Raw genomic sequence first — 144,179 nt, 5'->3', positions numbered from 1 at the left:
ACCCTTATAATCCCCTAGTATATGGTACTAAGGTACCCAGGGTATTGGGGTTCCAGGAGATCCCTACGGGCTGCAGCATTTCTTTTGCCACCTATAGGGAGCTCTGACAATTCTTACACAGGCCTGCCACTGCAGCCTGAGTGAAATAACGTTACACCCTCTCCCTTTGGAAAAAGGTGTTAAGGCAGGGGAGGAGTAGCCTCCCCCAGCCTCTGGAAATGCTTTCATGGGCACAGATGGTGCCCATTTCTGCATAAGCCAGTCTACACCGGTTCAGGGACCCCTCAGCCCTGCTCTGGCGCGAAACTGGACAAAGGAAAGGGGAGTGACCACTCCCCTGACCTGCACCTCCCCTGGGAGGTGCCCAGAGCTCCTCCAGTGTGCTCCAGACCTCTGCCATCTTGGAAACAGAGGTGCTGCTGGCACACTGGACTACTCTGAGTGGCCAGGGCCAGCAGGTGACGTCAGAGACTCCTTCTGATAGGCTCCTTCAGGTGTTGCTAGCCTACCCTCTCTCCTAAGTAGCCAAACCCTCTTTTCTGGCTATTTAGGGTCTCTGCTTTGAGGAATTCCTTAGATAACGAATGCAAGAGCTCATCAGAGTTCCTCTGCATCTCTCTCTTCACCTTCTGCCAAGGAATCGACTGCTGACCGCGCTGGAAGCCTGCAAAACTGCAACAAAGTAGCAAAGACGACTACTGCAACTCTGTAACGCTGATCCTGACGCCTTCTCGACTGTTTTCCTGGTGGTGCATGCTGTGGGGTTAGTCTGCCTCCCCTCTGCACTAGAAGCTCCGAAGAAATCTCCTGTGGGTCGACAGAATCTTCCCCCTGCTACCGCAGGCACCAAAGAACTGCATCACCAGTCCCCTGGGTCTCCTCTCAGCACGACGAGCGAGGTCCCTTGAATCCAGCAACTCTGTCCAAGTGACTCCCACAGTCCAGTGACTCTTCAGTCCAAGTTTGGTGGAGGTAAGTCCTTGCCTCCCCACGCCAGACTGCATTGCTGGGAACCGCGTCTTTTGCAGCTACTCCGGCCTCTGTGCACTTCCGGTGGAAATCCTTTGTGCACAGCCAAGCCTGGGTCCACGGCACTCTAACCTGCATTGCACGACTTTCTAAGTTGTCCTCCGGCGGCGTGGGACTCCTTTGTGCAACTTCGGGTGTGCACTGTCTCACTCCTCTTCGTAGTGCCTGTTCCGGCACTTCTGTGGGTGCTGCCTGCTTCTGAGAGGGCTCCTTGTCTTGCTGGGTGCCCCCTCTGTCCCCTGATGTAATTGGCGACATCCTGGTCCCTCCTGGGCCACAGCAGCATCCAAAAACCCTAACTGCACGATTTGCAGCTAGCAAGGCTTGTTGGCGGTCTTTCGGCGGGAAAACACTTCTGCACGACTCTTCATGACGTGGGGCATCCATCCTCCAAAGGGGAAGTTTCTAGCCCTTGTCGTTCCTGCAGAATCCTCAGCTTCTACTGCCTAGAAGCAGCTTCTTTGCACCCACAGCTGGCATTTCCTGGGCATCTGCCCATCTCCGACTTGCTTGTGACTTTTGGACTTGGTCCCCTTGTTCCACAGGTACCCTCGTTTGAAATCCATCGTTGTTGCATTGCTGGTTTGTGTCTTTCCTGCAGAATTCCCCTATCACGACTTCTGTGCTCTTTGGGGAACTTTAGTGCACTTTGCACTCACTTTTCAGGGTCTTGGGGTGGGCTATTTTTCTAACCCTCACTGTTTTCTTACAGTCCCAGCGACCCTCTACAAGGTCACATAGGTTTGGGGTCCATTCGTGGTTCGCATTCCACTTTTGGAGTATATGGTTTGTGTTGCCCCTATCCCTATGTGTCCCCATTGCATCCTATTGTAACTATACATTGTTTGCACTGTTTTCTAAGACTATACTGCACATTTTTGGTATTGTGTACATATATCTTGTGTATATTTGCTATCCTCATACTGAGGGTACTCACTGAGATACTTTGGCATATTGTCATAAAAATAAAGTACCTTTATTTTTAGTATTTCTGTGTATTGTGTTTTCTTATGATATTGTGCAAGTGACACTAGTGGTACTGTAGGAGCTTCACTCGTCTCCTAGTTCAGCCTAAGCTGCTCTGCCTAGCTACCATTATCTATCAGCCTAAGCTGCTAGACACCCTATACACTAATAAGGGATACCTGGGCCTGGTGCAAGGTGTAAGTACCCCTTGGTACTCACTACAAGCCAGTCCAGCCTCCTAAATTGGTTGTGCAGTGGTGGGATAAGTGCTTTGTAACTACTTACCACTTTTGTCATTGTACTTTTCATAAGAGAAAAATATACAAAACAAGTTCAGTGTATGTACACCTAACCAAAAAGTTTTGCATTTCCTCTTTTCACTTCTTTTCTAAGTGCTGAAAAGTACCTCTAAACTTTCTAAAAGTTCTTAAAAAGTTTAAAAAGTTTTTTTCTGTCTTTCCAAAAGTTCTGAAAAACATTTTTCTCACTTTTTCTATCACTTGAACACTTTCTAAAATGTCTGGCACAGTCCAAACTGTTGATCTGTCCAAACTTGCTTATGATCACCTTAGCTGGAAAGGAGCAAGGAGTCTCTGCATAGAAAGAGGTTTAAGTGTAGGGAAGAATCCCCCTAGAGAACTGTTGGTTAACATGCTTGTTGAACAGGATAAGGCCAGAGGTGGCACTTCTGTTGAAAGTTTAGCTGATGGTTCCCAATCTGATCCTGGGGCACCCCTAGCAAATGATTTAGAAGGGAAACTTCCTAGCCTGCCCATTAGCAGACAACCTACCATAGCTGGTACTGATGTAGAGTCACACCATACAGATAGTGTGGTCTCTCATCACAGTAAGAGTATTCCTTCTCATCATAGTAGAAGTGCTGTTTCTGTTCGCCAAGCTGTTAGGGTACCATCTGTTAGGGCCAGGTCTCCTTCTGTCCATTCTCACCATACTTCTGTTTCTAGGCATGTCCCTCCTACCCACCCTGATGACAGAGTGTTAGAAAGGGAGCTCAATAGATTGAGAGTGGAGGAATCCAGGCTGAAGCTCAAGAAGCAACAGCTGGATTTAGATAGGCAGTCCTTAGAGATAGAAAGAGAAAGACAGAAAATTGGGTTAGAAACGCATGGTGGCAGCAGCAGTATTCCCCATAGTCATCCTGCAAGAGAGCATGGTTCTAGGAATCTGCATAAGATAGTTCCCCCTTATAAGGAGGGAGATGACATTAACAAGTGGTTTGCTGCACTTGAGAGGGCCTGTGTTGTACAGGATGTCCCTCAAAGGCAGTGGGCTGCAATCCTATGGCTATCATTTAGTGGAAAGGGTAGGAATAGGCTCCTTACTGTGAAAGAAAGTGATGCCAATAATTTTACAGTTCTTAAGAATGCACTCCTGGATGGTTATGGCTTAACCACTGAACAGTACAGGATGAAGTTCAGAGAGACCAAAAAGGAGTCTTCACAAGACTGGGTAGACTTTGTTGACCATTCAGTGAAGGCCTTGGAGGGGTAGTTACATGGCAGTAAAGTTACTGATTATGAAAGCCTGTATAACTTGATCCTGAGAGAGCATATTCTTAATAATTGTGTGTCTGATTTGTTGCACTAGTACTTGGTGGACTCTGATCTGACCTCTCCCCAAGAATTGGGAAAGAAGGCAGACAAATGGGTCAGAACAAGGGTAAACAGAAAAGTTCATACAGGGGGTGACAAAGATGGCAATAAGAAGAAGGATGGTAAGTCTTCTGACCAGGGTGGGGACAAATCTAAAAATTAGTCTTCATCAGGCCCACAAAAACACTCTTGTGGGGATGGTGGGCCCAAATCCTCTTCTAATCAAAACAAAGAAAAGAAACCATGGTGCTATTTATGTAAAATAAAAGGCCATTGGACAACAGATCCCAGTTGTCCAAAGAAAAGCACCAAGCCTCCTACCACTACAACCCCTACTGCTACACCTAGTGTCCCTACTAATAGCAGTGGTGGTGGGAGCAAACCTACTAATAGCCAATCCAAGGGAGTAGCTGGGCTCACTATTGGTAACTTAGTTGTGGTTGGTCTGATTAGGGAGACCACAGAGGCTGTGTTAGTCTCTGAGGGGGCTATTGATTTAGCCACCTTGGTTGCTTGTCCCCTTAACATGGATAAGTACAAGCAACTACCCCTAATAAATGGTGTTGAGGTTCAGGCCTACAGGGACACTGGTGCCAGTGTTACAATGGTAATAGAGAAACTGGTCCACCCTGAACAACACCTACTTGGCCACCAGTACCAAGTAACCGATGCTCATAACAACACCCTTAGCCACCCCATGGCTGTTGTGAATCTCAACTGGGGGGGGGGGGGTTACTGGCCCAAAGAAAGTTGTGGTTGCCTCAGATTTACCTGTAGACTGTCTATTAGGGAATGATTTAGAGACATCAGCTTGGGCAGAAGTGGAGTTGGAGGCTCATGCAGCAATGCTGGGCATTCCAGGGCATATTTTTGCTTTGACCAGGGCTCAGGCCAAAAAGCAAAAAGGACAGGGTGACTTAGATCCTGGAAGAATGGACCAAGTGCTCCCTAAAGCTAGGGTTAGTAAAGGTAAATCACTACCTACTATCCCTCCCTCTACAGTGGATTCTTATTCTGAGGAAGAAGAATTTCCACCCTGTGCATAACCTACACCAGAGGAGCTGGAAGCAGACACTGCTGAGCTTTTGGGTGAAGGGGGGCCTGCCAGGGAGGAGCTGAGTGTGGCACAGCAGACCTGTCCCACACTAGAGGGTCTAAGGCAGCAAGCTGTCAAACAAGCAAATGGGGATGTCAGTGACTCTCACAGAGTTTACTGGGAGGACAACCTCTTGTACACTGAAGCAAGGGATCCAAAACCTGGAGCTGCCAGGAGATTAGTGATTCCTCAGGAGTACAGAAAGTTCCTCCTAACTCTTGCTCACAACATTCCCTTAGCTGGACATTTGGGGCAAATGAAAACTTGGGACAGGCTTGTTCCCTTGTTTCATTGGCCTAGAATGTCTGAGGACACAAAGGAATTTTGTAAGTCCTGTGAAACCTGTCAAGCCAGTGGCAAGACAGGTGGCACTCCAAAGGCACCCATTATTCCACTGCCTGTGGTTGGGGTTCCCTTTGAAAGGGTAGGAGTTGACATAGTTGGCCCCCTTGACCCTCCTACTGCTTCAGGCAATAGGTTTATCTTGGTGGTAGTGGACCATGCCACCAGATATCCTGAAGCAATTCCTCTTAGGACCACTACAGCTCCTGCAGTGGCAAAGGCCCTCCTGGGAATCTTTTCCAGGGTGGGCTTCCCAAAAGAGGTGGTATCAGACAGAGGAAGCAATTTCATGTCTGCTTACTTAAAGGCCATGTGGAAGGAGTGTGGTGTGATATACAAGTTCACTACACCCTATCACCCACAAACAAATGGACTGGTGGAGAGATTTAACAAAACTCTCAAAGGCATGATTATGGGACTCCCTGAAAAACTCCCCAGGAGATGGGATATCCTTTTACCATGCCTCCTTTTTGCTTACAGGGAGGTACCCCAGAAAGGAGTGGGCTTCAGCCCCTTTGAACTCCTCTTTGGACACCCTGTGAGAGGTCCTCTAACACTTGTTAAGGAGGGTTGGGAACAACCTTTAAAAGCTCCAAAGCAAGACATAGTGGACTATGTACTTGGCCTCAAATCAAGGATGGCTGAGTACATGAAAAAGGCCAGTAAAAACCTTCAGGCCAGCCAAGAGCTCCAGAAGCAATGGCATGACCAGAAGGCTGTTTTGGTTCAGTACCAACCAGGGCAGAAAGTGTGGGTCTTGGAGCCTGTGGCCCCAAGAGCACTCCAAGATAAATGGAGTGGACCCCACACAATTGTTGAGAAAAAGGGTGAAGTCACCTACTTAGTTGACTTAGGCACTGCCAGGAGTCCCCTTAGGGTGCTCCATGTCAATCGCCTGAAACCCTACTATGACAGGGCTGATCTCACCCTGCTCATGGCAACTGATGAGGGACAGGAAGAAGAGAGTGACCCTCTCCCTGATCTCTTCTCTTCCACAGAACAAGATGCTCTAGTGGAAGGTGTTGTACTGGCAGATTGTCTTACTGCTGAGCTGAAAGACCACTGCATAAATCTCCTGGGTCAGTTTTCTGAACTCTTCTCTACTGTGCCAGGTACCACTTCTTGGTGTGAGCACACTATAGATACCGGAGACAACTTGCCTGTCAAAAATAAAATCTTTAGGCAGCCTGACCATGTCAGAGACTGCATAAAGCAAGAGGTGCAGAAAATGCTTGAACTAGGAGTGGTTGAGCACTCTGAAAGTCCATGGCCTTCTCCTGTGGTACTTGTACCAAAACCTCATTCCAAGGATGGAAAGAAGGAAATGCGGTTTTGTGTAGACTACAGGGGTCTCAACCAGGTAACCAAAACTGATGCTCACCCTATACCCAGGGCAGATGAGCTCATAGATACACTGGCATCTGCCAAGTATCTAAGCACTTTTGATTTGACTGCAGGGTATTGGCAGATCAAATTATCAGAAGATGCAAAAGCAAAAACTGCATTTTCAACCATTGGAGGCCATTACCAATTCACAGTAATGCCTTTTGGATTGAAAAATGCACCTGCCACTTTTCAGAGGTTGGTGAACACAGTCCTGCAAGGGCTGGAAGCTTTTAGTGCAGCATATCTGGACGATATAGCTGTCTTTAGCTCCAGCTGGGATGATCACCTGGTCCACCTATGGAAAGTTTTAGAGGCCCTGCAAAAGGCAGGCCTCACTATCAAGGCTTCAAAGTGCCAGATAGGGCAGGGGAAGGTGGTTTATCTGGGACACCTAGTTGGTGGGGAACAGATTGCACCACTACAGGGGAAAATCCAAACTATTTTAGATTGGGTTCCCCCTACTACTCAGACTCAGGTGAGAGCCTTTTTAGGCCTCACTTGGTACTATAGGAGGTTCATAAAGAACTATGGCTCCATTGCAGCCCCTCTTAATGACCTCACTTCAAAGAAAATGCCTAAAAAGGTATTATGGACAGCAAACTGTCAGAAAGCTTTTGAGGAGCTGAAGCAGGCCATGTGCTCTGCACCTGTCCTGAAAAGCCCCTGTTACTCTAAAAAATTCTATGTCCAAACTGATGCATCTGAATTAGGAGTAGGGGCAGTCCTATCACAACTTAATTCTGAGGGCCAGGATCAACCTGTTGCTTTTATCAGCAGGAGGTTGACCCCTAGAGAAAAGCGTTGGTCTGCCATAGAGAGGGAGGCCTTTGCTGTGGTCTGGGCACTGAAGAAGTTGAGGCCATACCTGTTTGGCACTCACTTCATTGTTCAGACAGACCACAAACCTCTACTTTGGCTAAAACAAATGAAAGGTGAAAGTCCTAAATTGTTGAGGTTGTCCATATCCCTACAGGGAATGGACTATACAGTGGAACATAGACCTGGGAGTACCCACTCCAATGCAGATGGACTCTCCAGATATTTCCACTTAGACAATGAAGACCCATCAGGTAATGACTAGTCTTATTGTCCTTCGTTTGGGGGGGGGGGGGGGTTGTGTAGGAAAGTACCATCTTGCCTGGCATGTTACCCCCATTTTTCACTGTATATATGTTGTTTTAGTTGTATGTGTCACTGGGACCCTGCCAGCCAGGGCCCCAGTGCTCATAAGTGTGCCTGAATGTGTTACCTGTGTTATGACTAACTGTCTCACTGAGGCTCTGCTATCCAGAACCTCAGTGGTTATGCTCTCTCATTTCTTTCCAAATTGTCACTAACAGGCTAGTGACCAATTTCACCAATTCACATTGGCATACTGGAACACCCTTATAATCCCCTAGTATATGGTACTAAGGTACCCAGGGTATTGGGGTTCCAGGAGATCCCTATGGGTTGCAGCATTTCTTTTGCCACCTATAGGGAGCTCTGACAATTCTTACAAAGGCCTGCCACTGCAGCCTGAGTGAAATAACGTCCACGTTATTTCACAGCCATTTACCACTGCACTTAAGTAACTTATAAGTCACCTATATGTCTAACCTTTACCTGGTAAAGGTTGGGTGCTAAGTTACTTAGTGTGTGGGCACCCTGGCACTAGCCAAGGTGCCCCCACATTGTTCAGGGCAAATTCCCCGGACTTTGTGAGTGCGGGGACACCATTACACGCGTGCACTACACATAGGTCACTACCTATGTGTAGCTTCACAATGGTAACTCCGAATATAGCCATGTAACATGTCTAAGATCATGGAATTGCCCCCTCTATGCCATCCTGGCATTGTTGGCACAATCCCATGATCCCAGGGGTCTGTAGCTCAGACCCGGGTACTGCCAAACTGCCTTTTCAGGGGTTTCACTGCAGCTGCTGCTGCTGCCAACCCCTCAGACAGGTTTCTGCCCTCCTGGGGTCCAGCCAGGCTTGGCCCAGGAAGGCAGAACAAAGGACTTCCTCAGAGAGAGGGTGTTACACCCTCTCCCTTTGGAAAAAGGTGTTAAGGCAAGGGAGGAGTAGCCTCCCCCAGCCTCTGGAAATGCTTTCATGGGCACAGATGGTGCCCATTTCTGCATAAGCCAGTCTACACCGGTTCAGGGACCCCTCAGCCCTGCTCTGGCACGAAACTGGACAAAGGAAAGGGGAGTGACCACTCCCCTGACCTGCACCTCCCCTGGGAGGTGCCCAGAGCTCCTCCAGTGTGCTCCAGACCTCTGCCATCTTGGAAACAGAGGTGCTGCTGGCACCCTGGACTACTCTGAGTGGCCAGGGCCAGCAGGTGATGTCAGAGACTCCTTCTGATAGGCTCCTTCAGGTGTTGCTAGCCTATCCTCTCTCCTAAGTAGCCAACCCCTCTTTTCTGGCTATTTAGGGTCTCTGCTTTGGGGAATTCCTTAGATAACGAATGCAAGAGCTCATCAGAGTTCCTCTGCATCTCTCTCTTCACCTTCTGCCAAGGAATCGACTGCTGACCGCGCTGGAAGCCTGCAAAACTGCAACAAAGTAGCAAAGACGACTACTGCAACTCTGTAACGCTGATCCTGCCGCCTTCTCGACTGTTTTCCTGGTGGTGCATGCTGTGGGGGTAGTCTACCTCCCCTCTGCACTAGAAGCTCCGAAGAAATCTCCCGTGGGTCGACGGAATCTTCCCCCTGCTACCGCAGGCACCAAAGAACTGCATCACCGGTCCCCTGGGTCTCCTCTCAGCACGACGAGCGAGTTCCCTTGAATCCAGCAACTCTGTCCAAGTGACTCCCACAGTCCAGTGACTCTTCAGTCCAAGTTTGGTGGAGGTAAGTCCTTGCCTCCCCATGCCAGACTGCATTGCTGGGAACCGCGTCTTTTGCAGCTACTCCGGCCTCTGTGAACTTCCAGCGGAAATCCTTTGTGCACATCCAAGCCTGGGTCCACGGCACTCTAACCTGCATTGCACGACTTTCTAAGTTGTCCTCTGGCGGCATGGGACTCCTTTGTGCAACTTCGGGTGAGCACCATTTCACTCCTCTTCGTAGTGCCTGTTCTGGCACTTCTGCGGGTGCTGCCTGCTTCTGAGAGGGCTCCTTGTCTTGCTGGGCGCCCCCTCTGTCCCCTGACTTAATTAGCGACATCCTGGTCCCTCCTGGGCCACAGCAGCATCCAAAAACCCTAACTACACGATTTGCAGCTAGCAAGGCTTGTTGGCGGTCTTTCGGCGGGAAAACACTTCTGCACGACTCTTCACGACGTGGGACATCCATCCTCCAAAGGGGAAGTTTCTAGCCCTTGTCGTTCCTGCAGAATCCTCAGCTTCTACTGCCTAGTAGCAGCTTCTTTGCACCCACAGCTGGCATTTCCTGGGCATCTGCCCATCTCCGACTTGTTTGTGACTTTTGGACTTGGTACCCTTGTTCCACAGGTACCCTTGTTTGGAAATCCATCGTTGTTGCATTGCTGGTTTGTGTCTTTCCTGCAGAATTCCCCTATCACTACTTCTGTGCTCTTTGGGGAACTTTAGTGCACTTTGCACTAATTTTTCAGGGTCTTGGGGTGGGCTATTTTTCTAACCCTCACTGTTTTCTTACAGTCCCAGCGACCCTCTACAAGGTCACATAGGTTTGGGGTCCATTCGTGGTTCGCATTCCACTTTTGGAGTATATGGTTTGTGTTGCCCCTATCCCTATGTGTCCCCATTGCATCCTATTGTAACTATACATTGTTTGCACTGTTTTCTAAGACTATACTGCACATTTTTGGTATTGTGTACATATATCTTGTGTATATTTGCTATCCTCATACTGAGGGTACTCACTGAGATACTTTGGCATATTGTCATAAAAATAAAGTACCTTTATTTTTAGTATATCTGTGTATTGTGTTTTCTTATGATATTGTGCAAGTGACACTAGTGGTACTGTAGGAGCTTCACTCGTCTCCTAGTTCAGCCTAAGCTGCTCTGCTAAGCTACCATTATCTATCAGCCTAAGCTGCTAGTCACCCTATACACTAATAAGGGATACCTGGGCCTGGTGCAAGGTGTAAGTACCCCTTGGTACTCACTACAAGCCAGTCCAGCCTCCTACACCTTCATCCGGGGTTTAGTGGGCTCCTGCCCCCCCTGGACACTTTAGTGACTCTTGGAGTTGGTCCCCTTCCTTTGCAGGTCTTCAGGTCCAGGAATCCATCTTCAGTGCTTTGCAGTCTGTTGTGGTCCTTGCAAAATCATTATCACGAATTTAGTGTGTTTCTGGGGAAATAGTAGTACTTAACTCATACTTTTCAGGGTCTTGGGATGGGGTTTCCTTTACACCCTTAGAGTTTTCTTACACTCCCAGCGACCCTCTACACACTACACTGGCCTAGGGGTGCATTTGTGATTCGCATTCCACTTTCTTAGTATATGGTTTGTGTTGCCCCTAGGCCTATTGTCTCCCATTGCATCCTATATTGTTCTACAGTGTTTGCACTATTTTCTGACTGTTTTACTTACCTGATTTGGTTAGTTGTGTATATTTTGTGTATGTTACTTACCTTCTACGGGGGTATATCCTTTGAGATATTTTTGGCACATTGTCACTAAAATAAAGTACCTTTATTTTTGGGAACTCTGAGTATTGTCTTTCTTATGATATAGTACCTATATGATATAAGTGGGATTGCATGAGGTTTGCATGTCTCCTAGTTCAGCCTTGGCTGCTCTGCTATAGCTACCTCTAGCAGCTAAGCTGCTAAACACTACTAATCTACTAATAAGGGATAACTGGACCTGGCATAAGGTGTAAGTACCACTGGTACCACTACAAGCCAGGCCAGCCGCCTACATTGGTGGTGCAGTGGTGGGATAAGTACTTGTACCTGCTTTACCACTTTGTCATTGGTGTTTTTCATAAGAAAACCATATTCCTAATACTTAGAAATATATACAAGTAAACTTAAAAGTCTTACTTTCACTCTAAAAACTTTCTAAAAAGTTTGACAACGATTTTCTCTCTGTTCTTCAAAGCTCTAAACTGTTTCTCTTACCCCTAACCTCTTTCTTTTCACCATAACTGTGGTAGAGGCCACTCCCAAAGTTGTGAATACAACTTATGACAATCTAAACTTTAAAAGCTTGAGGGGTCTCTGTATAGAAAGAAGTTTGGGGATTGGTAAGAACCCTACTAAGGATCTCCTTCTTAACCTTTTCCTTGAAAGTGACCAGAGTCAGACTGGTCAAACCCAAGATCAAGTGGTAGAGGAGGGGGGTACCCAGATAGATTCAGGGGAGGGTCCTGAGAACTCTGGGGAGGGTACTGTGAGAAAGTAGCCTCTTTCTAGCATTGTTACTCCCACTTTTGGCCCGTTTGTGAGTATATGTCAGGGTGCTTTCACTGTCTCACTGGGATCCTGCTAGCCAGCGCCCAGTGTTCATAGTGAAAACCCTATGTTGTCAGTATGTTTGTTATGTGTCACTGGGACCCTGCTAGTCAGGACCCCAGTGCTCATAGGTTTGTGACCTATATGTATGTGTTCCCTGTGTGATGCCTAACTGTCTCACTGAGGCTCTGCTAACCAGAACCTCAGTGGTTATGCTCTCCCTGCTTTCCAAATTTGTCACTAACAGGCTAGTGATTAAATTTACCAATTCACATTGGCATACTGGTACACCCATATAATTCCCTAGTACATGGTACTGAGGTACCCAGGCTATTGGGGTTCCAGGAGATCCCTATGGGCTGCAGCATTTCTTTTGCCACCCATAGGGAGCTGTGAAAATTCTTACATAGGCCTGCCAGTGCAGCCTGAGTGAAATAACGTCCACGTTATTTCACAGCCATTTACCACTGCCCTTAAGTAACTTATAAGTCACCTATATGTCTAACCTTCACCTGGTGAAGGTTGAGTGCAAAGTTACCTAGTGTGTGGGCACCCTGGCACTAACCAGGGTGCCCCCACATCGTTCAGGGCAAATTCCCCGGACTTTGTGAGTGGGGGGACACCATTACACGCGTGCACTATACATAGGTCACTACCTATGTATAGCGTCACAATGGTAACTCCGAACATGGCCATGTAACATGTCTAAGATCATGAAATTGTTACCCCAATACCATTCTGGTATTGGGGGGACAATTCCATGATCCCCCGGGTCTCTAGCACAGAACCTGGGTACTGCCAAACTGCCTTTCCGGGGTCTCCACTGGAGCTGCTGCTGCTGCCAACACCTCAGACAGGTTTCTGCCCTCCTGGGGTCCAGGCAGCCCTGGCCCAGGAAGGCAGAACAAACGATTTCCTCTGAGAGAGGGTGTTACACCCTCTCCCTTTGGAAATAGGTGTGAAGGGCTGTAGAGGAGTAGCCTCCCCCAGCCTCTGGAAATGCTTTGATGGGCACAGATGGTGCTCATATCTGCATAAGCCCGTCTACACCAGTTCAGGGATCCCCCAGCCCTGCTCTGGCGTAAAACTGGACAAAGGAAAGGGGAGTGACCACTCCCCTGACCAGTACCTCCCAGGGGAGGTGCCCAGAGCTCCTCCAGTGTGTCCCAGACCTCTGCCATCTTGGAAACAGAGGTGTTGGGGGCACACTGGACTGCTCTGAGTGACCAGTGCCAGCAGGTGACTTCAGAGACCCCTCTGATAGGCTCTTACCTCTCTTGGTAGCCAATCCTCCTTTCTTGGTAGCCAAGCCTCCTTTTCTGGCTATTTAGGGTCTCTCCTCTGGGCAATTCTTCAGATAACGAATGCAAGAGCTCACCAGAGTTCCTCTGTACTTCCCTCTTCGACTTCTGCCAAGGATCGACCACTGACTGCTCCAGGACGCCTGCAAAACCGCAACAAAGTAGCAAGATGACTACCAGCAACATTGTAGCGCCTCATCCTGCCGGCTTTCTCGATGGTTTCCTGGTGGTGCATGCTCTGGGGCTGTCTGCCTTCACCCTGCACTGGAAGCCAAGAAGAAATCTCCTGTGGGTCGACGGAATCTTCCCCCTGCTAACGCAGGCACCGAAAGACTGCATCACCGGTCCTCTGGGTCCCCTCTCATCCTGACGAGCGTGGTCCCTGGAACACAGGAGCTATATCCAAGTGACCCCCACAGTCCAGTGAACCTTCAATCCAAGTTTGGTGGAGGTAAGTCCCTGTATCCCCATGCTAGAGTGCAAACCTGTGTACTGCGTGATTTGCAGCTGCTCCGGCTTCTGTGCACTTCTCCAAGGATTCCTTTGTGCACAGCCTAGCCTGGGTCCCCAGCACTCCGTCCTGCAGTGCTCAACCCTCTGAGTTGGACTCCGACGTCGTGAGACCCTCTTTTTGTGACTCTGGTCACACCAATCTTCTAAGTGCCTGCTCTGGTACTTCTGCAGGTGCTGCCTGCTTCTGTGGGGGCTATTTGAGTTGCTGAGTGCCCCCTCTGTCTCCTCCTCCAAGGGGCCATACCCTGGTCCTTCCTGGTCCCCAGCAGCACCCAAAAACCTCTACGGCGACCCTTGCAGCTAGCAAGGCTTGTTTGCGGTATTTCTGCATGGAAACACTTCTGCAACCTCCAGCACACCGTGGGACATCTTCCATCCAAAGAAGAAGTTCCTAGCTCTCTCCGTTGTTGCAGAATCCTAGGCTTCTTCCATCTGGAGGCGGCCTTCTTGCACCTTCATCCGGGGTTTCCTGGACTCCTGCCCCCCCCTGGACACTATTGCGACTCTTAGACTTGGTCCCCTTGCCTTGCAGATCCTCAGGTCCAAGAATCCGTCTTCAGTGCACTGCTGGTGTTTGTGGTTCTTGCAGAATCCCCCTATCACGACTATTGTGCTCTTTTGGGGTAGTAGGTGTACTTTACGCCTACTTTTCAGGGTCTTGGGGTGGGGTATTTTGGACACCCTGACTGTTTTGTTACAGTCCCAGCGACCTTCCACAAGTTCCCATAGGTCTGGGGTCCATTTGTGATTCGCATTCCACTTTTGGAGTATATGGTTGTGTTGCCAATCGCCTTGAGACCCTCACGGATGAGTAGCGCACTATATACATTTTTTTGATTGATTGATTGCCCCTAGACCTATTTTTGCCTATTGCAACCTATTGTAATTCTACACTGTTTGCATTACTTTTCTGACTCTTACTTACCTGTTTTGGGTTTGTGTACATATAACTTGTGTATATTACTTACCTTCTTACTGAGGGTACTCACTGAGATACTTGTGGCATATTGTCATAAAAATAAAGGGCCATATTTATACTCCGTTTGCGCCGAAATTGCGTCGTTTTTTTTGACGCAATTTCGACGCAAAACTAACGCCAACTAACGCCATATTTATACTATGGCGTTAGAGGCGAATAGCGCCAAAGTTCCCGGAATGTGCGTCATTTTTTAGCGTGAACCCCTTCCTTGCGTTAATGATATGCAAGGGAGGCGTTCCCTTCTAAAAAATGACTCCCAGGCCTTTACGTGGTATTTATACTCCCGGGCAAAAGAGACGCCCGGGAGTTGGCGTGGCTAAAAACGGCGCATTTGCGCCACTTTTTAACGCCTGCTCAGGGCAGGCGTTAAGGGGCCTGTGGGCTCAAAATGAGCCCACAGGTGCCCTCCCATGCCCCCAGGGACCCCCCCTGCCACCCTTGCCCACCCCAGGAGGACCCCCAAGGATGGAGGGACCCACCCCAGGGACATTCAGGTAAGTTCAGGTAAGTATAATTTTTTATTTTTTATATTTTTTTTTGGTGGCATAGGGGGGCCTTATTTGTGCCCCCCTACATGCCACTATGCCCAATGACCATGCCCAGGGGACAGAAGTCCCCTGGGCATGGCCATTGGGCAAGGGGGCATGACTCCTATCTTTACAATGATAGGAGTCATGTTGATGGGGGATGGGCGTCGTTAAAAAATGGCGCAAGTCGGGTTAAGACGATTTTTTCGACGTAACCTGACTTGCCCCATTTTAAGACGCCCATACGCCATTTTCCCCCTACGCCGGCGCTGTCTGGTCTACGTGGTTTTTTCCCACGCAAACCAGGCAGCGCCGGTCTGATTGCGCCGTCTAACGCCATTCCATAAATACGGCGCCCGCTTGGCGCTTCAGAATGGCGTTAGACGGCGCAAAACTTTTTGACGCTAAACTGCGTTAGCGCAGTTTAGCGTCAAAAAGTATAAATATGGGCCAAAGTACCTTTATTTTTAGTAACTCTGACTATTGTGTTTCCTTATGATATTGTGCATATGATATAAATGGTATAGTAGGAGCTTTGCATGTCTCCTAGTTCAGCCTAAGCTGCTTTGCCATAGCTACCTTCTATCAGCCTAAGCTGCTAGAAACACCTCTATTCTACTAATAAGGGATAACTGGACCTGGCACAGTGTGGAAGTACCACCGGGTTTCCACTATAAGCCAGGCCAGCCTCCTACAGAAGATACATTTAGGTATTGACCTATATGTAGTGCACAGGTGTAATGGTGTCCCCGCACTCACAGATTCCCGGGAAATGGCCCTGAACTATGTGGAGGCACCTTTGCTAGTGCAAGGGTGCCCTCACAATTTGCACCTAACCTTCAGAAAGTGAAGGTTAGATATATAGGTGACTTTTAAGTTACTTAAGTGCAGTGAAAATGGCTGTGAAATAACCTGTGTGTTATTTCATGCAGGCTGCAGTTGCAGTTCTGTGAAAGGGTTTGTCTGAGCTCCTTATGGGGGGCAAAAGAAATGCTGCAGCCCATATGGATCTCCTGGAACCCCAATGCCCTGGGTACCTAGGTACCATACACTAGGGACTTACAAGGGGAATCCAGTATGCCAATTGAAATTGGTAAATGAAGTTAGTAGCCTATAATGACAAATTTAAAAGCAGAGAGAGCATAAGCACTGAGGTTCTGATTAGCAGAGCCTCAGTGACACAGTTAAGCACTATACAGACACACACATTAGACCTTAAACTATAAGCACTGGGGTCCTGACCAGTAGGATCGTAGTGAGACAGGCAAAAACATACTGACATACAGGTAAAAATGGGGGTAACATGCCAAGAAAGATGGTACTTTCCTACAAGGGGGTTCCATCAGCCATAGCTTTCACGGCAGCCCATATGTCTTCGTCCGGTTTCTCACTTAAACAGCTTTCTGCAGCAACAGTGGTCATAGCAACTGCTGACTTTGCGGCTTCATTAGCCAGTGTATTCCCAGCCACGTGTATTTCAATGCGTTGGTATCCAAGTGTATGTACAACATGGACATATGGTAGCGTTTCCTTCAGATCCCCTACTTTCCCCCAGAGTAATCTGTGTTTCAATGGTGTTACTATTAGAGTCTCTGAACCCATTCTGGCGCCAGTAATGCAGGTATTCATTGATGGACTGGACACAATAGTACGAATCACAAACAATCAGTGTTAGCTGTGCAGGATCGGTATGTTCCAGTGCCATCACCAGAGCGTTTAGCTCTGTTAGCTATGCTGTGCAATCCCCAAGGGTATGCGTGTATGTATGTTGGGGACAGAATTTATTGTCCTCCATGTAGCCACTTGCGACTGCGCAAGCAGTGGAGTATTGATGCTTTGTGCCAATTGCAGGTTGTGCAGCGCCATCGGTGTACATGACTCTTTGATACTGATCAATAGGCAGTGTGTTTGCAGGAACTGTGTGTTCTAGTTCATATTGCAAAAATTCTTGAGTTTGTAATTTTGGGTCAAAAATGTAGTCTACATCAGTGGCTGTCAAAGACGTGGCCCATTGGATCCAACGTGGATGTAATTCTTTTGTGTTTGATAATGCGTTTGCCTTGGGTCATCTTTAATGACAGCCATCTAAACAGCAGTGAGAATTTTCTCAGTGGGAGCAAAGCGTTGTTCTGCTGCTGAGTATAAATGTGATTTGTATGCAATCAGGACTGTCTCACTCTCATTAAACGTTACATAGGTGAAACCAATTGCACCAGCAATTACTCTGATGACCAAGTGTGTCTTGTTGTCCCTTGTGTGTAGATGTTGTGCTCCAAGCATGTCTGTCTGTAAGTCTCTGAGAATGCGTGTGTGTTCGACTGTCCAAAATATACTTGAAAAGTCAGGACGTATTAAGTCATATAAAGGTTTTATGCGTGTTACATAATCTGGAATGTAAGTTCTGCCAAAATTTAGGAAACCCAATAGAGATTGGAGTTTTTTAATCGTATTTGGAGGTTGTAATTGTGCTCATTTTTCTAAGAATTGTGGCACTATATTCTGGCAGAAGAAACCATTGGAAATATCCAGTGTTGTTTTGTATTGATTGTGCACTATATTGTTCATCAGTGCTATGTGAGTTTTGTATCACGTATGTGCGTGTATGACTATTTAAATGTCTGTAGTCTAAGACTATTCGATATGAATGGTCCGGTTTAGCTACTGGGAATAAAAGATTATTCATTGGGGAGACGCAGGGTTCAATTATGCCCTGGTACTCCAGTTGTGTGAGAATTTCTCTCAAGGGTGCTTTTGCATCATGTTTTATTGGATATTAAGGTTGGGGTTGATTTTTAATAGGAATTACATGGTAGGGGGATTCTTCATCCCAGCCTACATGGTTGCAATATAACGCGGGTGCCTGCGCCAATGCCCAATCAATGGCGCAGGATTCAGCGAGTTCCTCCGGAACAAGGGGTGAGAAAGAACGTTTAATAACATCTTCCCCATATGTGCAGGTATGGACAAATTCAGGTGGCCAATCTTGTTCGACCAACAAAATATCATATATATTTACCACGCGATCCAAAAAGATTGCGTCTATTGTTTTGTCAGTGTCTCCTTCTGACTGCAGAATTACTTTATACTCCCAATCAGGCGTGGAGACACGCATGTCCGCAATTTCTACTTGTAGAAAGGCATCAGTTGCTTTCACCTCCAGATTCTCTAGAAGACTCCGGTAAACTATTGTGACCTCTGCTGCGCTGTCTAGCAGCGCTAGTGCCCACTTCCTGTTCTTCAAGAGGACCGTCTTCTTGAGCGGCATGTCGAACTGCAACTGCTGCCACCTTTTTCTTTTTAAATTGTGGTTTTTGTTGGGGAGGTTTCTCTTCCTTTTTAACAGAAACCTCTGATGAGCGCTGTGATTCCTATCTCGGTTTCAAATACTCTGTTCTTCGCTCTGACCACCCACCTCTCTTACTGCATTTTTCTGATGAGTCCTGAAAGGAACGAGATTGGTGTGTATCAGTATATTGATACCTATCAGGCTTTTTTATATTATCTCTATTTTGGAGATTCTGGTGGTCATTACAACCCTGGCGGACGGTGTTAAAGGTGCGGTAATACCGCTAAGAGGCCGGCGGACAGAAAAATGGAATTATGACCCTGGCGGAAACCGCCAACAAAGACAGCCACTTTAACACACCGCCCGCCACGGTGGTACAGACAAGCAGCGCGGCGGTTACGTCCAACAGACAGGCGGAAGACAATGTACCGCCCACACTATTACAACCCGCCAATCCGCCACCTTTTCCGGGGCGGATTCACCGTGGATAAAAACACGGCAGAAACAGTTTCTGCAATGGGAAAACGCTCACCTGAACACATCCCACGAGGAAGGAGGACACCATGGAGCCGGAATTACAAATACTCCCTGCCCTTGTCTTTCTGCTCCTTTACGACCAACAGCTACTTAGGCGCAGAAGATACCGGTGAGTACTGGATCTACGACACGGGGAGGCAAAATTCAGGGGGACACCCACCAAACACCCCCACCCCCACCCTCGCTTTATACAACATACACACCAATGCAGTCACAAAAATCACATTAACAACCCACAATCCCCCCGGAAGAATGCAAAGACAATGCGAAATTCGGGCAAACATTGTAATGTGCCAATATACATGTCATACAAAAATATACAGATATATATCTCTAAATCACTCTTATTTACACATACAATCCGAGAAGTAGTGCAGATATGTACACAACAATGTCCGTGCACCAACAGTCCAAAAATGCATGGGCGAGGCCCACAATAGATACCTGACCAAAATCGGAGCGAACACTGCCGGGGCATCAGATAGAAACACTACAGGCACCTCAGGGGGAAGGGAAGGGGGGGCACCTCACCACATGAATGCAAAGCCAGATCCACGACAGGGCTCCATGCCCATTGATGTATCCTGGGGAGTGCAAAGCCACAGTCTCTCAAGTAGATGCAGGTCTTCACTGGTTCTGGAGGGGGACTGGTGCTCAGACTGGATGAGTCTCCCCGTGAAAGTTCCTGTCCTGTGACTGTCCCAGCTGCACATGGGATAAGGATGCCTGATGTGGCGGGCCATTCATTCCTACACGGTGCATGCCCTGTTCAGCGGTGCTTTGACATGGCGGTTCTGGACTGTTCAGCGGTGCTTTGCCATGGCGGTCTTTGCCCTGTTCAGCGGTGCTTTGCCATGGCGGTCTTTGCCCTGTTCAGCTGTGCTTTGACATGGTGGTCTTTGCCCTGTTCAGCGGTGCTTTGACATGGCGGTCTTTGCCCTGTTCAGCTGTGCTTTGACATGGCGGTCTTTGCCCTGTTCAGCGGGGCTTTGACATGGCGGTCTTTGCCCTGTTCAGCTGTGCTTTGACATGGCGGTCTTTGCCCTGTTCAGCGGTGCTTTGACATGGCGGTCTTTGCCCTGTTCAGCGGTGCTTTGCCATGGCGGTCTTTCCCCTGTTCAGCGGTGCTTTGACATGGCGGTTCTGGACTGTTCAGCGGTGCTTTGACATGGCGGTTCTGATACGGACATTAATGTGTGGCATGACGATCTCTACAGTGGACATTGGTGTGTGGCATGATGATCTCTACACTGGGCATTGGTGTGTGGCATGACGATCCCTACAATGGGCATTGGTGTGTGGCATGACGTTCCATCATTGCCCAGCGGGGCTGTGGCATCCTGGCCCCTCCTGGGCTGTGACTTCGGCGGTGGTCTCCTGACCAGTGACGATACTTGTGCCCTCCTGGGCTGTGACTCCGGCGGTGGTTTCTGGACCAGTAACGATACTTGGGCCCTCCTGGGCTGTGACTCCGGCAGTGGTTTCTGGACCAGTGACGATACTTGGGCCATCCTGGGTTGTGACTCCGGCGGTGGTTTCTGGACCAGTGACGATACTTGGGCCCTCCTGGGCTGTGACTCCGGCAGTGGTTTCTGGACCAGTGACGATACTTGGGCCCTCCTGGGCTGTGACTCCAGCAGTGGTTTCTGGACCAGTAACGATACTTGGGCCCTCCTGGGCTGTGACTCCGGCGGTGGTCTCCTGACCAGTGACGATACTTGGACCCTCCTGGACTGTGACTCCGGGGGTGGTTTTTGGACCAGTAACGATACTTGGGCCCTCCTGGGCTGTGACTCCGGCGGTGGTTTCTGGACCAGTGACGATACTTGGGCCCTCCTGGGCTGTGACTCCGGCGGTGGTTTCTGGACCAGTGACGATACTTGGGCCCTCCTGGGCTGTGACTCCGGCGGTGGTCTCCTGACCAGTGACGATACTTGTGCCCTCCTGGGCTGTGACTCCGGCGGTGGTTTCTGGACCAGTGACGATACTTGTGCCCTCCTGGGCTGTGACTCCGGCGGTGGTTTCTGGACCAGTGACGATACTTGGGCCCTCCTGGGCTGTGACTCCAGCGGTGGTCTCCTGACCAGTGACGATACTTGGGCCCTCCTGGGCTGTGACTCCGGCGGTGGTCTCCTGACGAGTGACGATACTTGGGCCCTCCTGGGCTGTGACTCCGGCGGTGGTCTCCTGACCAGTGACGATACTTGTGCCCTCCTGGGCTGTGACTCCGGCGGTGGTTTCTGGACCAGTGACGATACTTGGGCCCTCCTGGGCTGCGACTCCGGCGGTGGTCTTCTGACCAGTGACGATACTTGTGCCCTCCTGGGCTGTGACTCCGGCAGTGGTTTCTGGACCAGTGACGATACTTGGGCCCTCCTGGGCTGTGACTCCGGCGGTGGTCTCCTGACCAGTGATGATACTTGTCCTCTCCTGGGCTGTGACTCCGGTGGTGGTTTCTGGACCAGTGACGATACTTGGGCCCTCCTGGGCTGTGACTGCGTCGATGGTCTCCTGACCAGTGACAATACTTGTGCCCTCCTGGGCTGTGACTCCGGCGGTGGTTTCTGGACCAGTGACAATACTTGGGCCCTCCTGGGCTGTGACTCTGGCGGTGGTCTCTGGACCAGAGACGACAGTGCTGGCAGTTGTGTCTGGACCGCCGGAAATGATGGCGCACTTCTCCACCGTGACACTCACAACAGGCTGGGAAGACTTCCTCTTGACCTTTCCCACCTTTTTTGGAGTTACAGCTGACTCACCAATCGCCTTCGATCCCATGTCACTTGTTGTCCCACCAGGAGTCTTAACACGGTCCCGTCGTCCACTCTCCAATTTCAGAGCCTTTACAGGGGGTGGGCTGCCAGTGCCTTGGCTCCGGGTCCTACTGCCTGCCCTGGTGGACGGTAAACTCCAAAAACCTGGAACACGCACCACTGGTACTGGAGGCTTTTTGGCTGAGGCGCTACGACAGGACTGATGAATTGGAGGGGGGTGGTGGGGGCAAAAGGGTCAATTTGACATAGGGACAGTTTCTGACGGACACTGGGATGGGTAGCTGGAGGGGGTCTGGGAGTGGAGGAAGAGGAGGTGGTTGTAGGAGGTGTCACTTTAGGTGTTTTGGGTGCAGGTGCAGGTACTGGAGGCTGTTGTGAGGTGGATGGATGTTGGGTGAGTGATTGCCGGCGTTTGTGTACTTTGGGAGGGGGCACAGACACACTGGGAGAGGACACAGGGGACGTGTAAATGGCAGTGGAGGTGGTGAGTGCAGGTGAGCGGCTTGTGGTGCTGGGTGTCCTGGTGCGAGTCCTAGTGCCTGTAGATGTGGTGCATGCAGGTGTGTGTGTAGACGAGACTGGGAGGGAGAAGGGAGAAGAGGAGGAGGGGGACACAGTGGAGACAGTGGATGTTGCTGTGTCTGTATGTGGGTGAGGCTTGCGTGAGGGCCTGTGGTGTGTGTGGTGCCTATGTTTGCTTGAGATACTTGTGTGTGTGGACTTGTGTGCATGCTGGTCTGTAGGTGTGCTTGGGATGGGCTGGGGTACAGGGGATTGGGTCTGGGTGGAGGAAGTTGGAGGGGGGAGGCTGGACACAGGGACAATGGCTGCCATCAGTGCTGAGGCCAGAGATTGCAGGGTTCGCTGAAGGGCAGCCTGACCAGAATGAATGCCCTCCAGGAATGCATTACCGTGTTGCAACTCTCGTTCTACACCCTGGATGGCATTCACAATGGTAGACTGCCCAACAGTGAGTGACCTGAGGAGGTCAATGGCCTCCTCACTGAGGGCAGCAGGGGTGACAGGGACAGGGCCTGAGGTGCCTGGGGCGAAGGTGATGCCCACCCTCCTGGGTGAGCGGGCACGGGGCGAACGCTGAGGGGCTGCTGGGAGGGCGGTGCTGGTAGGGGAGGTGGCAGCTGTACCTGTAGAAGTGGGGCGCACAGATGGTGCCGCCACCACAGGGGAGCTCCCATCGGCGGACGAGTCCGTGTCGCTGGTTGGTGATCCGGTGGCCGACGTGAAGCTCCCCTCGCCCTCCTTCCCACTGGTGCATTCAGAGTCTGTGGTGTGGCCCTCCATGGCCATGTGGGATGCAGCTCCCTCGTGCTCCGGTGCCACTGTACCTCCACCAGATGATGCTGATGTACAAAAGGACAGGGAGAGCAGGAAAAGGGGGGGAGACAGAACAAAGAGAGTTTTAGTGCATGGCATACCGTTACCGTTGGCGGACAAGACAGATGCAGCAGCCCCATGCATTACGCCGTGCTCCTGACCTCTGCACATGCAATTTCTGGGATGTGGCCTACATGGCAATGGTGGAAATCTGCGCACATGGATGCCACAGGGGCAACTATACCTCAACTTGGCACTCTGCTGAGGTGGGGTTGAGTGCCACATGGCCTACATTACGGAGGGGCCTTGCCTACCTAACTCGCCCTGGCCTAGGGACACCCACAGCCCACCACCCCCACCCAGATCCCTCCACTGCACGCAAAGTCCGCAGAATGAGGTTGTACTCACCCCCTTGTGTCGGCTGTGATGTCCTCAAGCGCCCATCCAACTCCGGGTAGGCCACCGCCAGGATCCAGAACATCAGGGGGGTCATGGTGCGACGGGCACCCCTCCCACGTTGGGAGGCCATCCCCAGCTGAGCCTCCGCCGTCTTCTTGCTGCAGCGGCGAATGTCCTCCCATCTCTTCCGGCAGTCGGTGCCCCGTCTCTGGTGGGCCCCCAGGGTCCGGACCTCCTTGGCGATGGCACACCAAATGTCCCTCTTCTGGTGGGCGCTGACCTACATGACATGCACAAGGGAAGAGGAACAGTCATTACCAACTGCACCGTCAATGTGAGTGGCCCCCTCCCTACTCTGACCATGTGGCCCATTCATTCCCATGCATTAATGTTCTATGAACTCTGGCCCCTTCCCTCTTCCACCCAGCCCTCTCCACCCAGGCCTAGCCCATACAACGTGCTCCCTCTGTACTAACCTGTTGGTCTGGAGGACCGTAGAGTAGCATGTACTGGGGGAGGACCCCATCTACAAGTTTCTCCAACTCCTGTGCAGTGAAGGCAGGGGCCCTTTCCCCAGACGCAGCAGCCATCGTCGCTTCCAGACCGAGGTCACAGCAGCACTAGCAGTGTAGGTCCTCTCCTGTCGAAGGTCAGGTATCTAGTGATTGAACAGATAGAAAATGGCGGTGACTTCCGCGGCGGGGCGCATCATCATCACCGGCGCACCTGTTCATTGGCTCCTGGGACCTATAGGGTCCAATGTTAACCAATGCAGCAGTGCGCCGCGGTCTACGACCGCCTACCGCGACGGTGTGCAACGCCAGCGCAGTTACCCCACAATCCCATTGTCCCAGTTTAGAGGTCAGGCAGCCGCCATTTCAGGGGCCCACATGGCTTCATTTACTACTGCGTCACGCATAGCTAGGCCTATACTCAACACACATACAGGAAGGGTTTATTGTCTGGTGTAGTCTTGTGTGTAACTGTGGGTACATACCTGGAGGAATAGTGACTGGTTCTTCGCTGTTGTCCTTCTTAGGCACCGTCAGCTGGGACATATGAGAAGATGGCGGAATCCTCCGGTGTACCGACCGCTGGTGGACCTGTTGACAATGGAAGAAAGACATGTCATTGTCACGTACAGGTTTGACCGTGCCACAATCCAGGAACTATGTACCCAGTTGGAGCCAGACCTGATGTCACCAATCCGCCATCCGACTGGAATCCCCCCTGACGTGCAGGTGCTGTCTGTGCTCCATTTTCTTGCAAGTGGGTCTTTTCAGACAACTGTGGCCATGGCATCAGGGATGTCCCAGCCTATGTTTTGCAACGTGTTGTCCAGAGTGTTGGCTGCCCTGCTGAAACACGTAAGGAGATACATCATATTCCCTCAGGTGGAGGATTTGCCTACAGTGAAAGGTGACTTCTAGGCCCTTCGACAAATCCCCAACGTCATAGGTGCCATTGATGGGACCCATGTAGCTCTGGTTCCCCCCCCCCCCACAGGAGTGAACAGGTGTACAGGAACAGGAAGAGTTATCATTAGATGAATGTCCAGATGGTCTGTTTGGCAGACCAGTACATCTCGCAGGTTAATGCAATGTTCCCTGGCTCTGTGCATGACGCCTACATCCTGGGGAATAGCAGCATCCCTGATATGATGGGTCAACTCCAGAGGCACTGTGTATGGCTATTGGGGGACTCTGGTTACCCCAACCTGTCCTGGCTATTGACCCCAGTGAGGAATCCCAGGACCAGGGCAGAGGAACGGTACAATGAGGCCCATGGGCGGACTAGGAAGGTAATCGAATGCACCTTCGGCCTTCTTAAGGCCAGGTTCAGGTGCCTCCATATGACAGGTGGATCCCTATTCTACTCACCGAAGAAGGTGTGCGACATCATCGTCGCCTGCTCCATGCTCCATAATTTCGCATTGCGACGCCAGGTGCCTTTTCTGCAGGAGGATGATCCAGATGACGGTGTTGTGGCAGCTGTGGAGCCTGTGGAGCCTGTGGACAGTGATGAGCATGAAGCTGAGGAAGAAGAAAACGACAGCAGGGATTCAGTCATACAGCAATATTTCCAGTGACACACAGGTGAGAACATTTTCTGGTTTAACATTACATTAACTTTCACACGTCTGCCTCTATCCTGTACCTACATTTCACTCACCATTTGTTAATTGAGTTGTACCCTTCCATTTCAGTTTCACAAGTGTGGTAACCTACGTGTTAACTGCTTGCATCGTTGAAGGGCTTGTGATGTGTGACATTGGTATGTTGGCCTTACAATGGGTAACCCATTATGGCACTGTAATTGATAATACAAAGTTCCAAATCATAGATTGACTCCAGATTATTTTGTGTTTCAAGGGTGTTTATTTAAGTGCTCAAAAAATGAAGGGGGGTTGTAAACTGGTGATGGGGATGGTGGAGGAATGTCCATGGCAGAGTCCAGTTTATTAGTCTCACAGGTGCACTGGCCATCTGGGCATTGGAAGTGGAGCTGGTGCAGTTCAAGTATGGACAGGGTGACAAAGTGGGACAGTGGGAGGACAATCAGGGTGGTCTCATTTCCTGGCAGGGGTCTTGCCATCTTGCTCTGTCCTGTTCCTGGATCTCAGAGACCGCTTGCGTGGTGGTTGTCCGTCTGCAGGGGGTGGGGTGCTGGTGTGGTGGTCCTGTGGCGGGGCGTCCTGTCCACTAGTGCCGGCGGAGGTGGTGGGCAGTTCATCGCCGTGGCTAGTGTCAGGGGCTCCTTGGAGTGCCACGGTGTCCCTCAAGGTCTTTTGAATGTCCGTCAGCACCCCTACGATGGTGCCCAGGGCGGAGCCGATGGTCCTGAGCTCCTCCCTGAACCCCAAATACTGCTCCTCCTGCAGACGCAGGGTCTCCTGCAACTTGTCCAGGACCGTTGCCATCGTCTCCTGGGAGTGGTGGTATGCTCCCATGATGGAGGATAGGGCCTCGTGGAGAGTGGGTTCCCTTGGCCTGTCCTCCCTCTGTTGCACAGCAGCCCTCCCAGTTCCCCTATGTTCCTGTGCCTCCGTCCCCTGGACCGTGTGCCCACTACCACTGCCCCCAGGTCCCTGTTGTTGTTGGGGTGGTGGGTTAGCCTGGGTGCCCTGTAGTGGTGGACACACTGCTGATTGACCTGTCCTGGGTAGGGAGGTTTGGGCCCGCTGGGTGGGTGCTGTGCTGGTGTTACCAGAGGGTGGAAGCTCGGTGTTGGGCTGTGGCTGGGCAAGGGGAACCGACTGTCCTGAGGCCCAAGATGGTCCGGGCTGGTCATCAAGATCCAGTGGAGCAGAGCTGCTGTCGTCACTGTGGGCCTCTTCTGGGGTGGAGTGGTGTTGTCTGGACCCTCTGGTGTGGTGACGTTCCTTCGGGTTCCTGCAGGGGTATAAGAACATGATTATTGCATGTGTGTGTTTGATGGTGTGCAATGGGTGGGTGTGCGTGAACCCCAGTGCAGGCATTCTTGTGTGGGGGCTTGTGTGATGATGGTTGGGGGGGTGTTCTGGGTATGTGCAGTGAGCATGCTTTGGTGAGGGGTGAGCATGCTTAATTGTGTCATGCAGGGCTTGGTGTTGGGATGGGTGGTTGGTGTCATGGGTAGATTAGTGAGGATTTGGGGTGATAGGGGAGGGTGTGAGGGTGGATGTGTGTGATAGCATGCAGGTAGGGTGGGAGATGTGATAGTTAAGATTTGACTTACCAGTGTCCCATCCTCCACCGACTCCTCCGAGGCCCTCAGGATGCAGAATGGTTAAGACTTTCTCCTCCCATGTTGTTAGTTGTGGGGCAGGAGGTGGGGGTCCGCCGCCAGTCCGCTGTACCGCGATGTTGTGCCTGGAGACCGTGGAACACACCTTCCCCCGTATGTCATTCCACCTCTTCCTGATGTCCTCCCTATTTCTTGGGTGCTGTCCCACGGCGTTGACCCTGTCCACTATTCTTCGCCATAGCTCCATTTTCCTGGCTATTGATGTGTGCTGTACCTGTGAGCCAAATAGTTGTCTCTCTACCCGTAGGATTTCCTCCACCATGACCCTGAGCTCCTCCTCGGAGAAGCGGGGGTGTCTTTAGCGTGACATGGGGTGGTGTGTGTGATGTGTGGGGTGGTGTATGTGTTGATGAGTGTGGTGAGTGTAGTGGTATGTGGTGTTTTGTGCGTGAATGTTGTGTGGGTGATGGTGTTGTGTGCCTCGGTGTGATGGGGTTGTCAATAGCTGTGCTCTATCTCTCGCCTTCTCTCAGAATTTTTGGTTGTAGGGGTTTGTGGGTGATGTGGGTGTGTATTTTGTATTGTGTTGGGTGTGTGGGAGTGGTGTGTGTATGTGTCTCAGGTGTGTGTATTTGGAATTGCCCAATGTGGCGGTGTTTTGGAGCTGTGTGTGTATTTTGAGCGCAGCGGTGTGTACCGCCAATGGAATACCGCGGTTGAAAGACCGCCGCGTGGATTCGTGGGTCGTAATAGCATGGGCGTGTTTCTGTTGGCGTGGAGGTAGAGGATTTGTTTCCACATGTTTATCGCTGACCTTTGGTGTGGCGGTGTTGTGTGGGTGTCTGAATTTCGGGGGATTCCGAGATGTGTGTCATAATAGCTGTGGCGGTCTACCGCAGCCGCAGCGGTGTATTGGCGGTCATCTGCACGGCGGTAAGCGCCTTATACCGCCAATGTTGTAATAACCCCCTATATCTATTCTGTGGGGTCTCCGTCTGCGGAGATTCTCTTTTCTTTTTTAGGAATTTGTTGTTTTTTATCCCAGCATTTCTTGTTACCCTCAGGAGCTTGCTTGGAAAATCTTTATTAGATTTTTCCTGAAATTGTGATTTAGTTGGTCTAACCCCTAGCCTATCTCGACCAATACTAGAATAGGTCTCTCCGATCATCTTTGGCAGCTCGCGTTCTTGATCCTGTTGAGGAACATCCTGGAGCCGCATGCGCACTGCTAGTGCGACCGCTTCCCCTTTTAGGTTACTTAAAATAATTAAGGAAACTGTGGCAAAGTTGCCCATTAATTGCATCCCCAAGTCTAGGGCCGGGGCAGCCCCGTATTCATCTTGAATTTGTTTCAACACTTCTGGTAAGTTGGCAAGTGTCGGTGTACAGTGTGTGGGAGTATAGAGCGCGGCAAATACCGTGCCCCAGGTATTACAGCTATCTACTGTGGGGACCATCCCAAATGGCAAGCACATTGTTAGAATTCTGTTTATCCTCAGGTCCCGTATGGGGAAATACTGCTTCCAGTGCATTTATTTTTTGAGCTAACCAAAATGGAATTTCTTCTAGTTTGGCGGGTACCTTACCCATCATCGCATGTACAGTCTCAGGATTAATGCCTGGCGTTACTGCATGTGGTTGCGCTGGAGCAGTACGTGCTGGGTTTGTATTCAATGTTTGCATTACAAATTGTACTAGACGTCTGTATATTGCCGTCAGCTCAGTATATAAGCGATGGATTTCAGCCACTGCTAAGTTTGCTACTGCAGGCTGACCAAACCTTGGGCACCATGTTACCTAGGCTCTCAATATTCTAATGAGACTACTGGATTTTGAGTGGCAGAATCGCCTGCGGTGTGGGAGACTGAGTCTGACCCACTACAGGTGACACCTGTCGCTCCAATCCGGGTTTTGCTCCAGCTAACATTCGGTGCCTCATCTCCATCCAAGGGCCAGATGATTGGGCAGCCGAGCGCATGACACAATTGATTTCTCAGGGAAACCGTGGTCACTCAGGTCTCATCCTTTTCTCTCAGTTACATTACTCTCACATATACAATGACAAATAGAGGCAGTATAGGTTTCAACAATGCTTTAATAAAGCGACTGCATCTTAGATAGCAAAGCATAGACTGCAATAACCAGGACGATACAGCATGACAAGATTAAAATTGTGACAAGAGTAAAGCATAGAAATAACGCTACCATATTGTCACTAGAGTCAATGGACTAATTCCTACCTAAGCTATAATAGAGCACAGCATGTTAAGCTCTAATTCTGCCCTTCAGGTTCCCCTGGGAAGACATCATCCCCCATACCTGAGAAAAGGCCTGAAGTCTGCATGAGCAGCTGTAGCGAAGCATTCGGCAATCAGCATACAGTCATGGTTCTCTGGCGGGAATCTCCCTCTAATGTGTATGGGACAGGGAAGTGTTTTTATAATAAAACAGCTGATGTTCTGAGAAAATGTTCCTACGGAAGGATGTGTGTTTTCTATGAATGTCAGAGACAAAACTGCACCACGTTCACCGGCAACCTATCTTACTGCAACCTTGGAAGAAGCACAGAGTGAACAAGAATGTTTTGTTTGAGAGCAGAGTGCTGCCCTAGGCAAAAACAGCTAGATAGAGAGACATAAAACAAGACCGCAAAAGTGGCTATTGTAAGAATAATAAAATTAATCTGAATAAAATATATCTCGGTTAAAGCGCACAGCGGCAGGCATAGTGTGCTAAAATAATGTGCATGGAGCTGTAACTAAAATGGCTACACAACACAGTGGCCCTCATTACAACTTTGGCAGGCGGCGGAGGCCGCCCGCCAAAGTTGCTCCACCAGAATACCGCTCCGCGGTCGCAAGACCGCGGCGGGTATTCTGGGTTTTCCCCTGGGCTGGCGGGCGACTGCCAAAAGGCCGCCCGCCAGCCCAGGGGAAAACAACCTTCCCACGAGGACGCCGGCTCGGAATCGAGCCGGCGGAGTGGGAAGGTGCGACGGGTGCAGTTGCACCCGTCGCGAATTTCAGTGTCTGCTAGGCACGACAACCCATACCGCCATCCTGTTCCTGGCGGGCGAACCAGGGCGGTATGGGCTGTCAGAATCCCCATGGCGGCGCAGCAAGCTGCGCCGCCATGGAGGATTCTGAAGGGCAGCGGGAAACTGGCGGGAGACCGCCAGTTTTCCCGGTCTGACCGCGGCGTTACCGCCGCGGTCAGAATGCCCTGCGGGGCACCGCCAGCCTGTTGGCGGTGCTCCCGCCAACCCTGGCCCCGGCGGTCTAAGACCGCCGGGGTCAGAATGAGGGCCAGTGTGCCAACTGAAATTGGTAAATGAAGTCACTAGCCTATAGTGACAAATTTAAAAGCAGAGAGAGCATAAGCACTCAGGTTCTGATTAGGAGATCCTCAGTGACACATTTAAACACTATTCACAACACACACATTAGGCCACAAACTATGAGCACTGGGGTCCTGACCAACAGGATCCCAGTGAGACAGGCAAAAACATACTGACATACAAGTAAAAAGGGGGGTAACATGCCAAGAAAGATGGTACTTTCCTACTCAACCCCACCCCCCAAACGAGGGACAATAAGGCGAACCTTGCCCAGATGAGTCTTCATTGTCTAAGTGGAAATATCTGGAGAGTCCATCTATATTGGAGTAGGTACTCCCAGGTCTATGTTCCACTGTAAAGTCCATTCCCTGTAGGGAAATGGACCATCTCAACAATTTAAGCCATAATAGATGTTTGTGGTCTGTTTGAACAATGAAGTGAGTCCCAAACAAGTAGCGTTTCAGCTTCTTCAAGGCCCAGACCACAGCAAAGGCCTCCCTCTCTATGGCAGACCAATGCTTTTGTCTAGGGGTCAACCTTCTGCTGATAAAAGCAACAGGTTGATCCTGACCCGCTGAGTTAAGTTGTGATAGTACCCCACCTACCCCTAATTCAGAAGCATCTGCTTCTACAATGAATTTTTTGGATTAGTTTGGGCTCTTCAAGACAGGTGCAGAGCACATTTCCTGCTTAAGCGCCTCAAAAGCTTTCTGGCAGCTAGCTGTCCACAATACCTTTTTAGGCTCAACAATGGAGCCATAGTTCTTAATGAACCTCCTCTAATACCAAGTGAGACCGAAGAAGGCTCTGACTTGGGTCTGTGTAGTAGGGGGAGCCTAGTCCATAATGGCCTGAATCCTCCCCTGTAGTGGTTCAATTTGTTCCCTACCTACCAGGTGTCCCAGATAAACCACTTTCCCCTGCCCTATCTGGCACTTTGAAGCCTTGATAGTGAGGCCTGCCTTTTGCAGGGCCTCCAAAACTTTCCATAGGTGGACCGGGTGTTCATCCCAGGTGGAGTTCAATACAGCAATATCATCTAAATATGCTGCACTAAACGCTTCCAAACATTGGAGGTCTGTATTCACCAGCCTCTGAAAAGTGGCAGGTGCATTTTTCAAACCAAATGGCATAACAGTGAATTGATAATGCCCTCCTATGGTAGAAAATGCAGTTTTTGGTTTAGCATCCTCTGACAATTTGATCTACCAATACCCTGCAGTCAAATCAAAGGTGCTTAGATACTTGGCAGATGCCAGTGTATCTATTAGCTCATCTGCCCTGGGTACAGGGTGAGCATCAGGTTTGGTTACAGTACTAAGACCCCTTTAGTCCACACAAAACTGCATTTCTCTCTTTCCATCTTTGCTATGCGGTTTGAGGACAAGCACCACTGGGCAAGCCCAGGGGCTATCAGAAGGCGAAATAACTCCTAGACCCAACATTTTCTGAACCTCTGTTTTAATGAAAGCTCTGTCATGGTCAGGCTGCCTGTAAATTGTACTTTTGACAGGTAAACTGTCTCCAGTATTAATTGTATGTTCACACCAAGTACCAGGTGTGAGTGAGAAGAGTTGAGAAAACTGTCCTAGGAAATGTTTACAGTCTTATTTCTGCTCAGCAGTAAGGCAGTGTAGGAAGGTAGCCTCTGTCTAGCCTTGTTACCCCCACTTTTGGCTTGTTTGTGAGTATATGTCAGAGTGTTTTTACTGTCTCACTGGGACCCTGCTAGCCAGGACCCCAGTGCTCATAGTGAAAAACATACTTGTCAGTGTGTTTTATATGTCTCAGTGGGATCCTGCTAGCCAGGACCCCAGTGATCATAGTTGTGGCCTGAATGTGTGTTCCCTGTGTAGTGCCTAACTGTGTCACTGAGGCTCTGCTAATCAGAACCTTAGTGCTTATGCTCTCTCTGCCTTTAAAATTGTCACTGCAGGCTAGTGACCACTTTTACCAATTCTGATTGGCACACTGGAACACCCTTATAATTCCCTAGTATATGGTACCTAGTTACCCAGGGTATTGGGGTTCCAGGAGATCCCTATGGGCTGCAGCATTTCTTTTGCCACCCATAGGGAGCTCAGACAAATCTTACACAGGACTGCTACTGCAGCCTGAGTGAAATAATGTCCACGTTATTTCACAGCCATTTTACACTGCACTTAAGTAACTTATAAGTCACCTATATGTCTAACCCTCACTTGGTGAAGGTTAGGTGCAAAGTTACTTAGTGTGAGGGCACCCTGGCACTAGCCAAGGTGCCCCCACATAGTTCAGGGCAATTTCCCTGGACTGGGCGAGTGCAGGGACACCATTACACGTGTGCACTACATATAGGTCAATACCTATATGTAGCTTCACAATGGTAACTCTGAGATCATGGAATTGTCCGCCCATGCCAAATCTGGTATTGGGGTGCCAATCCCATGCATCCCCCGGGGCTCCAGCATGGACCCCCTGTACTGCCAATCCAGCTCTTTGGGGTTTTCACTGCAGCTACCACTGCTGCCAACCCACAGACAGGCTTCTGTCCTCCTGGGGTCTGGGCAGCCCAGTCCCAGCAATGCAGAACAAAGGATTTCCTCTGAGAGAGGGTGTTACACCCTCTCCCTTTGGAAATAGGTGTTAAGGGCTGGGTAGGAGTAGCCTCCCCCAGCCTCTGGAAATGCTTTGAAGAGCACAGATGGTGCCCTCCTTGCATAAGCCAGTCTACACCGGTTCAGGGATCCCCCAGCCCCTGCTCTGGCACAAAACTGGACAAAGTAAAGGGGAGTGACCACTCCCCTGTCCATCACCACCCCAGGGGTGGTGCCCAGAGCTCCTCCAGTGTGTCCCAGACCTCTGCCATCTTGAATACAGAGGCATGAGGGCACAATGGAAGCCTCTAAGTGGCCAGTGCCAGCAGGTGATGTCAGAGACCCCTCCTGATAGGTGCTTACCTGACTAGGTGGCCAATCCTCCTGTGAGGGCTATTTAGGGTCTCTCCTGTGGGCTTCTCTTCAGATAACGAATGCAAGAGCTCACCAGAGTTCCTCTGCACCGCCCTCTTCAATTTCTTCCAAGGATCGACCGCTGACTGCTCCAGGACGCCTGCAAAACTGCAACAAAGTAGCAAGAAGACTACCAGCGACATTGTAGCGCCTAATCCTGCCGGCTTTCTCGACTGTTTCCTGGTGGTGCATGCTCTGGGGGTTGTCTGCCTTCACCGGAAGCCAAGAAGAAATCTCCCGTGGGTCGACGGAATATTCCTTCTGCTAATGCAGGCACCAAACTTCTGCTTCACCTGTCCTCTGGGTCCCCTCTCATTGTGACGAGCGTGGTCCCTGGAACACAGGAGCTGGATCCAAGTGACCCAGACAGTCCAGTGGTCCATCTGTCCAAATTTGGTGGAGGTAAGTTCTTGCCTCCCCACGCCAGACAGTAATCCTGTGTACTGCTTGAACTGCAGCTGCTAGGGCTTCTCTGCACTTTTGCAAGGAATCCTTCATGCACAGCACAGCCCAGGTCCCTAGCACTCTGTCCTGCATTGCTCAACTCGCTGAGTTGACCACCGGCTTCGTGAGACCCTCTTTTGTAGTGTTGAGACGACCGCCATGCTCAGTTTTCTTGAACCCGTGTTCAGGTACTTCTGCAGGTGCTGCCTGCTTCTGCGTGGGCTCTCTGTGTTGCTGAGCGCCCCCTCTGTCCCCTTATCCAAGTGGCGACCTCCTGGTCCTTTCTGGGCCGGGCAGCACCCTTTTTCTTCAAAGGGTGCTGCCCGGGCCCAGCCCAGGGTGCTGCAGCTAGCAAGGCTTGTTTGCGGTCTTTCTGTATAGAAACAACTCTGCGTCCTCCAGCACGCCATGGGACATCTTCTATGCAAAGGAGAAGTTCCTAGCATCTTCCGTTGTTGCAGAATCTTCAGCTTCTTCCACCCGGATGCAGCCATTTTGCACCTTCATCCAGGGTTCAGTGGGCTCCTGCCCCTCTGGACACTTTTGTGACTCTTGGACTTGGTCCCCTTCCTTTACAGGTCCTCAAATCCAGGAATCCGTCTTCAGTGCTTTGCAGTAAGTTGTGGTCTTTGCAGAATCTCCTATCATGACTTTACTGTCTTTCTGGGGAAGTAGGGTAACTTTAATCCTACTTTTCAGGGTTTTGGGGTGGGGTATCTTGGGCACCCTTAGGGCCATATTTATACTTTTCGACGCACAACTGCGCCAACGCAGTTGAGCGTCAAAAAATTTAACGCCGGCTAACTCCATTTTGAAGCGCCATGAGGGCGCCGTATTTATTCAATGACGTTAGCCGGCGTTAGCCGGCGGAGCTGCCTGGTGTGCGTCAAAAAAAATGACTTACACCAGGCAGCGCCGGCGTAGGGGAATATGGAGCCTGGGCGTCAAAAAATGGGGCAAGTCAGGCTGAGGCAAAATTTTCGCCTCAACCCGATTTGCGCCGTTTTTTTTTACTCCCAACCCCCATTGAAATTACTCCTGTCTTAGCAAAGACAGGAAACATGCCCCCTTGCCCAATGGCCATGCCCAGGGGACCTATGTCCCCTGGGCATGGTCATTGAGCATAGTGGCATGTAGGGGGGCACAAATCAGGCCCCTCTATGCCACAAAAAAAAAAAAAAAAAATACTTACCTGAACTTACCTTAAGTTCCCTGGGATGGGTCCCTCCATCCTTGGGTGTCCTCCTGGGGTGGGCAAGGGTGGCAGGGGGTGTCCCTGGGGGCATGGGAGGGCACCTCTGGGCTCCTTCCGAGCCCACAGGTCCCTTAACGCCTGCCCTGACCAGGCGTTAAAAAATGACGCTAAAGCGGCTGGAAGTCATTTTTTTTGACCCGCACACTCCCAGGCATCATTTTTGCCCGGGAGTGTAAATACGGCGCACATGCCTCGGAGTCATTTTTTAGAAGGGAACGCCTACCTTGCATATCATTAACGCAAAGTAGGTGTCCACGCTAAAAAATGACGCAAACTCCATGAACTTTGGCGCTAGACGCGTCTAACGCCAGAGTATAAATATGGAGTTCATTTTGCGTCGAATTTGCGTAAAAAAAAACGACGCAAATCCGGCGCAAGCAGAGTATAAATATGGCCCTTAGTGTTTTCCTACACTCCCAGCGACCCTCTACACATTACACTAGGCCTGGGGTCCCTAAGTGGTTCGCATTCCACTTTCTTAGTATATGGTTTGTGTTGCCCCTAGGCCTATTGCATCTATTGTATTCTACAGTGTTTGCACTACTTTTCTAACTGTTTACTTACCTGATTTTGGTTTGTGTGTATATTTTGTGTATTTTACTTACCTCCTAAGGGAGTATATCCTCTGAGATATTTTTGGCACATTGTCACTAAAACAAAGTACCTTTTATTTTTAGTAACTCTGAGTATTGTGATTCTTATGATATAGTGCTATATGATATAAGTGGTATAGTAGGAGCTTTGAATGTCTCTTAGTTCAGCCTAAGCTGCTCTGCTATAGCTACCTCTATCAGCCTAAGCTGCTAGAACACTACTAATCTACTAATAAGGGATAACTGGACCTGGCACAAGGTGTAAGTACCATTGGTACCCACTATAAGCCAGGCCTGCCTCCTACAGGCAGTCTGCAAGAACCACTCTTTCCACTAAGCCATCAGCTTCAGTGTTGGTGAAGAGGTCAGGGAGAGGGTCACTCTCTTCCTCCTGCCCCTCATCTGTGGCCATGAGCAGGGTTAAGTCAGCCCTGTCATAGTAACGTTTCAGGCGATTGACATGAAGCACCCAAGGGGACTTCTGGCAGGGCCCAGGTCCACCAGGTAGGTGACCTCACCTTTCTTTTCCACAATGGGATGGGGTACACTCCATTTGTCCTGGAGGGCTCTTGGGGCCACAGGCTACAATACCCACACCTTCTGTCCTGGGTGGTACTGTCAGGACGGTCTTCTGGTCATGCCATTGCGTTTGCTCTTGGCTGGCCCGAAGGTTTTTAGTGGCCTTTTTCATGTACTCAGCTATTCTAGATCTTAGGCCAAGTACATAGTCCACAATGGCTTGCTTTGGAGTTTTTAAAGGTTGTTCCAAACCCTCCTTAACAAGAGCAAGGGGACCCCTAAGAGGGTCCCCAAATAAGAGTTCAAAGGGGCTGTAGCCCACTAATTTTTGGGGCACCTCTCTGTAGGAGAAAAACAAGACATGGCAAGAGAACAACCTTTTTTCAGAGAGTCCCATGATCATGCCTTTGAGAGTTTTATTAAACCTCTCAACCAATCCATTAGTTTGTGGATAATAGGGGATGGTGACCTTGTAGGTAACACCAGACTACTTCCACATTGCCTTGAGGTATGCAGACATGAAGTTATTACCTCTGTCTGATACAACTTTGTAGGAAAGTACCATCTTGCCTGGCATGTTACCCCCATATTTCACTGTATATATGTTGTTTTAGTTGTATGTGTCACTGGGACCCTGCCGGCCAGGGCCCCAGTGCTCATAAGTGTGCCCTGTATGTGTTACCTGTGTTATGACTAACTGTCTCACTGAGGCTCTGCTAACCAGAACCTCAGTGGTTATGCTCTCTCATTTCTTTCCAAATTGTCACTAACAGGCTAGTGACCAATTTCACCAATTTACATTGGCATACTGGAACACCCTTATAATTCCCTAGTATATGGTACTGAGGTACCCAGGGTATGGGGGTTCCAGGAGATCTCTATGGGCTGCAGCATTTCTTTTGCCACCCATAAGGAGCTCTGACAACTCTTACACAGGCCTGCCATTGCAGCCTGAGTGAAATAACGTCCACGTTATTTCACAGCCATTTACCACTGCACTTAAGTAACTTATAAGTCACCTATATGTCTAACCTTTTCCTGGTAAAGGTTGGGTGCTAAGTTACTTAGTGTGTGGGCACCCTGGCACTAGCCAAGGTGTCCCCACATTGTTCAGGGCAAAGTCCCCAGACTTTGTGAGTGCGGGGACACCATTACATGCGTGCACTATACATAGGTCACTACCTATGTATAGCGTCACAATGGTAACTCAGAACATGGCCATGTAACATGTCTAAGATCATGGAATTGTCACCCCAATGCCATTCTGGCTTTGGGGAGACAATTCCATGATCCCCCCGAGTCTCTAGCACAGACCCAGGTACTGCCAAACTACCTTTCCCGGGGATTCACTGCAGCTGCTGCTGCTGCCAACCCCTCAGACAGGTTTCTGCCCTCCTGGGGTCCAGCCAGGCTTGGCCCAGGAAGACAGAACAAAGGACTTCCTCAGAGAGAGGGTGTTACACCCTCTCCCTTTGGAAAAAGGTGTTAGGGCTGGGGAGGAGTAGCCTCCCCCAGCCTCTGGAAATGCTTTCATGGGCACAGATGGTGCCCATTTCTGCATAAGCCAGTCTACACCGGTTCAGGGATCCCCCAGCCCTGCTCTGGTGCGAAACTGGACAAAGGAAAGGTGAGTGACCACTCCCCTGACCTGCACCTCCCCTGGGAGGTGCCCAGAGCTCCTCCAGTGTGCTCCAGACCTCTGCCATCTTGGAAACAGAGGTGCTGCTGGCACACTGGACTGCTCTGAGTGGCCAGTGCCAGCAGGTGACGTCAGAGACTCCTTCTGATAGGCTCCTCCAGGTGTTGCTAGCCTATCCTCTCTCCTAAGTAGCCAAACCTCCTTTTCTGGCTATTTAGGGTCTCTGCTTTGGGGAATTCTTCAGATAACGAATGCAAGAGCTAATCAGAGTTCCTCTGCATCTCTCTCTTCACCTTCTGCCAAGGAATCGACCGCTGACTGCTCTGGAAGCCTGCAAAACTGCAACAAAGTAGCAAAGACGACTACTGAGACCTTGTAACGCTGATCCGGCCGCCTTCTCGACTGTTTTCCTGGTGGTGCATGCTGTGGGGGTAGTCTGCCCCCTCTCTGCACTAGAAGCTCCGAAGAAATCTCCCGTGGGTCAACGGAATCTTCCCCCTGCAACCGCAGGCACCAAAAGACTGCATCACCGGTCCTCTGGGTCTCCTCTCAGCACGACGAGCGAGGTCCCTTGAACTCAGCAACTCTGTCCAAGTGACTCCCACAGTCCAGTGACTCTTCAGTCCAAGTTTGGTGGAGGTAAGTCCTTGCCTCCCCACGCTAGACTGCATTGCTGGGAACCGCATGATTTGAAGCTGCTCCGGCTCCTATGCACTCTTCAAGGATTTCCTTTGTGCACAGCCAAGCCTGGGTCCCCGGCACTCTAACCTGCAGTGCACGACCTCCTGAGTTGTCCTCCGGCGTCGTGGGACCTTCCTTTGTGACCTCGGGTGAGCTCCGGTTCACTCCTCTTCGTAGTGCCTGTTCTGGCACTTCTGCGGGTGCTGCTTGCTTCTGAGTGGGCTCTTTGTCTTGCTGGATGCCCCCTCTGTCTCCTCACACAATTAATGACATCCTGGTCCCTCCTGGGCCACAGCAGCATCCAAAAACCCTAACTGCGACCCTTGCAGCTAGCAAGGCTTGTTTGCGGTCTTTCTGCACGGACACACCTCTGCAAGCTTCTTCACGACGTGGGACATCCATCCTCCAAAGGGGAAGTTTCTAGCCCTTGTTGTTCTTGCAGAATCCACAGCTTCTACCATCCGGTGGCAGCTTCTTTGCACCCCCAGCTGGCATTTCCTGGGCATCTGCCCACTCCCAACTTCATCGTGACTTTTGGACTTGGTCCCCTTGTTCCACAGGTACTCTTGTCTGGAAATCCATCATTGTTGCATTGCTGGTGTTGGTCTTCCTTGCAGAATTCCCCTATCACGACTTCTGTGCTCTTTGGGGAACTTAGGTGCACTTTGCACCCACTTTTCAGGGTCTTGGGGTGGGCTATTTTTCTAACCCTCACTGTTTTCTTACAGTCCCAGCGACCCTCTACAAGGTCACATAGGTTTGGGGTCCATTCGTGGTTCGCATTCCACTTCTAGAGTATATGGTTTGTGTTGCCCCTGTACCTATGTGCTCCAATTGAAATCTATTGTAACTATACATTGCTTGCACTGTTTTCTATTGCTATTACTGCACATTTTGGTATTGTGTACATATATCTTGTGTATATTTGCTATCCTCATACTGAGGGTACTCACTGAGATACTTTTGGCATATTGTCATACAAATAAAGTACCTTTATTTTTAGTATATCTGTGTATTGTGTTTTCTTATGATATTGTGCATATGACACCAGTGGTATAGTAGGAGCTTTACACGCCTCCTAGTTCAGCCTAAGCTGCTCTGCTAAGCTACCTTTTCTATCAGCCTAAGCTGCTAGACACCCCTCTACACTAATAAGGGATACCTGGACCTGGTGCAAGGTGTAAGTACCCCTTGGTACCCACTACAAGCCAGGCCAGCCTCCTACATTGGTTGTGCAGCGGTGGGATAAGTACTTGCAACTACTTACCGCTTTGTCATTTTGTACTTTTCATAAGAGAAAAATATACAAAACAAGTTCAGTGTATGTACACCTAACCAAAAAGTTTTGCTGTTCTTCTCTTACTCCTTTGCTAAGTGCTGAAAAGTACATCTAAAACTTTCAAAAAGTTCTTAAAAAGTTGAAAAAGATTTTTTTTCCTGTTCTTTAAAAAGTTCTGAAACTTTTTCTTTCTTTTTCTGTCCCTTAAACCTTTTCTATAATGTCTGGTACAGGTCAAACTGTAGATCTGACCAGAGTTGCTTATGACCACCTTAGCTGGAAAGGAGCAAGGAGTCTCTGCGTTGAAAGAGGTTTAGGGGTAGGGAAGAATCCCTTAAGAGAATTGTTAGTTAATATGCTCATTGAACAAGAAAAGACCTTAGTTGGCACTTCTGGTGAGAGATTAGCTGATGGTTCACACTCTGATTCTGGGGCAGCCCCACTAAAAGGGTTAGAAGGGAACCTTCCCAACCTGCCCCTTAGCAGGCCACCTAGCAGGGCTGGTACTGATGTGAGTTCTCATCATAGTATAGAGATTGCTCCTTTAGGCCAGGTTGTAAGAGTGCCATCTGTTAGGGACAGGTCTCCCTCTGTTCATTCTCACCATTCTTCTGTGTCAAGGCATGCCCAACCCACCCACTCTGAAGACAGAGTGTTAGAAAGGGAACTCAATAGATTGAGAGTGGAAGAATCCAGGCTGAAGCTCAAGAAGCAACAGCTGGATTTAGATAGGGAAGCATTTGACTTAGAAAAAGAAAGACAGAGGTTGGGGTTTGGACCCCATGGTGGCAGCAGCAGTATTACAGATAGTAATCATGTAAAAGAGCATGATTCTAGGAATCTGCACAAGATAGTTCCCCCTTACAAGGAGGGGGATGACATTAACAAGTGGTTTGCTGCACTTGAGAGGGCCTGTAATGTACAGGGGGTCCCTCAAAGGCAGTGGGCTGCTATCCTATGGCTATCTTTCAGTGGAAAGGGTAGGGATAGGCTCCTTACTGTTAGAGAAAGTGATGCCAATGATTTTACAGTTCTTAAGAATGCACTCCTTGATGGGTATGGCTTAACCACTGAACAGTACAGGATCAAGTTCAGAGAAACCAAAAAGGAGTCTTCACAAGACTGGGTAGACTTTGCTGACCATTCAGTAAAGGCCTTGGAGGGGTGGTTACATGGCAGTAAAGTTTCTGACTATGAAAGCCTGTATAACTTAATCCTGAGAGAGCATATTCTTAATAATTGTGTGTCTGATTTGTTGCACCAGTATCTAGTGGACTCAGATCTGACCTCTCCCCAAGAATTGGGAAAGAAGGCAGACAAATGGGTCAGAACAAGAGTGAACAGAAAAGTTCATACAGGGGGTGACAAGGATGGCAAGAAGAAGGATGGTAAGTCTTCAGACAAGGGTGGGGACAAATCTAAAAATGAGTCTTCATCAGGCCCACAAAAACACTCTGGTGGGCCCAAATCCTCTTCAAATCAAGTAAAGAAACCATGGTGCTATTTATGTGAAGTAAAAGGCCATTGGACAACTGATCCCAGTTGTCCAAAGAAAAGCACCAAGCCTCCTACCACTACAACCCCTACTGCTACACCTAGTGCCCCTAGTAATAGCAGTGGTGGTGGGAGCAAACCTACTAAAAGCCAATCCAAGGGAGTAGCTGGACTCACTTTTGGTAATTTAGTTGGGGTTGGTCTTGTTAGGGAGACCACAGAGGCTGTGTTAGTCTCTGAGGGGGCCATTGATTAGGCCCCCTTGGTTGCTTGTCCCCTTAATATGGATAAGTACAAGCAACTTCCCCTAATAAATGGTGTTGAGGTTCAGGCCTACAGGGACACAGGTGCCAGTGTTACCATGGTAATAGAGAAACTGGTCCACCCTGAACAACACCTACTTGGTCACCAGTACCAAGTGACTGATGCTCATAACAACACTCTTAGCCACCCCATGGCTGTTGTGAATCTCAACTGGGGGGGGGGGGGGGGGGTTACTGGTCCAAAGGAAGTTGTGGTTGCCTCAGATTTACCTGTAGACTGTCTACTAGGGAACGATTTAGAGACATCAGCTTGGGAAGAAGTGGAGTTGGAGGCTCATGCAGCAATGCTGGGCATTCCAGGGCATATTTTTGCTTTGACAAAGGCTCAGGCCAAAAAGCAAAAAGGACAGGGTGACTTGGATCCTGGAACAATGGACCAAGTGCTCCCTAAAGCTAGGGTTAGTAAAGGTAAAACACTACCTACTATCCCCCCCTCTACAGTGGATTCTAATTCTGAGGAAGAAGAATTTCCACCCTGTGCAGAACCTACACCAGAGGAGCTGGAAGCAGACACTGCTGAGCTTTTGGGTGGAGGGGGGCCTGCCAGGGAGGAGCTGAGTGTGGCACAGCAGACCTGTCCCACACTAGAGGGTCTAAGACAGCAAGCTGTCAAACAAGCAAATGGGGATGTCAGTGACTCTCACAGAGTTTACTGGGAGGACAACCTCTTGTATAGTGAGGCAAGGGACCCTACACCTGGAGCAGCCAGGAGATTGGTCATTCCCTTGCAATACAGAGAGTTCCTCCTAACTCTAGCCCACGACATTCCCTTAGCTGGACATTTGGGACAAATGAAAACTTGGGACAGGCTTGTTCCCTTGTTTCATTGGCCAAGAATGTCAGAGGACACAAAATAATTTTGTAAGTCCTGTGTCACCTGTCAAGCCAGTGGCAAAACAGGTGGCACCCCAAAGGCACCCCTTATCCCACTGCCTGTAGTTGGGGTTCCCTTTGAAAGGGTAGGGGTTGACATAGTTGGCCCCCTTGACCCTCCTACTGCTTCAGGCAATAGGTTTATCTTGGTGGTAGTGGACCATGCCACCAGATATCCTGAAGCAATTCCTCTAAGGACCACTACAGCTCCTGCAGTGGCAAAGGCCCTCCTGGGAATCTTTTCCAGGGTGGGCTTCCCAAAAGAGGTAGTATCAGACAGGGGAAGAAATTTCATGTCTGCTTACTTAAAGGCCATGTGGAAGGAATGTGGTGTGACATACAAGTTCACCACACCCTATCATCCACAAACAAATGGACTGGTTGAGAGGTTTAATAAAACTCTCAAAGGAATGATAATGGGACTCCCTGAAAAACTCCGGAGGAGATTAGATGTCCTGTTACCTTGCCTCCTTTTTGCTTACAGGGAGGTAACCCAAAAAGGAGTGGGCTTCAGCCCCTTTGAACTCCTATTTGGACACCCTGTGAGAGGTCCTCTAACACTTGTAAAGGAGGGTTGGGAACAACCTTTAAAAGCTCCTAAACAAGACATAGTGGACTATGTACTTGGCCTAAGATCTAGGATGGCTGAGTACATGAAAAAGGCCAATAAAAACCTTAAGGCCAGCCAAGAGCTCCAAAAGCAATGGCATGACCAGAAGGCTGTTCTGATTCAGTACCAACCAGGGCAGAAAGTGTGGGTCTTGGAGCCTGTGGCCCCAAGAGCACTCCAAGACAAATGGAGTGGACCCCACATTATTGTTGAGAAAAAGGGAGAAGTCACCTACTTGGTTGACTTAGGCACTGCCAGGAGTCTCCTTAGGGTGCTCCATGTCAATTGCCTGAAACCCTACTATGACAGGGCTGATCTCACCCTGCTCATGGCAACAGATGAAGGACAGGAAGAAGAGAGTGACCCTCTCCCTGATCTTTTCTCTTCCACAGAACAAGATGCTCTAGTGGAAGGTGTAGTTCTGGCAGATTGTCTTACTGCTGAGCAGAAAGACCACTGCATAAATCTCCTGGGTCAGTTTTCTGAACTCTTTTCTACTGTGCCAGGCACCACTTCTTGGTGTGAGCACACTATAGATACTGGAGACAGCTTGCCTGTCAAAAGTAAGATCTATAGGCAGCCTGACCATGTCAAAGACTGCATAAAACAAGAGGTGCAGAAAATGCTTGAACTGGGCGTGGTTGAGCACTCTAAAAGTCCATGGCCCTCTCCTGTGGTACTTGTACCAAAGCCTCATTCCAAAGATGGTAAAAGGGAAATGAGATTTTGTGTTGACTACAGAGGTCTCAACCAGGTAACTAAAACTGATGCTCACCCTATACCCAGGGTAGATGAGCTAATAGATACACTGGCATCTGCCAAGTATCTTAGCACCTTTGATTTGACTGCAGGGTATTGGCAGATCAAGTTATCAGAGGATGCTAAAGCAAAAACTGCATTTTCAACCATTGGAGGGCACTTCCAATTCACAGTAATGCCTTTTGGATTGAAAAACGCACCTGCCACTTTTCAGAGGTTGGTGAATACAGTCCTGCAAGGGCTGGAGGCTTTTAGTGCAGCATATCTAGATGATATAGCTGTCTTTAGCTCCAGCTGGGATGATCACCTGGCCCACCTATGGAAAGTTTTGGAGGCCCTGCAAAAGGCAGGCCTCACTATCAAGGCTTCAATGTGCCAGATAGGGCAGGGGAAAGTGGTTTATCTGGGACACCTGGTAGGTGGAGCACAGATTGCACCACTTCAGGGGAAAATCCAAACTATCATAGATTGGGTTCCCCCTACAACTCCGACTCAAGTGAGAGCCTTCTTAGGCCTCACTGGGTACTACAGGAGGTTCATAAAGAACTATGGCTCCATAGCAACCCCTCTGAATGACCTCACTTCAAAGAAAATGCCTAAAAAGGTATTGTGGACAGCTAACTGTCAGAAAGCTTTTGAGGAGCTGAAGCAGGCCATGTGCTCTGCACCTGTCCTGAAAAGCCCCTGTTACTCCAAAAAATTAATTGTCCAAACTGATGCATCTGAATTAGGGGTAGGGGCAGTCTAATTACAACTTAATTCTGAGGGCCAGGATCAACCTGTTGCTTTTATCAGCAGGAGGTTGACCCCTAGAGAAAAGCGTTAGTCTGCCATATAGAGGGAGGCCTTTGCTGTGGTCTGGGCACTGAAGAAGTTGAGGCCATACCTGTTTGGCACTCACTTCATTGTTCAGACAGACCACAAACCTCTACTTTGGCTAAAACAAATGAAAGGTGAAAGTCCTAAATTGTTGAGGTGGTCCATATCCCTACAGGGAATGGACTATACAGTGGAACATAGACCTGGGAGTACCCACTCCAATGCAGATGGACTCTCCAGATATTTCCACTTAGACAATGAAGACTCATCAGGTCATGGCTAGTATTATTGTCCTTCGTTTGGGGGGGGGGGTTGTGTAGGAAAGTACCATCTTGCCTGGCATGTTACCCCCATATTTCACTGTATATATGTTGTTTTAGTTGTATGTGTCACTGGGACCCTGCCAGCCAGGGCCCCAGTGCTCATAAGTGTGCCCTGTATGTGTTACCTGTGTTATGACTAACTGTCTCACTGAGGCTCTGCTAACCAGAACCTCAGTGGTTATGCTCTCTCATTTCTTTCCAAATTGTTACTAACAGGCTAGTGACCAATTTCACCAATTTACATTGGCATACTGGAACACCCTTATAATTCCCTAGTATATGGTACTGAGGTACCCAGGGTATTGGGGTTCCAGGAGATCCCTATGGGCTGCAGCATTTCTTTTGCCACCCATAAGGAGCTCTGACAATTCTTACACAGGCCTGCCATTGCAGCCTGAGTGAAATAACGTCCACGTTATTTCACAGCCATTTACCACTGCACTTAAGTAACTTATAAGTCACCTATATGTCTAACCTTTACCTGGTAAAGGTTGGGTGCTAAGTTACTTAGTGTGTGGGCACCCTAGCACTAGCCAAGGTGCCCCCACATTGTTCAGGGAAAATTCCCCAGACTTTGTGAGTGCGGGGACACCATTACATGCGTGCACTCTACATAGGTCACTACCTATGTATATCGTCACAATGGTAACTCCGAACATGGCCATGTAACATGTCTAAGATCATGGAATTGTCACCCCAATGCCATTCTGGCTTTGGGGAGACAATTCCATGATCCCCCGAGTCTCTAGCACAGACCCAGGTACTGCCAAACTACCTTTCCCGGGGATTCACTGCAGCTGCTGCCAACCCCTCAGACAGGTTTCTGCCCTCCTGGGGTCCAGCCAGGCTTGGCCCAGGAAGACAGAACAAAGGACTTCCTCAGAGAGAGGGTGTTACACCCTCTCCCTTTGGAAAAAGGTGTTAGGGCTGGGGAGGAGTAGCCTCCCCCAGCCTCTGGAAATGCTTTCATGGGCACAGATGGTGCCCATTTCTGCATAAGCCAGTCTACACCGGTTCAGGGATCCCCCAGCCCTGCTCTGGTGCGAAACTGGACAAAGGAAAGGTGAGTGACCACTCCCCTGACCTGCACCTCCCCTGGGAGGTGCCCAGAGCTCCTCCAGTGTGCTCCAGACCTCTGCCATCTTGGAAACAGAGGTGCTGCTGGCACACTGGACTGCTCTGAGTGGCCAGTGCCAGCAGGTGACGTCAGAGACTCCTTCTGATAGGCTCCTCCAGGTGTTGCTAGCCTATCCTCTCTCCTAAGTAGCCAAACCTCCTTTTCTGGCTATTTAGGGTCTCTGCTTTGGGGAATTCTTCAGATAACGAATGCAAGAGCTCATCAGAGTTCCTCTGCATCTCTCTCTTCACCTTCTGCCAAGGAATCGACCGCTGACTGCTCTGGAAGCCTGCAAAACTGCAACAAAGTAGCAAAGATGACTACTGCGACCTTGTAACGCTGATCCGGCCGCCTTCTCGACTGTTTTCCTGGTGGTGCATGCTGTGGGGGTAGTCTGCCTCCTCTCTGCACTAGAAGCTCCGAAGAAATCTCCCGTGGGTCGACGGAATCTTCCCCCTGCAACCGCAGGCACCAAAAGACTGCATCACCGGTCCTCTGGGTCTCCTCTCAGCACGACGAGCGAGGTCCCTTGAACTCAGCAACTCTGTCCAAGTGACTCCCACTGTCCAGTGACTCTTCAGTCCAAGTTTGGTGGAGGTAAGTCCTTGCCTCCCCACGCTAGACTGCATTGCTGGGAACCGCGTGATTTGCAGCTGCTCCGGCTCCTGTGCACTCTTCCAGGATTTCCTTTGTGCACAGCCAAGCCTGGGTCCCCGGCACTCTAACCTGCAGTGCACGACCTCCTGAGTTGTCCTCCGGCGTTGTGGGACCTTCCTTTGTGACCTCGGGTGAGCTCCGGTTCACTCCTCTTCGTAGTGCCTGTTCTGGCACTTCTGCGGGTGCTGCTTGCTTCTGAGGGGGCTCTTTGTCTTGCTGGACGCCCCCTCTGTCTCCTCACGCAATTAGTGACATCCTGGTCCCTCCTGGGCCACAGCAGCATCCAAAAACCGTAACCGCGAACCTTGCAGCTAGCAAGGCTTGTTTGCGGTCTTTCTGCACGGAAACACCTCTGCAAGCTTCTTCACGACGTGGGACATCCATCCTCTAAAGGGAAAGTTTCTAGCCCTTGTCGTTCTTGCAGAATCCACAGCTTCTACCATCCGGTGGCAGCTTCTTTGCACCCCCAGCTGGCATTTCCTGGGCATCTGCCCACTCCCGACTTGATCGTGCCTTTTTGACTTGGTCCCCTTGTTCCACAGGTACTCTTGTCTGGAAATCCATCATTGTTGCATTGCTGGTGTTGGTCTTCCTTGCAGAATTCCCCTATCACGACTTCTGTGCTCTTTGGGGAACTTAGGTGCACTTTGCACCCACTTCTCAGGGGCTTGGGGTGGGCTATTTTTCTAACCCTCACTGTTTTCTTACAGTCCCAGCGACCCTCTACAAGGTCACATAGGTTTGGGGTCCAATCGTGGTTCGCATTCCACTTCTAGAGTATATGGTTTGTGTTGCCCCTGTACCTATGTGCTCCCATTGCAATCTATTGTAACTATACATTGCTTGCACTGTTTTCTATTGCTATTACTGCATATTTTGGTATTGTGTACATATATCTTGTGTATATTTGCTATCCTCATACTGAGGGTACTCACTGAGATACTTTTGGCATATTGTCAGAAAAATAAAGTACCTTTATTTTTAGTATATCTGTGTATTGTGTTTTCTTATGATATTGTGTATATGACACCAGTGGTATAGTAGGAGCTTTACACGCCTCCTAGTTCAGCCTAAGCTGCTCTGCTAAGCTACCTTTTCTATCAGCCTAAGCTGCTAGACACCCCTCTACACTAATAAGGGATACCTGGACCTGGTGCAAGGTGTAAGTACCCCTTGGTACTCACTACAAGCCAGGCCAGCCTCCTATAAACTTCCTTAGGGAAACTCACTCTGGAAAATATTCCCAGGAGGGCTTTTGCCACTGCAGGTGCTGTAGTGGTCCTCAAGGGGATAGCTTCTAGATACCTTGTGGCATGGACAACCTCCACAAGGATGAATCTATTGCGAGACGCTGTTGGAGGGTCAAGGGGGCCAACAATATCAACCCCTACCCTTTCAAAGGGCACCCCAACCACTGACAGTGGGATTAAGGGGGCCTTTGGGGTGCAACCAGTCTTCCACTGGCTTGGCAGGTGACACAGTAGCAACAAAACTCCTTTGTGTCTTCTGAGATATGGGGCCAGTGAAAATGTGGAACAAGTCTGTCCCATGTTTTACTCTGGCCTAAATACCCAGCCAAGGGAATGTCATGAGCAAGCGTTAGGAGGAATTCCCTCTAATGAAGGGGGATGACCAGTCTCCTGGTGGTACCAGGCTTAGGGTCCCTTGCTTCAGTATAGAGGAGATTATTCTCCCAGTAAACTCTGTGGCTGGCATTGACATCCCCATTCTGCTGTTTGACAGCGTGCTGTCTGAGACCCACCAGTCTGGGACAGGTTTGCTGTGCCACACTCAGCCCTTCCCTGGCAGGCCCCACTGCACCCACAAGCTCAGCTGTATCAGCTTCCAGCTCCTCTGGTGTGGGTTCTGCACAGGGAGAAAATTCCTCTTCCTCAAAAGGAGAATCATCTGTGGAGGGGGGGATAGCGGAAAAGGGTTTGCTCTTCTTACCTTTAGTTTTTGGGAGCACTTGGTCCATTATTCCAGGATCCAAGTTTCCCTGTCCTCTTTGCTTCTTGGCATGAGCCCTGGTAAGAGCAAAGATATGCCCAGGAATGCTCAGCATTGCTTCATGGGCCTCCAACTCCACTTCAGCCCAAACTGAAGTATCCAAATTATTGCCTAGCAGACATACTACAGGTAAATCAGTGGCTACCACAACATTGTTTGGACCAGTAACCCCCCCCCCCCCACACCAGTTGAGATTCACAACAGCCATGGGGTGGCTAACAGTGTTGCTATGGGCGTCTGTCACTTGATCTGATGACCAAGTCGGTGCTCCTCAGGGGCAACCAGTTTCTCCATCACCACTGTGACACAGGCACCTGTGTCCCTGTAGACCTCAACCTGAACACCATTTATCAGGGGTGGTTGCTTGTACGTATCCATATTAACGGGACAAGCAACTAATGTGGTGAGGTCAATGCTACCATCAGAGACTAAAACAGCCTCAGTGATTTCCCTAACTAGATCATCCCCAACTACATTACCAATGGTGAGCCCAGCTACACCCTTTCACCCTTTGATTGGCTATTAGTAGTGCTATTCCCACCACCACTGCTATTACTAGGGTCACTAGTGGACGCAGTTGGGGTTGTGGTGGTGGGAGGTTTGGTGTTTCTTTTTGGACAATGAAGATCAGTTGCCCAATTACCTTTGGCTTTATAGAGGTACACAGATAACACCATGGTTTCTTATTATTGTGAGAAGAGGATTTAGACTCGCCACCCCCAGAGGATTTCTGTGGGCCTGATGAAGACTGTGATGATGTTTTTATCTTTGTCCCCACCTTTATCATGTGACTTACATTCCTTCTTCTTGATGTCCTTGTCATCCCCTGCATGAAACTTTCTGTTCACCCTTGTTCTGACCCATTTGTCTGCCTTCTTTCCCAATTCTTGGGGAGAGGTCAGATCTGAGTCCACACGATACTGATGCAACAAGTCTGACACAGAATTATTCAATATATGCTCTCTCAGAATTAAGCTATACAGGCTTCCATAGTCAGCCACCTTACTGCCATTTAACCAACCTTCTAGGGCCTTTACTGAACAATCTACTAAGTCTGTCCAGTCCTGTGATGACTCCTTTCTGGTCTCTCTGAACTTCATCCTGTATTGTTCAGTGGTTAAGCCCAGACCATTTAAGAGTGCACTTTTAAGAATTTGGTAATTATCTGCATCATTCTCTCTAACAATAAGGAGTCTGTCTCTCTCCTTGCCATAGAAGGATAGCCACAGGATAGCAGCCCACTGAACATGAGGGACCCTCTGAACTTTACAGTCCCTCTCAAGTGCAGCAAACCACTTATATATGTCATCTCCATCCTTGTAAGGAGGGACAACTTTATGCAGATTCCTAGAGTCAAATGAAGGTTCCCTAACATTTGAGTTTCTGAAACTGGTGCTGCCACCATGGGGAACTACCTCCAAACCCTGCCTTTCCCTTTCCACAGCCAGGGATTGTAGGAGGCTGGGCTGGTTTATAGTGGGTACCTTGGGTACTTACACCTTATACCAGGTCCAGTTATACCTTATTAGTGAAATGTAGTAGTGTTCTAGCAGCTTAGGCTGATAGAGGTAGCTATAGCAGAGCAGCTTAGGCCGAACTAGGAGACATGTAAAGCTCATGCAGTACCACGTATATTTACACAATACTTATACACAAGTAAAGAAAATACTCAGTGCTACCAAAAATAAAGGTATTTATTTGGGTGACACAGTACCAAAAATATCTTAGAGACAATACTCCTTCTGGATGTAAGTATTATACACAATATATACACTACACACCAAAAATAAACAAGTAAATAGTCATAGGACAATGCAAACAATAGGAAATGCTATAGAATGCAATGGCAGAAAACAGGTCTAGGGGCAACACAAACCATATACTAAGAAAGTGGAATGTGAATCACAAATTCCCCCCTAGACAAGTGTAGTATGTGCAGAATCGCTGAGAGAGTAAGAATACAGTAAAGGTAAGTAAATTACCCCACCCCAGAGACCAGAAAAGAAGGAGTAAAGTACTGCAAGTTTCCCTAAGACACACTACACCTCATGATTGGGATTTTGCAGCAGCCAACCAAGTCTGCAAACAACAACTTCTGGATTCCTGTAACGGAAGACCTGCAAAGGAAGGGGACCAAGTCCAGAAGTCAAAAGAAGTTCCAGGAAGGAGAGGAGCCCCTGTCAACCCAGAAGAGGGTGCAAAAGAAGAGTCCCCGGTCAGTTGAAGCCTGCAGAAATGCACCCTAGGAAGTTGGCAGCGGGTTCGTGCATGATGCAAACGATGTCACACGACGGGAAGATTGTTGCAGACGTGATTTTGTGTTGGAAGTCGCCAACAAGCCTTAGCTACAACAAAAGTGCGTTTTGCATCAAATTGGCACTGGATGGACCCAGGAGGGACCTGGGGGCCTCCACTCTGTTTGAGGAGGAAGAGGGGTCTCTCCGTACTTTAGAGAGCCCCCAGGATGCCAGCCAGCACACCCGGAGGTCCCAGGACACGAGGACAAAGAAGGTGCAAAACGTGGTTGATGCAGCACAACAAAGAAAGGTCTCACTCTGCCGGAGAACAACTCAGAGAGTTGAGCGTCGCAGGATGGAGTGCTGGGGACCTGGACTAGGTTGTACATGAAGGAATTTTGCAAATAGTGCACAGAGGCATCAGGAGGTGAGGAAGATGCAAGACACAGGGGTACTGTCGCTCTCTGGAAGGCAAGGTCTTACCTCCTCCAAATTGCGCCAGCGTTACCACAGGACAGTTTATGTCGATGATGTCCACCCTCTGTGTCCTTAGAAGCAGGCTCGTCGCTGTGACAGGAGTCCAAGGGTTCTGGTTTTCATCTCGGGAGGTGCCTGCTGGAGCAGGGGAGTGACTCCGTCATCCCACGGGAGAATTTTTTGGTCCTTCTGCTGCAGGATGAAGACAGGGAGTCCCCAGAGCATGCACACAGTGGAAACTGTTGCAGTTGCTGACTTGGAGCTGAGGTTGTAAAGGAAAAGTAACCCTTGTGGATACTTTGTTGCAGTTACAGCGGTTCCTGGAGCAGGCTGTGGTTGATCCGAGGTCAGAGGATGATGAAGTAGTTGCAGAGGATTCCTGAAGGAAACCTGCAAGCAGAATCTGAAGAGAAGCCACAGGAGAGACCCTAAATAGCCCTGAGAGGGGGATTGGCTACCTTATCAGGTATGGACCCATCAGGAGGGGTCTCTGACATCACCTGCTGGCAATGGCCACTCAGGGCCCTCCAGAGTCCCCCCACACCTTGCAAAGCAAGATGGCTGTAGTCTGGGACACACTGGAAGAGCTGTGGGCACCACCCCTGGGGTGGTGATGAACAGGGGAGTGGTCACTCCCCTTTCCTTTGTCAAGTTTTGCGCCAGAGCAGGGCATAAGGGGTCCCTGAACTGGTGTAGACTGGCTTATGCACGGAGGGCACCATCTGTGCCCTTCAAAGCCTTTCCAGAGGCTGGGGGAGGCTACCCCTCCCCAGCCTGTAACACCTATTTCCAAAGGGAGAGGGTGTAACACCCTCTCTCAGAGGAAATGCTTTGTTCTGCCTTCCTGGGACTGAGCTGCTCAGACCCCAGAAGGGCAGAACCCTGTCTCTGAGGTGGCAGCAGCTGTAGCTGCAGTGCAAGCCTCAGAGAGCTGGTTTGGCAGTACTAGGGGTCCATAGTGGAGCCCCCAGGATGCATGGAATTGGATTCTCAATACCAGATTTGGAATGGGGGGGACAATTCCATGATCTTAGATATGTTACATGGCCATATTCGGAGTTACCATTGTGAAGCTACATATATGTATTGACCTATATGTAGTGCACACGTGTAAAGGCATCCCCACACTCACAAAGTCCCGGAAAAGGCCCTGAACTATGGGGGGGGCACTGTTGCTAGTGCAAGGGTGCCCTCACACTTCGTTACTTTGCACCTAACCTTCAGCAAGTGAAAGTTAGACATATAGGTGACTTGTAAGTTACTTAAGTGCAGTGAAAATGGCTGTGAAATTGTGTGTGCGTTATTTCACGCAGGCTGCAATGGCAGGCCTGTGCAAGGGTTTTTCTGAGCTCCCTATTGGTGGCAAAAGAAATGCTGCAGCCCATATGGATCTCCTGGAACCCCAATGCCCGGGGTACCTAGGTACCATATACTAGGGACTTATAAGGGGGGGTCCAGTGTGCCAATTGAAATTAGTAAATTAATTCACTAGCCTACAGTGACAAATTTAAAAGCAGAGAGACATAAGCACTGAGGTTCTGGTTAGCAGAGCCTCAGTGACACAGTCAAGCACTACTGACAACACATACATTAGGCCACAAACTAGGAGCACTGGAGTCTGGCTAGTAGGATCCTAGTGAGACAGGCAAATCACACTGACATATAGGTTTTTATTTATGAGTGCTGGGGTTCTGGCTAGCAGGATCCAAGTGACACAGTAAAAACACACTGACATATGCTCACAAACAGGCCAAAAGTGGGGGTAACCATGCTAGAAAGAGGCTACTTTCTCACAGCCCCCCCCAAATGAACGACAATAAGGCTAACCTTGGCCAGTTCAGACTTTATTGTCTAAGTGGTGATAAGTGGAGAGTAGCTCTGCAATAGATTGGTTACTCCCTTTATTATCCACTATATGGTTACTTCCCTGTGGGGATGTGAACCACCCTGTTTGGAAATGTTTACCTATACAACAGTGTGAGTGTAAATTCTCAGAGGTCCAATAAGTATGTTTTAAAGTTGGGCAGTGGGATTAGTCCACTGTGCCTATGTCAAATGCAGGAAACGCTAGACAGGGATGCCGTCTCAGTAAAGCTATAGCTGGGCTAAAACTTTATCCACATGGCTGTAAGAGAGAACAGGGTTGCTGTTTCTATTGAGGTGGAGCAAGGCAGGGCTGTTGTTCTATAAGCTTCGCACTAGGGAAGGGCTGCTGTCCTGTGTTTAGAGGGAGTGCAGGGCTGCTGCACTAAAGTTTCTCTGGTAGGGCCGGAGGAATCCTCCATATTTACTAAAATGGTGCAATGTTGCAAATCTGGATTAGTAGTCCCACGGAGAGGTACATTTACCTCTGGGAGTCCAGCTGTGGTAGCTGATGGTTCCCTTGGTACAGGTGCCACCGCAGGAGAGGTTTCTCCCACCACAGGAATGGTATCCTGAATGGCAGGGTGGCTAGGGAATACTACTGATGCCCTTTTTACCTGTTGTTGGAGAAGGATCCTGAGTTTTCAGGCCTTTTTCTCTCCTTTGCTTTTTCATTTCAGCTGAAATGAGAGGAAGCAATTTCTCAGGGATACCCAGCATGGCTGCATGGCTATTAAACTCTACCACAGCCCAACCTGAGGTCTCTAGGTCATTACCTAAGAGACAGTCTACAGGTAAGCTAGGTGATACCACCACCTGCTTAGGGCCAGTAACTCCACCCCAACTGAACTATAACTAAGGGAAGAAACTTAGTGGAGTTATGGACATCAATAATCTTGTACTGTTGTCCAATGATGTGTTGTTCAGGAGCCACTAGGTTTTCAGTCACCAAAGTGATACTGGCACCTGTGTCCCTGTAGGCCTGGGCCTCAACACCATTTATTGAAACTGTCTGCCTGTACTTATCCATTGTAAGGGGACAAGCAGCCAGTGTGGCAAGGCCAATGCCACCAGGTGTGACAGAAACTGTCTTGGGACTGTCTACCCAGTTTCTATTATGGTCCCAAAAGTGAAATGTAGGAGGCTGGCCTGGCTTATAGTGGGTACCTAGTGGTACTTACACCTTATGCCAGGTCCAGTTATCCCTTATTAGTAGATGAGAAGTGTTCTAGCAGCTTAGGCTGATAGAGGTAGCTATAGCAGAGCAGCTTAGGCTGAACTAGGAGACATGCAAAGCTCCTACTATACCACTTACATCATAGAGCACTATATCACAAGAAACCACAATACTCAGAGTTACTAAAAATAAGGGTACTTTATTTTAGTGACGATATGCCAAAAGTATCTCAGAGGATATACTCCCTTAGGAGGTAAGTAATATACACAAAATATACACACAAACCAAAATCAGGTAAGTAAAACACTTAGAAAAGTAGTGCAAACACTGTAGAACACAATAGAATGCAATAGGAGAAAATAGGCCTAGGGGCAACACAAACCATATACTCCAAAAGTGGAATGCGAACCACAAATGGACCCCAGGCCTAGTGTAGTGTGTAGAGGGTCGCTGGGAGTGTAAGAAAACACGAAGGGTGTCCAAGATACCCCACCCCAAGACCCTGAAAAGTAGGAGTAAATTAACCCTACTACCCCAGAAAGACAGTAAAGTTGAGATAGGGGATTCTGCACAGACAACAACTGACTGCAAAGCACTGAAGACGGATTCCTAGACCCGAGGACCTGTAAAAGAAGGTGTGTAGGAAGGTAGCCTCTTTCTAGCCTTGTTACCCCCACTTTTGGCGTGTTTGTGAGTATATGTCAGGGTGTTTTTACTGTCTCACTGGAACCCTTCTAGCCAGGGCCCATTGCTCATAGTGAAAACCCTATGTTGTCAGTGTGTTTGATATGTCTCACTGGGATCCTGCTAGCCAGGACCCCAGTGCTCATACGTTTGTGGCCGATATGTGTTCCCTGTGTGGTGCCTAACTGTATCACTGAGGCTCTGCTAACCAGAACCTCAGTGTTTATGCTCTCTCTGCTTTTAAAGTTGTCACTGCAGGCTAGTGACTAATGTAGGAAGTTGGCTCTGTATATACTATTTCGAAGTAAGTGTGCACAGAGTCCAAGGGTTCCCCTTAGAGGTGAGATAGTCGCAAAAATAGATAATATTAATGCTGTATTTTGTGGTAGTGTGGTCAAGCAGTAGGCTTATCAGAGGGTAGTGTTAAGCATCTGTTGTACACACACACAGGCAATAAATGAGGAACACACACTCAAAGACTTACTCCAGGCCAATAGGTTTTTATATTGAAAAATATGTTTTCTTAGTTTATTTTAAGAACCACAGGTTCAAGATTTACAGTAAACACTTTAAATGCAAGGTACTTCACTTAGATACTTTAGGAACTTTGAATGAAAACAATATCATGTACAGTCTTTGTAAAAATGGCAATAAGCTATTTTCAAAGTGGACACTGCAAAAATCAACAGTTCCTGGGGGAGGTAGGTAAAGGTTAGTTTTGGAGGTAAGTAAAACACATACAAGTCTCAAGTTTGGGGCATAGGCAGCCCACCGTTGGGGGTTCAAGGCAACCCCAAAGTTACCACACCAGCAGCTCAGGGCCGGTTAGGTGCAGAGGTCAAAGAGGTGCCCAAAACACATAGGTGCCTATGGGGAACAGGGGTGCTCTGGTTCCAGTCTGCCAGCAGGTAAGTACCCGTGTCCTCAGGGGGCAGACCAGGGGGGTTTTGTAGAGCACCGGGGGGGACACGAGAAGGCACACAAAGTGCACCCTCAGCGCCACAGGGGCGGCCGGGTGCAGTGAGCAAAGCAGGCGTCGGGTTTTAGGTTGAAAACAATGGAGGGACCCGGGGGTCACTCTAACGTTGCAGACAGGCACAGGGTGGGGCTTCTCGGGACAGCCACCACCTGGGCTAGGCAGAGGGTCACCTGGGGGTTGCTCCTGCACTGAAGTTCAGTTCCTTCAGGTCCTGGGGGCTGCGGGTGCAGTGTTGGTTCCAGGCGTCGGGTCCCTTGTTGCAGGCAGTGGCGGTCAGGGGGAGCCTCTAGATTCTCTCTGCAGGCGTCGCTGTGGAGGTTCAGGGGGGGGTCATCTCTGGTTACTCACGGGCTCGCAGTCGCTGGGGAGTCCTCCCTGAGGTGTTGGTTTTCTGCAGGTCGTGCCAGGGGCGTCGGGTGCAGTGTGTTGAGTCTCACGCTTCTGGCGGGAAACGTGAATTCTTGAAAGCTGTAGAAAAGTTGCAAGTTTGTTGCAGTTTGTTGAGCAGAGCCGCTGCTCACTGGAGTTTCTTGGTACTGGGGGTCAGGGCAGTCCTCTGAGGCTTCAGAGGTAGCTGGTCCCTGTTGGATGCGTAGCTGGGTGCAGGTTTTCGACTCTGGAGACAAGCCGGTAGAGCTGGGACCAAAGTAGTTGGTGTCGTCCGTCGTCTCTGCAGGCTTGTAGGTCAGCAGTCCTTCTTCTTTGGTTCAGGTTGCAGGAATCTGATTTCCTGGGTTCTGGGGTGCCCCCAAATACTCAATTTAGGGGTGTGTTTAGGTCTGGGGGGCAGTAGCCAATGGCTACTGTCCTTGAGGGTGGCTACACCCTCTTTGTGCCTCCTCCCTGTGGGGAGGGGGGCACATCCCTAATCCTATTGGGGGAATCCTCCAAACTCAAGATGGAGGATTTCTCAAAGCAGGGGTCACCTCAGCTCCGGACACCTTAAGGGCTGTCCTGACCGGTGGGTGACTCCTTGTTTTTCTCACTATCTCCTCCAGCCTTGCCGCCAAAAGTGGGGGCAGTGGCCGGAGGGGCGGGCATCTCCACTAGCTTGGATGCCCTGGGGTGCTGTAACAAAGGGGGTGAGCCTTTGAGGCTCACCGCCAGGTGTTACTGTTCCTGCAGGGGGAGGTGAGAAGCACCTCCACCCAGTACAGGCTTTGTTCCTGGCCACAGAGTGACAAAGGCAATCTCCCCATGTGGCCAGCAACATGTCTGGTGTGTGGCAGGCTGGCAGGAACTGGTCAGCCTACACTAGATGTCGGCTAAGTATTCAGGGGGCATCTCTAAGATGCCCTCTGGGTGTATGTTACAATAAATTGTACACTGGCATCACTGTGCATTTATTGTGCTGAGAAGTTTGATACCAAACTTCCCAGTTTTCAGTGTAGCCATTATGGAACTGTGGAGTTCGTGTTTGACAAACTCCCAGACCATATCCTCTTATGGCTACCCTGCACTTACAATGTCTAAGGTTTTGCTTAGACACTGTAGGGGCATAGTGCTCATGCACATATGCCCTCACCTGTGGTATAGTGCACCCTGCCTTAGGGCTGTAAGGCCTGCTAGAGGAGTGACTTACCTATACCACAGGCAGTGTGGGGTTGGCATGGCACTCTGAGGGGAGTGCCATGTCGACGTAGTCATTTTCTCCCCACCCGCACACACAAGCTGTGAAGCAGTGTGCATGTGCTGAGTGAGGGGTCCCCAGGGTGGCATAAGACATGCTGCAGCCCTTAGAGACCTTCCCTGGCATCAGGGCCCTTGGTACCAGGGGTACCAGTTACAAGGGACTTACCTGAGTGCCAGGGTTGTGCCAATTGTGGAGCCAAAAGTACAGTTTAGGGAAAGAACAATGGTGCTGGGGCCTGGCCAGCAGGGTCCCAGCACACTTTAAATTATTTCTTAGCATTAGCAAAGGCAAAAAGTTACGGGGTAACCATGCCAAGGAGGCATTTACTTACAACTAATTTTACCAATTCTGATTGGCACACTGGAACACCCTTATAATTCCCTAGTATATGGTACCTAGGTACCCAAGATATTGGGGTTCCAGGAGATCCCCGTGGGCTGCAGCATTTCTTTTGCCACCCATAGGGAGCTTAGACAATTCTTACACAGGCCTGCCACTGCAGCCTGAGTGAAATAACGCCCACGTTATTTCACAGCCATCTTACACTGCACTTATCAAATCAAATCATAAACATTTATAAAGTGCGCTACTCACCCGTGCAGGTCTCCAGGCGCTAGGGGGAAGGGGTTACTGCTGCTCGAAAAGCCAGGTCTTGAGTAGTCTCCGGAATGCGGAGTGGTCCTGGGTGGTCCTGAGGATGGTGGGGAGGGTTCCATGTCTTGGCCGCCAGGTAGGAGAAGGACCTCCCACCCGCTGTGGTGCAGCGGATGCGAGGGACGGCGGCGAGAGCAAGGCTGGTGGAGCGAAGAAGACGGGTGGGTGTGTAGAAGCTGAGGCGGCGGTTGAGGTATTCACGTCCCTTGTTGTGGAGGGCTTTGTGTGCGTGGGTGAGGAGTCGGAAGGTGATCTTTTTGTGGACGGGAAGCCAGTGCAGGTGTCTCAAGTGGGCGGAGATGTGGCTGTTGCGGGGTATGTTGAGGATGAGGCGGGCGGAGGCGTTTTGAATTCGTTGCAGACGTTTCTGGAGTTTAGCGGTGGTTCCGGCGTATAGGGTGTTGCCGTAGTCCAGGCGGCTCGTGACGAGGGCGTGGGTCACGGTCTTTCTGGTGTCGACGGGGATCCAACGGAAGATCTTTCGGAGCATGCGGAGGGTGAGGAAGCAGGAGGATGATACGGCGTTGACTTGTTTGGTCATGGTGAGAAGTGGGTCCAGGATGAAACCGAGGTTGCGTGCGTGGTCTGAGGGGGTCGGTGCGGTGCCAAGGGCCGTGGGCCACCAGGAGTCGTCCCAGGAGGTCGGGGTATTTCCGAGGATGAGGACTTCCGTTTTGTCTGAGTTCAGTTTCAGACGGCTGAGTTTCATCCAGTCTGCGACGTCTTTCATTCCATCTTGCAGGTTGGTCTTGGCGCTGGTGGGGTCCTTGGTGAGGGAAAGTATCAGCTGAGTGTCGTCAGCGTAGGAGGTGATGATGATGCTGTGTTTGCGTACGATGTCGGCGAGGGGGCTCATGTAGACATTGAAGAGAGTCGGGCTGAGCGAGGAGCCTTGTGGGACGCCGCAGATGATCTCGGTGGGGTCTGAGCGGAAAGGTGGGAGGTAGACTCTTTGGGAGCGGTTGGAAAGGAAGGAGGTGATCCAGTCTAGGGCCTGTCCTTGGATCCCGGTGGAGCGGAGGTAGGTTATCAGGGTGCGGTGGCAGACGGTGTCGAAGGCAGCCGAGAGGTCTAGGAGGATGAGGGCGACTGTTTCTCCGTTGTCCATCAACTTAAGTAACTTACAAGTCACCTATATGTCTAACCCTCACTTAGTGAAGGTTAGATGCAGAGTCACTTAGTGTGTGGGTACCCTGGCACTAGCCAAGGTGCCCCCACATTGTTCAGGGCAAATTCCCCACCATTACACGTGTGCACTACATATAGGTCAACACCTGTATGTAGCGTCACAATGGTAACTCCTAACATGGCCATATAACATGTCTAGGATCATGGAATTGTCACCCCAATACCATTCTGGTATTGGGGGGACAATTCAATGCATCCCCAGGTATCCAGCATAGAGCCCGGGTACTGCCAAACTAACTCCCCAGGGTTTTCTCTGCAGCTACCGCTGCTGCAAACCCTCAGACAGGTTCTGCCCCCCTTGGGCCTGGGCAGCCCAGTCCCAGGAAGGCAGAACATAGGATTTCCTCTGAGAGAGGGTGTTGCACCCTCTCTCTTTTGAAATAGGTGTGAAGGGCCTGGGAGGAGTAGCCTCTCCTGGCCTCTGGAAATGCTTTGAAGGCACAGATGGTGCCCTCCTTGCATAAGCCAGTCTACACCGGTTCAGGGATCCCCCCAGCCCTGTTCTGGCGCGAAACTGGACAAAGGAAAGGGGAGTGACCACTCCCCTGACCAGCACCTCCCAGGGGAGGTGCCGAGAGCTCCTCCAGTGCGTCCCAGACCTCTGCCATCTTGGATGCAGAGGTGTGAGGGCACAATGGACGGCTCTGAGTGGCCAGTGTCAGCCGGTGACGTCAAAGGCCCCTCCTGATAGGTGCTTACCTTTCTCTGTAGCCAATCCTCCTCTGTGGGCTATTTAGGGTCTCTCCTCTGGGTACCTCACCAGATAACGAATGCAAAAGCTCACCAGAGTCCCTCTGCACTTACCTCTTCGACTTCTGCCAAGGATCGACTGCTGACTGCTCCAGTAGGCCTGCATAACCTCAACAAAGTAGCAAGAAGACTACCAGCAACATTGTAGCGCCTCATCCTGTTGGCTTTCTCGACTGTTTCCTGGTGGTGCATGCTCTGAAGGCTGTCTGCCTTCACCCTGCACTGCCAAGAAGAAATCTCCAGTGGGTCGACGGAATCTTCCTCCTGCCAACGCAGGCACCAAACTTCTGCATCACTGGTCCTCTGGGTCCCCTCTCTTCCTGACGAGCGTGGTCCCTGGAACACAGGAGCTGGGTCCAAGTGTCTTTGACAGTCCAGTGGCCCTTCTGTCCAAATTTGGTGGAGGTAAGTCTTTGCCTCCCCACGCCAGACAGTAATTGAACTTCCAACAACGGAAGGTGCTAGGAACTTCTCCTTTGGTTAGAAGATGTCCCACAGCGTGCTGGAGGATGCAGAGTTGTTTCCACGTGGAAAGACCGCAAACAAGCCTTGCTAGCTGCAAGAGTCCCAGTTGAAGGTTTCGGGTGCTGCCAGGGCCCAGGAACGACCAGGAGGTCGCCCCTTGGAGGAGGAGACAGAAGGGGCGCTCAGCAGCACAGAGAGCTCACGCAGAAGCAGGCAGCACCCACAGAAGCACCTGAACAGGGGAAACATCCTTTATTACGACGTCTTTTTAACGAAGCTGTGGTTAACGAAAGCGCAACAACGCTTTTTTTAACCACGACTCCGTTATTTTGTGCCTTAACTGCGTATGTCCTGAACTACGAACATGCGTGGTTAAGGCACAAAGAAGGGAGTTGGCGAAGGAGGAGGACGCAGGTGAAAAGGGGTCGACTAAGGTAAGTGGGGGTTTTAGGTTTTGGGGTGGGGGGTCAGGGGGTTTTAGGTTTTGGGGTGGGGTTGGGGGGGTGGGGCGTTTTTGGTTTTGGGGAGGGGGTGGGGGTCAGGGGGTTTTAGGTTTTGGGGCGGGGTTGGGGGGGTGGGGCGTTTTTGGTTTTGGGGAGGGGCTGGGGGTCAGGGGGTTTTAGGTTTTGGGGTGGGGTTGGGGGGTGGGGCGTTTTTGGTTTTGGGTGGGGGTGGGGGGTCAGGGGGTTTTAGGTTTTGAGGTGGGGTTGGGGGGCGTTTTTGGTTTTGGGGAGGGGGTGGGGGTCAGTGGGTTTTAGGTTTTGGGGTGGGGTTGGGGGGGTGGATCATTTTTGGTTTTGGGGAGGGGGTGGGGGGTCAGGGGGTTTTAGGTTTTGGTGCGGGGTTGGGGGGTGGGGCGTTTTTGGTTTTGGGGTGGGGGTGGGGGGTTAGGGGGTTTTAGGTTTTGGGGTGGGGTTGGGGGGGTGGGGCGTTTTTGGGCAGGGGGTGGGGGTCAGGGGGTTTTAGGTTTTGGGGCGGGGTTGGGGGGGGTGGGGCGTTTTTGGTTTTGGGGAGGGGTGGGGGTCGGGGGTTTTAGGTTTTGGGGTGGGGTTGGGGGGTGGGGCGTTTTTGTTTTTGGGTGGGGGTGGGGGGTCAGGGGGTTTTAGGGTTTGAGGTGGGGTTGGGGGGCGTTTTTGGTTTTGGGGAGGGGGTGGGGGTCAGGGGGTTTTAGGTTTTGGGGTGGGGTTGGGGGGGTGGGGCATTTTTGGTTTTGGGGAGGGGGTGGGGGGGTCAGGGGGTTTTAGGTTTTGGGGCGGGGTTGGGGGGTGGGGCGTTTTTGATTTTGGGGTGGGGGTGGGGGTGGGGTGGGGGGTTAGGGGGTTTTAGGTTTTGGGGTGGGGTTGGGGGGGGGTTTTGGTTTTGGGGAGGGGGTGGGGTGGTGGGGTGAGGGATGTAGGGTCAATGGTGCCTATTAGTAATGCTTTTATCAGGAATGCCTTTACAACGAAAATCGTTGTTAAGGCATTCGTGGTAAAATCATTAGTAGTAGCAACGAGGTCGGTGTTCCAACCTCGTTGTTAAGGCACTAGTTGTTTAGGAAATAGGTGTTCCGTCGTACAACCCCTGAACAGGCATTCAGAAGATCTGAGCTCCTATTTCCAAAGGGAGGGGGTGTAACACCCTCTCTCAGAGGAAATCCTTTGTTCTGCGTTCCTGGGGACTGGGCTGCCCAGACCCCCGGAGGACAGAAGCCTGTCTGTGGGTTGGAAGCAGTGGTAGCTGCAGTGAAAACCCCAAATAGCTGGTTTCGCAGTACCCGGGGTCCATGCTGGAGCCCCGGGGATGCATATGATTGGCATCCCAATACCAGATTTGGCATGGGCCGACAATTCCATGATCTTAGACATGTTACATGGCCATATTCTGAGTTACCATTGTGAAGCTACATATAGGTATTGACCTATATGTAGTGCACACCTGTAATGGTGTCCCCGCACTCACCAAGTCCGGGAAAATTGCCCTGAACTATGTGGGGGCACCTTGACTAGTGCCAGGGTGCCCACACACTAAGTAACTTGGCACCTAACCTTCACCAAGTGAGGGTTAGACATATAGGTGACTTATAAGTTACTTAAGTGCATTGTAAAATGGCTGTGAAATAACGTGGACGTTATTTCACTCAGGCTGCAGTGGCAGTCCTGTGTAAGAATTGTCTGAGCTCCCTATGGGTTGCAAAAGAAATGCTGCAGCCCATAGAGATCTCCTGGAACCCCAATACCCTGGGTACCTAAGTACCATATACTAGGGAAATATAAGGGTGTTCCAGTGTGCCAATAAGAATTGATAAAATTAGTCACTAGCCTGCAGTGACAATTTTAAAAGCAGAGAGAGCATAAACACTGAGGTTCTGGTTAGCAGAGCCTCAGTGATACAGTTAGACACCTCACAGGGAATACATATAGGGCACACTTTATGAGCACTGGGGTCCTGGCTATCAGGATCCCAGTGACACAGGCAAAAACAAACATACATATAACTAAAAAATGGGGGTAACATGCCAGGCAAGATGGTACTTTCCTACATGAACCCAACTACACCTTTAATTTGACTATTGCCAGTAGTCCCACAACTAGTACCTCTACTGCTAGGGGCACTAGAGTTTGATGTATTAGTGGTGGTAGGCCCAGGGGCTTTCCCTGTGCAGGACTTATCCCCTGGCCAATGGCCTTTATTTCTACACACATAGCACCAAGGCTTTTTCTGATTGTGTGAAGAGTTTGAAGAAGATTAAGACGTTTTATCCCCACCCCCAGAGGAGTGTTTTGGACCTGACAAAGGATTTTTGTGTATACTTTTATTCCCATGCGTGTCCTGAGATTTTTCACCATCTTTCTTTTTGATGTCCTTGTCACCCCCTGTATGAGCATTTCTGCTCACCCTTGTTCTGACCCATTTGTCTGCCTGCTTTCCCAATTCTTGGGGAGAGGTCAGATCTGAGTCCACAAGATACTGATGCAACAAGTCAGACAACAGTTATTCAAAATATGCTCTCTCAGAATCAGGTTATATAGGCTTTCGTAGTCAGTCACCTTACTGCCATTTACCCAACCTTCTAGGGCCTTCACGGAACAGTCTACAAAGTCTGTCCAGTCCTGTGATGACTCCTTTCCGGCCTCTCTGATCTTAAGTCTGTACTGTTCAGTGGTTAAGCCCAGACCGTCTAAGAGTGCATTTTTCAGAATTTGATAGTTATCTTCATCATCCTCTCTGGCAATAAGGAGTCTGTCTCTCCCATTGCCAGAGAAGGATAATCAAAGGACAGCAGCCCACTGTACATGAGGGACTGTATGAACTTTACAGGCCCTCTCAAGTGCAGCAAACCACTTGTAGATGTCATCACCATCCTTGTAAGGAGGGACAACTTTGTGCAGATTTCTAGAAAGGTTACCTAACATTTGTATTTCTAAAACTGCTGCTGCCACCATGGGGAACTAACCCCAAACCCTGCCTCTCTTTCTCCACAGCCAGGGATTCCCTGTCTAAGGCCAACTGTTGCTGCATTAGCCTCAGTCTGGCCTCCTCTAACCTCAGCTTTCTGAGTTCCCTATCTAGGGACTGGTCCTCAGGGTTAGGATTGTGGGATGCCTCTGAAACAGAGGTAACATGAGAGTGTACAGAGGTAGATCCATCTCCAAAATGGGCCACTCTAGTGAACTGGCCTCTAGGGGTGAAGGGAGCCCTACTTGTGTGTGAACCCTTCGCACTACCAGTTGTACTAAGTGGCTTCTTGACTGATAGATCTGTGGAAGTACCCTCCCCAGGATTGTCAGTTTGCTCCTCTGAGCCTTCCTGGTTGGAATCATCCTCTACCTCTTCCCCTGTCTGATCTGGACCAGTGCTGAGTCCCTGGTCATCTTGGAGGGGAAGATTTAAGAGGAACTCCTTATTGGGGTTCTTCCCAATCCCTAAACTTTTTTCAATACAGAGACCCCTCAAACTTTTAAAGTTAAGATTTTCATATGTTGTTTTCACAACTCTATGGGTACCATCTATGGAAGACATATTGAAAGAAAAAAGTTTAGGGAAGTGAGAAAAAAGTTAGAATAACAGAGCTAACTTTTTAGAGAAAAGAAGAAAACTTTTCAAGACTTTGTAGAAAGTTATAAAATTGTTTCTAGGTATATTATATATGCTCTAAGTACTGGAGCAACATTTTCTTGTGGAAAGCACAGGTAACAAAGTGGTAAAGCAATTTCAAGTACTTATCCCACCGCTGCACCACCAATGTAGGAGGCTGGCCTGGTTTTTAGTGGGTACCTTGGGTACTTACACCATATACCAGGTCCAGTTATTCCTTATTAGTGAAATGCAGTAGTGTTTTAGCAGCTAACGCTGATAGAGGTAGCTGTAGCAGAGTAGCTTAGGCTGAACTAGGAGACATGCGAACCTCATGCAATACCACTTATAGTCACACAGTACTTATACACAAGTAAAGACAATGCTCAGTGTTCCCAAAAATAAAGGTATTTATTTGGGTGACAGGGTGACACAATGAGGACAGATAGCCAGTGGTCAGATGCGTTGGTAAGTTTCTTTATTTGGTATGAAATAATGCTGAACAAATGTTCGTTTGCCCTCTGTGGTTGGTTGACGGTCCTTCTGAGAATCTCTTCTTCGTCTTCTCTTTTAGGGCTCCCGGGAGGCGCATGCGGGGAAAAGAGTGAAAAAGGCACAGGTCAGTGAACTGTCCACTGTTTAGTTTTCTTTCTTCCCTCTCTTCCCCCCACTTTTGTTTCTCCTATCCCTGGTCCTGTCTTCTTTTCTGTGCTTCAGATTCTTGTACACGCTGTCTCCTTTCTTCTTTTCTTTTTCTTTTATTCTCTCTCTATCTCTCTCTTCCTTTTGCTTATGTGTGTTTCCTTCGCCTTGTAGCTGTCTCAGCCCCTTATTCGTGATGGGATGACGTTATTGTGCTCCTGAGTTTTTCTGAAACCCCACTGGCGTTTGTATAGTATTGGTAAGATACCTTCCTGGTTGTCTCTATCCCCTGATGTGGTTACCAGGATTACGGCAAATACACAAGTGTACCCTGAGAATTATGTCCTGGAATAATACAAGTATCAATTCAACAACACTTTCTCCCACCCCTTTCCTTACTATGTGCCCTTGTATTTCCCTTTCGGTGCTTTCTCCCCCCCTTCCCTCTTCCCTATGAGAGGCACGTACCTGAAGAGTCCACGCTTTTCCCGAAGCGTGGCCTGAGTCAGCCGGGGGTTCCTCCTGCGCCGCTGGTTCGAGGATACACGCTGTCGGTCCTACTTGCAGCGCTGTCTTCCTGGTCTTCTTTCTCCACCGCGAGTCTCCAGCTCCCTCGATGCCACCCGTCCGCGCCCTGTTTTTCGGAACCATCTCTGTTATGAAGCCGGGGCATGGCGCAAAAGTTCTCACTCTGTTCTATCTGCCCCAGGTGTGGATGGGGATTGGTTGAAGGATGCTGCACTTCTGGGTTGGAAGTGGCAGCAGAAGCCAGGTCGTCGAACCCAGCTTGTTGCTGTAACAGCCCATCACAGTCACTCCCCCTAGGAAGTAGCTAATAGAGCCATGAGTCACCAGGATACCTGGACAGGTAATCAGCGTTGAGTTGGCACGCTCCTGTGGTGCAAAATCAGAAACGGTCGAACATTTTATGTTTTTTTGCCCTGCATATTCCTTTCCCAGGTCTAAGTGGATCCGCCATATTTGCCGCAATATGGGGATAAGAGATTGCGCCTCTGCTTTGAGGATTCTAAAAAGTCACCACTCCACGGTTCTAATATTTGCTGTCAGTAAATATTTATTAGCAGCATGGCGAATACGCAATTCTTTCCTAAAGACTGTGTCTTAAATCTAGAGCCTTACTTTTATTCTTTTACTCCTATATGTACTATAGGGGGTTGGAATCACATTATATGTATTATGTGTAATATGCGTACTGAGATTTTAATTAGATCATGCTTTTAGGAACCCTTGTTCCAAAATAACTGTATTTATGTTTTTATATATTACTATTATTGGTTTTAGCTTTATTATTATTCCTATTACTGTACATTCGCTTTGATGATTGATTGATCGAATAAAGCATGTGTTAAACGAAAAAAAAACGAAGAACCTGGAAGGAGAAACACTGCAGTGAGAGGAACCACCGAAGAACCCGTGCATTGGTGTCTTTATTGTGGGCTAGCCATGTCAAAGGAGCATGGTCTGTGATTAATGTAAATGGCCGCCCGGCCAAATAATAATGTAGGGCCTCCACAGCCCACTTGATCGCCAAACACTCCTTCTCAAGGGTGGGATAGTGGCGTTCCCTGGGTAATAGCTTATGACTGATGTACACAACGGGATGTAGGGACCCCTCCTCATCTGCCTGTGACAGCACAGCCCCCATGCCTACATCAGAGGCATCAGTCTGAACCAAAAAAGGTTTATTGAAGTCCAGACAACAGAGCACCGGTTCTAAGAGTAGGAGGGATTTGAGAAATTCGAAACTCTGCTTCTCTTGGGGAGAGAGATTAGACAAGCGGTTTGGCTTGGATTTCCCTAATAAGTCAGTGAGGGGTCCAGCGAGTGTGGAAAACCAGGGACTAAATCTGCGGTAATACCCTACCATGCCCAAGAAGGCTCGGACGTCTTTCTTCTGATGGGGAAGAGGTAGGTGGGTAATAGCTTGGACCTTCTCCACTTGGGGTTGAACTCGCCCTTCCCCTATAGCATAGCCCAGATATTTGATGGTAGTATGACCCAATTTACATTTTCCAGGGTTCGCGGTGAGATTGGCGTGCCATAATGCATGTATCACTTGATGTAAGTGCTCAAGATGTTCCTCCCAAGTAGCGCTATAGACCACGATATCGTCCAGATATGCAGCGGCATAATTCTGGAATGGCCTAAGGATCATATCAATGAGACGCTGGAAGGTTGCAGGTGACCCATGGAGTGCAAAAGGTAATACGGTAAACTGATAAAGACCAGAGGGAGTGGAAAATGCTGTCTTCTCCCAGTCTTCCATTCTGAGTGGAATTTGCCAATACCCTTTTGTCAAATCAAGGGTGGGCATATATGTGGCCTGGCCTAACCGTTCCAAGAGTTCATCTATGCGGGGCATAGGATAGGAGTCGAAGTTGGACACTGCGTTGACTTGCCTAAAGTCAATACAGAATCTGGTGCTCCCATCTGGTTTTGGCACTAAGACGACAGGAGAACACCAGGGACTGGATGATGGCTCAATTATACCTGCATCTAACATGGTTTTCACCTCTTGTTCTACCACCTGTCATTTGGCTTCGGGTATCCTATATGGCTGTTGTCGAACTACTTTATTGCCAATCGTACGTATGGGGTGTTGAATTAATGAAGTTCGGCTGGGTATTTTAGAGAACACGTCAAGGTTGGAATGAACTAGGTGTTCAAGCTGCTTCTGTTGCTCGGGGTTTAAGGAGTTGATTATCTGGGGCATGGGGTGTTCTCCCTGACCACTATACTGGAGATCATACAAGGGTATTTCCAGATCACCTTCTGTCGTGATGTACATGGATGTGTGTGACTCTCTCTGATCGTACCATTTTTTAAACAGATTAATATGATAGATTTGTTCTCTACCTGTTCCCCTTGGTATCTCGAATTTATAGGTGGTTGGGTTCACTTGTTCTAATACATTATATGGACCTTGCCAACGTGCCAACAGTTTATTCTCACTGGTGGGTAATAATACCAATACTTTATCTCCTGCTTTTAGTCTTCGAGAAGTACTTTGTACGTCGTAGTGTGCTTTCTGTTTGGCCTGTGCTTCTCTTAATGTACTGTGGGCTTCTTCCCACAAGGAATGTAGGTTATCTCTACGATCTTTGATATAGGTTAAAAGATCCTTTTCCTCATCTTTAGACTCCTCCCACTGTTCTGCTAACATCTCGAGTAGGGTACCAGGTTGTCTACCGAACAATAACTCAAAGGGGCTGTCACCAGTAGATGACTGTATATGAGTGCGCAAGGCATAGAGGACTAAGGGTAACTCCTTTTCCCAGTCCCTCCCGACTCACTAATGACTTTTCGTAACAATGTCTTGATGGTTTTGTTGTAGCGTTCGACTAAACCGTCTGTCTGTGGATGGTATACCGACGTACGTCTATGTTTTACTCCCAAGCCAAGGTATGACATATCTCAGCCATGAGTCGGACATGAAAGGGGTCCCTTGATCAGTAAGGATTTCTTTAGGAAATCCTACTCGTGAGAAAAAATCGATCATGGCATGAGCTATGGTTTTGGTGTTCATGCTGGTTATAGGAATAGCCTCTGGATATCTTGTAGCAGAATCGACTATCACCAACAAATATTGGTGGCCTTTGCTGGACAGGGTCAAAGGTCCGACGACATCTAGTCCCACCCGGGTAAATGGGGTTTCTATTATGGGCATGGGTTGTAGGGGAACCGATCAGTGAGGGGATGGGTTTATGAATTTATATTTCGGACACTCCTGACAATGTTTCCTTATGTCCCCGTATATTCCTGGCCAATAGAACCTTTTTAGTATCATGGCCTCTGTTTTTTCCGTTCCCAAGTGCCCTTCCCCATTATTCCCATGGGCCAAGTGGAGGACCTGTTCTCTATAAGATTGAGGTACTACTAACTGAGGGGCTTTTTCAGGAGTATTAGGACAGATTCAATACAACAGGTCGTTGGTCAATGCAAATGTTGGACCTACCGAGGGCCCCGTGGGAGCTAAGGCATGTTGCCAGGCGTGCTTCAGGGTTGGATCTTCCCTTTGGGCCTGTCGAAAACTACCGGCTGCTGTCAGTACCACAGTGGGTGTATCATCGGGAGGATGGAAGGGTCCTTTTCTGTAGTTATAATGGTATTGTCTCTGTACTCTCCTTTTCTTTTTACTGAGTCTCTGCCTGAGCTGGGGTTCCTCTATGTCGATGGAACCAAAGGGCGCCTCCTCCCACCAGGTATCGGCTACATGATCCTGATTAGTATTAGCTAACAGGTGAGCAAAACCCTCATAGTCCGTTCCAATAATCATGTGTTTGCCCAGTTTAGGGACAACACCCACGGATAGGCATTCTTCTTGGTCCCTCCAATTTATGGAGACTGTGGCTACGGGATAGTGTTTCTGATCTCCATGAACACAGGTGATAAGGACTTGAGTGTGTGGAATCCATTGCTCTGGGCGTACATGATCCTGTTTCACCACGCTTTGGCTACACCCAGGGCCATATTTATACTCTGGTTGCGCCGAATTTGCGTCGTTTTTTTCGACGCAAATTCGACGCAAAACTAACGCCAACTAACGCCATATTTATACTATGGCGCTAGACGCGTCTAGCGCCAAAGTTCCCGGAATGTGCGTCATTTTTTATCGTGAACCCCTTCCTTGCGTTAATGATATGCAAGGGAGGCGTTCCCGTCTTAAAAAATGACTCCCAGGCCTTTACGTGGAATTTATACTCCCGGGCAAAAATGACGCCCGGGAGTGGGCGTGGCCAAAAACGGCGCATTTGCGCCGCTTTTTAACGCCTGGGTCAGGGATGGCGTTAAGGGACAAGTGGGCTCAAAATGAGCCCAGAGTGCCCTCCCCTGCCCCCAGGGACCCCCCCTGCCACCCTTGCCCACCCCAGGAGGACACCCAAGGCTGGAGGGACCCATCCCATGGACATTAAGGTAAGTTCAGGTAAGTATTTTATTTTTTATTTTTTGTGGCATAGGGGGGCCTGATTTGTGCCCCCCTACATGCCACTATGCCCAATGACCATGCCCAGGGGACATAAGTCCCCTGGGCATGGCCATTGGGCAAGGGGGCATGACTCCTATCTTTACAATGATAGGAGTCATGTTGATGGGGGATGGGCGTCGAAAAAAAATGGCGCAAGTCGGGTTAAGACGATTTTTTCGACGCAACCTGACTTGCCCCATTTTAAGACGCCCATGCGCCATCTTCCCCCTACGCCGGCGCTGTCTGGTGTACGTGGTTTTTCTCGCGCACACCAGGCAGCGCCGGTCTGCTAGCGCCGGCTAACGCCATTCTATAAATACGGCGCCCGCATGGCGCATCAGAATGGCGTTAGCCGGCGCTAAATTTTTCGACGCAAAACTGCGTTAGCGCAGTTTTGCGTCAAAAAGTATAAATATGGCCCCCAGAGTCTATCAACACCCTCAGTTCTTTGCCATTGAGTTTCAGGATTGTAGTGTACTTCGTTTTATTGCATCCAGACCACAGGACGCATCCCCTTGTCATACCTATTTCCATGGGTTCTTCAGGGTCCTTTTTTAAGGGGCAGGGATGGGTGATATGTCCCCATTCAGAACAATGGAAACATTGTGGCCCGGTTATGGCCTCCCTTGTGGACGAGAGATATACGGGGGCTAATGTTTCAGAACCCGGACCTGTCATCTGGCGGGGCTGTATGGGTTTCCCCGCTGACGTCCGGGAAGCAGAGGGAGTGGGTTTCGCATGGGCCCCTCGGAAATCCGGAGCCTGGTGGAAGGCACATACAAGATCTATTGCTGTGCGGTTGGTCAGATCCGGATGCGGTCTGACCCAGTTACGGGTGGTGGCTGGGAGGACTTCCAAGTATTTTTCGAGTACAATGGCATCAAACATTTCTTCCTTGGTTGTCTCAGTAGGGTAGAGCCATTTCCCCCCTGCATGACAGACACGATAATATAAAGTGCGAGGGTTTTCTTGCCACATCCATTTTGTCTGCCGAAACTTTACTCTGTAGCTTTCTTGATCTAAACCAATTCGTTCCAAAATAGCCTTCTTTATGCCTCCTGGGTTCACCGCCTGGTTAGCGGCCTGAAGATGGCACATAAGAAGGGGGGTGGTGTATTGTCCCCATTTGTCCATGAGCCAATTAGCAGAACTCGCCACTCGTTCAAAATTGGTGAAAAATGAGTCAGGTTCCTCATTTTCCTGACATTTCTGAAGGACGCTACTCAGGATATTAAGGTGTACCTTAGTATGTGTAATGGTATCGGTTAATTTGCCCAGCGCGGTTTCATGTACCAGTTGGTTATTCGCCAAGATTGTGGCCTGGCTTTTCAGGGTGGTCTGCAGAGCTTCCCTTTCCTCCTTGGCTTCTTTCAACTGCTCCTCCCATACCAATTGGAGATGTCTTTGCCCTTCTGCTAACTGGGCTATCATGTTGGTGAGGGTAGGTTTCTCTTCCATTGCGGTCCCTGTTTGTTGTGGGCTTTGCTGGTGATAGATCCCACTTCTGACACCACTTGTGACAGGGTGACACAATGAGGACAGATAGCCAGTGGTCAGATGCGTTGGTAAGTTTCTTTATTTGGTATGAAATAATGCTGAACAAATGTTCGTTTGCCCTCTGTGGTTGGTTGACGGTCCTTCTGAGAATCTCTTCTTCGTCTTCTCTTTTAGTGCTCCCGGGAAGCGCATGCGGGGAAAAGACTGAAAAAGGCACAGGTAAGTAAATTGTCCACTGTTTAGTTCTCTTTCTTACCTTTCTCCCCCCCCCTTTTGTTTCTCCTATCCCTGGTCCTGTCTTCTTTTCTGTGCTTCAAGTTCTTGTACTCGCTGTCTCCTTTCTTCTCCTTTTCTTTTTCTTTTATTCTCTCTCTATCTCTCTCTTCCTTTTGCTTATGTCTGTTTCCTTCGCCTTGTAGTTGTCTCAGCCCCTTATTCGTGATGGGATGATGTTATTGTGCTCCTGCGTCTCTCTTAAACCCCACCAGCGTTTGTATAGTATTGGTAAGATACCTTCCTGGTTGTCTCTGTCCCCTGACGTGGTTACCAGGATTACGGCAAATACACAAGTGTACCCTGAGAATTATGTCCTGGAATAATACAAGTATCAATTCAACAACACTTTCTCCCACCCCTTTCCTCACTGTGCGCCCTTGTATTTCCCTTTCAGTGCTTTCTTCCCCCCCTTCCCTCTTCCCTATGAAAGGTATGTACCTGAAGAGGCCACGCTTTTCCCCAAGCGTGGCCGGAGTGAGTGAGTGGCGCCTCCCGCACCGCTGGTTTGAGGATACACGCTGTCGGGAGGGATTCCTGTCGGGTCTTTGGTCCTACTTGCAGCGCTGTCTTCCTGGTCTTCCTCTTTCTCCACCGCGAGTCTCCAGCTCCCTCGATGCCACACGTCCGCGCCCTGTTCTTCTAAACCATCTCTGTTATAAAGCCAGGGCATGGTGCGAAAGTTCTCACTCTGTTCTATCTGCCCCAGATGTGGATGGGGATTGGTTGAAGGATGCTGCACTTCCGGGTCGGAAGTGGCAGCAGAAGCCAGGTCGTCGAACCCTGATGGGCCCGCTTGTTGCTGTAGCGACCCGTCACAGTGACACAGTACCACAAATATCTTAGAGACAATACTCCTTCTGGAGGTAAGTATTATACACAACATATACACTACACACCAAAATTAGACATATAACTAGTCATAGAACAATGCAAACAATAGGAAATGCTATAGACAGCAATGGGAGAAAATAGGTCTAAGGGCAACACAAACCATCCACAAAGAAAGTGGAATGCAAATCACGAATTCCCCCCTAGACAAGTGTAGTGTGTGCAGACTCACTGGGAGAGTAAGAATACAGTAAAGGTAAGTAAATTACCTCACCCCAGAGCCCAGAAAAGCAGGAGTAAAGTACTGCAAGTTTCTTTAGGACACACTACACCTCGTGATTGGGATTTTGCGGCAACCAACCAAGTCTGCAAACAACAACTGCTGGTTTCCTGGACCTGGACACCTGCAAAGGAAGGAGACTAAGACCAGAAGTCAAAAGAAGTTCCAGTAAGGACAGGAGCCCCTGCCAACCCAGAAGAGGGTGCAAAAGAAGAGTCTCCGGTTAGTCGAAGGCTACAGAAATGCACCAAAGGAAGATGGCTGCAGGTTCCTGCGTGATGCAATGGATGTCCCACGAAGATATGTTGGATGCAGGCGAGTTTCAGCGCTGGATTCGTCCAACAAGCCTTGGTTCAAGCAAAGTCAAACTGAGGAGACAGAGGGGGCTCCCAACACTGCAGGGAACCCACAGATGACCAGGCAGCACCCACGGAGGTCCCAGGACATGGGGGCACAGAAGGTGCAAATTGCAGTTGTTGCAGCACTACAAAAGAAGGTCCCACGCCGCTGGAGGTCAAATCAGCAAGTTGAGCGTCACAGGATAGAGTGAAGGGGGCGTGGGCCAGGCTGTGCATGAAGGATTCTTGCAAAAAGTGCACAACGGCCCCAGGAGGTGAAGATGATGCGGTGCACAGGGGTACTGTCACTAACATGGAAGGCAAGCTCTTACCTCCTCCAAATTTGCAGGACCATAGGAATGTCTGTGTCGAAGGGGTCCACCACCTGTGTCCCAAGGAGCACGCTCGTCGCCAGGAGAGGAGTCTAAGAGAACCGGTCATCGACTTAGAAGGTGCCTACAAGAGCAGGGAAGTGACTCCATCACTCCACAGGAGATTTCTTCGGTCCTTCTGGTGCAGGGTGAAGATAGGTTGTCCCCAGAGCATTGACACTGTGGAAACTGTTGCAGTTGTTTGCTGGAGCTAAAGTTGCAGGAAAGTAGCCCTTCTGGATACTTTGTTGCTGTTACAGCGGTTCCTGGAGCAATCTGCGGTCGATACGAGGAGGAAGTAGTAGTTGCAGAGGATTCCTGCTGGAAACTTGCAAGTAGAATCTGAAGAGGTACCCACAGGAGAGACCCTAAATAGCCCTGAGAGGGGGATTGGCTACCTTATCAGGTATGGACCAATCAGGAGGGGTCTTCTGACTTCACCTGCTGACACTGGCCACTCAGATGCCTCAAGAGTGTCCCCACACCTTGCAAAACAAGATGGCTAACGCCATGGACACACTGGAGGAGTTCTGGGCGCCACCCTGGGAGTGGTGAGGACAGGGGAGTGGTCACTTCCCTTTCCTCTGTCCAGTTTCGCACCAGAGCAGGGACTGGGGGTCCCTGAGTCAGTGTAGACTGGCGTATGCAAGCAGGACACCAGCTGTGCCCTTCAAAGCATTTCCAGAATCTAGGGGAGGCTATCCCTCCCCAGCCTGTAACACCTATTTCCAAAGGGAGAGGGTGTAACACCCTCCCTGCTCCCAAAGGAAGTGCTTTGTTCTGCTTTCCTGGGACCGAGCTGCTCAGACCCCAGGAGGTTAGAACCCTGTCTGTGAGGTGGCAGCAGCTGTAGCTGCAGTGCAAGCCTCGGAGAGCTGGTTTGGCAACACTGGGGGTCCATGGTGGAGCCCCCAGGATGCATGGAATGGGCTCCCTAATACCAGATTTGGAATGGGGGACAATTCCATGATCTTAGACACCTTACATGGCCATATTCAGGATTACCAATTACCATTGTGAAGCTACATATAGGTATTGACCTATATGTAGTTCACGCTTATAATGGTGTCCCCACACTCACGAAGTCTGGCAAATTTGTCCTAGACAACATGGAGGAACCTTTGCTAGTGCAAGGATGCCCTCACACACAGTAACTTTGCACCTAGCCTTCAGTAACTGAAGGTTAGACATATAGGTGACTTATAAGTTACGTGGTGCAGTGAAAAATGGCTGTGAAATAGTGTGTACACTATTTCACTCAGGCTGCAGTGGCAGTCCTTAAGGAGTGTTTGTATGAGCTCCTTATGGGTGGCAAAAGAAATGCTGCAGCCCATAAGGAACTCCTGGAACCCCAATGCCCTGGGTACCTAGGTACCATATGCCAGGGACTTATAAGGGGGGGTCCAGTGTGCCAGTCAGAATTGTAATAACATTCACTAAACCACAGTGACAAATTTGGTAAGTAGAGAGAGCATAAGCACTGGAGTTCTGGTTAGCAGAATTCCAGTGACACAGTTAAGCATACTGACAACACATATAAGCTACAGACTATGAGCACTAGGGTCCTGACTAGCAGGATCCCAGTGAAACAGTAAAAACACACTGACAAACAGATAGAAATTGGGGGTAACATGCCAAGAAAGATAGTACTTTCCTACAGAGTAATGAACCACCTTTAAGCCACTGATCCTAACGTGGTGTTTGACCACCTTTATCACAAAATTCTGCCCCTGACATTTTAGCCCCAAGCAGAAGCTGAAATCCCAGACTTGAAGAAGACATGGTTTAATGGGGAGAGCTCGGTGTGAATGATGGCAGGTGCACCCTTAGATATCAGTGCCTTAAACCAGTGACCTAGCAAGGCCTTTTGCTGGAGGTATCAGAGAGATCACCATAAAGCCTTCAAGAAAGCAAGAACCCCTAAGTCTCACAACAAATCAGGGAAGCCACCACCCAAGCAACACATAGTTTTAACACTTTACCATTCAGAAAAGGATCACTCTGTATCATAACAGTATATGAATACCTTCTGACATCCTTTGAATCAAAATATCCAATAATTTGTAACGCATCATCAAAATCCCAGCTTTGCACCATTAATATCCCATTCCTGCACCTTTCAAAACTGGATATTTCCACTTTCAAACCCTTAGCGATGGATGGTGTTTGAAGCGTGCCGCCAAAACTGGATTCCTTTTTACACTAGCATCACGTCCACAATCAACACCTCCCACACCGGCAAAAATTTACCAGGATCTGAAGCATGTTGTCATCACCACACTACTAAAGAAACTATCTGCAGAATCAAATCTCTTGACTAGCAACAATTGCAAGTCTGCCATATTCCTGTAGAGTCATGGAAAGAAAGTCCAGATGAAATGTTATGGAAAAAGGGACTAAAGGTAAAGTCATGTGAAGAGAGTAGAGGTGCAAAGCCATGGAAAGAAAGTCTAGATGAAAATTTATGGAAAGAGAGCCTAGAGGCAAAGGCATGGAAAGAGTGTCTAGAGGCAAAGTCATGGAAAGAGAATCTTGATGAAACGTTATGGAGAGACTAGAGGAAAAGTCATGGAAAGCGAGTCTACTGGCAAAGTCATGGAAAGAGAGTCAAGATGGCAAAGTCATGGAAAGAAAGTCTAGGAGAAAAGTTAAGAAAAAAGAATAGAGGCAGTCATGGATAGAGAGTCTTGATGAAAAGTCATTGAAAGAGAGTCTTGAGGCAAAGGCCCTCATTATGAACACGACGGGAAAGACCGCACCGCCGACGGTGGCGGTAACTACCGCCAAAAGTCATGTGGTCTGGACCGCCAAATAATGAAGCACATGAAAAACAAGGAGCCTGAAAAACACTCACAGCTAGCAGAGGAGTGCCGACAATGATGGAATAGGCTGCTCACAGGCCGATGGAAAGGCCCAACAAATGATGAAGCACTAGACTGCCGTCAGTTCCGGGGCGGGAACCACCGCCACGCAAAGCCAGACGGAAACGAACCAAATAAAAGGAAACACTCACCGGAGACTCACACAACACGCCGAAGCAGACATGGAGAGAGAGTTGCAAATCATGCCAGTCCTGCTCCTTGCCATGTACCTCCACGACCGAGACCGCTGACGAAGACGACGACGGTAAGTAGCGCAACCTACTAAACAAGGGAAGAAAGGGCACAGTTACATACCCACCCACCCCGCAACGCACCCACAACCCCTCACAACAGCACAAGCCATACACCCCAGAGCCAGAGGTACTTACCCGACACAAGTCAATTTAGACCTGCCATAGTACACACATGTGCACAACACCCCCCCCCACAATGAAACGAGTAACCACGGATCCAGAGTGTGCCAACAACAACACTGGCCGCACAAACTTTATTTACGCTCCATGAGCAAAAGAACGTCCACATTAGGCCACTGGTCAGTCCATAGCTAAAAAGGCTGATGGGCCCAAATGGCCTCAACTTTACTCCCACCTGTGAACATAGTACTCTACCATAAAGGGGCATCAATGGGGCAGAAAGGCACCTCAGGGAACAGGGGCAGAGGGTTGCCGGGTGGGGACTTACATCTTGGGGGGGCTTGGGCTTACGTTTGGGAGGTAAAGGGGGTTTTGTTTTTGTCTTGGAAGGTGGGGGAGCAGCCTTTGACTGTGGTGCAGCAGATGTACCTGGGCCAGCACGGGGCCTCTTGCTCACAGGGGAAGGTGCACGGGAATGTGAAGGGCAGACAGGAGCGGACTTGGATGTGGGAGGAGTGGATAGGACAAGGAGGTGAGCACGTTTAGGGACGAGACGGGGTGCGCCGGTGGGATCAAAAGGGTCAATGCTGGATAGGGAAAGTTTCTTAGGGGCAATAGGGGTGGACCTGGAGGAAGGTGAGGGAGTGTTTGTAACAGGTGTAGGTGTGCGTGACGTGGATGCAGGTGACTGTACAGTATGCTGAGGTATGGTGGATGTGTGTTGGGTGGGTGTCTGGGAACGTTTGAGTGTCTTGGGAGGAGGGGGGTGGACACAGTGGGACAAGACAGGCTGCCAGTGTAAATGGATGTTGTCTGGGTGTCTGCAGGTCTGGTGAGTGTGGTGCATGTGACAGTCAATGTTGTTGTAGTGAGTGCAGGTGTGGTGTCTGGGGTGCATGACTGGATGTCTGATGCTGTGGTGACTGCAAGAATGGGTCCAGAAACAGTGAATGAAGGTGCAGTGCCTGGGAGTGTGCATGTAGAGGTGACAGACAGGGAGGCGGGAGAGGACACACTGGGGGAGGTGGATGTTGGTGTGTGTGCCTTTGTGTGTTGGCTGTGTGTATGCCTGTGGTGGAAAGTGTGGTGCTTGTGTTTCTCTATGTGCTTCATGTGTATTGAGGTGTGTGCATGGCTGTCAGAATGTGTGCATGGGGCGGGTGAAGGGAGTGGGGTGCTGGAAGGGGTGGAGGTGTTGGGAGGGGGGACGGAAAGACCAGGGACACTGGCTGCATCAAAGAGGAGGCCAGAGCCTGAAAAGATCTCTGTAGGCCAGGAATGGCACTGTGAATGCCATCCAGGTAGGCATTGGTCTGCTGCACCTGTGATGCTAGCCCCTGGATGGCATTGACGATGGTTGTCTGCCCTACAGAGATGGTCCTCAGGAGGTCAATAGCCTCCTCCGTGAGGGCAGCAGGGCTGACTGGGGAGGGGATGAGGTGCCTGGGGTGAAGGAGACGCCCACCCTCCTGGGTGAGCGGGCACGGGCAACTGGGTGGGGAGCAACTGGGAGGGCGGTGATGGTATGGAGGGTAGTGGATGATGACAAAGAATGGGTGTGCCCACTAGGGTCCGCCACCACCAGGGAGCTCCAATCGGAGGAGGTGTCAGAATCACTCCATTCAGTGGTAGTTGCCTCCCCGTGGTACTCCCCTCGCCCTCCAACCCACTAGTCCCCTTGGCATTGCTCGACTCTGCCTCCTTGGAACCGTGGGCCACTGCAACCCCACTCGCCGGTGCCACTGCTCCCTTGCCAGATGACACTGATGTACACAGACAACACAGGAGAACAGGGATGGGGAGACAAAACAGGAGAGACATTTGTAAACAGCTGAATGGATGTACATACCTGGTTCACACATACTTCCACCCAGCAAATATACCACCATCCACCACCTACAGCTATACTAATGGCTATGCCCCTGACTATTGGCCACAACCCTGGTATACATCCACCTCCAACATCACAGAAGGACCTGAAGAACTGCCCACCTGTCCCTTATCATCTACCTGCCCATGGGGGCCACTATGCCAAATGACATCCGTCAGAGTCCCTGCCACTAGAAAGCATACCTACTACAGCACCCTCAGACATCCATCAAGGAGACATACAATGGTCTCTGTATTCACCCCCTTGTGTCTGCTGTGCAGCCTTCAAGCACCCATCCAAGTCTGGATATGCCACCGCCAGAATGCACATTAGGGGGATCAGTGCCCGACAGGCACCCCTTCCTCGTTGGGAGGACTTCCCCAGCTGTACCTCGCTGGACTTCCTGGCCCAGCGCTGCAGGTCCTCCCACCGCTTCCTGCAATGGGTGCGCCGCCGGTTGTAGACCCCCAGGGTCTGCACCTCCCTGGCGATGGCCTGCCATAGTCCCCTCTTCTGATGGGCGCTGACCTGTAGGGGACACACAGAAAAGTGACACAGAGGTCAGACAATGCCCATTTGATACAGCTGGCTATATGTCCCTATGGGACGGACACTTAAAACAGCATTACAGCACCTCACACACGCAATATGTCATGCATTCCACGGCTGTACAGTGTCAAATTGTGCACACATGTTTACAGCCATCTCCACCATTTCGCACATCCATGCACCCCAATCCGCCTACTCACCTGTGCCTCTGGTCGACCATAGAGCTTGGCGTACAGTTGTAGGACCCCATACACCAGCTTCTCTAGTTCCTCAGTGGTGAAGGCTGGGGCCCTTTCCCTTGCCACTCGTGCCATTTCCAGGACCAGGGTCAGGACACAGCAGCACACTCAGTGGAGTACTTGCATGCACGTAATCCGGGAGTCAAGTGAAGTTGGGGTGACGAGATAGCGTACGCTCCGCGGCGGTGTGCACCGTCACCGCCGCCGGCGATCATGATAGGCCTATATTCCCCATTGACAACCATGTTAACCAATGAATGGGTGCACGGCGGTGAACACCGCCTTATGCCATTACGACAACCGCTAGCGGTATGAGGTCACTTCCACTGCTACATATCTGGATTACGGGGGGCAGACATTTTGCAAACTACTACGCAGTTATTCATTTCTCATTTACCCCATACAGGCCCTATGGACCCCTTCCCCCAAAATGCATGGACAAAGAAATATTTACTCACCACAACAGTCCAGATGTATCAGTGAGAACATGTCACTCCAGTTTAACATCCTGCAATGCATATGTGCCATTTGCCAGCAGTGATGAATAATCAACATGTGGCGAAGATGAATATGTGTCCCTCACATGTGTTCTCCACTCCTCCTAGGTACAGACCCATGTGGTGAGGGAGGGCCCCATTGGTGTACAGACCACTTGTTGATTTGGAGACCATGGTAGAGCGCAACATCATAATCAATTACAGACTCACTCGTGCTACTATTCATGAACTTTGTGCATTATTGGATCCAGCACTGAGACCGGCTAAACATAATCAGCGTGCCATCCCTTCTGAAGTGCAAGTGCTCTCTGCACTCCATTTCCTGGCCACAGGCTCATTTCAGGTGACAGTGGGCATAGGTGCAGGGTTCTCACAGCCAATGTTCTGCCTCATACTGTCCAGATTCCTGAATGCATTTGCACGACACTTGCAGTCATATGTGAGGTTTCCCCAAAGTGCTTAACTCCCTGTCATCAAGTCAGACTTTTATGCCTTTGCCAACATCCCTTATGTGATTGGTGCCATCGATGGCACCCACATAGCTCTCATTCCGCCAAGAGTAAGTGAACAGGTGTACAGAAACAGGAGGAACTTTCACTCTATGAACATTCAATTGGTATGTACTGCTGACCAGTACATCTCACATGTGAATGCCATGTTCCCGGGATCAGCCCATGATTCCTTTGTGCTGAGGAACAGCAGTGTGCCACACATGATGGAACAACTACAAGGGGACAGAGGATGGATCATAGGTAAGTGTGTCTGACACATTTTCTACACATAGCTGACAGCCAGCCTCTCTGCAACTGAGGGTTGTTAGTTACAGTCCTGTTTTGCCCATTTTTTGCAGGTGATTCTGGCTACCCCAACATGCGTTGGCTCCTGACACCAGTGAGGAATCCTAGGACAGATGCAGAGAGGAATTACAATGAAGCCCATGGATGTACTAGGAGCGTGATAGAGTGCACTATAGGTCTCCTGAAGGCTAGATTCCGTTGCCTCCATATTTCTGGGGGATCCCTGGCCTATGGCCCTGAAAAGGTGTGTAGAATAGTGGTGGCCTGCTGCATGCTGCACAACGTGGCTGTGAGGAAAATCTATTCCCCTCTTGGAGGAGGAGGGTGCTGTATATCCAGACCAGCTTCCTCTAAGAGGGGATGAGAGTGATAGTGATGATGAAGAGGAGGACGATGTACACTCCGGGAACTGATCCAACTATACTTCCAGTGACTATGATGTACTATTTGCGTCTGTTGTCTGTGCTGCATACTGTCTGTCTGACTTATCCCCTATGTGGGTGTTGGGTCAATAGACATTTTTACTGTACCATGGTTTGTATGTGACATGTGACATGATGAACAACTTGTTAGACATTTCTGTTAACACCACCCCATGTTGTACTTGGGGTGCCATTCCTGCAATAAAGGTATGATTATATGATTACCATGACAATTGCATGCACAGTTCGATTTGATTCAACATACTGACAGGGGACATTGACATTGGTGTACATGTGTTTATTAGGTGTCAGGGATGCCAGGGTGTTCTTTACAGTGATGGAAGAGGGCTGCTGGTAGATGTCCATACTGGCTACATGGTCTCAGCGATTGTTGGCAATGGTAACATGTCCATCTGTATTTTACATGTAGTTGAGTTGATATTGCATGGTGGGGATGGCGGTTGAGTGGCACACTTGGGGGACACTTCGTGCCACAGTCACTTCTTTGAGGGTGCCTTGGTCTTGGCAGGTGTTCCTGTGCCATATCTGGGCCTGAGGGACAGTTTGAGTGCCTGGTGTTGGACTGTACGGGTGGAGGTGCTGGTCTCCTGTGTGTCCATAGATTGTGGCACCAGTCCAGTTGCTGCTGCTGCTGTTGATGGCTGGTCTGTATCTTGGTCTGTGGTACGAGATTCCTGGTCTGTGGGAGTCTCACGCTGGGTTGGGAAGTGGTGCAGCAGCACCCCTGCAGTAGTGGCCATGGTGGCATTGTGCTGTTTCCACTGCTCCATGGCCTGCTGGTGGTGTGCTATCTGCAGCCTTTGATTCTGCTCCAGGATGGCCACGATCTGGCCCATCCTGTTCTGGGTATGGTGGTATGCTCCCAGGACCTCAGAGATGACCTCCTGGGCTGCAGCATCCATCCTTTGGCCTTCCCCCAGGCCACTGTTGCCCTCCCACTGAGCCTAGCCCCCTGTGCCTGTGTCCCCTGCACAGGTCTGACGGTGCCACTTGAACTGGGGCCATCGTCTTCCTGCCTGTTGGTATGTGGTGACTGTGGCCTCTGTCCTTGTGTTCCACCAGTCTGTGGCCTGGATACACAGGTGTGGGGCCGGTTGCCCAGAGCTGATGTTGTTGGCTGGGTGGTAGGGGTGTCAGTGGTGTCCTGGGTGGGGCTGCTGGATGGTGACAACCCAGGACTGTGTGAAGGGCCAGGGTATTCCTCACTGTCAAGAGTTCCCTCTCCAGTGTCCTGAGTGGTGCCTCTGTCTCCATGTGGGCCACTGCCACTCTTTGTCCTGTCTGTCAGGGTGGCATGGGTGGTGGTGCCTGTTGGGGGGAATGGACATGTATGTTACAATTGCAAAATCGGATGGGGTGGACAGAGCAGGCCTATTTTGTGCAGGGCTTCCACTGGTGGGCCATGCAGGGTGCTTTTGTGAGGTTGCCATTGCATTTTGCTTGGGATGTGGAGGTGCATTGTGGGTGGTGTAGTGCTATTGTGATGCTTTCCAGGGGTAGGTGGCTGTGCACAGGGGGAGGAATGTGGGCCTGTTGGTGGGTTTTTGGGCATGCAGGGTGATGGGATTTAGTGATTGTGGCCTGGGTGGGGTAGTGGTCCTAATGGTAGTTGGAGGGGTGGGGTGGTGCATGCATTCAAATTGTGGTGGATATGGGGTAATTGTGGATGACTTACCCGAGTCCATTCCTCCAGTGAGGCCCTCAGGGTGCAGTATGGCCAGTACCTTTTCCTCCCAGTCAGTGTAGTTGGGGGTGTTGTGGAGGCCCTCCCCCAGTCTTCTATACCGCAATGTTGTGCCTGGATGCATTGGACCTCACCTTCCCACGCAGGTTGTTCCATCTCTTGCGGATATCGTCCCTCGTGCGTGGATGGTTTCCCACTGCGTTGACCTTGTTGACAATGTTCTGCCATAACTCCATCTTCCTGGCGATGGGTTTGTGCTGGACCTTTGCCCCAAATATTTGTGGCTCGACCTTGAGTATCTCGTCCACCATGGTTTTTAGCTCCCTTTCTGTGAAGCGTGGGTGCTTGGGGGGTGCCATGGTGTGTGTTGTGTGGATATTGGTGAGGGTGCTGTTGTGTGGTTGGATGTGTGAGTCGTGTGAGGTGGTGTTCAGTGTCTGCCTGTAGTGTTGTCCGTCTGGCTTCTGGGGTGTGTCTGTGAGTGTTTTATAGTATCTTGGATGTGTGTCAGGTGTGTGGGTTTCAAACTTGCCAATGTGTGCATTTCTTACTGTTGGGTCCACTTGCTGGCCATGGCGGTCTGTATTGCCAATGGTCGTTCGACATTCACTGACCGCCGCGGTGATTTGTGCATCATTATTTGGAGGGCGGGGAATTTGTGTGCTCACCGGTGGCGGGGTGGGATGTGCAGCTTTTTTGCCGACAAGGCCCTGGTGGTGGCTGGTGGTAGGAATATTTTTGGTGGATTCTCTTTTTTGCATCTTTATATGGTGGGATTCTGTTCACCATCGCCACGGCGGGAGACAGTGTTTACTGCCATGTTCATAATGACCCCCAAAGTCTTGAAAAGCAAGTCTAGTGGCAAAGTCGTGGAGAGTCTAGAGGCAGAGTCATGGGAAGACAGACTAGAGGCAAAGTCATGGAAAGAGAGCCTAGGTGAAAAGTGTAGGAATGTAGCCTCCATCTAGCATTGTTACCCCCCACTTTTGGACAGTTTGTGAGTATATGTCAGTGTGCTTTTACTGTCTCACTGGGATCCTGCTAGCCAGGACCCCAGTGCTCATAGTGAAAACCCTACGTTGTCAGTGTGTTTCATATGTCTCACTGGGATCCTGCTAGCCAGGACCCCAGTGCTCATAGTTGTGGCCTTAATGTGTTCCCTGTGTGGTGCCTAACTGTGTCTCTGAGGCTCTGCTAATCAGAACCTCAGTGCTTATGCTCTCTCTGCCTTTAAAATTGTCACTGCAGGCTAGTGACCATTTTTACCAATTCTAATTGGCACACTGGAACACCCTTATAATTCCCTAGAATATGGTACCTAGGTACCCAGGGTATTGGGGTTCCAGGAGATCCCTATGGGCTGCAGCATTTCTTTTGCCACACATAGGGAGCTCAGACAATTCTTACACAGGACTGCCACTGCAGCCTGAGTGAAATAATGTCCATGTTTTTTCACATCCATTTTACACTGCACTTAAGTAACTTATAAGTCACCTATATGTCTAACCCTCACTTAGTGAAGGTTAGGTGCAAAGTTACTAAGTGTGAGGGCACCCTGGCACTAGCCAAGGGGCCCCCACATTGTTCAGGGCAATTTACCCGGACTTTGTGAGTGCGGGACACCATTACACGTGTGCACTACATATAGGTCAATACCTATATGTAGCTTCACCATGGTAACTCCGAATATGGACATGTAACATGTCTAGGATCATGGGATTGTCCCCCATGCCAAATCTGGTATTGGGGTGCCAATCCCATGCATCCCCGGGGCTCCAGCATGAACCCCGGGTACTGCCAAACTAGCTCTCTGGGGTTTTCACTGCAGCCACCGCTGCTGCCAACCCAGAGATAGGCTTCTGCCCTCCTGGGGTAATAGGTGTTAAGGGCTGGGGAGGAGTAGCCTCCCCCAGCCTCTGGAAATGCATTGAAGGGCACAGGTGGTACCCTCCTTGCATAAGCCAGTCTACACCGGTTCAGGGATCGCCCAGCCCATGCTCTGGCATGAAACTGGACAAAGGAAAAGGGAGTGACCACTCCCCTGTCCATCACCACCCCAGGGGTGGTGCCCAGAGCTCCTCCAGTGTGTCCCAGACCTCTGCCATCTTGAATGCAGAGGTGTGAGGGCACAATGGAGGCCTCTGAGTGGCCAGTGCCAGCAGGTGACGTCAGAGACCCCTCCTGATAGGTGCTTACCTGACTAGGTGGCCAATCCTCATCTGAGGGCTATTTAGGGTCTCTCCTGTGGGCTTCTCTTCAGATAACGAATGCAAGAGCTCACCAGAGTTCCTCTGCATCTCCCTCTTCGACTTTTGCCAAGGATTGACCGATGACTGCTCCAGGACGCCTGCATAACCGCAACAAAGTAGCAAGAAGACTACCAGCAACATTGTAGCACCTAATCCTGACGGCTTTCTCGACTGTTTCCTGGTGGTCCATGCTCTGAGGGCTGTCTGCCTTCACCCTGCACTGGAAGCCAAGAAGAAATCTCCTGTGGGTCGACGGAATCTTCCCCCTGCTACCGCAGGCACCAAACATCTGCTTCACCGGTCCTCTGGGTCCCCTCTCATCTTGATGAGCATGGTCCCTGGAACACAGGAGCTGGATCCAAATGACCCCGACAGTGCAGTGGTCCATCTGTCCAAATTTGGTGGAGGTAAGTCCTTGCCTCCCCACGGCAGACATTAATCCTGTGTACTGCATGAACTGCAGCTGCTAGGGTTTCTGTACACTTTCGCAAGGAATCCTTCGTGCACAGCACAGCCCAGGTCGCCAGCTCTCCGCCCTGCATTGCTCAACTCGCTTAGTTGACCACCGGCTTCGTGGTCCCCTCCTTTGTAGCGTTGAGATGACCGCCGTGCTCACTTCGCTTGAACCCGTGTTCAAGAGCTTCTGCGGGTGCTGCCTGCTTCTGCGTGGGCTCTCTGTGCTGCTTAGTGCCCCCTCTGTCTCCTCCTCCAAGGGGTCCTTCCTGGGCCCGGGCAGCACCCATTTTCTTTCACTGCAACCTTTGCAGCTAGCAAGGCTTGTTTGCATTTTTTCTGCGTGGAAACAACTCTGCATCCTCCAGCATGCCGTGGGACATCTTCTGTGCAAAGGAGAAGTTCTTGGCATCTTCTGTTGTTGCAGAATCTTCAGCTTCTTCCACTCGGAGGCAGCCATTTTGCACTTTCATCCGGGGTTTAGTGGGCTCCTGCCCCCCCTGGACACTTTCGTGACTCTTGGACTTGGTCCCCTTCCTTTACAGATCCTCAGGTCCAGGAATCCGTCTTCAGTACTTTGCAGTCAGTTGTTGTCTTTGCAGAATCTCCTATCACGACATTAGTGTGTTTCTGGGGAAGTAGGGTCACTTTACTCCTACTTTTCAGGGTCTTGGGGTGGGGTATCTTGGACACCCTTAGTGTTTTCTTACACTCCCAGCGACCCTCTACACACTACACTAGGCCTGGGGTCCCTAAGTGGTACGCATTCCACTTTCTTAGCATATGGTTTGTGTTGCCCCTATGCCTATTGCATCCTATTGTATTCTACAGTGTTTGCACTACTTTTCTAACTGTTTACTTACCTGATTTTGGTTTGTGTGTATATTTTGTGTATTTTACTTACTTCTTAAGGGAGTATATCCTCTGAGATATTTTTGGCACATTGTCACTAAAATAAAGTACCTTTATGTTTAGTAACTCTGAGTATTGTGATTCTTATGATATAGTGCTATATGATATAAGTGGTATAGTAGGAGCTTTGCATGTCTCCTAGTTCAGCCGAAGCTGCTCTGGTATAGCTACCTCTATCAGCCTAAGCTGCCAGAACACTACTAATCTACTAATAAGGGATAACTGGACCTGGCACAAGGTGTGAGTACCATCAGGTACCCACTATAAGCCAGGCCAGCCTCCTACAAAAAGTTATGGAAAGAGAGACTAGAGGCAAAGTCATGGAAGCGAGTCTAGTGGCAAAGTCATGGAAAGCAAGTCTAGAGTCAAAGTCATGGGAAGAGAGTCTAGATGAAAAGATTTCCAAAGAAAGGCTAGAGGCAAAGCCATTGAAAGCGAGTCTAAAAGAGAATGTAGATGAAAAGATATGGAAAGAGAGGCTAGAGGCAAAGTCATGGAAAGTGATTGTAGTGGCAAATTCATAAAAGAAAGTCTAGCTGAAAAGTCATGAAAAGAGAGTCTAGAGGCAAAGTCTTGGAAAGAGAGTCCGGAGGCAAAGTCACGGAAAAAGAGTCTAGAGGCAAAGCCACGAAAAGAGAGTCCAGAGGCAACATCATGGAAAGAGAGTCTTGAGGCAAAGTCATGGAGAGAGTCTAGGTGCAAAGTTATGGTAAGAGAGTTTAGGTGCAAGGTCATGGAAATAGTGTCTAGGCGCAAAGTCATGGAAAGAGAGACTAGAGGCAAAGTCATGCAAAGATAGTCTAGAGGCAAGGTTATGGAAAGAGAGTCCAGTGGCAAAGAGGTGGAAAGAGGTTCTAGAGATAAAGTCATGGAAAGATAGTCGTGGTGCAAAGCCATGGAAAGACAGTCTGTAGGAGGATGGCGCTCTATGTAGTGTGCCCAAGTAGGCACACTGTGCGGTGGTCCAGGCAACCACACTTTGGTTTCCAGAGGATAAAAACTAGATCACCTAATGTGCTAATTTTTATGGTAGCTTGGTTGGTTAGGCTAATCTTGGAGAAGTGCAAAGTATTTGTGGTAATTACAGTATCAATCATGCGACTCATACACTCAAAGGAATAACTCAAGACCAATTTAAAAAACACTTCAGATTTTTATATTCATTTTAAAGATCAAGATTATCAAAATTGGTTAAGTACTTTTAAAGATATCGATTTTTGAAAATTTAATAAATGCAGTCTTTCTGTGTATAATTACGCACGTTAGGAATCAATAGGAAGATACCTTTAAAAATTCACAGTAAATCGCACAGTTGTGTTACCAAGTTCCACTTTTGCAGGTTGGTTGAGGTTGGTGGGTACGCTGTGCCAGCTGGAGAAGTTTGGGCGGCTCCTGGTTCCAGCGGGAGCAGTGGCAGGAATTCTCTTGGAGCTGGTGCAGGTCCACTTAGGGGGACCACTTGGAAAAGGTCTGCTCTGGTCAGGGTAAAGGTGGTTCCTTGTGGTCCCATCGGAGTGTTGAGGTTGCAAGGGGTGAGGGGTCCTTGGGCCACAGCCGGTTCTTCGTTGCAGGGCACAGGGCGGCCGAGTGCACAGCAAATCGGTGGGCAAGAGGCTGTGCGCAAAAGTGCCCTTAGGATCTGGGGGTAGGTCTCTTTGTCGGTCGCTTACAGGACAACAGGGGCACTCTGGCAGGAGGTCCAGGCTGTTCCTGAAGTGCCACAACTGGAACTTCCTCTTCGTCTTTTTTCAGCTCAGAGTGAGCTGGTTTTCCTGGTGTTTGATGTTAGCTGACAAGTACCCAGGGTATTGGTACGGTATGGTCACTTGAGGGCACAGTGCTACCAAACTTGGCACACTTGTAGGTTTGTCCACATGGTTGACCGTGTGTCATCGGATCTGGCTGCAACTTCTGGTTCAGGAGTTGTTGGTCAGTCAGTGAAGTGATGCTCACTGGGTTGCTGTTTCTTGAGTTGTTGCAGTGGTACCTTCACTCTGGAGGGAGTTTTTGGGTGATTGGTGAAGCCTGGAGGTCCTCTGGGTTTCTTGAGGTCAGTCCAGTGACCAGCTCCTCCGCAGCAGCAATTGTCAGGTCCTGGGTGCAGCATATAGGGTATGGCACCTTTTCTTGGTGCAACAGGTCCACAGTTCTTGTGCCTTGGATCTTCTTTGGGCTGGTCTTCTTTGTGTCCTTCGGATCTGATTTCTTGGTCTATGGGTGCCCACTAAATATTGCAGTTAGTGGGAATTTTAGGGGGAACCTGGTAGTGTCCAATAGGACACTTTTCTTTGGGTGGTTACACCCACTATAGTGACCACCTCCTGTGGAAACGGTCACTTCCCTAAACCTGACTTGCTATTTTCCTTCCATCTAAGATGGAGAAAAACGAAATGTAGTGTCCACCTCGCAGGCAAAACCTTAGGAGAGGTGCATGGAAGGTGGGGCCACTCCCCCTACCTTTTGTGTGGTTTCCCGCCTTTGCTCCCGCCCAAAGTGGGGGGCTGCAAAGGGGGATGCCATCTGCCGCTAGCAGCAGGCCTGGGTGTTGAGCTTCAAGGGTGGTAAGCCCTTTGAAGCTCACCGATAAGGTAGTGCACATTCCTGAGGGAGGGGTGTTAGCGCCTCCACCCAGGAAGGGCATTGTTTTACAAACCAGAGAGACAGGGATCTCCCCCAAGGTTTGTATATTGGCTGTGTGGAGGTGGCAGGTTGGATAGGACCAGCCAGCAACTATGCCAGGGCAGTTAGCTTTTGCAGGGGGCATTTCTAAGGTGGCCCCTGGGTACATTTAGGGATAAAGCCAATACTGGTACCAGTTTGGATTTATCATTCTGAGTTGTTTGATACCAAACAACCCAGGGTTCAGAGTGGCCGTCATCTAGCTGGGAAACTCGTGTTGACCAGTGTTTAGCACATGTATTAAAATGGCTGCTCTGTTCACTCACTATGTCCCAGGTTTGGCATGGACACAGTAGGGGCATATTGCTCATGCAGCTGTGCCTTCACTTATAATATGGAGCACAGTGCCTTAGGGCTATAAGGCCTGCCAGAGGGGTGTCTTAACCATAGAAAATGTAGTGTATGGTGGACAGGGCACACTGGCAGTGTGCCATGTCGAGTTTGTGTTTTAGGTTTGCACCAGGACACTCAGCTTGCAATGGCAGTGCTGGGAGCATCTGGATGCATGGTCTTTGAGGGTGGCACAATCAGTGCTGCTGCCCTCAGGGGCCTACTCATTGTACCCTATGGCGTGGGTGCCTAGGTACCCCTTAATTAGGATATTATAGTGGTAGTGAAGGGTATATCCAATTGTGCCAAAGCATCACAAAAGTTTTAGGGAATGAGCTCTTGCCCAGGGAACCCAGTTAGCAGGGGCCCTGGACACTACAACTTCTAGGCTACATCAAACATCAGGCAAAAAGTGGGGGCTAACCATGTCAAAAAGATGACTTTTCTCACAGAATCTAGAGCAGTGGTCTACAAACTTTTTAAAGCTGCGCCCCCCTAGGTGACAAATAAAAATCATCGGGCCCTCCTCAGAATTTTTCACTATTATTTTATAAAGATGGCAATGTTTAAATATGTCTAGAGCTATTTAAAGATTGCAGTTAAGTACTGTTACCTTTTTAAAAATTCAATAACATGCTTAAAACAAAGGCCTGTTACCTATACAATGCTGCTTTTGGGCAGGGTCTGCCGCCCCCCCTGGAATCACTTGAAGTCCCCCTAGGGGGGTCTGCCCCCCAGTTTGAAGACCTCTGATCTAGAGGCAAAGTCATAAAAAGAGAGTCTAGGTGCAATGTCATGGAAAGAGAGTCTAGAGGCAAAGTCAAGGAAAGAGAGCCTAGAGGCAAAGACATTGACAGAGAGAATAGTGGCAAAGTCATGGAAAGAGAGTCTAAAAGCAAAGCCATGGAAAGAGAATCTAGAGGCAAAGTCCTGGAAAGAGAGCCTAGAGGCAAAGTCCTGGAAAGAGAGCCTAGAGGCAAAGTCATGGAAACAGAATCTAGAGCCAAAGTCATGGAACAAGAGTCTAGGCGCAAAGTCAACGAAAGTGAGTCAAGAAGCAAAATCAAGAAAAGAGGGATCGAGAGGCAAGGTCATCAAAAGAGAGGCTATAGGCAAAGTCATTGAATGAGAGTCTAGGTGCAAAGTCATGGAAAGGCGGTTTAGAGGCAATGTTATGGAATGAGAGTCTAGGTGCAAAGTCAAGGAAAGAGAGCCTGGAGGCAAAGTAATGGAAAGAAAGACTAGTTGTAAAGTCCTGGAAAAAGAGTCTAAAAGCAAAGTCATGGAAAAGGAGACTAGAGCCAAAGTCATGGAACAAAAGTCTAGGTGCAAATTCATGTAAAGAAAGTCCAGAAGCACAGTCAACGAAAGTGAGTCTAGAAGCAAAGTCAAGGAAAGAGTCCAGAGGCAAAGTCATGGAAAGAGAGTCTAAATGAAAAGTTATGGAAAAAGAGTCCAGAGGCAAAGTCATGGAAAGAGAGTCCAGAGGCAAAGTTATTGAAAGAGAGTCTAGAGGAAATGTTATGGAAAGAGAGCCTACAGGCAAAATCATAGAAAGAGAGTCTAGAGGCAAAGTCAGGGAAAGAGAGTCTAGGTGCAAAGACAAGAAAGAGAGTCTAAGTGCAAAGTCATGGAAGGAGTGTCTAGGTGCAAAGTCATGGAAACAGAGCCTAAATGGAAAGCCATTGAAAGAGAGTCTAGAGGCAAAGTCATGGAAACAGAGTCTAGAGCAACGGTACTCAAAGTAGGGCCCGCGGGCCGCCAGCGGCCCCACGGACCTAACTTGGCGGCCCGCGAGACGCACACCAAACGCAATATCATAATGGCAGCCGTATGTAAACATAGAGGAGGGCCGCGGGAGCATGCTCCCGCGGCCCTCCTCTATGTTTACATACGGCAGCCATTGTTTATTGCGTTGCCCTGACGATTGTGGAAGCCAAAGCCCCATAAAAGTCAGCGCTTGCAGCTAACTTTTACGGGGCTTTGGTCGTCTGCTTGCTGTCACCGGCTCCACGTCTGCTGCCCGCCTGCCTGCCTGCTGTTCCAGATTTGTGGCATCTTTACAGTGCTTTGAGTCAGGTAAGGCTCTTTGGTTATTTATTTATTTGTTTTTAATGTAGTGTGTGTTACTGGGGTAGGCGTGTGAGCAGATTGTGCTGTGTGTGTGCGCTGTGTGTGTGTGTTACTGGGGTGGGGTGAGAGCAGATGGCGCTGTGTGTGTGCGCGCTGTGTGTGTTACTGGGGTAGGGGTGAGAGCAGATGGCGCTGTATGTGTGCGCGCTGTGTGTGTTACTGGGGTAGGGGTGAGAGCAGATGGCGCTGTATGTGTGCGTGCTGTGTGTGTTACTGGGGTAGGGGTGAGAGCAGATGGCGCTGTGTGCAGATGGCGCTGTGTGTGTTACTGGGGTAGGGGTGGGAGCAGATGGCGCAGTGTGCAGATGGCGCTGTGTGTGTTACTGAGGTAGGGGTGAGAGCAGATGGCGCTGTATGTGTGCGCGCTGTGTGTGTTACTGGGGTAGGGGTGAGAGCAGATGGCGCTGTGTGCAGATGGCGCTGTGTGTGTTACTGGGGTAGGGGTGGGAGCAGATGGCGCAGTGTGCAGATGGCGCTGTGTGTGTTACTGGGGTAGGGGTGGGAGCAGATGGCGCAGTGTGCAGATGGCGCTGTGTGTGTTACTGGGGTAGGGGTGGGAGCAGATGGCGCAGTGTGTAGATGGCGCTGTGTGTGTTACTGGGGTAGGGGTGGGAGCAGATGGCGCAGTGTGCAGATGGCACTGTGTGTGTACAGCATTGTTTAGTATTGTTTTGAAAAAGGGGGCGGGGTGGTTGTTCCCCCTCTAAGCCCCGCCCCTCTAAGCCCCGCCCCCCGCTGTCACTTCAGTGCAGCCCTCGGCCGCAACCCATACTGCAATTTTGGCCCCCGAGAAAAAGTTTGTGAGTACCCATGGTCTAGAGGGTACATCATGGGAAGGGAGTCTAGGTGCAAAGTCATGGAAAGAGAGTCTAGGTGCAAAGGCAAGGAAAGAGAGTCTAGAGCCAAAGTCGTGGAAAGAGAGTCTAGTGGCAAAGTCATGGAAAGAGGGTCTAGAGGCAAAGTCATGGAACAAGAGTTTAGGTGCAAAGTCATGGAAAGAGAGTCTAAAGGCAAAGTCATGGAGAGAGAGTCTAAAGGCAAAGTCATGGAGAGAGAGTCTAGAGGTGAAGTCATAGAAAGAGAGTATAGGTGCAAAGCCATGGAAAGAGAGTCTAGAGTGAAAGTTATGGAGAGAGAGTCTAGAGACAAAATCACGGAAAGAGAGTCTAGAGACAAAGTCATGGAGAGAGAGTCTAGAGACAAAATCACGGAAAAGGAGTCTAGAGACAAAGTCATGGAAATAGAGTCCAGAGGCAAAGTCGTGAAAAGAGAAGCTATTGGCAAAGTCGTGGAAAGAGAGTCGAGAGGCAAAGTCATTGAAAGAGAGTCTAGAGGCAAGGTCATGGAAAGAGAGTCTAGAGGCAAAGTCATAGAAAGAGAGTCTAAATGGAAAGCCATTGAAAGAGGGTCTAGGTGCAAAGTCATGGAAACAGAGTCTAGAGGCAAAGTTACGGAAAGAGAGTCTATGTGCAAAGTCATGGAAAGAGACTCTAGGTGCAAAGTCATGGAAAGTGAGTCTAGTGGCCAAGACATGGACAGAGAGTCTAGATTAAGGGGGTTATTCCAACTTTGGAGGAGGTGGTAATCCGTCCCAAAAGTGACGGTAAAGTGACGGATTTACCACCAGCCGTATTACGAGTCCATTATATCCTATGGAACTTGTAATACGGTTGGTGGTATAACCGTCACTTTTGGGACGGATTACCACCTCCTCCAAAGTTGGAATAACCCCCTAAATGTCATAGAAAGAGAGTGTAGAGGCAAAATCCTGGAAAGAGAGGCTAGAGGCAAAATCATGGAAGGAGAGCAGAGGTGCACAGCCATGGAAAGAGAGTCAAGAGGCAAAGACATGGACAGAGAGTGCAGAGCAAAGTCATAGAATGAAGGTCTAGGTGCAAAGTCATGGAAAGACAGTCTAGAAGCAAAGTCAACAAAAGTGAGCCTAGAGGTAAAGTCAAGGAAAGAGAGTCCAGAGGCAAAGTCATGGAAAGAGAGTCTAGGTGGAAAGCTACAGAACGGGAGTCTAGAGGCAAAGTCACAGAAAGAGCGTCTTGAGACAAAGACATGAAAAGAGTCTAGGTGCAAGGTGATGAAGTCACATGGAGTCACATGGCAGTAAACTGCATCAAACCTTCCCCAATAGTCGCAGACAGCTTGTTCAATGGAGTCAGCCACCCACATTGGACAGGGAAGGTGTGCACCTCAGGGTTCATCCTAAGTGTGGCCCACGGAGAAGATCTTAGGCCAGCATGAAGTGCCCTTCTTGGTGTATGCTGATGATGTCCAAGTTCATTTCTAGCTTTCACAAACCAGGACGCTAACCCCACAAGACCTCCTGCCAAGTCCCCATGTTCCACTGGATGAGCCTTTCCTCTGCATGAGCTTAGTTAAGACTAAACTCAGGGGGAGTGCATTCATCGTCTTTTTAGTGGTCCTAGAAGCAGAAACTTTGACCTCACTGAGGAGCCTGGAGGTTCTTTTTAATTTCTAAGCTGTCGTGCCCCACATGCGTACATCAACAGGGCGCTCTCCATGCAAAGGACACCCTCTGATCCCTCCAAACAGAAGTAACATCCAGCGCTGGTCCCGCCACCTCCCATTACTGCCACGAGATGTGTCCTGGGTACGTAAGAGAATAATTGACAGGCTGACAGGGTACTTATTCAGGTGACTGCAATGTGGGTACTCTCTGAAACCAGGACCGCGCTGAGGCTCCCTGTGGACACCACAGCAGAGTTTAAAGTGCTGTGCACTGTACACAACGCCTACTGGGGCTACAGCCAGGATATGTTCAGAGCCTGACACTGCACTATGTGCTGTATACAAACCTTTGATAGACAACGCACACTGACCAACCAGCGACCTGAATGTGCCGCGAGGATGGAGGCGGGTGTCTCACACAGAGTGGATCCACAAAACTGTGAAGGCAATGAACCCTGTTTCGAGGGCAGAGCAGGGTCACGCGTGCCTCAGGGACAGCCTCAAAACTGAACTTTTCAAGTTGTTTTTGACTAATGTCCCTGAAGAGTAGGGGGTGACTGGAGAATGCTGACCATTTCCTGTATACAACCTTTCTCCACTCGGGATTCACTCTTCATCAAAAACCCCGACGCGACAAAGGGGTGAAACAAAAATAAAATATATTCCAATACATATGTGGAGTAGAAACAGATGCTCCTTATAGGCTCATTTGTATCGCTCATTGTAAGACCAGTTTTAGTTGTACATCCTAATGTAAGTAACACATTTAGGGCCAGATGCAGCAAAGGTTTAGCGACTCGCAAACGGTGAAAAACGCCGTTTGCGAGTCGCCAAAGCCACTTTGCTATGTAGAAATGCATTTTGCGAGTTGGAACCGACTCGCAAAATGCATTTCCGACTCGCAAATAGGAAGGGGTGTTCCCTTCCTATTTGCGACTCGCAATGCGATGTAATTCCATTTGTGACCGCGAAAGCGGTCGCAAATGGACTCGCAGTTACCATCCACTTGGAGTGGATGGTAACACAGTCGCAAACGGGAAGGGGTCCCCATTGGACCCCTTCCCCTTTGTGTCTGGCATAAAAAATATTTTTTCAGAGCAGGCAGTGGTCCAATGGACCACTACCTGCCCTGAAAAATACCGAAACTAAAGGTTTCGGTTCATTTTTCAAAGTGCAGCTCGTTTTCCTTTAAGGAAAACGGGTTGCACTTTGAAAAAAAAAAACTGCTTTATTTAAAAGCAGTCACGGACATGGAGGCCTGCTATAGTCAGCAGGCCTCCATCCCCGTGAGTGCCCTGAATCCCTATGGGGTTGCAAATTGTGACCCACCTCATTAATATTAATGAGGTGGGTTTTTGCGACCCCATAGCGACTCGCAGAAGGTGTCTGAGACACCTTTCTGCATTTCCTTTTGCGAGGTGCAAATTGCGAGTCGCTGGGACTCGCAATTTGCACCTCACAAAAGGAAACCTACCTACATCTGGCCCTTAATACCCCGAGGCCATATATATATCCATAGCAGATTCTCATAAATTAAACCATATTGTAGGCTCATGAGCAAAGCCAAGATCATAATCACTTCAGTGCCCAGATCATGAGCACATGGCGTTCAGATTATCAGCTCATTAATATCCCCTTAAAATATGCTAATTAACACCTGACTAATAGCACTTCCTTATTAATAGAACCCTGTCCTAAACTCATTAATAGTGCTATAGTTCCACAGTCAGGTGTGATTAACTCATTCAGAACTCGAGTCATTTCATGAATAGACCCATAACTTAACTATAGGAATAGGTGCATGTTGTAAGATCATTAATACATCCCACATCATAGCCCTAGTAAAGGCCCACCACCTCCCACGCTTTAACCTGCCTGGGTAATTATTTAAAGTCCCATGTGATGACCTCATTAATACCCACTTATCTTAAACTCAGTAGCATGCCTGCACTATGTGGTCAACTGTTATAAACTGATTGCTACCCCAATATCACCCGCTCATGAGAATGATTAACTCACACGCTCAGCCAGCCTGCAGCCATTACTACCTCACATTAGCATAGGGCTACTAAAAACACCAAGCAACACTCTGACTGGTACCCCATATACGAAGAGTAAATATATCCATGTCTTAATCTAATTATATTCATGTTCTCACATTAAAGCCTATTAATAACTTCATATATCAAATTACTTAGAATACCAACATCATAAACAACTTAGAGCCAGATGTAGGAACCATTTTACACGTCGCAAACTGCACTTTGCAATGCACAAAACCCGTTTTGCGAATCGGTAACCTGGTTACCGAATTGCAAAACGGGCTTGCGAGTCGCAATTAGGAAGGGGTGTCCCCTTCCTAATTGCGAGTCGCAGTGCAAAGCAGGATTGCTTTGTGACCGCGAACACGGTCGCAAAGCCATCGCAGTTTGCAGCCATTTGAAACAGGTGGTAACCCATTCGCAAAAGGGAAGGGGTCCCCATGGAACCTCTTCCCCGTTGTGAATGGAACTGCAAACATTTTTTTGCTCTGAAAAAATTAAACAAAAACGTTTCATTTTTCGTTTTTGTAATGCATCTCGTTTTCCTTTAAAGAAAACGGGCTGCATTACAAAAAAAAAAACCTGCTTTATTAAAAAGCAGTCACAGACATGATGGTCTGCTGTCCGCAGCAGGCCACCATCCCTGTGAGTGCTGCGAGTCTCAAGGGGTTCGCAAATTGAGTCCCACCTCATGAATATACATGAGGTGGGCCTTTGCGACCCCCTTGGGAGTTGCAGATGGTGTCAGGGACACCATCTAACATTCCAAATTGTGACCCACAAATTGCGTGTTGCTCTGACTTGCAATTTTCGAGTCGCAATTTGGAAGTTTACTACATCTGGCCCTTAATATCATAGTTCATTGCACTTCTGAAATTCCTCATCAATCCATAAATGTTCATATATTTAATGTCAGGAGTTCATTAAGGTACTTTTATAGTAAACTAATTAATGTCTGTGATTCAGCTCATTAACTAATGACAGTTTCTCTGTTTCCCACAGTGTCAGGAGGCTGGCAGCTGGAGAGAGACTTCACTGTGCACAATGTGGTGCGCCTGGCAGTGGCCGCCCTGCTCCTCTGCCTTCTTCTGGTCCTGCTGGGGAAGGAGGGCTGGGACCAGAAGATCGGTCCATGGAGAGGAGGACCACAGGTACCAACCCGCAGGAGGAGATGGGCGTCCGTGGAGGGAACATGATGCCTCCAGTTCCGTTGTCCCTTGCACCTTTGTCCAACCTTATTGCTCCTTTCCCTGCCCCTGACATCAGTCTATCCTTCCTTATAACCACAATTTTATTCTCTGGTTTGTGCTTTCCTTCTCTTCCACTGCCTCCCTAGTTTTGGCTTTTTGTATGATCATATGACGTGCTTGAAAACTTACCAATTACCAAACCATATTTAGGAAATTCCAGCTTTCCACCCTTGATAATGTGCACCAAACTTGGAGCAAAGAGTGTTTAGGAAGACATAATGGTTTTTCCACCCCTTGGTGTGTAGCAAGGTAGTAGCATTATCTAGTGTGACTGGGGGGTCTTACTATATAACACTAGCATGTTACCCAGAAGTGCACCTTGGACTCAATCGAGTAAAACTTAGCTCAGTCCTGGTAGAGTGGCAAAGAGCGTTCAGGCTACTTAGAGGAACACGGGTTTAGCATTTCACAGACCCCATATGGACGATAGGTGAAAGACACAACTCAAGAAATCCAACACCAGTTTATTAAAAAAAAGTTTATTTTTATATAATTTTAGACACCAAAACAAAGTTGATACACAAAGGATAACTGGACTTATCAATTTTAGAGCATTAAATAAATCAGTACTTTGTAGAGCTGTCAAACTCAATGATTGCGGTCAATGGGAGAAAACACAGTATGCAATCGGTCTCTTGTGGGGTGAGTTCTGTGGAACCCACCTCGGATTAAGGTCTTGCAGGTCCACAGACCAAGCTTTAACAGTCAGTATAATTTTATAAATACCTCTAGTCCTAGGGAGTCAGGTGAAGTGGTTTAGTTGGCAAAGTCCAGTGGTGTGCAGAGTGGCTACCACAGGTGCAGACATTGCACCTCTCTTCGTGGAGTCCTGCATTGTTGTGGAGTCGGGTCTCTCCTCTTGTTTCACAGCAGATCTAAAGTTCTGGTGTCAGGGATGCCCCTTAAATCCTAGATTTAGGGGGTATTAATGGAGGTGGGGACTAGTGGCCAATGGGCATCTGGTCTTGTGGCTAATCCGCCCCTGAGGTGACTACATCTGGTGGGTGCATGTCACCAAACTACCCAGAACTCACTATTTCTAAGTCTTTTCAAGATAGCATGGGCCATCTTCCATGGTACACTCCAGCTAGTCCACCCTAGAGGTGTGGTCAGCCTTAGGGGAGTTTCCACCTCCTGACTAGCTGATTTTCCTGCCTGCCCACCTTAGAAGGTGCCTGGGGCTGGGGGAGGCGTTATCCTTGAGTAGGGGACAAATTCCTTTGTCCAGCAGTGGCGGTGCAGCCTTTGAAGCTCACCGTCATGATGGGTCAATTCACTACCCATTATGGAAGGGTGGAGATGTTACCTCCATCCTGCACAGGCCTTTGTTCTGACCACTGAGAGTGGCACCCATTCCCCAACACGATGTCCGATATCTGTCTTGGTGGCAAATGCTTGGAAAAGCCCGCCAAGGCACGGGAAAGCTGGTATCTTGGGGGGCATCCTCCAAGGACGCCACCTGGATACATGCTAGGTAATCCTGGCCATGAGAATTGTGCCAGGGGTTAAAAAGCATGGTGTTTGATACCAAACACCATAGAATTCGGTGAGGCCATTATGGAGCTGGACATCTTGGGTTTGCCTGTGTGCCAGCCCATGTTATCCTATGGTCTGCCAGTCACTTGTGGTAATATTAAGCTTTAAATGCTACCACAGGGCCATATATTCTTGTACATATATGTTCACACACATAACACAATGTACCCTGCTTCCTGGGCTATAGAAGGCCTACCTTACCGGTTACTGACTTGTGGGCATTGAGGTGGCTCTGCCAGCACCTGGTATGGGCAGAGTTGAACTAAAGCAGGAAAGCTGCTTTTGCAGGGTTGACATGGCAGGCCTGCAGACCTTGCTTTTGCTCCGGTCACCCAGGGTTGCACAATCACTGCTGCAGCCCTGGTGACCCCTTTGCCATCCCTGCCCTGGTACCATTGGTACCATTTACTAGGGCCTTACGCTTAAAATTTAAGGTAATGCGCACTGCCACTTGGCCTGGTTAGTAGGTCCTAGAGCACTGCCAGATCAAAAACGACAGCATCAAGCAGCAAAGAATGGGGGCTGACCATTCAAAAAGAGAACTTTACAACATGGTGCAACTATCATTAGAAGAAATTCATTCAGCCATTTTAGTTATCTCTCTCTCCTTCTCTCTCTGTCTCTCTCCCTCTCTCTAAAACAAAAAACATACACCCACATGCACACACACACCCCTTATAGGAACCAGCTACATCACCTGGGTAGGAGTTCAGGTGACACGCTCCCCCCGCCACCTCATCCTAGTGTGCGAGATTTGAGGGAATACATTATATTTTCTTTCTTCCTTGCCTTTGATACAAATCCCGTCACCTTATCCAAGGATGTGAAAAAATGCTGTTCTCCCCACCTACATTGCCCCAGTGCAGAGGGCCATTCCAAACAACTCCCACTTCTTGGTCTATGTGCGAGGTGATGGAGAAATTATATGATTTAATATCGAAGTAAAAAATATCTCAGTACAAATATATTGCAGTAAAAATATCAAGGGCAAATATATGTTGCCTATACCATACTAAGTAAGTACAAAAATATTGACTACAATGATAGAGTCAAAAAAATGTTGGCAGTAATTAGATATAATTGCAAGTATTTAACATTACAATAACTTAAAAAATATAAAGTTAAACAAATAAATTAAAAATATGTGATAAAATGTAAAGTCAAATTTATATAACTTAAAAAACAAATAAAGTAATAACTCAAATAAATGTAAAAAAAAATATCAAAATACATGAAAAACATAATTGTTGTTATGTAAAGCGCACTCTCACCCGCAAGGGTATTCTGGCACTGAGCAGATGTGTGCTCAGCCCTGCCAAGGGTAGGTTTGTTAATAACCCGCGAGGGTATCCTGGCACTGAGCAGGTGTGTGCTCAGCGCGGCCTAGGGTAGGTTCGTTAATAACCCGCTAGGGTATCCTGGCACTGAGCAGGTGTGTGCTCAGCGCGGCCTAGGGTAGGTTCGTTAATAACCTGCGAGGGTATCCTGGCACTGAGCAGGTGTGTGCTCAGCGCGGCCTAGGGTAGGTTCGTTAATAACCCGCGAGGGTATCCTGACACTGAGCAGGTGTGTGCTCAGCCCTGCCAAGGGTAGGTTCGTTAATAACCCGCGAGGGTATCCTGGCGCTGAGCAGGTGTGTGCTCATCGCGGCCTAGGGTAGGTTCGTTAATAACCCGCTAGGGTATCCTGGCGCTGAGCAGGTGTGTGCTCATCGCGGCCTAGGGTAGGTTCGTTAATAACCTGCGAGGGTATCCTGGCGCTGAGCAGGTGTGTGCTCAGCGCGGCCTAGGGTAGGTTCGTTAATAACTCGCGAGGGTATCCTGGCGCTGAGCAGGTGTGTGCTCAGCGCGGCCTAGGGTAGGTTCGTTAATAACCCGCGAGGGTATCCTGGCGCTGAGCAGGTGTGTGCTCAGCGCGGCCTAGGGTAGGTTCGTTAATAACCCGCGAGGGTATCCTGGCGCTGAGCAGGTGTGTGCTCAGCGCGGCATAGGGTAGGTTCGTTAATAACCCGCGAGGGTATCCTGGCACTGAGCAGGTGTGTGCTCAGCGCGGCCTAGGGTAGGTTCGTTAATAACCCGCGAGGGTATCCTGGCACTGAGCAGGTGTGTGCTCAGCGCGGCCTAGGGTAGGTTCGTTAATAACCCGCGAGGGTATTCTGGCACTGAGCAGATGTGTGCTCAGCCCTGCCAAGGGTAGGTTCGTTAATAACCCGCGAGGGTATCCTGGCACTGAGCAGGTGTGTGCTCAGCGCGGCCTAGGGTAGGTTCGTTAATAACCCGCGAGGGTATCCTGGCACTGAGCAGGTGTGTGCTCAGCGCGGCCTAGGGTAGGTTTGTTAATAACCCGCAAGGGTATTCTGGCACTGAGCAGATGTGTGCTCAGCCCTGCCAAGGGTAGGTTCGTTAATAACCCGCGAGGGTATCCTGGCACTGAGCAGGTGTGTGCTCAGCGCGGCCTAGGGTAGGTTCGTTAATAACCCGCTAGGGTATCCTGGCGCTGTCCTGGTCTGTGTGCCTAGCCCTGCCTAGGGTGGGTTGGTGTATTAAAAAGCCAGGTTTTCAGCTTCTTTCGGAATTTAAGTCTACCAGTTCACGGTGTTCTCAATCATATTCTAAATACTTAAAAAGCTTATTAATTATTAAATCCAATTATGGAGGTTTGAATATGGTAATTGTGTCCAAAAAACTGATGGATTGTCTTGAGAGGAAAGATGAAATCAGCATCATAGAACAAGTCTCATTTGATCATAAACTGCGTGGACGTGACATTGACTCTATCTAGCACGATGTAGCATATTCCACAATCTAACCAAAGTGATATTGATAGTATCCTTCCAACTAGACGTAATACTTTGGAATGCAGTAGCAATAAGTAAATCAACAAATTTCCCAACCATGACAACAGTATGCCAAATCGGAGAGAAGAAACCTAAAAAAAATCTATCAGTCTTTCAAACCGTATATTTATCAAATCAATAATCAGTTCTCTTATCCCAAACTTGCAACCAGAATGCATGCACTTTTGGACATTCAAAAAACATATGTAAGATATCACTATTTTCACTATAACAAAACCAACGTTTATTATCTGTTAAGAATTTAAACTTGCAAAGAGATGTGGGAGTGAAGAAAAGTCTATTTTAAAAAATAATGTTTGTGTTGTACTAGCTGAATGATTAGAGTGAATTTTATGGATCAAATCTGTTTATTATTATTTCAAGTTATAAACATCACAAGTGCAGCTCATCTAAGTAATACAATCACAAAGCAATTTTACTTGTCTGGAGGTGCGGAATTAGGCCGCCCAAGTCTTCTTCTAACCATCTTACTCCAGGAGGCCTCCCTACAACCTCCTCTGTTTTCTCACACCCCGGAGGAGAACGCCCCCAATCCTGTGCTACAATATGAAGCGTGACCATGTCTAATGATACAAAACATGAATAAAACAAGAACAAAACATCAACTTTGTTTCCCCGCGACTGGCACGTCATACAGCAAACACTCAAACCCAGGCCTTATTCCAATGTGATCCTGGTCCTCCATAAAGTCTCCGCCGCTCACTCACTCCCATTCGCTCAATTCAACTCCAGCATCCTCAGATAGGCCGGACATGTCAGTTCTGTGAACTCCGTGGATAATATTTGTAAAAATGGTTGCCAGAGTTCCTTAAAGTCACCACTGCGCTGCTGTGAAGTCAAAGTAAGCTTTTCCATAGCGAGACTGAACCACAGCTTATGAAGCCATAATGTTAATGTCGGGATCTTGTCTGTACCCCACATAGCTAATATCAGCTGCAGTGCCGCATTTAGGGCCAAGGCCATCTGCCGTCCTTTCAATGATCTCAAGGGGAAAGTGAGCGGGTTAGGCAGGCCCAGGAGAGTGTACACAGGGAATCTGTGGATCTGAGTATCAAACGCCGCGTCAATAGTGTCTATAATATTCTCCCAATACCGATGAAGCTTAGGGCAATGCCATAATAGGTGCACAAGCGACCCCCCGCCCCCACACCCCCTCCAACAAAGGCTGGACTTAGTGGGATCCCAAGCCTGAATGCTTGCTGGGATGTAGTACCAATAGGAGGCCACCTTATATGGCGTCTCTGTGCCTGCCGCATTGTAAGCCGTGTGATGTGTCCTAAAGATGCCCTCCCACTCCTCATCAGACAGTTCTCTTTCCAATTCCCTCTCCCACCGCAGCTGTCCCTTAGTCTTAGGCGAACGGGCCTCCCCGTAAGAGACCGTAAAGCTCCGAGATCACCCGCTTATCATCCTTTTTCACAAGGATCCATTTTTCAAACGGTGTTAACGGCCTATCTATTAATGCTCTATTAGCTGGCAACGTGGCCCAGTGTCGTATTTGATAGTACATCATTCTGTCCGCCTCTGTTAAGCCATATGTCTCCCTCATCTGGTCAAAGGAGATCACCCCCTGCTCGTCAAAAAGGTAACCAACCCTTTTGCAGCCCCCTTCATGCCAACAGCGCAGTGCCTCCCGCTGCAGGGAGGTCATTGGGGATGGAAACGTCGTCAGGCCTAATCTGCTAGCCACCAGATCCCACACCCTCATCGACACTTCCGTGACCGGGGATGCATACAACCAGCACGCTCTGTGGCAGCGCCGGAGCCAAGGCTCCTTCCATATATGGGAGCCGGCCACCTCTTGGTCCATAAAGCACCAATATTTCTCGGAAGATGGGCGACTCCATTCTAATAGAAAACACAATTGTGCTGCCTGAAAATATCATAGAAGGCAGGGGACCGCCAATCCTCCCTCCCATTTGGGGTGATATAGCACCCGAAGTGGCAACCGTGTCGCCCTTCCCTCCCAAATGAATCTCAGAACTGCCGTTTGAAGGGCTGCAATCGATCGTGGCGGGGGCGCTACCGGAAGTGCCTGAAACACATACAGAACACGTGGTAGGATGGTCATCTTCACCGCCGCCACCCTGCCCAACCAGGACAGTTTAAGTCTCCCCCAGGTCTCTAGATCGCGCTGCACCTCCCGGGTCAGTTTCGTGTAGTTCAGTGTCGCCGTGCGAGCAACAGAGGGCGCTAAATCAATCCCCAAATACGGGAGTTTTGAGGAAGACCATATAAAATGGAATCAGGCCTTCAGATCTCTTTCATGCTCGGTACTGATAAACCTGGTCATAGCCTGCGACTTTAGCATGTTCATTCGAAATCCCGAGACCCGGCCAAATTCCTCCAGTATCTCAATTAGTGTGGGCAATGAGGTCGCGGGTTCCACCAGAGTAAGAATCACGTCATCCGCATACAATGAGATGATGTGCTCCTCTCCCCCAAATTTCACGCCCATGATCTGAGGGTTATCCCGTAGCCGCTGCGCCATGGGCTCCATATAGAGCGCAAAAAGGAGGGGAGAAAGCGGGCACCCCTGCTGGGTCCCTCATTGAATTGGGAACGGCAACGAGAGCGTCCCGTTAACCCGGACCGCTGCCCGAGGCGCCTGGTAGATACAACGGATCCATGCCATAAAACCCGGGCCCAACCCAAAGCGCTCAAGCACCCTGAACAGTTATGGCCCGTGGACTCTATCGAACGTCTTTTCGGCATCAATAGAAAGGAAGAGCGCCTCCCTGCGTGAGCGATCGGTTTTATCCAGTAGATGAAGCAATCGCTTAGTATTATCACTACACTGCCTGTGCGGTATAAATCCTGCCTGATCGGGGTCCACAAGGCCCGGCATGTAATAATTGAGACGTTGTGCCAGTATTCCAGTGAACAATTTGGCATCGATATTCAAGAGGGAAATCGGCCCGTAGGAGGCGAATTCCTCAGGATCCTTCCCCGGCTTAGGAATAACCACAATAGTGGCATCTAGCATGCTGGCCGTGAGAGCACCCGTCTGACGAAAGGAATTAAAAAGCCGCACTAATATCGGTACAAGTTCCATACAGAAGGTCTTATAGAAAAGTGCAGAGAATCCATCAGGGCCAGGTGACTTCCCGACCTGCAAACGTGCAATTGCTGATATAACCTCTTCAGACCTTATAGGTTGATCTAGTGAAGTCGCCTCACTCTCGGCCAAAGAAGTAATTGCTATACTCTCTAGGAAGGCCTCCGGAGTTACGTTACCAGGATCCTCAGCCCCATATAATCCCCAATAGAATTCTGCAAACGCCTCCGCAATTTGATCGCTCGTGTGCGCTTCTGCTCCCGAGGGAGAGCAAACCATTTTTATCATTGACGCTGCGCTCGTAGCCGATGTGCCAGTACCTTCCCACATCTATTACTTCCTATCTAATACTTATGCTTAAAGGGGGACTACCGCATACTCTGTCCTGTCCCAGTCCAACCTCCACAACTGCTTCCTTACTTTCTCAAGCTCACGCCAAACTCTTGGAGCACCGGTATGCTTATGTGAACCCTCCAGTACCATCACTCTCTGTTCTAGATCCTCTCTCAACAGTCTCCTAGCTTTATTATCCCTGGCGGACAGCCACATCACCTTGCCTCTTACTACAGCCTTCAGTGCCTCCCACAGCGTCGCCAAGCAGGTGCTCCCATAATCATTTGTGCTAAGGTAGTCTACTATGGCACTACGAATCGCCTCTACCGTTGCACCGTTTTGAAGCATTTAGTCCCTGAATCGCCATCCCAATGTCCCCACCCGCTCCATGCTCATAACGACCTCAACCGTAACCGGAGCGTGGTCCGACAGGGCTCGAGGCTCAGTCGCTGACTCCTTAACCCGGGGTAGGAGGACCAAAAAAAGGTCAAGCCTAGCACATGTCTTAGTCGCTGCCGAATAAAAGGAATAATCCCTTAGCGTAGGGTGTGCCCTCCTCCACACATCCTCCAGGCCACACTCACTCAGCCACTGACGACCAGCCGCTGTCAAAGACCCCGTCTGCCCATAACCGTGACCTGAACGGTCCAAGACGCTATCCATCACCAGGTTAAAATCGCCCCCCACCAGGATGCCACCGTCCGGAGATTGCAGCAGCGGGGTCAAAGCCTGTTTTAAGAAGACTTCTTGCTGGGTATTAGGTGCATTAGAGTGAATTTTAGATAAGATGGTGTTCCAGATTTGGATACAGAAAGTGTATTGGAGATCAGAATTCCATTGTACTTCCACAATACTTTTTGGTCTATCTTCAGAATCCTTGTTGGGATGCCTGTACATATGTAAAAAGCACTGACTACACTGGAAAAAGTAAAAGCAGAAGGTGAGCTTGAGAATTAGGATTTGGAGATGAAGGTGCAGAGGAGAGTTGTACAAGTATGACTTTGTTGCTCATATCTAGTAGCAAGAGACGAAGGTATATTAAATTCATTTTGCAATACTTGAAATGTAAGGAGGTTCCTATCAGAGAAAAACTGAATTTTGTTATAATTCCTTGATGTAATCATTCCAATAGAGTACTTCAATACTTAGTTTAATGATGCTATAGTACGATATAGAGGAGTGTCTAAAACTATCTAAAAAGACAAAGAATGTGAAAGTGTGGGCTTAGCTGGGGCTATAGAATCAGTGATAGTAGGTGAGCACAAACAATTAGCAGGGTTTGATATGTAAGCCATATCTTTTACTCACAAGAGGCCTGAAGAGGGAGCATTCCAATTTGTGCATAGAGTGGATAAAGAGGCCCATACTTGTTTGAGGGTAAAAGCAGAGCGATACTTTGTAAAATTAGGAAATAAACCCCCCCAGAACCTTTGTGGTTGAAGAATGGATTGTGATATGCAATCTTTTCTCTTATTCCATATGAACTGTATCAACACAGTATTTATGGATTTGAAAAATGTTTTCAGAATGCATACAGGAAGCATGGATTTAAAACAAAGCTAACCAATAACATCATCATTGTGATGCTATCTAGTCTACCACACCAGGATAAAAACATAGGTGCCCATCTTTCGCACAAAGACATAGGGCCTTATTACGACCGTGATGGAGGGGTTTCCTCCATCACAAATGTGACGGATATACCGTCCGCAGTATTAGGATCTCCATTGAACATAATGGGATCGTAATACTGTGGATGGGATCGTTATGCAGCAGACGGGATATCCTCACATTTGGGATGGAGGAAACCCCTCCGTCCAGGTTGTTATAAGGCCCATACTTTTCTGCTTGTCTGTGTCTAAAATGTATGAGATAATGTTGCTAATGGAATTAGAACATAAAACACTTTGCTATACTGAGAATTCCATTTAAGACCAGAATCTTTACACATCTCTGTCAGTCAATGTTTGTTAAGAAATAGAACTTCTGATTTATCAATATTTTCTTACCACTTCCACAACTTCTGAGGACTTGAAGGAGACTGGGAGAAAATACCTCTTTTGTCATTGTTAGCCCCCGCTTAATGTCTGGTATTTGGTGTAGTCTCAATGTTGTCAGTGCCCAGGGCCCCTCCTACCCAGGTGTGAGAAGCTGTCCTGATTTGTAGTGGGTACCAGAGGTACTTATACCTTATACCAGGTCCAGTGATCCACCTTAGTGAAATGTAGGCAGTGTCTAGCAGCTTAGGCTGTCTAGGGGTAGCTGTAGCAGAGCAGCTAAGGCTGAACTAGGAGATATGCAAAGCTCTTGCAATACCACTGTAGTCACACAGTACTCACACACATGAAAGACAATACTCAGTGTTACCAAAAATAAAGGTACTCTATTTTAGTGAAACAAGGCCAGAAATATCTTAGAGGCTATTCTCCCTTAGGAGGTAAGTATTATACACAATATGTACACTAGTAACCAAAATCAGGTAAGTAAACAGTCATAAAATAGTGCAAACTGTGAAAAACACAATAGGTTGCAATGGGCCTAGGGGGAACACAAACCATATACTAAAATAGTGGAATGTGAATGTCAGTTTCCCACATAGGCAAGTGTAGTGTGTAGAGGGGTACTGGTAGTGTAAGAAAACACCAAAGGTAAGTAAAATACCCCACCCCAGAGCCCAGGAAAGCAGGAGTAAAGTACAGCAAGGTTCTTCAGAACACACTAGGAGTCATGGTAAAGGATTATGCAAAACCCAAGCAAGACTGCAAGTCACCAACAATGGGTTCCTGGACCTGAAGACTTGTGGAGAGAGAAGACCAAGTCCAAGAGTCAATGAAGAGTCCAGGAAGAGCAGGAGCCCCTGCTAACCCGGTGAAGGTGTAAAAGTGAAACCGCCAGTTGGAAGAAAAATTCAGAAATGCACCAAAGAAGATAGCTGCGGGTTCCTTCTTAGTGCAGGAGATGTCCCAGGTCGAGTAGAAGAATGCAGGCTGGTTTTCGTCATTGGATTCCACCAACAAACCTTGGCTCACACAGGAAATGCATTTGGCAAGAAAAGGCACTACCTGGACCCAGAAGGGACCTGGGGGTCTCGACTCAGACTGATGAGACAGAGGGGGCTCTCAGCACTTCAGAGAGCCCAGAGAAGACCAGGCAGCACCCACAGGAGTCCCAGAACACGGGCATAGGAGTTGCAAATGGCGGTCATCGCAGCACTATACAAAGGGATCCCATGCCGCCGGAGAACAACTCAGGGGGCTGAGCATCACAGGATAGAGTCCTGGGGACCTGGGCTAAGTTGTGCACAAAGGATTTCTGAAAGAAGTGCACAGAAGCCCTATGAGCTGCAAAACATGTGGTGTACAGGGATACTGTCTGGCACAGGGAGGCATGCTCTTACCTCCACCAAATTTGGACAGCTGGACCTTTGGACAGTCAGGATCACTTTGGTCCACCACCTGTGTTCCAGGGATCAATCTCGTCTTGATGAGAGGGGTCCCAGAGTACCGGTTGTCACTGGAGAAGGGTGCCTCCTAAAGCAGGGAAGTGACTCCGTCCCTCCACAGGAGATTCCTTCAATTCTTCCAGTGCAGGCTGAAGTCAGGGAGCCTTCTGAGGATGCACAACCTGGAAACTGTTGCAGTTGCTGGCAGGAGCTGAAGTTACAGAGCCGCAGTAGCCTTCTTGGATACATTGTTGCAGTAACAGTGTTCCTGGAGCAGTTCTGCAGTTGATCTGATGGTAGAAGCTGGAGCAGAGGATGCAAAGGAGTCCTGCTGGAGTCTTGCAATCCGAATCTGAGGAAACACCCACAGGAGAGGCCTCTCACTAAATACAGAGTGAGATTGGTCACTTAACCAGGTATGGACCTATCAGGAGGGGTCTGTGATGTCACCTGCTGGCACTGGCCACTCAGATACTCCCAGAGTGTCCTAGCACCTTGGGATTCAAAATGGCTAATCCCTGGGACGCTCTGTAGGGGCACTGGGCACCACCCCTGGGGGGGTTGTTGGACAGGGGAGTGGTCACTCCCCTTTCCTTTGTCCAGTTTCACACCAGAGTAGGAACTGGGGATCCCTAAACCAGTGTAGACCGGATTATGCAAGGAGGGCACCATCTGTGCCCTTCAAAGCATTTCCAGAGGCTGGGGAGGCTACCCCTCCCATGTCTGTAACACCTATTTCCAAAGGGAGGGGGTGTAACAACCTCCTCCCAAAGGAAATGCTTTGTTCTGCTTTCCTGGAACTGAACTGCCCAGACCCCAGGAGGGCCAAAGTCTGTCTGTGAGGTGGCAGCAGCTGGGGCTGCAGTGGAAACCTCAGAGAGCTGGTTTGGCAGTACTGGGGGTCCATGGTGAAGCCCCCAGGGTGCATGGAATTGGCCCTGCAATACCACAATCAGATTGGGGGTGCAATTTAACAATCCTAGACAACTTACATGACCATATTCGGGGTCACCATTGTGAAGCTACATATATGTTTTGACCTATATGTAGTGCACACTTAAAATGGCGTCCCCGCACTCACGAAGTCTGGGACATTGGTCCTGGACAACGTGGGGGCACCTCTGGTAGAGCAGGAGTGCAATCATACACAGTAACCTTGCACCTAGCTTTCAGTAAATGAAGGTTAGACATATGGGTGACTTATAGGTTACATGGTGCAGTGAAAAATGGCTGTGAAATAGTCCTTGCGCTAGTTCACGCAGGCTGCAGTGGCAGTCCTGAAAAAAGGTTTCTGTGAGCTCCTTATGGGTGGCAAAATAAATTCTGCAGCCCATAAGGATCTCCTGAAACCCCAATGCCCTGGGTACCTAGGTACCATATACTAGAGACTTATAAGGGGGGGTCCAGTATGCCAATTTGGAGTAGGATACGGGGTCACTAAACTATAGTGACAAATTTGGAAATAAAGAGAGCATGAGAACTGGAGTTCTGATTAGCAGTACTCCAGTGACAATTTAGAGAAACAGTAAAACACACTGACAAGCACTGACAAACAGGCCAAAAATGGGGGTAACCATGCTAGAAGAAAGCCACCTTCCTACACCAGGTTCATTGGGCCACATCTCTTCCCATAAAACTGTTGTGATGCATTGGTACAATTGGAAAACACTTTTAGCTGCCACTATAAGTCCCTAGTAAATGGTCCTTAGGTACCCAGGGCATGGGGTACTAAGGGTAGGCCCAGGGGGCAGCAGCACTGATTGTGCCACTCTCTAGGACCATGCATCCAGAAGCAACCAGCACTGCCATTGCAGGCTGAGTGCCCTGATGCAAACCTAAAACTCAAACTCAACATGCAACACAGCCTGTGTGCCCTCTCCACTACACACTGCATGCACTATAAGTAAGTCACCCTTCTGGCAGGCCTTCCAGCCCTAAAGCAGGGTGCACTATATTGTATGCATGGGCATAGCTGCATGAGCAATATGCCCCTACTGTGTCCTTGCCAAGCCTGAGACATAGTAAGTGAACAGAGCAGCCATTTTAATACATGTGCTGGACACTAGTCAGTTCGAGTTTCACACCTACACAGTGACTATTCTGATCCCTGGGTTGTTTGGTATCAAACAACTCAGAATGATTAATCCAAACTAGTAGCTGTACTGGATTTATTACAAAATGTACCTGGGGTCACCTTATAGGTGCCTCCTGCAAAAGCTAACTACCCTGGCATGGTTGATGGCCGGTCACAACTAGCCTGCCACCACCGGACAAGATTCTGAGCCCCTGGGGTGAGAGATCCTGCTCTCTCGGACTCAGCGCAAATTCCTTCCTGGGTGGAGGTGTTAACACCCCCTCCCTCAGGAATGTGCACTGCCCTGCTAGTGAGCTTTAAAGGGCTTACCACCCTTGAAACTTAACCCTCAGGCCTGCTGCTAGCAGCAAATGGCCACCTCCATTGCAAACCTCCACTTTTCGCAGGACCAAGGTTGGTAACCAGATAAAGGACAGGAGAAGTGGTCAGACCTGGCTTGCACCACCCCCAAGGTGTTTCATGTGAGGTGACCCTTCCTTTTCATATTCCTCCACCTTGCCTGGAAGTAAAAAAGCCTATTGGGTATAGGGAAGTGACCTCTTCCAACAGGAAGTGGTCGCTTCGTTGGTGTAGCCACCCTGAAGTAGATGACCCCCTCAGTCACTACTGGGTACCTGTAGGAGGCTGGCCTGGTTTGTAGTGGGTACCAAAGGCACTTACACCTTGTGCCAGGTCCAGTTATCCCTTATTAGCAGAATAGAGGTGTTTCTAGCAGCTTAGACTGATAGAAGGTAGCTATGTCAAAGCAGCTTAGGCTGAACTAGGAGACATGCAAAGCTCCTACTATACCACTTATATCATATGCACAATATCATAAGAAAACAGAAATACACAGAGTTACTAAAAATAAAGGTAATTTATTTTTATGACAATATGCCACAAGTATCTCAGTGAGTATCCTCAGTAAGAAGGTAAGTAATATACACAAGTTATATGTATACAAACCCAAAACGGGTAAGTAAGAGTCAGAAAAGTAATGCAAACTGTAGAATTACAATAGGTTGCAATAGGCCGACATAGGTCTAGGGGCAACACAAAAGTGGAATACGAATCATGAATGGACCCCAGACCTCTAGGAGCTTGTAGAGAGTCGCTGGGACTGTAAGAAAACAGTCAGGGTGTCCAAGATACCCCACCCCAAGACCCTGAAGAGTAGGAGTAAAGTACACCTGCTACCCCAAAAGAGCACATTAGTCGTGATAGGGGGATTCTGCAAGAACCACAAACATCAGCAGTGCACTGACAACAGATTCCTGGACCTGAGGACCGGCAAAGCAAGGGAACCAAGTCCAATAGTCACTACAGTGTCCGGGGGGGCAGGAGCCCAGGAAACCCCGGATGAAGGTGAAAGGAACCAGCCTCCGGATGGAAGAAGCTTGGAATTCTGCAAGAACGAAGAGGACTAGGAACTTCTCCTTTGGATGGAAGATGTCCCACGTTGCGATGAAGGTTGCAGAAGTATTCCCACACAGGAATACTGCAAACAAGCCTTGCTAGCTGCAAGGGTTGTGGTAGAGGTTTTTGGGTGCTGCTGAGGATCAGGAAGGACCAGGATGTCGCCCCTTGGAGGAGGAGACAGAGGGGGCGCTCAGCAACTCAGAGAACCCTCACAGAAGCAGGCAGCACCTGCAGAAGTATCTGAACAGGCACTTGGAAGATTTGGGAACCGGAGTCCACGCAGAGTTACAAAAGAGGGTCCACCGACGTTGGAGGCCAACTCAGCGGGTTGAGCACTGCAGGACGGAGTGCTGGGACCCAGGCTAGGCTGTGCACGAAGGAAATCCTGGAAGAGTGCACAGAAGCCGGAGCAGCTGCAAATCCCGCTGTGCACAGGTTTGCAGTCTAGCGTGGGGAGGCAAGGACTTACCTCCACCAAACTTGGACTGAAGAATCACTGGACTGTGGGAGTCACTTGGATAGAGTTCCTGTGTTCCAGGGACCACGCTCGTCAGGATGAGAGGGGACCCAGAGGACCGGTGATGCAGTCTTTTGGTGCCTGCGTTAGCAGGGGGAGGATTCCGTCTACCCACAGGAGATTTCTTCTTGGCTTCTGGTGCAGGGTGAAGGCAGGCGACCCCCAGAGCATGCACCACCAGGAAACAGTCGAGAAAGCAGGCAGGATGAGGCGCTACAATGTTGCTTGTAGTCATCTTGCTACTTTGTTGCAGTTTTGCAGGCGTCCTGGAGCAGTCAGCGGTCGATCCTTGGTAGAAGTCAAAGAGGGAGATGCAGAGGAACTCTGGTGAGCTCTTGCATTCGTTATCTGAAGAATTCCCCAAAGCAGAAACCCTAAATAGCAAGAAAAGGAGGTTTGGCTACCAAGAAAGGAGGATTGGCTACCAAGAAAGGTAAAAGCCTATCAGAGGGGGTCTCTGATGTCATCTGCCGGCACTCAGAGCAGTCCAGTGTGCCCCCAACACCTCTGTTTCCAAGATGACAGAGGTCTGGGACACACTGGAGGAGCTCTTGGCACCTCCCCTGGGAGGTACTGGTCAGAGGAGTGGTCACTCCCCTTTCCTTTGTCCAGTTTTGCGCCAGAGCAGGGCTGGGGGATCCCTGAACCGGTGTAGACTGGCTTATGCAGAGATGGGCACCATCTGTGCCCATCAAAGCATTTACAGAGGCTGGGGCAGGCTACTCCTCCCAGCCCTTCACACCTATTTCCAAAGGGAGAGGAAATCCTTTGTTCTGCCTTCCTGGGCCAGGGCTGCCTGGACCCCAGGAGGGCAGAATCCTGTCTGAGGGGTTGGCAGCAGCTGCAGTGGAAACCCTGGAAAGGCAGTTTAGCAGTACCCGGGTTCTGTGCTAGAGAACTGGAGGATCATGGAATTGTCCCCCCCAATACAATTCCATGATCTTAGACATGTTACATGGCCATGTTCGGAGTTACCATTGTGACGCTATACATAGGTAGTGACCCATGGATAGTGCACGCGTGTAATGGTGTCCCCGCACTCACAAAGTCCGGGGAATTTGCCCTGAACGATGTGGGGGCACCTTGGCTAGTGCCAGGGTGCCCACACACTAAGTACCTTGGCACCCAACCTTCACCAGGTGAAGGTTAGACATATAGGTGACTTATAAGTTACTTATGTGCAGTGTAAAATGGCTGTGAAATAACGTGGACGTTATTTCACGCAGGCTGCAGTAGCAGGCCTGTGTAAGAATTGTCTGAGCTCTCTATTTGTGCCAAAAGAAATGCTGCAGCCCATAGGGATCTCCTGGAACCCCAATACCCTGGGTACCTCAGTACCATATACAAGGGAGTTATATGGGTGTACCACTGTGCCAATGAGAATTGGTATATTTAGTCACTAGCCTGCAGTGACAAATTTGGAAAGCAGAGAGACAGCATAACCACTGAGGTTCTGGTTAGCAGAGCCTCAGTGATACAGTTAGGCACCACACAGGGAACACATACAGGGCACATACTATGAGCACTGGGGTCCTGCCTGGCAGGATCCCAGTGACACAAGGGCTAAAACAACATACATACAGTGAAATATGAGGGTAACATGCCAGGTAAGATGGTACTTTGCTACAGTACCCCCTAAAAAGCCCACCAAATACAGTATTTAATAGGCATCCTTAAACAAAGAAATCAGATTCCAACGACAAAAGAAGACCAGCAACAGAGGAGACCCAAAGCTTAAGTTAAGAACTGAAGTCCTGTTGCACCAAAAAAAGCACCCAGGACTCGACAATCACCACTGAAGGGTTTCTTGGACATTGGACAGAATCTACAAACCACCAGAGGACCTCCACTCTTCAAAAATCACTAAAGATCTCCCTCCAGAGTGAAGGCATCACTCTACAACACTAAGGCACCCACTACCCAGTGAAGGCCACTTCACTGACCGGCTGTCGACAAAGGAACCAGATGCTGCAGCCAGACCAATCTTCACCCTTCAGACCGTGAAGACAAATCCTGGCAGTGTTCCAAGTTTGGTGGCACTGCGCTCTCTAGTGGCTAGACTGTGCAATAGCCTTAGGCACTTGGCACCTCACGCTGGATACCACGAAGGACAGTCCATTCCAGACTGTAAGATGACCAGGAGGAAGCCCCAGTCAAGGGTACTTCAGAAACCATCAGAGCCACCCACCAGAGTGCCTCTGCTGAACCCCAGTGACCCTCAAAGAGACCTATCTCCTGGTTCCAAGGGCACCTTTGCACACAGCTCCTGGCTCACCAATTTGTTCTGCACCTGGCTGCCCTGTACCCTGCACTGAAGATCCAGCTGTGCCCCATGGGTCCCCCACTCCTTGTGACCTTGACACTCCAAGGGGACCCACCTGACTTACCTTTAAGTCCACCAGTGCAGTGCTTTTCCAAGTGGTCCCCTGCTGTGGCCTGGCACCAGGCTCAATTACTGCAGTTGCTCCTGCCAGAACTGGGAGCCGTCCAAACTTCTCTAGCTGGTCCATAGTGCCTCGCGACAACCTCGACATACCTACAAAAGGATACATTGGTAAACGCACTGCCTGAATTTATATGCATTTTCAAAGTATTTTCTCCTCCATTGATTTCTATGGTGCGTAATTATGCACAAAAGGCTAACTTTATTAAAACTTCAAAAATTCATAACTTTAAAAGTGCTTGCCCAATTTTAACATTTTTTATAAAAATCTGAAGTATTGTTGTAAATTGGTCTTGAGTTATTCTTTTGAGTATGTGGTCTCATTGATTGAGATAGTGTGTGCAAGAAATGCTTTGCAATTCTCCAAGATTCGCCTAACTGCTTGACCAAGTTACTATAAGATTTAGAGCATTAGGTGGTTTAGTTTTTACCTCTGTAAACCAACGTGTGGTTGCCTGGACCCCCTGCACAGTGTGCCTAGCTTTGCACAATACATACAGGGCCAGCCTTCTACAGACTTACAAAAAAAGTGTAAAGTAGGTGGCAATGTTGAAAACGCTCTAGTTTCGAGGTGTGGTGCTAGGTGCAGCAGGATACTAGTCACCACTTGTTAAGTTGATCACAGAAGCCAAAAATGATTAATAAAGTATTTATTCCGATTACTGAACACCACTGACAATTAACCTTCCTCGTCCAAATCCTCATTGTGAAGTGGCAGCACAACTCTTAAAGTTACAACACAACACATCTCTTTCCGTTAAACATGCTAAAGCAATTAATTACTAAATACATGTATGTAACTCGAAGGTGTAAAAATTACACAACTTAAAAAATAAACAGTAATTAAATGTCTAAAAACACTTTGAACAATACAGAGAGTACAATGTAATGCAAACAACAAAAAGTACAAATGATCTGAGATAAAATGGGAAAACTAAATGTATCTTAGAATGTAAAGAAAACTTTTGTCATTAAAAACATTAAATATCACCTTAGAATTGAAAACATTTACCATACATAATATCAAGATAAATCAACCATTTCCCTTGTCGTAGTTGGACTCTCGCTCCTAGACGAGACTGCTGGTTTAGGGAGGACAGCACTTTTGTTGTTAGGCGACTAAGCTAATCCTACAACAAGTTGCAACTGTCGACCCAACCCTCCCGGCTCACAAGCAGTACCTCACCAAAAACCCAAACAGTAGAAGGTGAATTGTGGCAGCCTTTATGCATGGACATGGACTCTAGGGTGTGACATCTCAGGGGAGTCATGGTTAAACTGAGATTACCCTTTTCTGACATGAGCAACAAGTCTCAGTCACACACACACAGGTAATGAAGGAGATGCAGTAAAGTTTGCAATAGGTTTTATTGACAAGGCTGCCATCTACTGTAAAATGCATGAGCTGCAACAATTAGGATAATGAACAATGCAAGGACCAGAACTGTAAAGATGAGAGTCGTGAGTACAATAAACATGACATGTAAAATATCCCTAAAACCCTAGCATGGAGAACCTAATCTCGAACCCAGTGAGAGCTAGGTGTGATAAACCTAAACTGCCAGTACCGTGTCCATGAGAAGAGCCCCCAACCCTCGTTACCTTGGAATGAGGTCTCTAGATCAGACTCCGTGGGGACACGAAGGCTGGGTCTGCATCAAGGCAACGTGTAGCATAGATAGCGTTGATGCATCTGGTAGGAATCCCTCTCATAACCTTGTCTGCGTGAGATGTATTTATACAGATCTTGTAGGACACCTGACGCAGGTATGTTCCCACACATGGCAAGGCATGCTTGGGGTGGCAATAACATAAACATAAACAATTCCTTCCAAAGGTACATTATGTTCCTGTCACACCTAAGTGGTAAAGAACATGATGTGAATACCTACGTATATCATTTGGCTTTGACTCTGATAGTGACGCCTTCACAGGGTGGCACTGATAACGTGAAATCATAACAGCTTCCTAACTCTAAACATAGCAGCCATCTTGGAAGAAATAGTTAAATGAATGCGCTAAAACAGAGTAGGTTAAGTAGGTTAAAAGTCACTAGGTGACGGGGCACAGGCCTGCAAGCCAGAAGGCTAAGCAAACTCCTGATTCCCATAAAAACTAAATAGGCTCCACTACACCCTCATGCACAATCAGACAGCCACACTGGCTTCTTTCGCAACCTTTACCGCCCATGGGTACATGCACATCGTTTCCTTCAAAATGATCCACCGCATCAGAGGGACAATCAGTAACTTTTTCATATGTTCTTCAAATCTTGGGTTGCTCCCCCTTCTTTCAAGTCTAGTATTGTTCTCCATTCTTCCCAGGATCTCTTCCTCTTCCCATAAATTTGCATCAAAATTCCTAATCACACCACCTGGAACATCCTTTATATACACTTAACTCTCACCTTTCAATACAGCAATTATTATGAGGTTCTATCCCTTGCAATCGCTTAATCTTACAGTGTTCTTCAAAATTTGTGTCACCTCAAATGGTCCTGAAAATTTACTTTCTCCCTTTCTTACCCTCCAAGGCATTTTTCACTTTAATCTACGTCCAATCTCTGAACCACCAACACCTGATCCTTCCTTGTGGTCATACATTAGTTTATACTTCTTGTAAGTGTCTCAATGTTTTGCTCTCTGCTTCCACATCTACTTTGCAAGAAGAAGACCCCTAACTATGCAGGATTGCTTTCGGTTCCTGGAATACGACCTTTCATGGTTTCAGACTGGGAACATGATGTCCTGTCATTACCTGTAAACCAATTTATCCTTACAGTCTTTTGAATGTGTAACTCCCAATCTTCCTTATCACTTTCTGCCATCCTGCTGGCACCTTTGAGCACTCTATTGAACCTCTCAATCCTTCTGTTGCCACTAGGATTATAAAAAGAAGTGGTGTGATGTCTAATGCCTACCCTTTCGAAATAATCATCGGCTTTACCAGACACAAACTGTACACCACTGTCAGTGATGATGGCAACCAGTGATACTTCCCACGAGAGTAACCTGTCAAGTAAACCTTATACTGTGCCAGCGTCTACTTTCTCCATTACCTTCACCTCGGGCCACCTAGAAAAAATATTAAGAACTGCAAGGATGCATTCAGATTTCATCCCAGTGGGACCCATGAAGGCCACTGCTATAGTATTCCACGGTTGATTAGGAATGGAGGATTTACTCATTTTGGGGCTCAAAGTCATGAGTGATTTGTCAGCATTAGCACAACTCACACAATTTCTAACTAACCTTTCTGTAAAATCGTCCATCCCTGGGCACCAGTATCTTTTTTTAACCTCTAGCTTTGGTATCACAATCCCGCCATGGCCTTCATGAGCTTGCGTGGTAATGTTATTCCTCAACTTAGTCAGTGGAATCACTCTGTCTCCTCTCCAGTTATACTATCCCCCAAAGTCAATTTATTTCTAATCTCCCAAAACGCATCAATGCAGACTTGTGTGTCCCGTTGCTGGGCCAGCCATTTACCGTGTGTTTTACCACTTCTTGTAGTAAGTTACTCTCCCTGTACACTTCCTCGTCTTTAACAGGAACACCGTGATCATGCACCCACGCCTTGTGGTGTTCATCTCACTCAACATTCAAATCCTCTTTAATTAGAAAAGAAATTCCAGACCAAAAACTGTGGTTGTATTGTCTTTTTCTGTCCCATAAACTATTTTCAAATTAATATCTTGAAGTCTCATAGACATTCTTGCGATGTGCGAAGAACATCATATATACTTTCTGTGTTAAGTAATCTGACCAAAGGTTTATGGTCACTTCTTAACAAACATTGCTTTCCCCTCAGAATGATCTGAAATGCTCCAAGGGCCACGCGCAAGTCAGGGTTTCTCTCTTAATAACTTAGTATTTAGCCTCAAAAGGTTTTAAAGCTCTAGAAGTGTGTACATTGACTGCTTCTCCCTTTACCTTTACCTCAGACAATACAGCACCTAACCCTTTGCAACTTATATCCGTGGTAATTACACTTAGCAACTCGGGATCAAAACCACTCCGGCTCGTAGCCTTAGCAACAGCTGCCTTAACATCTGCAAACTACTTCTGACAGTCTTTCCTCCACTCAACTTTGCATTTGTTCTTGAGTAATTGGTTGAAAAACGCTGTACATATTTGGTATGCGGTCCTTGCTCACTGGCATGGCGCTAGTTGAATTGCCTCTACTGATTCAGGCTTAGGTTTCACTCCATCTTTATTTAACACATGGCCTAAAAAATAACAGACTCCACTGCAAACTTGCATTTTGTGAATTCCAAAGTCAAGCCTCTCTCATTCATTATTCCCCATACCTTCTCCCAAATATCATCATCTTCCATTTTATCACCCCATAAATGAAAATCTCATCCTGGAAACACTTCACATTTGGAATTTTGCAAAACAGTTGGTGCATTATCTTTTGAAAAACTGCTGCGCCAGACCAAACGGCATTCTCTTGCTCTGACAGCAGCCCATGCGAGTAACAAATGTTGCATATGATCTGCACCCTTTCTGCAGAGGCCTGGTGACAAACTGCGGAAAGATCTTTCGTAGTAAACACACTAGCGTTCTTTACAAGGGCTCACATTCCTGAAATTCTTGGCAGGGCAAATTGATCTACCAGGACATTATTGTTTAAATGGCGTAGGTCAATACATAGTCTAATGTTCCAGTTTCTGCTCCTGGCCATCACAGTGAGGGACACTCAGCAGACTCGGCTCTTTCAAGAATTCTTTTTCCACTTCCTCACCATAGGCGTGCTTCTAGCTTTGTGTCATTTGGGAATAGTGTTTTTAAATATGATTTCATGCTCATAGTCACTCAGATTGGGAAATTTACTTAGCGTGATGTTTCCTGTACTTTCCCTCTCATCAACATCATCAACAGATCCGAACAATTGGGAATTCAGCATCATGTGCAAATTGCTGTGTTCATACCACCCAAGCGCGTAAGCCAGTAGTTTTATGATTTTTAAACCTAAAGGGAGTGTCCTGTATCCTAAGATCTACATTTTTTCCCCAGAATACCCTTCAGGACTGACATTGGGTTCTTCCAATTCACTTACTGTTCTTTAATTTCCACACACTTTCATTAACTGTGGTGTATGGACACCATGAATCCGCATAAATGTGGACGCTCACTCCTCCAATCATCATATCACATAAAGGTTTTTTCTTTACTTTTCGGTTATCAGTGTTTAAAACATTAGTGCACTATCACTAATATTCAAAACAAGCATGACCTCACTCTCTGGCCAGGTACAACTTAACGTAGAATCTTCTACGCTTGAGATCCCTTCGTTCAAACGTTTCACTCCTGTATTTTTCTTCTTCTTGCAAATCTTTGGGAAATACCCAACTACACCACAATTAGAGCATTTTTGTCTTATCACCGGGCAAGATTTGCTATATGCAAGATGGAATTTGATATCACAGTGAAAACATCTTAAACCTTCTATTTTGGTCTGGGTGTTAATCGATTTGTAGCTTGCTAGACATTTTCTGAGATGGTTTACTTGTTAACACATCTGTTTGTCTTCTCTTTCGCTTCCATCTGAATTACTTTAGCACTTCTACTTGATAGCTCTGCCTTTCTGATAATCCCAAGAATATCTTTCAAACAGTCTCTCTTGAATTGCAGGATCATTAATGTGCATTAATACTTGATAGCTTATTAAATCTTCTTGCAAGTTTCCAAAATTACAATCTAGTGACAAGGATCTAAGAGTAGCTATGCACTCGTCTATAGTTTCATTCGTTTCCTCTTTCTTTTGAAATAATTTATAGCTTAGGAGAAACAGAGCAGTCAAAATCAGCAACTGAATTCTGCCTTCATAACCACCAACCCCTGTAACTCTAGCCATTTGTTCAAAAACATTTAACTCTTCCTGTCCAATATAATGTAAAAAAATCTCTTTTTCTGTGCTCGGGACAGTTTCCCTTCTTCATCAACCGTTGGTCTATAGTTTATAATATAAGCTTTCCGTTCTGCCCTTTTCATACATGGAGTCCCACCAGCTGGTCAGAATGATTGTGGAAGAGGGAAAAAGACATTTTGCACACTCATGTTGTGAAGAGAGGACTAGTTCACCGTACCACAGATTATTTTGGCGTCCTTCCTTCATCTCAAACAGACCAAACAATCCAAACAGAAATTAATATGCCCCTGTGAGGCACATCAGGGTTTAGTTCAGTGTGAAAAATTACAACCAGTGTCCTTTCTTCACCCACATCTAGTGGTTAATGCTTGCTTCAGAAGGATCCACGAACCATATAAACAATAAAATATCATCCAACATTATTATGCGCTAGAGCCAACAAGGTGACCCAAAATTTGTGATCAATAAAATATGAAGAACAAAGATCTCAAAAAGATTTAGGGCCAGATGTAGCAAAATGCAAAATTGCGACTTGCAATTTGCAATGCAGTACGGTGTCTCAGACACCGACTGCGACTCGCAATGGGGTCGCAATGACCCACCTCATGAATATTCATGAGGTGGGTCGCAAATTGCGGCCCCATTGCGAGTATAGGCACTCGCTAACATGGAGGCCTGCTGACGTCAGCAGACCTCCATGTTCGCGACCTGCTTTTAAATAAAGCAGTTTTTTTTTTTTGAAGTGTAGCTCGTTTTCCTGACAGGAAAACGAGCTGCACTGCAAAAAAAACGAAACCTTTTGTTTCGGTATTTTTTCAGGGCAGGGAGTGGTCCCTTGGACCACTCCCTGCCCTTAAAAAATATTTTGGGGTCCAGTCACAAACTGGAAGGGGTCCCATGGGGACCCCTTCCAATTTGCGAGTGGGTTACCATCCACTTGAAGTGGATGGTAACTGCGATGCCCGCGGTCGCAAATGGTATTGCATCCCACAGCGACTCGCAAATAGGAAGGGAACACCCCTTCCTATTTGCGAGTCGGAAATGCATATTGGAAGTCGGTAACGACTCGCAATATACATTTCTGCATGCCAAACCCACGTTTGCGACTCGCAAACTGCGATTTTCGCCGTTTGCGACTCGCAAACGGGTTGCTACATCTGGCCCTTAGACCCATATTTATACTTTTTGATGCAAAACTGAGCAAGCGCAGTTATTTGTGTCAAAAATTATAGCGCAGCTTGTGTGATGTCAGGGCACCAGCCGGGCGCTAAATTTATGGAATCCCGCAATCCGGTGCAAAGGGTGGGCTGCGTCTGGGAAAATAACGTTAGCTGGGTGGGGGTGGCAGTATAGGGGAGGGGGTTTTGCACTAAAAAATGACGTTAGGCTGGTTAGAGGCAAAAAAAAAGGCCTCTGACCAGACTAGTGCCATTTCCTAATGCAAAACCATCCATACCACATGACTCCTGTCTTAGAAAATAAAGGAGTCATGCCCACCACCCCAATGGCCAGCACAGGGGATCAGTGTCCATTGGGCTTGGCCATTGCACCCTGTGCCATGCAGGGGGCCCCAAGTTGGGCCCCCAATGGCACTTTAATTAAAAAAAAAAAAAAAACAATTCCCTATACTTACCCTTCTTACCTGTTTCAGTGGAGCAAAGCGTATTAAGATGCGCGCTACAAACACATTGGGAAATTTCTTCCGTATTCCACAACTTTTGAGGACTTGAAGGACATTTATAAAAAAACATGTAAAGTAGGTGGCAATGTTAAAAACATGGTAGCTTCAGTACAGCAGGATCCTCGTCGCCACTTGTTAAGTTGATCATTGGAGCCAAAAATAATGATTAAAGTATTCTGATTACTGAACACCACAGGCAATTAAGCTCCTTCCTCCTCCAAATCCTCCCTACAGCTGTCACAGGCTCTAACCCTGGATCACAGTTTAGTGACAACACAACTCTTAAAGTTAAAACACAACATTGAGGGAGAGAAAGACAGAGAGCATGAGAGAGAGATAGGGGAAGAGAGAGGAGAGACAGATAGAGGGAAAAACAGGGAGAGAGAGAGAAGAGAGAGACAGAGCACAAGAGAAGAATAGAGGGAGAGAGAGAGGAAAGAGAGAGAGAGAAGAGAGAGACAAAGCACGAGAGAGAGAGGGAGAGAGAGAGAAGAGAGACAGAGCACAAGAGAGAGATAGAGGAAGAGAGAGGGGAGAGGAGAGAGAGATAGAGAGAGAGAGGTGTGAGAGAGATAGGGAGAGAGGGAGAGAGAGAGGAAAGAGAGAGAGGAAAGAGAGAGAGAGAGAGAGAGAGAGAGAGAGAAGAGAGAGACAGAGCCCGAGAGAGAGAGACCCGGAGGAGGAGCGACGCAGGAGCCTTACACACTGGAGCAGGACCTGAAAGGGCCTTGCCTGGACGCGATCCAGGCAGAGGTAAGTCCAAGAGGGGAGGGAATGGTACCTGCTTAACCATCACTTATTAGTTCATCAGGCATTGTAAATTGCTGTTAGCCATTAAAGGTGAAGGAAGAGAAGGAATAGCATATATTCGGGAACTATCGGAATCATTGCAGACTGACAAGAGGGCAGCAGAGGAGCCAATGGCTAGACCTTTGCGGAGCAGAGATGCTGGTGCTTTGTGGCATTTCATCATAAACTTATAATACATTGGGTATGGACATCACTGAAGATGTGAGAGATGCTCATTTATGCCCTCGGGGACAGAAAGGGAAAGGGTTCCATCTTTCACCATTAGTACGTGAGCAGATGTACATCAAGTCCTGCTCACTGAATTACAATACCCAGACCACCAATGGTGAAAAGAGGGGTGAGTGGTGCCCGGTCAGTAACATTGAAAAGAGGGGTGAGAGGGGCCCGGCCATGAATAGTGAAAAGAGGGGTGAGTGGCATCTGGCCATTAAAAGTGAAAAGAAGGGTGACAGGTGCTTGGACATTAACAGTGGAAAGAGGGATGAGTGGTGCCTCACCATTATTAGTGAAAAGAGGGGTGAGTGGTGCCTGATCATTAACAGTGAAAAGAGGGGTGAGTGGTGCCTGGTCATTAAGAGTGAAAAGAAGGGTGAGTGGTATCTGGCCATTAACAGTGAAAAGAGGGGTGAGTGCTGCCCGGCCATTAATAGTGAAAAGAGGGGTGAGTGGTGCCTGGCTATTAATATTGAAAAGAGGGGTGAGAGGTGCCTGGCCATGAATAGTGAAAACAGGGGTAAGTGGTATCTGGCCATTAATAGTGAAAAGAGGGGTGAGGTTTGCCTGGTTATTAACAGTGATAAGAGGCATGAGTGGTGCCTCACCATTATTAGTGAAAAGAGGGGTGAGAGGTGCCTGGTCATTAAGAGTGAAAAGAGGGGTGAGTGGTATCTGGCCATTAATAGTGAAAAGAGAGCTTTGTGGTGCCCGGGCCCTAACAGTGAAAAAAAAGGGTAAGAGGTGCCCAGCCCTTAACAGTGAAAAGAGGGGTGAGAGGTGCCTGGTCATTAATAGTGAAAAGAGGGGTGAGTGGTGCCTGATCATTAACAGTGAAAAGAGGGGTGAGTGGTGCCTGGTCATTAACAGTGAAAAGAAGGGTGAGTGGTATCTGGCCATTAACAGTGAAAAGAGGGGTGAGTGCTGCCCGGCCATTAATAGTGAAAAGAGGGGTGAGTGGTGCCTGGCTATTAATATTGAAAAGAGGGGTGAGAGGTGCCTGGCCATGAATCGTGAAAACAGGGGTAAGTGGTATCTGGCCATTAATAGTGAAAAGAGGGGTGAGGTTTGCCTGGTTATTAACAGTGATAAGAGGCATGAGTGGTGCCTCACCATTATTAGTGAAAAGAGGGGTGAGATGTGCCTGGTCATTAACAGTGAAAAGAGGGGTGAGAGGTGCCTGGCCATTAATAGTGAAAAGAAGGGTGAGTGGTATCTGGTCATTAATAGTGAAAAGAGAAGTGAGTGGTGCCCGGCCATTAACAGTGAAAGGAGTTGTGAGTGGTGCCTGGCCATTAATAGTGAAAAGAGGGGTGAGTGGTACCCGGCAATTAATAGTGAAATGAGTTGTGAGTGGTGCCCAGCCATTAATAGTGAAAAGAAGGGTTAGTGGTATCTGGCCATTATTAGTGAAAAGAGACGTTTGTGGTGCCCGGCCCTTAACAGTGAAAAAAGGGGTAAGAGGTGTCCGGCCCTTAACAGTGAAAAGAGGGGTGAGAGGTGCCTGGCCACCAATAGTGAAAATAGGGGTGAGTGGTACCCGGCAATTAATAGTGAAATGAGTTGTGAGTGGTGCCCAGCCATAAATAGTGAAAAGAAGGGTTAGTGGTATCTGGCCATTAATAGTGGAAAGAAGGGTGAGATGTGCTTGGTCATTAACAGTGAAAAGAGGGGTGAGTGATATCTGGCCATTAATAGTGAAAAGAAGGGTGAAAGGTGCCCAGTCATTATTAGAGAAAAGAGAGATGAGTGGTGCCCCGCCATTATTATTGAAATAGTGGTGAGTGGTGCCTCATCATTAATATTGAAAAGAAGCGTGAGTGATGCCTCACCATTAATAGTGAAAAAAGAGTTGAGTGGTACTCGGCCATTAATAGTGAAAAAAGAGTTGAGTGGTACCCGGCCATTAATAGTGAAAAGAGAAGTGAGTGGTGCCCGGCCATTAATAGTGAAAAGAGGGATGAGTGGTGCCCGGCCATGAATAGTGAAAATGGGGGGGAGTGGTGCCTGGCCATTAACAGTGAAAATAAGGGTGAGAGGTGCCTGGTCATTAACAGTGAAAAGGGAGGTGAGTGGTACCCAACCATTAATATTGAAAGGAAGGGTGAGCGGTGCCTGGTCATTAACAGTGAAAAGAAGGGTGACTGGTGCCTGGTCATGAACAGTAAAAACAGGGGTGAGTGGTGCCTCATCATCAATAGTGAAAAGAGGGGTGAGTGGTGCCTCACCAATAATAGTGAAAAAAGAGGTGGGTGGTACCCGGCTATGAATAGTGAAAAGCGGGGTGAGTGGTACCTGGCCATTAGTAGTGACATGAGTTGTGAGTGGTGCCCAGCCATTAATAGTGAGAAGGAGGGGTGAGCAGTGCCCGGCAACTAATAGTGAAAAGAGGGATGAGTGGTGCCAGGCCATTAATAGTGAAAAGAGTAGTCCGATCATTAATTGTGAAAAGAGGGAAGAGTGGAGCCTGGCCATTAATAGTGAAAAAAGGTGTGAGTGGTGCCTTGCCATTAATAGTGAAAAGAGTTGTGAGAGGTGCCCGGCCATTTATAGTGAAAAGAGGGGTGATTGGTGCCTGATCATTAACAGTGAAAAGAGCAGTGAGTGGTGCCCAGCCCTTAACAGTGAAAAAAAAGGTGAGAGGTGTCTGCCTTATCAGTGAAAAGAGGGGGGAGAGGTCACTGGCCATTAATAGTGAAAAGAACGGTGAGTGGTATCTGGCCATTAACAATGAAAAGAGAGATGAGTGGTGCCCGGCCCTTAACAGCGAAAAGAGCGGTGAGTGGTGACCGGCCGTGAATAGGGAAAAGAGGGATGAGTGGTGCTTGGTTATCAACAGTGAGAAGCAGGGTGAGTGGTATCTGCCCATTAATACTGAAAAGAGGGGTGAGTGGTGCCTCATCATTAATGGTGAAAAGAGGGATGAGTGGTGCCCGGACATTAATAGTGAAAAGAGAGGTTAGTGGTGCCCAGCCTTTAACAGTAAAAAAAAAGTTGTGAGTGGTGCCCAGCCCTGAACAGTGAAAAGAAGGGTGTTAGGTGCCCGGACCTTAACAGTAAAAAGAGGGATGAGAGGTGCCTGGCTATTAATAGTGAAAAGAGGGGTGAGTGATATCTGGTCGTTAATAGTGAAAAGAAGGGTGAGAGGTGCCTGGTCATTAACAGTGAAAAGAGGGGTGAGTGGTATCTGGCCGTTAATAGTGAAAAGAAGGGTGAGAGGTGCCTGGTCATTAATAGTGAAAAGAACGGTGAGTGGTATCTGGCCATTAACAGTGAAAAGAGAGATGAGTGGTGCCCGGCCCTTAACAGCGAAAAAAGAGGGGTGAGTGGTGACCGGCCGTGAATAGGGAAAAGAGGGATGAGTGGTGCTTGGTTATCAACAGTGAGAAGCAGGGTGAGTGGTATCTGCCCATTAATACTGAAAAGAGGGGTGAGTGGTGCCTCATCATTAATGGTGAAAAGAGGGATGAGTGGTGCCCGGACATTAATAGTGAAAAGAGAGGTTAGTGGTGCCCAGCCTTTAACAGTAAAAAAAAAGTTGTGAGTGGTGCCCAGCCCTGAACAGTGAAAAGAAGGGTGTTAGGTGCCCGGACCTTAACAGTAAAAAGAGGGATGAGAGGTGCCTGGCTATTAATAGTGAAAAGAGGGGTGAGTGATATCTGGTCGTTAATAGTGAAAAGAAGGGTGAGAGGTGCCTGGTCATTAATAGTGAAAAGAGGGGTGAGTGGTGCCTCCTCATTAATAGTGAAAAGAGGGGTGAGTGGTGCCTCATCATTAATAGTGAAAAGAGGGGTGAGTGGTGCCTCATCATTAATAGTGAAAAGAGGGGTGAGTGGTGCCTCATCTTTAAAAGTAAAAGGAAAGGTGAGTGGTATCTGGCCATTAATAGTGAAAAGAGTGGTGAGTGGTATCTGGCCATTAATAGTTAAAAGAGTGATACCTGGCCATTAATAGTGAAAAGAGGGGTGAGAGGGGCCCGGCCATGAATAGTGAAAAGAGGGGTGAGTGGTATCTGGCCATTAATAGTGAAAAGAGGGGTGAGTGGTGCCTGTTCATTAACAGTGAAAAGAGGGGTGAGTGGCATCTGGTCATTAACAGTGAAAAGAGGGGTGAGTGGTATCTAGCCATTAATAGTGGAATCTAGCCATTAATAGTGAAAAGAGGGGTGAGAGGTGCCTGGTCATTAACAGTGGAAAGAGGGATGAGTGGTGCCTCACCATTATTAGTGAAAAGAAGGGTGAGAGGTGCCTGGTCATTAAGAGTGAAAATGGGGGTGAGTGGTATCTGGGCATCAATAGTGAAAGGAAGGGTGAGAGGTGCCTGGTCATTAACTTTGAAAAGAGGGGTGAGTGGTTCCTCATCATTAATGGTGAAAAGAGGGGTGAGTGGTGCCCCGCCATTAATAGTGAAAGAGGGGTGAGTTGTACCCGGCCATTAATAGTGAAAAGAGGGGTGATTAGTACCTGGCCACTAATAGTGATAAGAGGAATGACTGGTGCCCGGCCATTTATAGTGAAAAGAGTTGTGAGAGGTGCCTGACTATTATTAATAAAAAGAGTTATGAGAGGTGCCAGGCCACTAACAGTGGAAAAAAGGGTGAGTGGTATCTGGCCCTTAACAGTGAAAAAAGGGGTGAGTGGTATCTGGCCGTTATTAGTGAAAAGAAGGGTGAGTGGTGCCCGGCCATTATCAGTGAAAAAAGATGTGAGTGGTGCCTGGTCATTAACAGTGAAAAAAGGGTGAGAGATGCCTGGCCATTAATAGTGAAAAGAAGGGTGAGTGGTATCTGGCCATTACTAGTGAAAAGAGGGATGAGTGGTGCCTGGCCATTAATAGTGAAAAGAGGGAAGAGTGGTGGCCATTAATAGTGAAAAGAGGGATGAGTGGTGTCTGGCCATTAAACGTGAAAAGAGGGAAGAGTGGTGCCTGGCCATTAATAGTAAAAAGAGGGATGAGTGGTGGCCATTAATAGTGAAAAGAGGGATGAGTGGTGCCTGGCCGTTAATAGTGAAAAAAGGAATGGGTGGTGGCCATTAATAGTGAAAAGAGATGTGAGTGGTGCCCGGCCATTAATAGTGAAAAGAGGGGTGAGTGGTGCCTGGCCATGAATAGTGAAAACAGGGGGGGGAGTGGTGCCCGGCCATTAACAGTGAAAATAAGGGTGAGAGGTGCCTGGTTATTAACAGTGAAAAGAGGAGTGAGTGGTGCCTGGTCATTAAAAGTGAAAAGGGAGGTGAGTGGTCCCAGCCGTTAATATTGAAAGGAAGGGTGAGCGGTGCCTGGTCATTAACAGCGAAAAGAAGGGTGACTGGTGCCTGGTCATGAACAGTAAAAACAGGGGCGAGTGGTGCCTCATCATCAATAGTGAAAAGAGGGGTGAGTGGTGCCTCACCAATAATAGTGAAAAAAGAGGTGGGTGGTACCCGGCTATGAATAGTGAAAAGAGGGGTGAGTGGTACCTGGCCATTAGTAGTGACATGAGTTGTGAGTGGTGCCCAGCCATTAATAGTGAAAAGGATGGGTGAGCAGTGCCCGGCCACTAATAGTGAAAAGAGGGATGAGTGGTGCCAGGCCATTAATAGTGAAAAGAGTAGTCCGATCATTAATTGTGAAAAGAGGGAAGAGTGGAGCCTGGTCATTAACAGTGAAAAAAGGGTGAGAGATGCCTGGCCATTAATAGTGAAAAGAAGGGTGAGTGGTATCTGGCCATTACTAGTGAAAAGAGGGATGAGTGGTGCCTGGCCATTAATAGTGAAAAGAGGGAAGAGTGGTGGTCATTAATAGTGAAAAGAGGGATGAGTGGTGTCTGGCCATTAAAAGTGAAAAGAGGGAAGAGTGGTGCCTGGCCATTAATAGTGAAAAGAGGGATGAGTGGTGGCCATTAATAGTGAAAAGAGGGATGAGTGGTGCCTGGCCGTTAATAGTGAAAAAAGGGATGGGTGGTGGCCATTAATAGTGAAAAGAGATGTGAGTGGTGCCCGGCCATTAATAGTGAAAAGAGGGGTGAGTGGTGCCTGGCCATGAATAGTGAAAACAGGGGGGGAGTGGTGCCCGGCCATTAACAGTGAAAATAAGGGTGAGAGGTGCCTGGTTATTAACAGTGAAAAGAGGAGTGAGTGGTGCCTCATCACTAATATTGAAAAGAAGGGTGAGAGGTGCCTGGTCATTAAAAGTGAAAAGGGAGGTGAGTGGTACCCGGCTATGAATAGTGAAAAGAGGGGTGAGTGGTACCTGGCCATTAGTAGTGACATGAGTTGTGAGTGGTGCCCAGCCATTAATAGTGAAAAGGATGGGTGAGCAGTGCCCGGCCACTAATAGTGAAAAGAGGGATGAGTGGTGCCAGGCCATTAATAGTGAAAAGAGTAGTCCGATCATTAATTGTGAAAAGAGGGAAGAGTGGAGCCCGCCCATTAATAGTGAAAAGAGGGGTGAGTGGTGCCTTGCCATTAATAGTGAAAAGTGTTGTGAGAGGTGCCCGGCCATTTATAGTGAAAAGAGGGGTCATTGGTGCCTGATCATTAACAGTGAAAAGAGTGGTGCCCGGCCCTTAACAGTGAAAAAAAAGGTGAGAGGTGCCTGGCCCTTAACAGTGAAAAGAGGGGTGAGAGGTCACTGGCCATTAATAGTGAAAAGAACGGTGAGTGGTATCTGGCCATTAACAATGAAAAGAGAGATGAGTGGTGCCCGGCCCTTAACAGCGAAAAGAGGGGTGAGTGGTGACCGGCTGTGAATAGTGAAAAGAAGGGTGAGTGGTATCTGGCCATTAATAGTGAAAAGAGGGATGAGTGGTGCCTGGCCATTAATAGTGAAAAGAGGGAAGAGTGGTGCCTGGCCATTAATAGTGAAAAGAGGGATAAGTGGTGGCCAGTAATAGTGAAAAGAGGGATGAGTGGTGCCTGGCCATTAATAGTAAAAAGAGGGATGAGTGGTGGCCATTAATAGTAAAAAGAGGGATGAGTGGTGGCCATTAATAGTGAAAAGAGGGATGAGTGCTGCCCGGCCATTAATAGTGAAAAGAGGGGTGAGTGGTGCCCGGTCATTAACAGTGAAAAGAGGGATGAGTGGTGGCCATTAATAGTGAAAAGAGGGATGAGTGGTGCCTGGCCGTTAATAGTGAAAAAAGGGATGAGTGGTGGCCATTAATAGTGAAAAGAGAAGTGAGTGGTGCCCGGCCATTAATAGTGAAAAGAGGGGTGAGTGGTGCCCGGCCATGAATAGTGAAAACAGGGGGGGAGTGGTGCCCGGCCATTAACAGTGAAAATAAGGGTGAGAGGTGCCTGGTTATTAACAATGAAAAGAGGAGTGAGTGGTGCCTCAGCACTAATATTGAAAAGAAGGGTGAGAGGTGCCTGGTCATTAAAAGTGAAAAGGGAGGTGAGTGGTCCCAGCCGTTAATATTGAAAGGAAGGGTGAGCGGTGCCTGGTCATTAACAGCGAAAAGAAGGGTGACTGGTGCCTGGTCATGAACAGTAAAAACAGGGGCGAGTGGTGCCTCATCATCAATAGTGAAAAGAGGGGTGAGTGGTGCCTCACCAATAATAGTGAAAAAAGAGGTGGGTGGTACCCGGCTATGAATAGTGAAAAGAGGGGTGAGTGGTACCTGGCCATTAGTAGTGACATGAGTTGTGAGTGGTGCCCAGCCATTAATAGTGAAAAGGATGGGTGAGCAGTGCCCGGCCACTAATAGTGAAAAGAGGGATGAGTGGTGCCAGGCCATTAATAGTGAAAAGAGTAGTCCGATCATTAATTGTGAAAAGAGGGAAGAGTGGAGCCTGCCCATTAATAGTGAAAAGAGGGGTGAGTGGTGCCTTGCCATTAATAGTGAAAAGTGTTGTGAGAGGTGCCCGGCCATTTATAGTGAAAAGAGGGGTCATTGGTGCCTGATCATTAACAGTGAAAAGAGTGGTGCCCGGCCCTTAACAGTGAAAAAAAAGGTGAGAGGTGCCTGGCCCTTAACAGTGAAAAGAGGGGTGAGAGGTCACTGGCCATTAATAGTGAAAAGAACGGTGAGTGGTATCTGGCCATTAACAATGAAAAGAGAGATGAGTGGTGCCCGGCCCTTAACAGCGAAAAGAGGGGTGAGTGGTGACCGGCTGTGAATAGTGAAAAGAAGGGTGAGTGGTATCTGGCCATTAATAGTGAAAAGAGGGATGAGTGGTGCCTGGCCATTAATAGTGAAAAGAGGGAAGAGTGGTGGCCATTAATAGTGAAAAGTGGGATGAGTGGTGCCTGGCCATTAATAGTGAAAAGAGGGAAGAGTGGTGCCTGGCCATTAATAGTGAAAAGAGGGATGAGTGGTGGCCAGTAATAGTGAAAAGAGGGATGAGTGGTGCCTGGCCATTAATAGTAAAAAGAGGGATGAGTGGTGGCCATTAATAGTAAAAAGAGGGATGAGTGGTGGCCATTAATAGTGAAAAGAGGGATGAGTGCTGCCCGGCCATTAATAGTGAAAAGAGGGGTGAGTGGTGCCCGGTCATTAACAGTGAAAAGAGGGATGAGTGGTGGCCATTAATAGTGAAAAGAGGGATGAGTGGTGCCTGGCCGTTAATAGTGAAAAAAGGGATGAGTGGTGGCCATTAATAGTGAAAAGAGAAGTGAGTAGTGCCCGGCCATTAATAGTGAAAAGAAGGGTGAGTGGTGCCCGGCCATGAATAGTGAAAACAGGGGGGGAGTGGTGCCCGGCCATTAACAGTGAAAATAAGGGTGAGAGGTGCCTGGTTATTAACAGTGAAAAGAGGAGTGAGTGGTGCCTCATCACTAATATTGAAAAGAAGGGTGAGAGGTGCCTGGTCATTAAAAGTGAAAAGGGAGGTGAGTGGTCCCAGCCGTTAATATTGAAAGGAAGGGTGAGCGGTGCCTGGTCATTAACAGCGAAAAGAAGGGTGACTGGTGCCTGGTCATGAACAGTAAAAACAGGGGCGAGTGGTGCCTCATCATCAATAGTGAAAAGAGGGGTGAGTGGTGCCTCACCAATAATAGTGAAAAAAGAGGTGGGTGGTACCCGGCTATGAATAGTGAAAAGAGGGGTGAGTGGTACCTGGCCATTAGTAGTGACATGAGTTGTGAGTGGTGCCCAGCCATTAATAGTGAAAAGGATGGGTAAGCAGTGCCCGGCCACTAATAGTGAAAAGAGGGATGAGTGGTGCCAGGCCATTAATAGTGAAAAGAGTAGTCCGATCATTAATTGTGAAAAGAGGGAAGAGTGGAGCCTGCCCATTAATAGTGAAAAGAGGGGTGAGTGGTGCCTTGCCATTAATAGTGAAAAGTGTTGTGAGAGGTGCCCGGCCATTTATAGTGAAAAGAGGGGTCATTGGTGCCTGATCATTAACAGTGAAAAGAGTGGTGCCCGGCCCTTAACAGTGAAAAAAAAGGTGAGAGGTGCCTGGCCCTTAACAGTGAAAAGAGGGGTGAGAGGTCACTGGCCATTAATAGTGAAAAGAACGGTGAGTGGTATCTGGCCATTAACAATGAAAAGAGAGATGAGTGGTGCCCGGCCCTTAACAGCGAAAAGAGGGGTGAGTGGTGACCGGCTGTGAATAGTGAAAAGAAGGGTGAGTGGTATCTGGCCATTAATAGTGAAAAGAGGGATGAGTGGTGCCTGGCCATTAATAGTGAAAAGAGGGAAGAGTGGTGGCCATTAATAGTGAAAAGTGGGATGAGTGGTGCCTGGCCATTAATAGTGAAAAGAGGGAAGAGTGGTGCCTGGCCATTAATAGTGAAAAGAGGGATGAGTGGTGGCCAGTAATAGTGAAAAGAGGGATGAGTGGTGCCTGGCCATTAATAGTAAAAAGAGGGATGAGTGGTGGCCATTAATAGTAAAAAGAGGGATGAGTGGTGGCCATTAATAGTGAAAAGAGGGATGAGTGCTGCCCGGCCATTAATAGTGAAAAGAGGGGTGAGTGGTGCCCGGTCATTAACAGTGAAAAGAGGGATGAGTGGTGGCCATTAATAGTGAAAAGAGGGATGAGTGGTGCCTGGCCGTTAATAGTGAAAAAAGGGATGAGTGGTGGCCATTAATAGTGAAAAGAGAAGTGAGTAGTGCCCGGCCATTAATAGTGAAAAGAGGGGTGAGTGGTGCCCGGCCATGAATAGTGAAAACAGGGGGGGAGTGGTGCCCGGCCATTAACAGTGAAAATAAGGGTGAGAGGTGCCTGGTTATTAACAGTGAAAAGAGGAGTGAGTGGTGCCTCATCACTAATATTGAAAAGAAGGGTGAGAGGTGCCTGGTCATTAAAAGTGAAAAGGGAGGTGAGTGGTCCCAGCCGTTAATATTGAAAGGAAGGGTGAGCGGTGCCTGGTCATTAACAGCGAAAAGAAGGGTGACTGGTGCCTGGTCATGAACAGTAAAAACAGGGGCGAGTGGTGCCTCATCATCAATAGTGAAAAGAGGGGTGAGTGGTGCCTCACCAATAATAGTGAAAAAAGAGGTGGGTGGTACCCGGCTATGAATAGTGAAAAGAGGGGTGAGTGGTACCTGGCCATTAGTAGTGACATGAGTTGTGAGTGGTGCCCAGCCATTAATAGTGAAAAGGATGGGTAAGCAGTGCCCGGCCACTAATAGTGAAAAGAGGGATGAGTGGTGCCAGGCCATTAATAGTGAAAAGAGTAGTCCGATCATTAATTGTGAAAAGAGGGAAGAGTGGAGCCTGCCCATTAATAGTGAAAAGAGGGGTGAGTGGTGCCTTGCCATTAATAGTGAAAAGTGTTGTGAGAGGTGCCCGGCCATTTATAGTGAAAAGAGGGGTCATTGGTGCCTGATCATTAACAGTGAAAAGAGTGGTGCCCGGCCCTTAACAGTGAAAAAAAAGGTGAGAGGTGCCTGGCCCTTAACAGTGAAAAGAGGGGTGAGAGGTCACTGGCCATTAATAGTGAAAAGAACGGTGAGTGGTATCTGGCCATTAACAATGAAAAGAGAGATGAGTGGTGCCCGGCCCTTAACAGCGAAAAGAGGGGTGAGTGGTGACCGGCTGTGAATAGTGAAAAGAAGGGTGAGTGGTATCTGGCCATTAATAGTGAAAAGAGGGATGAGTGGTGCCTGGCCATTAATAGTGAAAAGAGGGAAGAGTGGTGGCCATTAATAGTGAAAAGTGGGATGAGTGGTGCCTGGCCATTAATAGTGAAAAGAGGGAAGAGTGGTGCCTGGCCATTAACAGTGAAAAGAGGGATGAGTGGTGGCCAGTAATAGTGAAAAGAGGGATGAGTGGTGCTTCGCCATTAATAGTAAAAAGAGGGATGAGTGGTGGCCATTAATAGTAAAAAGAGGGATGAGTGGTGGCCATTAATAGTGAAAAGAGGGATGAGTGCTGCCCGGCCATTAATAGTGAAAAGAGGGGTGAGTGGTGCCCGGTCATTAACAGTGAAAAGAGGGGTGAGTGGTGCCCGGTCATTAACAGTAAAAAGAGGGGTGAGTGCTGCCCGGCCATTAATAGTGAAAAGAGGGGTGAGTGGTGCCCGGCCATTAATAGTGAAAAGAGGGGTGAGTGCTGCCCGGCCATTAATAGTGAAAAGAGGGATGAGTGGTGCCTGGCCATTAATAGTGAAAAGAGGGAAGAGTGGTGCCTGGCCATTAATAGTAAAAAGAGGGATGAGTGGTGGCCATTAATAGTGAAAAGAGGGGTGAGTGCTGCCCGGCCATTAATAGTGAAAAGAGGGGTGAGTGGTGCCCGGTCATTAACAGTGAAAAGAGGGGTGAGTGGTGCCCGGTCATTAACAGTAAAAAGAGGGGTGAGTGCTGCCCGGCCATTAATAGTGAAAAGAGGGGTGAGTGGTGCCCGGTCAGTAACAGTGAAAAGAGGGATGAGTGGTGCCCGGCCATTATTAGTGAAAAGAGGGGTGAGTGCTGCCTGTCCATAAATAGTGCCCAGAGGGGCCATGAATAGTGAAAAGATTGGTGACTAATGCCCGGCCATGAATAGTGAAAAGAAGGATGAGTTGTTCCTGGCTTTGATGTCATACTGGCGGAGCTGTAAGGATCAGAGCATCACTGCTGTGAGTCATGCCACTTTAAATAGAGCCCCTCTCCCCCTATCCTGCAAATAGTACTTTTAGGTAAGAAGAAATGATTCGGCTAATTACCACCCAGAAACTCCGCTATAAAAGTCACTGAAATATATTCTGCTAAGGAGGGAACCACTTTATGAGGCCTTTGTGGGTGATAAACCATCCCAGGCATCTTCTATGGACTTCTCTGGGTGCCCAGTGGATTTCTCCCGCATTCTCTTGTTCGGCTTCAGAACTGGAAAAGAAATGAAGATTGCAGTCCTCTTGTTTGCACCCATGATGGACTGGCCTCTAACACACCAAAGGGCATATTTATCAAAGGATTGCGTCTCTTTTGCGCCCTGCAACAGGGTGCAAAAGTGATGCAACCCTTAGGTTTAATTTATCAAGAAAGGCAAGGTCACCTTGCATGGTCCTGAGTGGCTTAATAAATACAGAGTGATGTAACTCAGTGCAAATGGCTGCACTGAGCTCCTCCTCCCTCGGAAGTTGTTCCATGGGTGGAGCGTGGGTGTTCGTGCATCCACCCAGTGATTCTGAAGCATTCCCAGATTTACCAACACTGGTAGTCCTGGGACTGCATCCCACTGCTGTGCCTTCCTACGGAGGCGTGAGGAGGAGAGAGATTTTTATTTCTTCGTCTGCGTGCTGCAGGAGAGCAGAAAGCCCACGGATTGGTTTTGTGCAGGACAGTGCCTCTTTCAGCACAAAAACAATCCTGCCTACAACGCAGGCACCTTTGCACCATGGTGCAAGGCTCTCCGTGTTGGCTCTAGGCAGCCCATTGTGCACCAGCGCAGGGAAAAGACCAGAATTAGCAGTGTTATGTTAACTATGGTGCATCCCAGCCCTTTCCCTGTCACACAGCGCACTAAAGTGACCTGCACTGCATTGCGTGACAATTTGCTAAAGACGCCTCTCAGTGCTTTATAGAATATACTAGAAAAATCTGGTGACGTCAGTACCAACGAATGTCACGTATGAATACAAGTAAATCTAATGATCTTTGGGCCAAGAGCAGTTTAGAGAGAGAATTCACCTCTCGAGCGGGTGCGCGCATTCACACACCTGTGCCGAGCACAGTGAAGTGGCAGAACCTCGCGCGCGGCACAGGAAAACGGTGCACCCCTGACCTCAGTGTCATCCTAGACATTTTGGGGGCCCATGCAAGACTTATTTTGGGGGCCCCTGTATGGAACAAATCTGAATTTTATTACCCATTTGCTGCTGATTCAAGTCCACATGACGCCCAACAACACTGAATTAAATGGTAAATTTTAACATGGTTGCATCATAACAGTTAAACCCTTCAGATGAGACTGGTTTAAAGCAACAGGGTTTGAGGTAGTGGTAGCCAGAGAGGGAGAGAGGTTTCGATATAGAAACAGAATGGAAAGAGCTCAAATCGAGGTAAAGTTCAGTTTCCTGGGGGGCCTCTTTGGAAGGCGGGGCCTTTGGACAATTGCCCACTTTGCCCATGCCTAAAAGCATCTCTGCCTGACCTCTCTAGCTCTGGAGGCCCTCAATCTCAGTCTCGGATTGCTACATGATATAGACAAGACCTAAGAAGCTGTGGTCCAGCGTCTACTCTACAGACAAGACCTAAGAGGCTATTCCAGCGTCTACTATAAGGACAAGGACTAACGGGCTATTCCAGCATCTTCTATATGGACTAGAGCTACGGGGCTATTCCAGTATCTACTATAAGGACAAGACCTAAGGGGCTATTCCAATGTCTACTATACGGACAAGGCCTAAGTGGCTATTCCATCATCTACTATGCAGACAAGACATAAGGGGGCATTCCAGCGTGTTCTATGCGGACAAGAACTTTGGGGCAATTCCAGCTTCTACTATATGGACAAGAACTAAGGGGCTACTCTAGCGTTTACTATGCAAACAAGACCTAAAGGTCTGTTCCAGCACCTAGTATTTGGACAAGACCTAAGGGGCTATTCCAGCGTCTACTATATGGACAAGACCTAAGGAGCTCTTTCAACGTCTTTTTTTACAGACCAGAGCTACGCGGCTATTCCAGCATCTACTATAAGGGCAAGAACTAAAGTATACTATGCGGACAAGACCTAATTGGCTATTCCAATGTCTACTATACGGACAAGAGGTAAGCCGCTATTCCATCATCTACTATGCAGACAAGACATAAGGGGATATTCCAGTGTCTTCTATACAGAAAAAAACTTTGGGGCTCTTCCAGTGACTACTATATGGACAAGAAGTAAGGGCTACTCGAGCATTTACTACGCAAACAAGACCTAATGGTCTGTTCCAGCACCTAGTATACGAACAAGACCTAAGGGGCTATTCCAGCATCTACTGTATGGACAAGATCTAAGGGGCTATTCCAGTGTCTTCTATAGAGACAAGAGCTATGGGGCTATTCCAGAATCTACTATAAGGACAAGAACTAGCGTTTACTATGCGGACAAGACCTAAGGGGCTATTCCAATGTCTACTATACGGACAAGACCTAAGCGACTATTCCATCATCTACTATGCATACAAGACACAAGGGGATATTCCAGCGTCTTCTATGTGGACAATAACTTTGGGGCTATTCCAGTGCATACTATATGGACAAGAACTAAGGGGCTACTCTAGCGTTTACTATGCGAACAAAACCTAAGAGTCTGTTCCAGCACCTAGTATACAGACAAGACCTAGGGGCTATTCTAGCGTCTTCTATACAGTCAAGAGCTATAGGGCTATGCCAGCATCTACCATAAGGACAGGAACTAGCGTCTACTATATGGACAAGACCTAAGGGGCTATTCAAGCGTCTTCTATACAGACAAGAGCTATGGGGCTATTCCAGCATCTACTATAAGGACAATAACTAGCGTTCACTATGTGGACAAGACCTAAGGGGCTATTCCAATGTCTACTATATGGACAAGACCTCAGCGGCTATTCCATCATCTACTATGCAGACAAGACATAAGGGGATATTCCAGCATCTTCTAAACGGACAAGAACTTTGGGGCTATTCCAGTGAGTACTATATGGACAAGAACTAAGAGGCTACTCTAGCGTTTACTATGCGAACAAGAACTAAGGCTCTGTTCCAGCACCTAGTATACGGACAAGACCTAAGGGGCTATTCCAAAGTCTACTATATAGACAAGACTTAAGCGGTTATTCCATCATCTACTATGCAAATAAAACATAAGGAGATATTCCAGCGTCTTCTATGTAGACAAGAGCTATGGGGCTATTCCAGCATCTACTATACGGACAAGAACTAGCGTTTACTATGCAGACAAGACCTAAGGGGCTATTCCAATCTCAACTATACAGACAAGACTTAAGCGGCTATTCCATCATCTACTATGCAGACAAGACACAAGGGGATATTCCAGCGTCTTCTATATGGACAAGAACTTTGGGGCTATTCCAGCATCTACTATATGGACAAGAACTAAGGGGCTACTCTAGCGTTTACTATGCGAACAAGATCTAAGGGTCTCTTCCAGCACCTAGTATACGGACAAGACCTAAGGGGCTATTCCAGCGTCTACTATATGGACAAGACCTAAGGAGCTCTTTCAACGTCTTTTTTTTACAGACCAGAGCTACGCGGCTATTCCAGCATCTACTATAAGGGCAAGAACTAGAGTATACTATGCGGATAAGACCTAAGGGGTGTAGGAGGCTGGCCTGGCTTGTAGTGGGTACCAGAGGTACTTACACCTTGTGCCAGGTCCAGTTATCCCTTATTAGTGTAGGCGAGGTATTTGTAGCAGCTTAGGCTGATAAAAGGTAGCTATGGCAAAGCAGCTTAGGTTGAACTAGGAGACATGTAAAGCTCCTACTATACCACTGGTGTCATATGCACAATATCATAAGAAAACACAATACACAGAAGTACTAAAAATAAAGGTACTTTATTTTTATGACAATATGCCAAAAGTATCTCAGTGAGTACCCTCAGTATGAGGATAAGTTATATACACAAGATATATGTACACAAACCAAAATTATGCAGGTAATAGCAAGAAAAGTAATGCAAGCAGTGTAAAGTTACAGTAGATTGCAATAGGAGCACATAGGTATAGGGGCAACACAAACCATATACTCCAAAAGTGGAATGCGAACCCCGAATAGACCCCAAACCTATGTGAGCTTGTAGAGGGTCGCTGGGACTGTAAGAAAACAGTGAGGGTTAGAAAAATAGCCCACCCCAAGACCCTGAACGGTAGGTGTAAAGTGCCCCTACTCCCCCCAGAGAACACAGAAGTCGTGGTAGGGGGATTCTGCAGGAAGAACAAACACCAGCAATGCAACAACAGTGGATTTCCCGACCTGAGTACCTGTAAGACAAGGGGACCAAGTCCAATAGTCGCGACAGTGTCGAGAGTGGGCAGGAGCCCAGGAAATGCCAGCTGAGGGTGCAAGGAAGCTGCCACCTGTTGGAAGAAGCTTGGAGTTCTGCAAGAAAGAAGAGGACTAGGAACTTCCCCTTTGGAGGATGGATGTCCCACGTCGTGAAGAAGCTTGCAGAGGTGTTCCCACGCAGAAAGACCGCACACAAGCCTTGCTAGCTGCAAGGGTTGCGGTTAGGGTTTTTGGATGCTGCTGTGGCCCAGGAGGGACCAGGATGTCGCCGCTTGGATGAGGAGACAGAGGGGGTGCCCAGCAACGTAGGGAGCCCTCACAGAAGCAGGCAGCACCCGCAGAAGTACCTGAACAGGCATTTAGTAGAAAAGTGAACTGGAGTCCACCCGAAGTCACAAAAGGGAGTCCCACGATGCCGGAGGACAACTCAGAAGGTTGTGCACTGCAGGTTAGACTGTCGGGGACCCAGGCTTGGCTGTGCACGAAGGAAATACTGGAAGAGTGCACAGGAGCCGGAGCAGCTGCAAATCACGCGGTACCCAGCATTGCAGTCTAGCATGGGGAGGCAAGGACTTATCTCCACCAAACTTGGACTGAAGAGTCACTGGACTTTGGGAGTCACTTGGACAGAGTTGCTGAGTTCCAGGGACCACGCTCGTCGTGCTGAGAGGGGACTGTAAGGAAATGCCTCCTTGGCATGGTTACCCCCTGACTTTTTGACTTTGCTGATGCCAAGTTATGATTTGAAAGTGTGCTGAGGCCTGCTAACCAGGCCCCAGCACCAGTGTTCTTTCCCTAAAACTGTACCTTTGTTCTCACAATTGGCACACCCTGGCATCCAGGTAAGTTCCTTGTAACTGGTACCCCTACTACTAAGGGCCCTGATGCCAGGGAAGGTCTCTAAGGGCTGCAGCATGTCTTATGCCACCCTGGGGACTTCTCACTCAGCACAGACACACTGCTTGCCAGCTTGTGTGTGCTGGTGGGGAGAAAATGACTAAATCGACATGGCACTCCCCTCAGGGTGCCATGCCAACCTCACACTGCCATGGCATAGATAAGTCACCCCTCTAGCAGGCCTAACAGCCCTAAGGCAGGGTGCACTATACCATAGGTGAGGGCATAGGTGCATGAGCACTATGCCCCTACAGTGTCTAAGCAAAACCTTAGACATTATAAGTGCAGAGTAGCCATAAGAGTATATGGTCTGGGAGTCTGTCATACACGAACTCCACAGCACCATAATGGCTACACTGAAAACTGGGAAGTTTGGTATCAAACTTCTCAGCACAATAAATGCACATGCATGCCAGTGTACATTTTATTATGAAATACACCCCAGAGGGCATCATAGAGATGCCCCCTGAAAACATACCCAACTTCCAGTGTGGGCTGACTAGTTTTACCAGCCTGCCACACACCAGCCATGTTGCTGGCCACATGGGGAGAGTGCCTTTGTCACTCTGTGGCCAGGAACAAAGCCTGTACTGGGTGGAGGTGCTTCTCACCTCCCCCTGCAGGAACTGTAACACCTGGCGGTGAGCCTCAAAGGCTCATCCCCTTTGTTGGAGCGCAACAGGGCATCCCAGCTAGTGGAGATGCCCGCCCCCTCCAGCCACGGCCCCACTTTTGGCGGCAAGGCCGGAGGAGATAATGAGAAAAACAAGGAGGAGTCACTGGCCAGTCAGGACAACCCCTAAGGTGTCCTGAGCTGAGGTGACTCTGACTTTTAGAAATCCTCCATCTTGCAGATGGAGGATTCCCCCAATAGGATTAGGGATTTGCCCCCCTCCCCTCAGGGAGGAGGCACAAAGAGGGTGTAGCCCCCCTCAGGGCTAGTAGCCATTGGCTACTAACCCCGCCAGACCTAAACACACCCCTAAATTGAGTATTTAGGAGCTCCCAGAACCTAGCAAGATAGATTCCTGCAACCTAAGACGAAGAAGGACTGCTGACCTGAAGCCCTGCAGAGAAGACGGAGACACCAACTGCTTTGGCCCCAGCCCTACCGGCCTGTCTCCCCACTTCAAGAGAAACTGCAACAGCTACGCGCTCCCCAGGGTCCAGCGATCTCTGAAGCCTCAGAGGACTACCCTGCATCTAAAAGGACCAAGAACTCCAGAGGACAGCGGCTCTGCTCCAAAGAAGAAACAACTTTGCAACAAAGAAACAACTTTTAAAGGACTGCACGTTTCCCGCCGGAAGCGTGAGACTTTCCACTCTGCACCCGACGCCCCCGACGCGACCTGCGGAGAAACAACGCTACAGGGAGGACTCCCCGGCGACTGCAACTCTGTGAGTAGCCAGAGTTGACCCCCCTGAGTCCCCTCAGCGACGCCTACAGAGGGAATCCAGAGGCTCCCCCTGACCGCGACTGCCTGCTTCTAAGAACTCGATGCCTGGTAAAGACTCTGCACCCGCAGCCCCCAGGACCTGAAGGATCCGACCTCCAGTGCAGAAGCGACCCCCAGGTGGCCCTCTCCCTTGCACAGGTGGTGACTACCCCGAGGAGCCCCCCCCTTGCCTGACTGCTTCGCTGAAGAGACCCCTGGGTCTCCCATTGAACTCCATTGCAAACCCGACGCCTGTTTGCACTCTACACCCGGCAGCCCCCGTGCTGCTGAGGGTGTACTTTTTGTGCTGACTTGGGTCCCCCCCGGTGCCCTACAAAACCCCCCTGGTCTGCCCTCTGAAGTCGCGGGTACCTACCTGCTGGCAGACTGGAACCGGGGCACCCCATTCTCCGTTGAAGCCTATGCGTTTTGGGCACCACTTTGACCTCTGCAGCTGACCGGCCCTGAGCTGCTGGTGTGGTAACTTTGGGGTTGCCCTGAACCCCCAACGGTGGGCTACCTTGGACCCAACTTTGAACCCTGTAGGTGGTTTTCTTACCTGCAAAACTAACAAATACTTACCTCCCCCAGGAACTGTTGAAAATTGCAGTGTCTAGTTTTAAAATAGCTTATTGCCATTTTTGCCAAAACTGTTTATGCTATTTTGCTGATTCAAAGTTCCTATGATACCTGAGTGAAGTAACTTTCATTTAAAGTATTGAGTGTAAATCTTGAACCTGTGGTTCTTAAAATAAACTAAGAAAATATATTTTTCTATATAAAAACGTATTGGCCTGGAATTGTCTTTGAGTGTGTGTTCCTCATGTATTGCCTGTGAATGTACAACAAATGCTTAACGCTACCCTCTGATAAGCCTACTGCTCGACCACACTACCACAAAATAGAGCATTAGAATGATCTCTTTTAGCCACTATCTTACCTCTAAGGGGAACCCTTGGTCTCTGCATATGCTATTTCTTACGTTGAAATAGTACATACAGAGCCAACTTCCTACATTGGTGGATCAGCGGTGGGGTACAAGACTTTGCATTTGCTGGACTACTCAGCCAATACCTGATCACACAACAAAATTTCCC

Source organism: Pleurodeles waltl, chromosome 6 (genome assembly GCF_031143425.1).
Source record: "Pleurodeles waltl isolate 20211129_DDA chromosome 6, aPleWal1.hap1.20221129, whole genome shotgun sequence".
Classification (NCBI taxonomy): Eukaryota; Metazoa; Chordata; class Amphibia; order Caudata; family Salamandridae; genus Pleurodeles; species Pleurodeles waltl.
Note: the sequence above shows the minus strand (reverse complement) of the source record.